The following is a 122,560-nucleotide window of genomic DNA, read 5'->3' as shown; positions in this document are numbered from 1 at the left end:
ACACTGAACATATTGAAGTGTCAACAAGTGTCAACAAGTCAGTGTCAACAAGTGTTGTAGTGCAATCTTTAACGTGGTGGGCCAGCATAGGGAATGACATGCCATAAACTTGATTTTCTCCACACTTATTTGAATTAAGTGAATATTGCCTAGCATGTCCTGAGGTAGAACTTGCAGAATTATTCCTTTAGTTTACCTCTGAATGACTAGAAAGAGCATATTGGCTCAGGGACCTTTTAAATGAGTGTAGGCCACCTGCTAATGATGATCTTGTAGATACCTTTTATAGTTTTTCATCATCAGATGAATCTTGCTGTGCTCAGCAGTGACCAAATGCATGTGATGAATGTTAAGACTATCTTCCAGTTCAGATAGATCATGGTTGGGAAGAACAACAAAGTGCTTACCGAATAGATACATACTAAACAGTTGTATCCCAAAAACTAGAGCAAGTGTCTCTCTTTTCATGTTAGAGTAGTTAACCTGAACGGTCACAAGAATCTTAGAGCCAAACACAACAAGTTTATTTTACTGTAGTAGACATATTCTGAGGTCTTTCCAGATGCATCAATTTCCACTGTGATAATCTTAGAGAAATCATAATGCTGAAGTACACACTCACTGGATGATGAAGCATTTATGACAGAATGAAAAATATGCTGGTGATTCTCTGACCAAATGTATGCTGTGTATAACCACCCCGTGGCTCAACACTTCAACTCCCCCTCCCACTGCACCAAGGACATGCAGGTCCTTGGACTCCTCCATCGCCAGACCATAGCAACACGATAGTTGGAGGAAGAACGCCTCATCTTCTGCCTAGGAACCCTCCAACCACAAGGGATGAACTCAGATTTCTCCAGTTTCCTCATTTCCCCTCTTCCCACCTTGTCTCAGTCAAATCCCTCGAACTCAGCACCGCCTTCCTAACCTGCAATCTTCTTCCTGACCTCTCCACCCCCACCCCCATTCCAGCCTATCACCCTCACCTTGACCTCCTTCCACCTATCGCATTTCCAATGCCCCTCCCCCAAGTCTCTCCTCCCTACCTTTTATCTTAGCCTGCTGGACACACTTTCCTCATTCTTGAAGAAGGGCTCATGCCCGAAACATCGATTCTCCTGCTCTTGTATGCTGCCTGACCTGCTGTGCGTTTCCAGCAACACATTTTTAGCTCTGATCTCCAGCATCTGCAGTCCTCACTTTCTCCTGTGTATTTGTGGTAAAGATCTCAAAGCGGAGGTGCCTTGGTCACAAAATTTGCAATCTATGGGAATGAAAAGTTAAAGAACCTGAGTCATTTTATAACTTATATTTGCCTTGCACTGAAAGGACCCTCTGCATGAGAGGATCAGATAATTGACAAATAGATTAAAACAAAAAGAAATTGGTTAGCTCAGGCTGATTTAATGCATAGTTCCGTTGAAAATAAACCATGTTTCTTTCCAACTGTCAAATGTCAATGTAGGTTTGTGCCATGCTCATATTGAGTTATCCTGAGAGCTGCAATTCCTTCTGTGGTACAGCGTCAACCTAGTAGCTCCTTGATGATACATCCATGCATTGTTGGAATATATCCTGGCTGAATGATAATCCATAAATTAATCTGAGGATACAATATGTATTAAGAAGCATTCTTAAACTTGCCTGATACTGTGACTTTGGGAAATGATGCATGGATCAATACTAATTGCTGACACCAAGCTTGGAAAAATCTTGGCATTTGGGAATTTGGGATTTAGTTCTTCTCAGGTAGGAGTCGTGTGTGGGCATTTCTTAGATGTAAGAATACAACAGTGCAATCTTTCTTCAAAACACTCATCAGAGCGATATTTGACTTTCGGGGTAATGCAGTGTCAATTTGAGCTTTGTTTGAATGTGAATGGTGCATTTATGAGGAGGCTGGGTCAGGCATCATCTCTCAGATGGAACACTAAATCACCTAATTATAGACTCCATTTATCGCATTGATATGTGTTACACTTGTTGAAAAACTCATTAATTGGTGGAAGAGAAACAATCAAATTTTCAAAATTTCTAACAAGAGTGAACATCTGAGGCATTTGAATGCACTGATGTCAGGAGTATAACGGATAGCGGTTATCCATTCTTCATCCTGGTTGTTGATGAAAATCTGTTTCGAGAAAGGATAGCCAATCTGAGGAGTTCAGTGCGAGCAGAAGTTTGTTATCGCTTGAGTACACAGATTAGGTATCTTACAAGTGATCATTTGGGGACTTGTTCAGACTATAATGCTTTCTCTATTCTCTGCTGTCTGCTCCAGTCTTTATCTGCCTTTGCAATCCAACCTGGAGAGGAGATTCTAGTTTCAGAAGCTGCCCAGTGTCATTGACCAATTGCTGAATGTAGGGCCAATGCATTGGAAAGTCATGTCCCAACACCGAAGTTGGTGTGCACAATATTGGGACATTGAAATGAAATGGGTGTCAGGTTTTTCACTCCAGAATGAAAGCCCAGTACCTGATTTCTCCAACTTGCTGAGAGGAATCCACCAGCAGATTCACACAGGGTCCAAGACGTGATTGCACTGTGAGGGGAACGATCATTCACACAGTTCTGGTTTTCTCCAAACAGGGCAATTAATATCCGTTTGGCATGCTCAACAGTGGCAGCCAGCTTGGAAGCAGCAGCAGTAGCAGGAGGGTCCTATGGACAATTGAGGGAAAATGTACTGGATACAAAGCACCTTTCCTTCAGCTGGTTTAGCAGTCAGCTTCTACATATTGTATACCTGAAAACTAACAGACAGTGAGGATCTTTAAGCTAGCCTGAAGCTCTGACCCCTCAGGGTCTCTAGGTAGCTATGCTGTTTCCTAGCATTTATGGGAGCCTGGAACATTACTGGGAAATCAACCTCAACATGTCTTTGTACTTTTCAGCTGGCTTCCTGCCACTTCAGAAGAATATCCCAACACATCTGTCCTCTGATCCACCCTCATGCCACATCTTTCCATGACCCAACCTCATCCCACATCTGCCCCCTGACCCCCTCATCCCACATCTTTCCCCAACCCACTCTCATCCCACATCTGCCTCCTGACTCCCTCATCCACATCTGTCCCCTGACCCCACCCTCATCCCACATCTGTCTTCTAACCCACAGTCATTCTACGTCTGTCCCCTGACCTATCCTCATCCGACATCAGGGAAAATGCTCCATGGATAGGATGGAGCTGGGGAACCCACAGCCAGCCAACAGCGTGAAATTCTGGGTCCATCCAACTCAATGTCCAAGCCTATTGAAGTCTAAGTATTTCGCCTGTTCACATAAATGCAGTCTACAGTGAAAATACATTGGCTTGTAGTTAATTATTGCCATCATTACTTCAGAATGTGCTTTCAGTACTTTCATGGCAAAGGTAACATTTTGTTTTAGGCTTCTTTAGGAAATGAATTCTGGTGTCCTCACCTGGTCACCAGGCTGACAGCAATGTATTTGTCACTTAAATATGTATATATTAACCCAAACTTTGCTGGTTTAGCTGAAATGAAGTTAAATGAATTGAAGTTGGAATAAAATGAGAAGGAGAAAGCTCATGATAAGGAAGAGGTTGTGGGTTTTAAAAGTGCTTGCGTTAACTGAAGAAATGTGTGTGTTTACACCAAGATTGTAAGGCAAACAGTAATGGACTGATTTGGAGATGCTGGTGTTGGACTGGGGTGTACAAAGTTAAAAATCACACAACACCAGGTTATAGTCCAACAGGTTTAATTGGAAGCACACTAGCTTTCAAAGTATCGCTCCTTCATCAGGTGGTAGTGGAGGGCTCAATCCTAACACACAGAATTTATAGCCAAAATTTAATAGTGTAATGTAACTGAAATTATACATTGAAAAATTGATTGTCTGTTAAGCCTTTCGTCTGTTAGAATATACATGAAAGAAGTGAAATTATCATGGTGTGTAATGGGTTAACTATGAGGGAAGAAGACTTGAGGGAAGATGATTTTGTGGAAGGTAATATTTCTGAAATAACTAATGTTGATTGAAATAACTCCATATAATTTGATGCCTTTTGGTGGAGACAAATTTTATAATAGATTTTGTAGGGAGCAGGTGTGCATATCAGTTAGGAACAGGGTCTTGAGGCCCTTGAGCCATTCAATAAGATCCTGCTGATCTGATACTCCATATACCAACCCACCCACAATAACATTTCAGCACCTTGCTTATCAACAATCAATTTACAACCACATGAAAGACATTTGAAGACACTGTTTCTACCATCTTTTGAGGAGAAAAAAGCTCATGACCCTCTATGTGAGCAAAAAATCTTCTCAACTCTGTATTAGATGGTTGACCTCTTGTTTTTTAAATAGTTAGTTCTAGATTCACCCACAGAAATTTCCATGTCGAGTTAGTCAAGACTCCTCAAGATCTTACATGTTGATCTTACATCTTGAAAGAGAGAAGGCAAAATTGGATGTAATGGTGTTACAGTTAAATAAAGGTAATTATAAGGGCATGAGAGATGAACTGATGAAAATAGATTGGAAGCTGAGCCTAGCAGGGAAGACAGTAGAGCAAAAATGGCAGGAGTTTGTGGGTAAAATTGAGGACACTGTACAGAGGTTCATCCCCAAGAAGAGAAAGATTATCCGGGGAGGGATTAGACAGCCATGGCTGACAAAGGAAGTCAGGAAATCTATCAAAGAAAAAGAGAGATTCTATAAAGTGCCAAGAGCACTGGGAAATCAGAAGATTGGGAAAGCTACAAAAACAAACAGAGGATAACAAAGAAAGAAATAAGGAAGGAGAGGATCAAATATGAAGGTAGGCTAGCCAGTAATATTAGAAATGATAGTAAAAGTTTCTTTCAATACATAAGAAACAAATGACAGGCAAGAGTAGACATTGGGCCACTTCAAACTGATGCTGGAAGCCTAGTGATGGGAGATAAGGAAATAGCAGGAGAACTTAATAAGTACTTTGCATCAGTCTTCACAGTGGAAGACATGAGTAATATCCCAACAATTAAAGGGAATCAGGGGGCTGAGTTGTGTATGGTTGCCATTACAAAAGAGAATGTGCTAGAAAAGCTAAAAGGTCTTAAAATTGATAAATCTCCTGGCTCAGATGGGCTACATCCTAGAGTTCTGAGGGAGGTGGCTGAGGAAATAGCAGAGGCGTTGGTTGAGATCTTTCAAAATTCACTGGAGTCAAGGAAAGTCCCGGATGATTGGAAGATCGCTGTTGTAACCCTCTTGTTCAAGAAAGGGTCAAGGCAAAAGGTGAAAATTATAGGCCAATTAGCCTAACCTCGGTTGTTGGCAAAATTCTAGAATCCATCATTAAGGATGAGGTTTCTAAATTCTTGGAAGAGCAGGGTCGGATTAGAACAAGTCAACATGGATTTAGTAAGGAAAGGTCGTGCCTGACAAACCTGTTGGAGTTCTTTGAAGAGGTGACAAGTAGGTTAGACCAGGGAAACCCAGTGGATGTTATCTACCTAGACTTCCAAAAGGCCTTTGATAAGGTACCACACGGAAGGCTGCTGAGTAAGGTGAGGGCCCATGGTGTTCGAGGTGAGCTACTGGGATGGATTGAGGATTGGCTGTCTGACAGAAGGCAGAGAGTTGGGATAAAAGGTTCTTTTTCGGAATGGCAGCCGGTGACAAGCGGTGTCCCGCAGTGTTCAGTGTTGGGGCCGCAGCTGTTCACGTTATATATTAATGATCTGGATGAAGGGACTAGGGGCATTCTAGCGAAGTTTGCCGATGATACAAAGTTAGATGGACAGGCAGGTAGTACTGAGGAAGTGGGGAGGCTGCAGAAGGATCTAGACAGTTTGGAAGAGTGGTCCAGGAAATGGCTGATGGAATTCAATGTGAGCAAGTGCAAGGTCTTGCACTTTGGAAAAAAGAATACAAGCATGGACTACTTTCTAAACGGTGCGAAAATTCGTAAAGCCAAAGTACAGAGGGATCTGAGAGTGCTAGTCGAGGATTCTCTAAAAGTAAACATGCAGGTTGAGTCTGTGATTAAGAAAGCGAATGCAATGTTGTCAATTATCTCAAGAGGGTTGGAATATAAAAGCACTGTTCTGCTACTGAGACTTTATAAAGCTCTGGTTAGGCCCCATTTGGAGTACTGTGTCCAGTTTTGGTCCCCACACCTCAGGAAGGACATACTGGCACTGGAGCATGTCCAGCGGAGATTCACACGGATGATCCCTGAAATAATAGGTCTAACATATGAGGAACGGCTGAGGATCCTGGGATTGTATTCATTGGAGTTTAGAAGATTAAGGGGAGATCTAATAGAAACTTACAAGATAATACATGGCTTGGAGAGGGTGGACGCTAGGCAATTGTTTCTGTTAGGCGAGGAGACTAGGACCAGTGGACACAGCCTTAGAATTAGAGGGGGTAAATTCAGAACAGAAATGCGGAGACATTTCTTCAGCCAGAGAGTGGTGGGCCTGTGGAATTCATTGCCACAGAGTGCAGTGGAGGCTGGGACGCTAAATGTCTTCAAGGCAGAAATTGATAAATTCTTGATGTCACAAGGAATTAAGGGCTACGGGGAGAATGCGGGTAAGTGGAGTTGAAATGCCCATTAGCCATGATTGAATGGTGGAGTGGACTCGATGGGCCGAATGGCCTTACTTCCACTCCTATGTCTTATGGGCTTATGGTCTTATGGTTCAATCAAGTTTCCTCTTACTCTTTTAAACTCCAGCAGATTCAAGCCTAGTCTGTTTAATCCTTTCTTAAAAGACAACCCATTTATTCCAAATGTTCCTGAACTGTTTCCAAGGCACTTATATGCTTCCATAAATAAGGAGTCCAATACTACAAATCATATTCCAGATGTGTTCTCACCAACATTCTATAAGATTGAAACATAACCTCCCTAAACTTGTATTCAGTTCCTCTCATGATAAATGAAATATTCTATTAGCTTTTGTAATTACTTGCTGTACCAGCATACTGACATTTGTAATTCGTGCACTAGGACACCCACCTTCTGCATCTTGGAACACTGAAATCTCTCATCATTTACAGGATATGATTCCTTTTTTATTATTCCTGCTGAAATGGACAGTTAACCTACTTGTAATCTCCTTATGTAATCTTCACAATTTACTCAAGTATCTAGCCGAGTGTCATTAGTAAATATAGCTGCCATATTGTTGGCCCCCTTCATCCAAGTTATTTACATAAATTGTAAGTTTTAAGGTGCCCAAATCAATCCATATGTTGCACCACTCGTTACATCTTATTAACAAGAAAATGATTCATTTTTGCCTACACTCTGTTTCCTTAGTTAGCCATACTTCTGCCAATGCTAATACATTACTCATTCCCTTGAGCTTTTGTTTTTAGCAATAATCTAACAACCTATAAACAACCACTGGAAATCCAAGTGCAGTGTATCCACTAGTTCCCGTGGTCCTTAGCAGATTTGTTTTCAAAGAACTCCAATAAATTATTTCAGTATGATTTTCCTTTCACAAGAAATGTTGTCTCTGCCTGATTAACTTGAATGTCAGCTTACCTGCTGTACCATCTTTGATAATGCTTCTAACATCTTCACAATAAAAGATGCTGATCAAATTGGCCTGTGGCTTCCAATTTTATTTCTAACTATTCTTCCATCCTAGTGTATTCTGTACAGCCCTCATGAGTCCTTAATAATTATTCATGGCTAGTAGTGTAACTTGTGATTATTGCTAGCAAGTAATAAACTATCTTGTTATCTAAGACTCATACTTCTTAGCAAAAGCCTATCCTTTACCACTGTTTCAAGTGATCCTATACACAATATAGAGAAAGGAAGATTTCTGGTAGTGAACAATATCAACAACTGATACCCCCTGCCACATACTGGCAGTGGAGGCAGATGCCATAAGGAGCCAACAGTTAGCAATCAGGGCAAAGGTCATAGAAAAAGAAGGTAGAGCTCTTACATGATTCATCTCATCTGAGGGTGTGGAATGTGAGGAGCAAAGGTAGGAAGTGCCAATAATGACAATTAATGAGCAACGTTCATTTTTAATCAGTTGCACACTGGAATTATTGGAACATTGCTTTCTGATCAACTTTCATTTAGTATGCTGTAAGCTGTATTCTCAATATAGGTATGTTTGCTGCATGTGTGTCATTGTCAGCTTATCAATAGTTTCAATGTTGACTTGAGAATCAAGTGTGAAACCTGCACTTTTTAAATGATATTCTGGTGTTTGCATTTTCCATTAAGTTTTCTAGGAAGGGTTTGGTTACAGTATTTGTTTGCAACCTAACTCTATCTGAAATTTAAGAAATAAACCTCAGCACTTACAGTAATTTTCAAAATTTGCTCTTTCCTTACTCGTGTTAATGGTGTACCTAGCAAAATGGTGCCCAGCACCAATTTCTCTCAGTTTCAAATGGGCGAATACTGTATTAGCTAAAATCTGGAACATGCCATCTGAGAGTATGGTGGAGACTGGTTTGATTGAGGCATTCCAAATGAAGTTGAATTATTCTCTGAAAAGGAAAATTGTGCAGGGTAAAAGTCAAGCTGTAGCATTCTGTAAATTGCTCATTTGAAGAACACCACAGACAAAGCAAGCCAAATGGCTTCCCTGTGTGCTGGAGTAAATCAGTACTTCTATGATTTGTGATTTCAATTAGGATGGGAAATAACTGCTAATCTTGGCAGCAAAACCAACAACCCATGATTTTTTTTTTAAGAATCAGGAGACCTTATCTGTCAATTAATGATGTCAGTGTTCTATATTGTTGTCGAAGTCTATTCAACAAAATGATTACAAAATTTCACCAAAAGTAGCCGGTAATGTCCAGCAATAGTGGTAAGCAAGGTACTTCAGGAGTAGTGAGATCAGAAATAACAAATATCCTCACTTTCAATTCAGCAAGTAGCCTTGGGATTGAAAAATTGGAAGATATGGAACAGCATGAACATTTATTTTGTATTGGAAATTGTTTACAAAATCGATTTATCAAGAAATAAAGTCAACAGCTTAATGTATGTTGTCAGCCACCTTCCAAAATAAAACTTTGGAGATAGCAGGCAAAGCTTTCAAGGAATTGAGAAATTGGGTTCATGAACTATGATAATTAGAAGACCTAATTTTGAAAAGACTAGGGCACATCTACATTAATTGTTGCCTGGTTCTCTTGACTTAGGCTTCTGTTTTGTAGACCCAAGTCAGTTACAAAGAAAACATCTGAGAGATCTGAGATTTTCACCTGAATTTCCTTTTATTAAGATATCTCTGGGAACTTGATATGATTTTGAAAGCATTGCATCTACTTGGGCATTGTCAAAAAGAAAACTTACTTTTACAAAAAATCCACTATAGAAAAATATGAAACATTAAAGGCATCTACAAATGAAACATGAACTATGTATAAAAACGGCAAAGCTTACAATCAAAGGTTCTTTTTGGAATTCTTTGATGATATTGAAGGCATTTTGCAAGCAGGAATTTTGAGGAAAAAACTTCTGATGTTTTCAGCTTCACAACTAGCCCTGTTTCTAAATTGCTGCCGGTCCTCAGGACTTAGCCTTCATTTGTGCTTGAGTGGACAAATGACATGATTTTTTTGGACTGCGTGATAAATCCGAGCTTTTGCAGATTGAATCCATGTCAATATTGACATTATAAAAGGATTGGACCCCCCTCTCAGGAAATTTAGCACTTCCTTTGGTAGTGCACCTGTTATTAATAGTTTGATTTAGGTTTATACATACAGATACAGATAATAGGTTTAGATTGGAGGCAGACATTTAAAGTAATCTGAAAAAGAAGTAAGGGTGAAATGAGGAAACTCTTTTTATTCAACAAGAGGTTAGGATTAGAATGCATTACCTGGAACTAACTCAATTAGAGTCATAGAGTCATAGAGATGTACAGCATGGAAATAGACCCTTCGGTCCAACTTGTCCACGCCGACCAGATATCCCAACCCAATCTAGTCCCACCTGCCAGTACCTGACCCATATCCCTCCAAACCCTTCCTATTCATATACCCATCCAAATGCCTCTTAAATGTTGAAATTGTACTAACCTCCACCATTTCCTCTGACAACCCATTCCATACATGTATCACCCTCTGTGAAAAAGTTGCCCCTTAGGTCTCTTTTATATCTTTCCCCTCTCACCCTAAACCTATGCCCTCTAGTTCTGGACTCCCCCAGCCCAGGGAAAAGATTTTGTCTATTTATCCTATCCTAGCACCTCATAATTTTGTAAACCTCTATAAGGTCACCCCTCAGCCTCTGATGCTCCAGGGAAAACAGCCCCAGCCTGTTCAGCCTCTCCCTATAGCTCAAATCCTCCAACCCTGGCAACATCTTTATAAATCTTTTCTGAACTCTTTCAAGATTCACAACATCTTTCCAATAGGAAGGAGACCAGAATTCCACACAACATTGTTCCTGGACAAAGGGGGACAGGATGGTGTCAAGGTAGGTAGAGATGAGTTCAGTGGCACAGGAGTAGGCTGAGGCAATGGGTTGACTGGGGTAGTCAGGCTTGTGAATCTTTGGTAGGAGGGATAATCGGGCAGTGCAGAGTTCTGACTTCACCTGCTGACCCACTGTCTCAGCCTGTTCCTCTCCCACCAAACTCATCTCCACATACCTTGACACCGTCCTGTCCCCCTTTGTCCAGGAACTATCCACCTACATTCAGGACACCACCCACACCTCTCACTTCCTCCAAGACTTTCATTTCCCTGTCCACTATGCCTTATCTTTTCCATGGACATCCAGTCCCTGTACACATCGATCCACCATGACGAAGGCCTCCAAGCCCTCCGTTTCTTCCTCTCATGCCTTCCAAACCAGTACCCTTCTACTGTCGCCCTCATCCACTTGGCTGAACTGGTCCTCACCCTTAATGTCTCCTTCCAATCGTCCCACTTCCTCCAAATCAAAAGGGTAGCCATAGATCCCATCTATGTCTGCCTCTTGTTCAGGTATGTGAAACAGTCCAACTTTCGCAGCTACACCGGCACCATCCCCCACCTTTTCCTCTGCTACATTGATGACTGTATCGGCTCTACCTCATGTTCCCACAAAGAGGTTCAGCAGTTCATCAACTTCACTAACACCTTTCACCCTGACCTCAAATTTATCTGGACCATTTTCAATTCTTGGACACCTCCTTCCCCTTCCTGGACCTCCCCATCTCCATCTCCGGCAACCGACTAACTTGAACATCTACTACAAACCCACTGAATCCCACAACTACCTGGACTACACCTCCTCCCATCCTACCTCCTGTAAAAATGCCATCCCTAATTCCCAATTCCTTTGCCTCCGACACATCTGTTCCCAGGATGACCAGTTCCACCATAGACCATCCCAGATGGCCTCCTTCTGCAAAGATGTAAATTTCCCCTCCCATGTGGTCAGCAATGCCCTCCAGCACATCTCCTCCATATCCCACACTTCCGCCCTTGAACCCACCCCTCCCAATGCAACAAAGACAGAATCCCCCAGTCCTTTCCTTCCATCTCACCATCTTCTGGAATACATCACATCATCCTCTGCCACTTCTGCCTCCTACAAACAGACTCCACCACTAGGGATATATTTCCCTCCCCACCCCATCAGTGCTTCTGAGAGACTACTCTGCCTGCGACTTTCTTGTCAGATCGACCACCAGCCCACACCCCATTCCCGGCACCTTCCCCCGCCACCGCAAAAAGTGTAAAACCTGTGTCCACACATCTCCTCTCACCACTGTCCAAGGCCCCAAAGGATCCTTCCACATTCAACAGAAATTTACCTGTACCTCCACCAATGTCATCTAATGCATCCATTGCACCCGATGTGGGTCTCCTCTATATCGGGGACACAGGATACCAATTTGCGGATCATTTCAGAGCACTTTTCTAGGACACCCACATCAACCAACCCCACTGCCCCGTGGCTGAACACTTCAACTCCCCCTCCCATTCTGCCAAGCACATGCAGGTCCCAGGTCTCCTCCTTCGCCAAACCCTAACCACCCAACGCCTGGAGGAAGAACACCTCATCGTCCACCTTGGGACCCTGCAGCCCATACGGAATTAATGTAGATTTCATCAGTTTCCTCATTTCCCCTTCCTCAATCTTATCACAGTCCCAAGCCTCCAACTTGGCACATCTCTCTTTATCTTCCCATCTATCCACTCCACCCTCCTCTTCGACTTATTACTGCCCCCTCCACCTTCATCTACCTATTGCATTCCCAGCTACCTTCTCCACAGCCCCACCCCCTTCTCATTTATCTCTCATCCCCCTGGCCCACAAGCCCCATTCCTGATAAGGGCTTATGCCTGAATCGTCAATTCTTTGGATTTTCCTGCTCCTCAGATGCTGCCTGACCTGCTGTGCTTTTCCAGCACCACACTCACGGCTCTGATCTCCAGCATCTGCAGACCTCACGTTCTCCTGCACTTCCAGTGAGCTGGTTTAGTTATTAGTGGAATCAATTTTCCTTACAATCTTTGGTTTTCTCTCTGTGAATCACTGTCTATATCCAAACTCTCAGCGTTCCATTTCCTCTGTGTCCCTATTTTCTCATTCACTTGTTCCCAACTCTCTCAATCTGCTGTTTGTTGCTATCTGACTCCCCATCCCTCACACACCATTTCCCATCTCACCCATCCTCCATCCTCCCTCATCCCTATGCCAAATTCTCCTCATATCCAACCTACATTCCCTGAGCCCCCTTCTCCATTTGCTCTGTCCCAACCCTCCAATTCCCTTCCTTCCCAACGTCTGATCCCTCTCTCATCATTCTCTGTTTTTGTGTTGTTTCCTAGTTCTCAGCACAGGTAGTACAACAGCTGCTGACATGAAACTGGGAAGTGAAGTGATAAGCTACATTTATAGAATAAATATATAAATAGTTTTAGAAATCATGTAATCACATGATTGGGTTTTCCATCATCAGATCAAATGGTGGAAATTGGCAATTCAAGAAATGAGATGGAAAATTTCTGTTGTAATCCTGGTTAATGTTTTCAGAAGTCATTTTGAGCAATTACAAGTGATAAATTGTAAAATCAATAACAGATTAGTTAGAAACCCAAAAGCAAAGGGGAACTTTGAATATGGTAACTTCCCACAATGAATCATGTAACAGTGACAAAACAGTGACATTCAGTGGCTAGACTTTGTAGTTCAAGCAGTTTTCAGTGTTTGCTGGAGATTAGCCAGCACTTTACTACACTGCTGGGATTCTTATGTACCACTCACATGGGAATAGTCACTGAAAAGTGTAATTGCGGGATCCTTTTAACATGACCATGTTTTTATGAAAATAATAATATATAATATTCTCAATATAAGATGTGTTAGAATCATTGAATCCCGACAGTGTGGAAGCAGACGATTTAGTCCATCAAGTCCACATTGGTCCTCTAACGAGCATCCCACCCAGACCCACCCCACTACCCTATCCCTGTAAGTCTGCATTTCCCATGGCCAATCCACCTAACCTGCATATCTTTGGACTGTGGGAGGAAACCCACGCAGACACAGGGGGGAATGTGTAAACTCCGTACACACAGTTGTGCAAGGCTGGAATAAAACTTGGGTCCTGGTGCTATAAGATAACACTGCTAACCACTGAGCCATTGTTAGCATACCAATTTTAACACATTCAAGAAATGTGGGCACAGAAATGACTGAAGAACTGCAAACAATGGGCGGTTTTAAATGGGAGTGTGGACAATAGGGAGTGAGAAAGGGTTGGTATGAGGATGAGCATGAAAATGGTGGTGGAGTGAGGGTAGAGTGAGGACAGTGAGGGATTGGAAAGTAAGGATGGGGAAGGGTGAGGACAAGTGGGTCAGTGGATGTGAAGGAGCTCATTTGTCTGAGTTTGAACAATGCTATAATTAGGTCTGCCGAAATGTGGGCGTAAAATCAAAGAAAATTTATGGAATAGAAGGAGATCATTCTGCCCATTGTGACTGTGCCTCTCTGGTGAAATCAAAACTGAGCAGTGATAAGTAAATTATTGATGAGTGAAGGCTGTTTGGTAGTACTGCCAATATCACCTGTGAAGTTTTCCTGAAAATGTGGTCGCGATGTATAGCCCAGTCCTTTTCAGTACATGATCCTTTAAAAGTTTTTAATGTACCTGTACACGCTAGTTATCTATTGCAGGACAAGATCTGTGTGGGATCTTACAGTTCTGCTGTGCAGCCGTGCAGCATGCAGATGGGAATGAACATTATTTTGTACTTTACCAGAACTATTCACCAGCATTATACACCTTCCAGTCTAGCATTTCTGTTGGCTTATGCTGTTTTCTTCAGCAGAATGCACCTGAAGCTGACTCAACAGAATCGATTGTGGAATTTTAAGCACAATTGGGTTTAGGCTCAAAATGGGTCTCTTCAATCATTTGAACTATACTTTTTAAAACAAAATGTACTAAGTTATCATTCTGGCCAAAAGAAAAGGCTAAACTTCCAGTTTGAATTATTCAACATCGCAAGATTCACCTGATTGCACCCGCTTATGGGTTGTAAGATTAAAAGGATTTGTTTAGATACAATGATGCTAATAAGGAGGTTTTAAAAATCTTTGATATTTATTTTATTAAGAAACTGAAAACTGTAAACCAATATCAAGACCAAATGCTTTGGTATAGTTTTTTTGAAGTCATTTGAAAGTGGGCTGATTTCAAGTGATGGATTGATACTATGATTTAAGTGTTTTGTTTTGATAAACTCATTGCTTTAATCAAACTGTGCTAACTCACCAATCTTTAATCACTTTTATAGCAACATGCTTCCTGGCAAATTTTACATTAATTGACATACAAGTGGGTTTGAGCTGAAGCTGGCAGGAAATGGGGGTGGCACCATGGCTTAGTGGTTAGCACTACTGCCTCACAGCGCCACAGACCTGGGTTTGATTCCAGCCTCAGACAACTGTCTGTATGGAGCTTTGCATTCTCCCTGTGACAGAGTGGGTTTTCTCCCACAATCCAAAGATGTACAGGTTATATGGATCGGCCATTCTAAATTGCCCATAGTGTTCAGGGGTGTGTAGGTTAGGTGCATTAGTCAAGGGTAAATCTGGAGTAATAGGGTAGGGAAATGGTTTTGGGTGGGGTACTCTTCAGAGGGTTGGTGTGGACTTGTTGGGCCGAAGGGCATGTTTCCATCCTGTCAGGGTTCTTCTAAAAAAAAGCAAACTACTTTTCAAAGCTTGTATAATTTTGGTACAGTTTGGAGTGGACCTCAGATTTTTTTCCCACATTAGAATCTCTACACTTCTGTACGTAGAATCATATTGCAGTTGGCTTGAAATTCTGGCCTCAATCCAAAGAATTTTAGAAACAAAATATAAACCATAAATATAAATGTTCAAAACACTCAGTAAATCTGGGAGCATCTCATTAAAGTCAAAGAGTTAAGATTTCAGATCAATCCTGACAAATAATAAATGCCTCGTTATAGTTGCTGCTGGATCTGCTGAGCAATTCCACAAAATCCATTTTTAATTGCAGATTTACAGCACCTGCCAGATTTTGCTTTTGGTGTTTACTTTATAAGTAATGTAACAATGACAGACATTAAAAACAATCAATGTTAATTGTTTCACAATGTACTTTCAATGGTTTTCATGCTGAACAAAACAGTTTGTTCTGGAATTTTTTTTAAAATTGAGATTTTCAGTTTACAAGCAATATCATTTCATGAGTTACTTATCACTAGAGAGCACTGACAATCAGTATGGATTTAAACAAGTTTATTGATTTATATTTCCCTTTACTTAGAGATCTTTATCAGAGCTCAATGTTCATCAGAACATAAACTTTTGGCTTTTTCTCATGCATCCAAAATTAATTGACTGACAGTTTTAGGTGAAGAAATAATGTAATTTTTCTTGGATTATGCACTGAGCCTTTCAGTTGTAATACTTTCTAGGAGAATTTCACCAACCCCACCTGGCATTTCTGCGCCAATCAGAACATGTCAGTGATTTATTGGCTAGCTGTGATTTTGACCTCAGTATGAACCGAACCAATTGTATCTGGTTCTCGCAGTTCCAAAAAATTGCTGTGTTTGCCACATATATAATTACCACAAATGAAATGCTCTTACTGAAGAACCAGAATCATAGTGGACAGTTCTTGCTTTGCTTCAGGAAAGTAACATTACTTTGGCATTAAAATTTAAAACTTTCTCTCTTTCTAGGCACAAGAAAGGAAATTTACAGACATGAGACTGAGGACAGTTTTGCTGCTCACTGCACTGATCTACATTGATGCTGCAGGTAGTTTCAATCATAATCATATTTCATGCCATTTATTGCTGTGAAGTGAAGACCTGGTATAAGTTGAAAAATATCAATGAAATAAAAAGTTTAACTTTTTTTGTATTTAAATCCATACAAGCTCAAAGTATTCTTTATTGATTTGACCAAAATTATCCTGATTTTATAAACTTTAGCTTGCAGTTCTATTTCATAACAAGTCAGCTTCCTTTAAAACTGTCAGACACCATGTAGTAGTTTACTTGGACTATAGAATATTCTCATATGTCTTTTTAAAAAAATTGCTTTTATATAATGCCATTCACAAACACAGAATGTTCTAAATGCATGCAAAAAGCAATGAATTCTAGTCTTAAACTCTAGTCACTGCTGTAAAATAAGAAAATGAAACTATCTGTGTAGTGACAGGTCTCATAAACAACATTATGATAATTACCAAATAAACCTGTTTTAATAATGCTAAGTGAGAAATATTGGCCAGGATACCAGAGACAATTCCAGTACTCTTCTTCTTAGTGTTAACAGATATTTTAACTTCATCTGAGGTGACAGTCAGGATTTCAGCTTAATTCTCATTTGAAAGACAGCACTTCAGCACTTCCCTCAGTACCGCATTGAAGTGTCCACTTAAAATCTATGGTCAAGTCTCTGAAGTGTGTTCAAGTCCACAACCTTCAGGTTCAGAGATCTTGGGATCTGAGATTGTTTAGGGAGATTATTCCAAGGAAATTTTGAAGGATATTATAATGTAATAAAGAATAACGACCAAACTGAATAATGCATAGAACCCTACCTAAAAAGTGCTGCTCTCTGAGGCTGATCTGTGGGGCTAGTTATTTTCAGATGCACCAAAGTTCAGTGGAAATCTGTGAGGAGATGGCTGTCAATGGAGCTTGGCCGGCTGCAGGGCATCAGCTGTGCTGAAGATCATGCATCAATATAAATAGGACTCACTGACTACAGAACTACAAGTTCACACAACTTGTTTGCAAATAATAGTGTTACAGTCTATTGCAAGTTCAGGCTGACAATGTAGACAAATGGTAAAAATAGAATGAGGTACAAAGTTGCTAGTAGCTTAACTGCCTATTTGAATGAAAGGAGTAAAATAAGTTTAAAAGCAGATATTAAAATATCAACATCTTATTTGTGTGCACTTCCATTTTCAACTCCTCATTCTGAATGTGTCATTACCAAAGTCAGTAACTGTTCCACCAAGATGTTCTATTGCCTGCTGTACTATCTTTTATTACAAAAAATCACTTTCTTCTTTGATATCGGTTATACCTTTACCAGAAAACACATTTTTTTCTCTCGTCATCTCAGATCATATAATTTTTTGACACCTATTTTCCACCTCACTTTTTAATTAAAACAATCATGAAAGAAAACATTGACTACTTTTCCATTACACCCTAAAAGTTATCAATTCTGAATAAGTGAAGTACTGGAGAATGCCAGAAATCATAAGGAAAGGCAAGCGTTGTGTATTGTTTCCAGGCTAATTAATTACTCTGGATTTGCTCAAATTAAATGTGAAGAGATATATAAAACTGCGTTAGACTACAGTAGAGTATTGCATTCAGTTGAGCACTACGCCTCAAGAATAGCATTTTGCAGGTGGAGAGAGTGCAGAGCAAATTCACCAGAATATTGTAGGCGTTAAAAGTGTTAATTTATGAAGATAGCCAATATAAAATAAACTTGTCTTTCCTTAAGTATAGGTGACTAGTAGATGATCTAATTGAGTTGCTTAAAATGATTAAAGGAATTGATATAGCTGACAGAGTCAAACAGCTCTCTTTGAGATTAGATTAGATTAGATTACTTACAGTGTGGAAACAGGCCCTTCGGCCCAACAAGTCCACACCGCCCCGCCGAAGCGCAACCCACCCATACCCCTACATCTACCCCTAACCTAACACTACGGGCATTTTAGCATGGCCAATTCACCTGACCTGCACATCTTTTGTCCAGAACAAGAGAAAAGCACTAAAGTTTGAGGACAATTATTCAAGGCTGATATCAGGAAATACTTCTTCACACAGAAGTTGTGAACATTTAGAACGCTCGCCCAAATGCATTGAGACCAGAGACTGTAATTTCTTTACCAAGGTATGGGAGGCATTAGGTAGATTCATTTCCAGGTCACAATCTTGCGTTTGTCACCAGCCTGTTGAAAAAAGGAATTTCTGGAGATAGGTGTGCTCCTCAGATTGTGGCTGGGGAGAGCAGGAGTAGGAATAGAGGTCAGATTCCAGGGAAATGGACTTGTTTTCAGCTGATTTAGAAGCCATTGCTGTGGCAGCCATTTACAAATCAATGTTTTTTGACAAAAGTTGTGCACTGTGCAGATGGTAGCAGTTGAACTGGGACAGGTTAGCTAGTGATCTACTGACAAAATGGGTTAACACCCCACTGCCATGTTCAGCTTCTTTGGTGTCACCACAAAATGTTTCCTCTCACCTTAGCTTACAGCTGATTCTGCCCTCGCCAACATTGAGTTGGCCTAATGCCCAGAAGCTGGCAGATCTTGTTGCCTTAGTGATGATCAGCAGCTTCCCAGGACTAGGCTGGTTATGAGTTAGCAAGGATTGAAGTTACCTCATCAATAGGAGAAGGTGGATTTCAAGGCCTGCTCCCTTCCCCACTTGGATAACAATGGCAATAAAGAAGACAGGATCTCAAACAAGCCACTCGATGTTCATTTTATTTGCTGCCTGAAATTAGAGTCATAGAGATGTACAGCATGGAAACAGACCCTTCGGTCCAACCCGTCCACGCCAACCAGATATCCCAACCCAATCTAGTCCCACCTGCCAGCACCCGGCCCATATCCCTCCAAACCCTTCCTATTCATTTACCCATCCAAATGCTGCAATTGTACCAGCCTCCACCACATCCTCTGGCAGCTCATTCCATACACGTACCACCCTCTGCGTGAAAAAGTTGCCCCTTAGGTCTTTTTTTATACCTTTCCCCTCTCACCCTAAACCTATGCAATTGATAAACTTTATTATGAAAGATTACTAAGGAATAGGGACCTGGAGCTGAAGTGTGTAAATTAAACTAAGGTGCGGAAATAAAAGTATATCATTTAAGAATATGGGTATACAATTGACTAAAGGATATTTGTATTAAGATTATTTCCTTGGATTCTCAGATACAGGGAGTGCAATTTTTAAATTTGTGAAGAATGCAAAACTTGGCAACGTAGCAAGTAGTGAAGAAATTGTTTGTAGACTTCACAAAATATGGCTTGATAAAATGCACAGACATATGACAAATAATATTTTAACATGGATTACTGCAAGATTTGGGAGGAGCAAAATAGAAAGGATATGTACACTACAATCGTGCTATTTTTAGGAGAGTTGGTTATTCTAAATAATGGCATAGTTCTTCAGTCACTTTCCACAAGAGATCACATGGTTTTGTGTGGAGTGAAGGGAGTATATATCATGATTTACAAAGTATCACAATCCTTGGGTCAGGCTAGGTGAACCAGGGGGGATTTACCTGTCAATAATTATATTATATTCATTTTGTAAGCGAAGCATGTTTACAAATTTTTTAAGAAGGGAAGGTAAGTTGATACAATGGTAAATCAAATGTATGGGAAACTTGGCTTGATGGAAGGGGCATCTAATAGAAAAATTAAGAATTCATGCTAAATCTTTCCAAATCTTTGTTAGGCCAAAGCTGGAGCATCTTGAGAAATACTAGCTTCCACAATTCAGGTAGTTACACTAGGCTCTGAGAAGGGATAGAAGGAGTTTAGAAGGAATGAATGACATCTGGAGAGGGTGGAAAAACTGGGATTATTCCCTATAGCAGAGAGAAGGGACAGTGAGTGAGATATATTATATACCATGGCTAAAATGCTGTTTAGACAGAGCCCAGTAATATACTTTGCTAGTCAGAGTTTCATTAATTTTCCATTCTTATCAATATTTTCTAATCAACCTACTGTGAGATAATAAGTGGGGCTTGAACCCAGGTCTTTTGGGTGAGATATAGGGACACTACCACTGTGTCACTAGACCCCTCCAGTTATAAAGATATATTTAAATCAATATGTTCAGACACATGTCTGGGGCAGGTACAACTTGAACCCTAGCCTATTGCTTCAGAGGCAGGGACTCTACCACTGTATTGAGCCCCTTACCAATATTAATGTGCTGAGTTCTAACCTATGTATCCATTAAGTAATATAATCGTTGTCTGTTCTCTGGTTCCATTAGGCTTTAGATCTTTGCCCGATCCTACTGTTGAACTTCCCAATGATTTTCACATTACAATTTCCTGAAGCATTTCTTATTTGCTAGACAAGGTCTCTATTAATCAATTCACCTTGTGTTGTTGTCCATTTGTAGCTTCCTATTGTTACTTTCTCCACATATTTTGCAGCTTCCAATTTTGCTGTTGCATATTTTTTAAGGTTATGTATTTGTTTCACAATCAGCAGGAAGCAAATAGCATTGGGGATGCCATCAAGTGGCTTTAGTTGCTTAACCTGTATGAAGGGCCATTTTGATTGTTTTGACATTACAGTGACTGGAGAAACTTGCTCTATAAAGAAATGAAAATCAGGTTGTCAGGGCTGTCAGAGCTCTACAACTATACCTAGTAAGAATACTAGAAATTGAGAACATGTTGACAAGAGGTCTATAATAATTATTAACTATTAATTATTAACTAATAAATCTGTGAACCAACAATGAGATTTGTTGAAGAAGATATTTATTAATTTAAAGGAAACTGCATATTAGTGATATAACCATTGTCTAAGAATGTTTAGTATCAGTATTAAATAAAAAGAGAAATCTTATATAAGGATAAAGAATATTCACAAGAATATTAATAGGGATGCTTATAGAAAGCAATAGAATGCAATGAGGCCAAAACAAAGAATGAATAAAAGTTCAGGTAATATTAAAAATAATAGCAATGAGATTCTATATTTTAGATGTTTATCAATAGAAAGAATGGAGAAAGAGAGAACATTATAAACATATCTGATGCAACAGCTTCAATGTGGTTTTATAGTCAAAATGCCCTTTCCCTTGAAAAAGTGCTGATTACCATTAAGTAATGTCAGAGAACCTTCATATCTGGCACAAAAGTAGAAGATGCTGGAAAAGCTCAGCGGGTGTGACAGTCTTGTGAGGAAAAATCAGTTAACGTTTTGGGTCCAGTGACCCTTAGAACACGTTGATACCTTGACTTCATAAGCATGCTGCATGTAGCCAATGAACAGAAAAGGTTATACTTTCCCCATGATGCCAGCATTGTTTAATGATAATGGTTAAGGTACAGAAATTTTAAATATTGACTGGGTGGCACTAACTGGTACACTTTTTGTGTGTCTATTTTTGGGCATGGTTGAATTTCTAGGAGTATGTTATGTGTCACTTCACCAGTGACAATATGATATATTCAGACATCAACATTTTTATCTCATTGAAATGGCTTGGACTTTCATCATTCCCTTTGATTGACCCTTTATCTCTAGCCTGTTAAACTTCTCAGTGATTTTCACATTGCAATTTCCTGAAGCATTTCTTATTTGCTAGACAAGGTCTCTATTGAACAGTTCACCTTGTGTTGTCCATTTGTAGCTTCCTATTGTACTTTCGCCACATATTTTGCAGCTTCTGATTTTGCTGTTCTATATTTTTTAAAGTTGTGTATCTGTTTTACTACAGATTGCACTACATGGTAAGATGTAAATTACCTTGTTAAAGGGTCTGTTACCAGCTGGTCAGCAACGGTTTATAATAATTCTGTAATAACTTAAATATTGAGTTTATCTCTTAAATTACGCAAGTTACATCATTTCTGAGGCAGTTTGTCTCAAAATATTTTCTTAAAAAAGACATATTTATACAGCACCGTTCACGAACATGGGGAACTTCACAGGCAATTAAGCATTTTAAAAATAATCACTGATGTAATGAAGGAAATGTGACAATGATCAAATAAGCTGCTCTTGAAAAATAAATACTGACAAAAACAGGCAGCTGGTAACTCCCTTGCATTTTTCCAAAATAGTGCCTTAGGATATTTGCATCCAAACAAAAAGATGGATAGGCCTCAGTTTTATATCTCATCTGAAAGACAAATGGAGCAGTTACAGTAGCATTGTAATCAGCTGGGATTTAACTGAACTTTAAAGGATCATTGACTTTAATTAGAAATACATGAAAGCCTTTTGATGCTCCTAGTAATTTTTGCCGACTTGTTTATTTTATTAATTTTACAGAAACTGCCAGTATTCGGAATTCAGCAACTCGACTGAATGAGAAAAAAGGGCAAACACTTCGTCACCATTTCTCTGACAACAATTATCAAATGAAATTTTATCCACGTCCTATTTCTTTTCCTGAGAAAAATGCAGAGCTACGTTATGATCATCCTTTGCCTGAGAACAACCCAGAGATACCTTTATCTCATCCCATTGCTTTGCCTGACTATAACAATGCAAAGGTACCTTATCCCTATTCTAGTCCGTTGCCTGAGGGCAACACCGTAGTAAATTATCCTTACCCTATCCCGTTCATCAAGAGTAATTTAGAATCATCTTACTACCGTACTCATCCTTTTCGTTCTCCGAACAAACCAACTTTAGCTCAAGATTTTCCTCGTACTTACCTTGTAGCCTCTGCACATAAATTTCCTGTGAAAGACAATGTAATAATGCCTGACAACCGTCCTTATCTCCATCCTTATCCTCATTCTTATCCTTTTGTGAACAAGAACAAATTAGCACCTTTTACCTATCCTGAAGTACAAACTTATCCATCTTCAGAACATGAGTCAGGGGTAGAACCTTCTCATTCTCCAGACAATGCGACAGAAATGGAAACTCAACCTTCTTTAGAAGATGAGCTAGAACAGGATGCTGATTCTTCTGCAGAGGATGACATAGAAAAGGACATTACAATTTCTTCAGAGATTGAGGTGCAAAAGCAACCATCACCTGCTACAATAAGTTCACATATCAATCAAGCACCTTGTTTACCTGGGTGGATTTTTAACAGTGAATTATCTACCTGTTACAGCATCTTTCAAGGTAAAATGACCTGGATACAAGCTGAGGTAAGACTCTAGATGTGCTTGTTTTCTCAGTTGTTAGAACAGCTCGTCAGTTCTATTAAAGGATAAAACACCAATAACTCCTAACTGGTTTACATTTGGATGATTCAGGTTAACAAAACTTATTCAGTCATAGAGATGATGTTTTATATATGCATTATATTGGACTTATGCAGACTTAGACTGGTGTTTGAAACCTTACAAAAAAATAGTTGACGCTAGTGATATAGGATTGCAGATTTTACTGTTGGAGCTTGATGATCTGACAAAATGGCATAAACAATATGTAGGCAAATGTACTATTAAGTATGGAATGAAGTAACGTAAAATTCCAGGTTCAAGTTCTTTTTTGGGTTAATGATTGTCGGACTTTACCTTTTGTTGGAGAGGAGACTTAATAATCTATTACTGAAGAATGATCAATTCAATAAAAAAATTGGAAGTACAGCTGATACAATAAGAATCATACTTCTGCACAAGTTAAAACTTTCAGAACAGGAGGAAGGAAGACAAAGCAAGTGCTGACAAGGCACAATTGACAAAATCAGAGGTTGGATAAAATGTTTCCATTTTTATAAGTTCACTCATTTGGTTGGAACCTGTTTGAATGTGTGAAACGTACAAATTGACTGGATTCTCATAGGGATTGCTTGTGCAGTGGTTCTTGAAGGGAAATATGAGGTTAGTGGATAATCATTGGAGCAATTCTACAATCCTTGGTGCTTGATAGCAATTCTGCTGGGAAATCTCTTTTTATATAAGATTTTAATGAGAATAACTGACCGGAGAGCTGTAATCACATTAAAGCATGATGGAACTGTACATAACTGGATGGAAAAGAAAATTTACAAACTATTTTATTTTGATTTCAAGATGTCTTGCCAAATGTACGCACGAGGTGCTCATCTTGCCTCCATACATGGGGAAGAACAAAATCAGTTCATTCAAGGGTTGATTAAGCAGAAAAATCCAGTAAAATCCAACACGTGGATTGGACTGAGTGATTGTCACAAGGTAAAGTAAAGCTGTTGAGAGATTGTAACCTGGACATTTACTGCTAGAACAATTCATGTATTTACCAAACATGTCAATGTTTTTTTTTTCCTGAGGATGTAACTGTTTTCTACAGCTGTGATAAAATCTCAATTTCAACGAATATCTGTTGACTATAATGACACAGCAGAATTACTAGTCTGGGTTTTTATTATTATTTAGACTATCCCTCACTTCAAGTCCTCCTCACTTAATCCACCCTGTATTAATGAATTTGTTGAAGCTTCCACCTATTGATTCCATTCTTGTATATCTGAATAATGTTATAGAATACTCAGCACCCGAACGAATTACTTCTGGAGTCCTCCAGAGATCATTCTTGCCTCACCCTTCCTTCCTCATTTACATTCTAGTTATTTAAATAAAAGTTGAGAAAAATTCAGTTTTATTTCTCTATTATCTCTCTGACTGCTCCACTAACTTGGTACTAGACTCTTGCTTGAGACCCAGTCCTGGGTGATTCATTTATTCTATGAGCAAAATATTGAAAAGCCTAAAGCTATTCCCAGCACAAATTCTGTAACATTGCAGTTGATTCTATCTCTCTCCCTAGCCTCTTCTTAATTTCAGCAAGGTCAAACTGAATTTCTGGATCAATTTTATTTCTTTATCACAAAGATTCCAATTCTATTACTGTTTGCATCCCTATCAATACCTTCACTTTTAAGCTTTATTATCCTCTGATCTGGCACCTAGTGTCGCCCTCCACTTTCTTTGCTCCACTATCAACAACAGTACCTTCAGAAGCCAAAAGTCTGCATTCTGGGATTCCTTTTTCAAACTTCTCTTCTTTTCATCTTTTAGGATTAATTCCATGTCTTCTGTAAGAAGTTTAGTCATAAACCTTCAGACTCACTATTTCTTTGGCTTACTGTCCTTTCTTGATCAAACACTTCGAGGAACATTTCTCTATGCTAAAGACACAACATAGCTGCATGTTTTTGCTCTATTTATAGTAGTAATTATAATGGACAGATTGCTGTATAAACTTTCAAAAGTGCAGGCTTGACAACTGTAATTTCCAACTTTATATTATGTGACTGGTATTTTGTCATTAATGACATTATTTCTCATGAAGGAGGGCATTTATCTCTGGACTGATGGGTCTTTGCTGGATTTCACAAAGTGGAATACTGACCAGCCTGATGATGAGTCAGACTCTGAAAACTGTGTGAGCGTTCATTCTGAAGGTACATTGAGATTGTAAACTATGTTATTATGCTTATTAATTTCAGAACCATGAAAAAATTGATGTAATGAACAATGGGGCAAGTTCTTACCCAAAAATAGCCATCACAGAGATTTGCATTCCAACTAACTCTGAACATTTAATCACTCTTACAATAAGATGTGACTTGAACTGAACTCTGCATTGACAGTGTTGACTTTTAGATTCTGCTGTATTGTATCTGAGAGGTTTTTCTAAGACTGTCCTGATAGCCAACAGTTAAAAATGCTTTTTTGATGGAATCTCCACAAGTTTAAATAATTGCATCTTTGGCATAGTGTCAGGAATCAGTCTCATTTGATACCATTGGTAAGATCTATGACCTAAAACTTCTTCATTTTTTTTGAATACCTCTATTGCTTGAAATGATGTAAACATTCGTTGTTAAGTCAACAATTGCTAATGAACCAAATAGTTATGCCTTGCTTTCAAGAGATGGTATTGACTTTTATTCAGTATTAAAGATGCAAAAGAATTAAAATTAACAATCTATTTTTATTGAAATGCTTCGTTTTTCAATTGAAGTATTTTTCAAACACTGCCTGGTTCTGGCAATGACTCCCACCCAGCAATCACAATTAATTTGCCTTTACATCCAGCTCCAGCGCTGATCACTTTTGAGGACTTGATGCTGTCCCAGCTCTGGCCACCGCTCATGATGGCGCTTCTGGGAACCGAGACCTGCTCGTTATTTGATTGGCCATCTGCTCTCAGATGCTGAATTTTCTCCTTAACTGTGATGGAAGGTCTGGCTCAAGCCAAATTAATGGCTTGATGTCTCTTAAATGGCTACTGGATAAGACTGGAAAACAGGGTCAAGACCATTTACAGCAGGGTGCAGCTCACTATTTGGTCACTTATTGTGTTTTTTTTCCCTAGATAGATCAATTATAAGAGCTCAGAGCATTGTGGAAGACCCCACATACCCCTCACTCAAACTCTTCTCCCTCCTGCCATCTGGCAGAAGATACCTGAGCATTCGGTCTCTCATGGCCAGACTATGCAACAGTTTCATCCCCCAAGCCACCAGGCTCCTTAACACAGTATGATTGGACTCTTTCCCATCTGAAATTCTTTGCATGACTTTGAATTAATGCTAAAAAAATGTCTATTATTTATCACTTCTTATGCACTTAATGCCGTGTACGATTGTGTGGTTTGGGCTGTCAATGTAGCACCTTTGGTCCTGGAGGAACGCTGTCTTGTTTTTACTGTACCAGTTGTAAATGGTAGAACTGACAAATAAAAAGCTACTCTCTCTCTACTCTATCTCAATAAGACAGGCAATTATTGAGTGTCTGTCATAACCAGCAAATAGATGTCTCGTTGCTTTACAGCCAAATGAAATATTTTTGAAGTGTAAGCCTTATGTGATGTAGGAGAAAGTGAGGACTGCAGATGCTGGAGATCAGAGCTGAAAAATGTATTGCTGGAAAAGCGCAGCAGGTCAGGCAGCATCCAAGGAGCAGGAGAATCGACGTTTCGGGGATAAGCCCTTCTTCAAGAAGGGCTTATGCCCGAAACATCAATTCTTCTGCTCCTTGGATGTTGTCTGACCTGCTGCGCTTTTCCAGCAATACATTTTTCAGCTTATGTGATGTAGGAAATAGCCAAAAGTTGACTTAGCTGTCAATTAAGGCTCTTGAATCTGGAAGGTGTGTCAGAAACCTCATTTCATGAAAGGTCCAAGGCTGTGATGGTGAGTAGAGGGCACTTCAAAATGGAAGCACTCTCTCTCTCTCTAGCTTCATGAAATTTGAGTTAGAGAATGACATTTTAGCTATGCCACTGCTGTATAATAGGCAAATGAGGGGAGTGCATAATAGAGTGGTATACAGATATTGCTGCAGCCAGATAGGCAAGGACAGCCTGTGGCCTTCCTGGAGCATTGACACTATCACCACCACCCTTACCCCAGACTGCCATTAGGACCCCATCTCTGGGTATCTAAATGGTGCCCAGTCTCCTTTGGAAACCATTACTTAGCCTTTATAAGCTGACTGGCCACCTGTGCTTGCCTGTCTCTGGCAAGTATGCCCCAAGGCAAGATCGAGATAGGGATTTTACACACTGGTCATTTTCTTTAAGATCCTCCTTAAAACCTACTTGTTTCGACCAGGCTTTTTCACATTCCTCCAATGCTTTCCTTGGTGTTTTGGTATTACATTATTTTATATGAAATTATTTGGGATGTTATATTATATTTATGTATATATGCAAGCTGTTGAGAAGTAACTGGCAAGAACGCATAAAGATCACAATAAAGTGCAACTCATTAGCTTTGCAGACCATGACTGGTTAATTCAGAAGAACTTTATCTCATTTGCATCCATACTTACTTCTTTTGTAAAACAATTCCTAAAATGATGAGAATCTAGTTATGAAAATGAACTAGAGAAATTGGTCCTCATCTCAAGAATCTCAAGAAAAAAATACTATATTCTGAAATTCCAATAATTTACAAAGAAATGGCAATGTTTCTTCAAAATCAGCACCAAATATTCTCTAGTTTGTCCATTCATTTTCCACAATCAATTGGAATATGGAGGGACTGCTATGATGTGTGGGAAATTTTGAATGATGAAGAATTAATTGTGTTATTGAAACATGATAGGTGAAAGTAGCTCTTAATACTGTTCATAAATGCTTTTTCACCTCCAAAAGAAAAATCAGAAAGGAATACATCCAATTTTTTTTAATCTTGAACTGTCTAATCCAGCATTCATGCATTAAATCCAAATAGAAGAAATATATCTCCATAAAGCAATCATTTATTAAGGACAATATCTGTGACAGAAAGTGTTCGTCATAACAATTACTTTTTTTTTCAGGTATTGAAGGCAAATGGCATGAGAGAGTCTGTTCAGATGAACTTCCATTTATTTGTTCCTATAAGCTCTTCTGAATTTAAAATACTCACCAAAGCTTTGAGAATCCTTTTGCTTTGCTTCATAGTCTAATATGTAGTTTAAAGTCATTCTAATGGCTTATATCAGCAGCAAATAATAAACATATCTGCAAAATAAACTATTTTGTTTTAGTTTATTTGCTGAGCCATGCCTGTAATCACTCATTCTTTAAATATTGAATTAATAACAACATGCTTGACATTTGGAATAAAAAAACCTCATAAAATTCATTTGGATAAAGTTTATTCTCGTGTATAGTTCATAATGTGAATTTAAATAAACGTGCAATATATGATTGAAATACTAATAAACTAACTTTAACATTACTTTCCCATAAACTGTAACTAACAGTTTAGTAGCCTATTCCAGAAAACAATATCCATCTTGTACCTATTGTGTTGGAAAATCTCTCTTTTTCCTTGATGGGAATATGAGATGAAAAATGAAATCAGAAACATAGATAGTCAACCGGGACATTTCAAACAAAATGCTATGAAGCTTAGGAATGAGATGTATACATCAAAAAAGTGAAAAAAAATCTTGCACAGCTTTAGAAAAGAGAAGTGAGAATTGCTGGTAGCTCTTTCAAACAGTTGGCAAAATTGACTGAATTGCACCCTTCGGTATTTTATCATTCTATGATTGAGCAGTCATGCTCAGTAAAGACTGTGCAAAGGTTAAAATACAGTGGAGTGTTTAGATTTTTTTAAGTCAGAAAAGAGGTGTGTTCAATCTTTTGTATTACAATGCTAAGAATATTTATATCAATTGAAATAAATGGATCTGATCACAACTGTTTCCCTGTATGTTCATTCAAAAAACAATAAAACAACTTAAAAATAATTGCTGACTTTATTTTAACAAATTTGCTGGTTCTGCCTTTTGAGAGATTGAAGGAGCACATGTACAGATGACAATTATATAAATATTAAGCTTATGTTATTACAAGGTCACACATTGAGCAGTAACTTAAAGGAAACCGAGACCAGGCTTTAATTGCTTAAAATGATGCAAAAATCATGCTATAGTATCAAATGGTGCCGTTCTGGTCTCCTTCCTGTCAGAAAGATATTGTGAAACTTGAAAGGGTTCAGAAAATATTTACAAGGATGTTGCCAGGGTTGGAGGATTTGAGCTATAGGGAGAGGCAAAACAGGCTGGGGCTGTTTTCCCTGAAGCATCGGAGGCTGAGGGGTGACCTTATAGAGGTTTATAAAATCATGAAGGGCATGGATAGGATAAATAGACAAGGCCTTTTCCCTGGGGTGGGGCAGTCCAGAACTAGAGAGCATAGGTTTAGGGTGAGAGGAGAAAGATATAAAAGAAACCTAAGGGGCAACCTTTTCATGCAGAGGGTGGCATGTGTATGGAATGAGCTGACAGAGGAAGTGGTGGAGGCTAGTATAATTGCAACATTTAAAAGGCATTTGGATGGGTATATGAATAGGAAGGGTTTGGAGGGATATGGACCAGGCGCTGGCAGGTGGGACTAGTTTGGGTTGGGATATTGGTCGGTATAGACAAGTTGAACTGAAGAGTCTGTTTCCGTGCTGCACATCTCTATGACTATGACTCTAAATACTCAAAAGTTTGCTTTCAGTTTATCTCTCTTTTATTTTGCTTTTATTTACTAAATTCAATTCTATTCTTGTTTGTCTCTTGTGAAATGGTGAACTTGCAAAATGATGCTGCTGATGTTCAGTCAAGTCTGCTAAGTAAACATTTTCTAATTTTGTAATCCAAAAGATTTATTTTAACAGACATAAAGTACCAAACCAGACTCCTTAAAGCACAGGAGCCGAGATGAATGTGCATTAAGATTCACACAGTTACATTGTACAGACTTCAATATGGTTAATGTCATAGGAGCAAAATAATATAGAAATGCACACTGCAGCTATACAGTATACCCCTTTTTTATAATTCCATCTCATATACCGGATGAGGGATATTTTCAATTGCCAGTTAAAAAAATGAGATGGTCAACAATTCCCACTTTTAGGACAAAAGATCATTCCAACATTTATGAATGAGTAGAAGGAGCAGGTCTCTCAAATAGGATTAGCAAAATATCCTCAACTTGCTTAATAACAGTAGAACTTTCTAACAGGAAGTAGAACATTTTTCATACTTAAATCAGAATTACAATAAAAGCCGATGAGAAGGAAACATGCATATTTAAGGACATGAGTAGTAAAAATGGTAACTCTCATTTCCCAAATTAAAAACCTGATAGGCAGTCACCAATATGTGTTCCAAATTAAAGCCTCATCTTTTACATTTGGAGTGCATTCTATCCAATTAATAAGTTAATATATCTGTAAATTAGCTAATCATACTTGATTTAAAGAAAGAATAATAATCTACATAAACCTGTTATCAAGGATAAACATGCACCATAAAATGATGCAGACAATACGACTGGATAAATTCCCTCAAATGGGCAATATGTTTATAAGATTCAATACAATCATTTACTTACTGAATCTATTAGCTTTCTGGGGACATTGGGGGAGGAAAGACAAAGTGCTACAAAGCCTTGGTCATGTTAATTTGAGCAGAGGCAAGATGTAAACAGATCTATTAAACAAAGACTATCTCTTGGCTATTTAAAAATCTGCTGTTTTCTCATTAAATCCTGTGTGAGAAAGAATTAAAGGCAGAACTGATGATAAAGAAGTTATAAGGATGATATTGGGAACTAAAAAGATCTTTAGAATACTTCTTTAAAATCTTGCCCAGAAGAGTGAATAGTATATTAGAAACACTTTCGTAAATTAACCTGTAATACACATTGGTCTGATTCAATTAAATATGGATCCAAAACTAGGTGGATTGTGGGCTTTTACAAGCTATCAAGTTGAGACTCATTACTTGTAAGCAAGCACAAACTCTCACTAAACTATTGCTCTCATTCAGACAGGTCATAAGAACCAGAGTGCAGAAGCCTGTGCTCTGTGTTTCAATGTTGGAGTGAGATGATTTCTGGAGAGACAGAACACTTTCTGGACACTGATCCTTAAAGCAATTTATAGTGATGCTAAGGTCTAACTTGAAACCAAACTGCCACCAGCACATATTAAAAAATAACATGCAACAAAATACAATTTTCTGATGTGAAATGGCTGCATGCAATACCTGTCTGGTCATGCACAGACTTACAAAATCAATTCATAATTAGTAGAAATCAGAAGCATTAAATTCCCAAGTGGTACACACTCTTTAAGGCAAAAATAATATTGTCATATCTCCCCATGAGATATCATTATTAGCCAAAGATTGTCACAAACAAATGATTTTCTACATTTTATTACTAAATTGGATCACATATTCTGGATAAATATGATATTTCTCAAATATGACAAACAAAGATGGATTATCAACACAGTCAACACAGCTGTCATAGGGTTTGAATCTTGTGACATCTTGTGATGGTGGTCGATCATAACTTGGGTGTCCTTTAGTAAACTTTCCTATCAAAACCCGTGCCAAAAACATGATTTTGAAATATGCTGTAGAATCTGAGTACAAGTCAAAGTTGGCGTTGGATGCTTTCACGGCAAAGTATGTCCCTAAAGAAAAGAAAAGCACACGTTGTTGTCAAATTCCACAGATGGGAGAAGAAGCAACTTCTTCTCATAGACTATCCATGTAAAAAAAGGGTGATAAGAAGAAAATGGGATAATCAAGCTATTTTCTATGTCAAAGAGAGTCCCAGAGTTATACAGCATGAAACATACCCTTCGGTGCAACTTGTCAATGCCGATCAGATATCTTAAACTGATCTCGTCCCATTTGCCAGCATTTGGCCTATATCTCTCTGAACTGTTCCTATTCATATACCAATCCAGATGCCTTTTAAATCTTGTAATTGTACACACTTCCACCACCTCCTCTGGTGGCTTATTCCATTTGCATCACCCTCTACATTAAAAGGTTACCCCTCAGGTCCCTTTTAAATCTTCCCCTCTCACCTTAAGGCTATGCCCTCTTTGCCCTATCCTGAGTAAAAGACCTTAGCTATTTACCCTATCCATGCCCCTCATGATTTTATAAACCTCTATAAGTTCACCTCTCTGCCTCCGATGCTCCAGGGAAAATAGCTCTGTCTATTCAGCCTCTCCCTATATCTCAAACCCTCCAATCCCAACAACATCCTTGTAAATCTTTTCTGAACCCTTTCAAGTTTAACAACATCTTTCCTACAGCAGGGAGACCAGAATTTTTAAAGTACATTATAAATTTATGGAAAGTTTTAATTTATAATATATGGAATATTGAACTTTTGAGTTCCATAAGCCAATTTAATGCCTGGGACATCCACAGATTGAAATGACTTTTTAAAAGGGTCCAAAAACATTGTCTTAAAATAGCAACCAGAATCACATGTCCCATTAGGTTGACCAAGTTGTATGAAACCAACATGGATGAGTTGCTGACTTATGATTTGCTGTGTTCTCTCGCTGCTTCTGATATGCACTTTCAAAGCAAGTTGCACCACATATTCAGCTGCACTATTTGCAACATATCTAGTTGAGCTTCTCCCAGGATTCAGCCTCGATATCAGAACTCTTAGTGAAGCCTTTAGAGTAGTCTTGTAGTGGTTTCTATGAGTGCCATGACAGCATACCTTAGATATAAGTTCAGCACACAAAATTTGCTTTGATAAATGTGAATCATACATTCTGGCCAATTGACCAGCAAACTCAATTGTGATCATCTGAATGTGGTGTAAATGCTTGGCATACCAACTCAGTTGAGTAACTCAGGGTTTGATATTTTTCATCTCATCTTCCACAGCTTTTGTAAATACCTCAATTAATGTGGTTGAGCTTCTTGGTATGACGCTGGTAAACAGTCCAATTCTGATATGCTTGGAGCAGAGTGGACAAGATTATATTATATGTACCTTCAGTTTGGTGGGGGGATCTGCTTGTTTTCAGTTCCAGGCTAATGTTCAAAGTTTGCAGAAGGCTAAATTTGATTTGACAAATGTTGCATGTATCTTTTTGTCAGTATATTCAGCTTGAAAGAGATAGGTGCTGAGTTACTCATGAACTTATTCTCTGCTGACAGGTTCTGGTAATAGAATTTGTTCCCATTTACACGGGGTGGCATGGTAGCTCAGTGGTTAGCACTGCTGCCTCACAGCATCAGGGATCTGGTGTCGATTCCTGCCTTGGGTGACTGTCTGTGTGGAGTTTGCACGTTCTCCCTGTGTCTGTGTGGGTTTCCTCCCACAATCCAAAGATGTGCAGGTCAGGTGAATTGGCCATACTAAATTGCCATAGTGTTATGGTGCATTAGTCAGCGGTAAATATAGAGTAGAGGAATGGGTCTAGGTGGGTTACTCTTCAGAGGGTTGGTGTGAACTTATTGGGCTGAAGGGCCAGTTTCCATACTGTAGGGAATCTAATCTAAAAATCTAGACTGAAACCTTGAGGTCAAGATGGAACTTTCCTGAACATTACCTCACTTTTCTTTGGAATGAAAATTAAGCTGAAGTTTTTGCCTGTATGGGAGAACAAATTAATTCAACATTGCCCAACTCTGAATTGGCACCTAGAGTGTAGATATTGGCAAGCATAGAAATGCAAAGTATCTCCCTCAGACTGAGCAGCTTCCAGTCCTTGTGATCATTGATAGTGATGCTACTATCATCATCATGGGAGACATTGCTGAAGAGGTTTGGTGTTCTATTGGTAGCTAGGAATGAGTCAGAAAACTCACTATCAGCAAAGACGCGTGTGAATGCTGTTGTTAAACTGTCAAATCATTGTGATAAATTCCTCAGGTCAGGTGCTTCTCCAGTATCTTTAAAAGATCCTCATGGTTGATTATGTTGAAGGCCTTGGTCAGGTAAACAAATGAGGTCTTTGTTCTTTGGAATTTCATTTGGAGCCATCTAACCATAGGCAATACATGCATAGTTCCTCAACCTTTTCTGAAAACTCACTGGCTCTCTGCTGAGAGATTCTGGTAAATACATTATCCTAAGTGGTTCAGAAAAATTCTGGATGCAAGTTTTACCAGTGATGAAAGGAAATACCTCACTGAGTGTCAGGTGAGTGGAAAGTTCAAGTTCTTTTTACTTGTATAGATTATCACAATCCCCAGGGAACCATAACCCAAATTAATCAAATTTGCTGAATAATCCCCAATTTAAGAATTTGCTAACAGGATTTGGCATTCTGTACTTATACTTTAACACAAGTCAAAACCAACCCAAACTAAACTCAATTAACAAGCAGATGATACTTCAAAGAAAAAGTTAAATTTAACTTCAAGTGATACAGGGATGAATCTAATATAACCACAAGCATTAGCAATACTTCTTAACCACCATATGACAATTCATATCTGCACAATCTTCATAACATGCTGTTCTTTATTCATGCAAGGTAGGCTAGAAGTCCTATCCAACAGTATGTTTTACTTTTGAGTTTCATGGTTATAATTATCTTTCATAAGGTACACTTTTATGAACCTTGCTTCTGTCAAGTCACAACAGTCTGGATGATGTAGCTTTCAAAGTTCCAATTCAACTGACTAACCACTAACATACGTTTTGGCCACTTCCAGGCCAACAGTAAATAATATCTCTAGACTATTTACAAAGCTTTCCAGGATTTAGACCTTCTCACCTTCCTCTTGCAGTAATCCAAGAACTATTCTACTAGAGAAAACTGAGCTGCTGCTGAACTGATTTGTTTCTTCTCACAGGTTTGCTCTGCTCTTGTTTCTATGTCTGTCTAAATTCTCTTTGTGTCTGCAGCTGGTTGTTGATTACCTTTATCCTTGAAGCCCCTCTACTTTTCACTCTCTTTTTTACTTTGTGTCCATCGGCAACACAGTTTCTTTTTTTTTATTCCTGCTGATATTATTTCCAGGTTAACTGTTGTTTGAGCATGTGAGCCAATATTTCTTATAACGCAAGATTTTTTGGATTATTCTTTCAGGGGATATGAGCTTCTCCGGCTGTGCCAAAGTTTATTGTCCATAATTGTCCTTGGGAAAGTGGTGTTAAGCTCCGTTCTTGAACTGCTGTAGTCCATTTGGTATAGGCACACCAACAATGCCATTAGGGAGGTAATTCCAGGATTTTGACAGTGAAGGAATGCCGATTATATTTCAAGGTCATGGTGCTGAGTGGCTTGGAGATGAACTTGCAGATTGTGATGTTTCCACATATATGCCTTGTCCTTCCAGATGACAATGGTCATGGATTTGGAAAGTGCTGTTTAAAAAGCCTTGGTGAATTTCTGCAGTGCATCTTGTAGATTGTACACACTACTGCCACTGTGCATCAGTTAATGGAGTGAATGCACATTTATGGACATTGCACCTATAAAATGAGTTACTTTGCCTTGGATGGTGCTGAGCCTTTTGAGCATTTGTGGGGCTGCAACCATTCAGGTAAGTGTGGAGTACTCTGTTGCACTCCAGACTTGTGCCTGATAGATAATTGATTGGCTTTGGGGAGTCAGGAGGTGATCTTTTTCATTGTAGCATTTCTAACCTCTGCCCTGCTTTTATAGTCACAGTACTTATGTAGCAAGCACATTTTAGTTTCTGGACAATGGTAAACCCCAGCCTGGTGTGGGATTCAGCGTTGGTTATGACACTGAACATAAAAGGATTATGGGTAAATTATTGCTTGGTGGAGATGGCCATTACAACTGATCACTTTATAGCTGATGCAAACTCTTAGTGGTCTTTTTCAAGCATTCTTAAAAAATGGCATTCCATAGATATCTTAAAGGACTTGCTATTTTTTTCCTTACAATATAGCTACCAGGTCAGTGATGTCACAAAATATAAAATGGAGGATCATTGTATTTTTGCAGGATGCTTCCTTGCTCCCACATAGACTTTCAGTGTGCTTCTTGATGAGGTATTGTTTATTACCTTATATATATATCCACTGGGACAGTATTGACTCCTAGAGGTTTGCATTAAACAGGAGTTTGTTATACTTTGTTGATGGTAACAGCATGGGAGGTCCATCAAGAGAGTAACAGATCACAAGCTGTGGTTGCCTGTTGTTTGCTTCTTCACTCATACATGAAGATCATTACAGGATGTATTTAAAATGATCTGGCCATCTTTCTAGAACTTTTTTTTTCTGTGAGCGATGTTGGCTCTTTGTCACCTATGGCTCTATGTAGTAGTTAGTTTTTGACAGTGGCCACATCCTGGTAAACTGCTTTGATGGGCTTGTCAAACCAGGAAAGGGTAGCCATCAGGATTCTTCTCTGTATGACTTAAGAGATTTGTCTTCCCTGTCATGTGCAGACTGATTCAGGAGGATGAGACCAACCTATGGTCCAACTTTCTACAAAATGTGTCAGCATTGTGTTGTGGAATGTGTAAAGCTCAACAAAGCATAAGAGACATCCTTTCCCTCCACTGCATCTGGATTATAACTAGCTATCTAGACTTATCCTCTATTGGACTAAGATTTGTCAGGATGAGACAATGAGGCTTCCAATGCAATAACGATGCTGACAACAGATGCTTAGATGAACTTTAAACTAGACCAATTTTAAGTAATTTGGTTTTCTGGTGTTCTGCAGCTAGTTCCCAAGTCAGGTTCAAAGACTGCCTGAACTGAGGTATCTCCTTTGCTTCAGATATCATTGTACAATTTCTTCTTAATTTTCAACCTCATTTGGAAGCCAAGGTGTCTCAGACAGCACCCAACATGATATACATAAAATTACAGTTTGGTTGGAACCAGGACTCTGACTTTTCTCTATTTAGTACATTGCTTTAGGTTGCAAGTTAATAATTTAACATTAATTTTCATGAAAATTAATAAAGCAAATTTACCTACCTTTCCCATATAAAGTTCCATTCTGTGTGAAGCTTCCCCAGTCAAAGTTCTGGTAGCAAATGGCATCAACAATTGATTGATCTGTAACTTCATGAAAAAGAAGTTGTTCATCCACATCCTCATGATTTTTTTTCTTTATTTGTTCTTTCTGCCTGAGTATCAGTACGCAAAAGATGAATAAAAACTTTGGAAGAACAACTGAGAAGAATTACTTAACTTAATGATTTACTATAGATGTGCAATTTCAGCAGATGTGACTCTCTTTAACAACAGGATGAGTATTTATTTTGCTTTGTGTTATAAGATCTTTGAATGAAATCGTATCAGGTTCTGAGCAACCTGGGCTAAGATATTTGGTGAGCCTTAACTCTGTATGCTTTTTCCAAGCAGTGTGGTGAGGTTTCTCACTAGTCAGTGCTGAGTTTCGAATTGACATACATCATTACTTATTAAATGTATTGTTAACAGCTCAACCTGCCACTGGTTGTAATTCCGCAAAACTCACTATACAAACTAGCCATCAGGGAAAACGCAACATGGAAACCAGAGGAATATTCTTGCCATATCAACATGCTGTTTGCTCAAAAAGATTTTGATGTTGAATATCAGGCTATAATATCATTGGCTGTAGGTAGTTCCATAATGCTGGTAGGGAGGGAGTTCCAGAATATTGACCCAGCAACACGAGAAGGAACAGCAGTATATTTCAATGCCAGGATGATGAACGACTTGGAGGGGAACTTACAAGTGGTGGAGTTCTTATGTATCTTGTTGCCTTTGTCTTTCTAGATAGTAGTGCTCACAGGGTTGGAAGGAGCCTTGGTGAATTTCTGCACTGCATCCTGTAGAAGGCATATACTGCTGCTACTGATGTAAAGGGAGTGAACATGTGGTGCCAATTAAATGGCCTACATTGTCCTGGATGGTGGTAAGCTTCTTAAATGTTGTTGGAGCTGCACTCACATCCAGGCAAGTGTTCCATCTCACTCCTAACAAGTGGTTATGTCCCCATTTGTCTGTTCCCCTGTCTGTCTAGGTTGCAGAAGTCAAGAGTTTGGTAGGTGCTATCAAAGAAACCTTGGTCAGTTGCTGCAGTGTATCTTGTAGATGATACACACTGCTGCCATGTGCATTGGTGGTGGAGGAAGTGATATTGAAAGTTGGGAATATAATGTCAAACTAGTGTGTTGATTGATGTTTGACAGTGTCAAGCTTTTTGAGTGTTGTTGGAACTGCACCCATCTAAACCATCCTGACTTGCGCCTTGTAGATGGTGGAGAGTCAGGACATGAATTATTTGCTACAGTATTCCTAGCCTCCAACCTGCTCCTGTAGCCTCAATGTTTATACAGCTAGTCCAGTTCAGTTTCAGGTCAATGATAACCCCAGGATGTTGATGGGGAGCAAGCATGGATTCAGTAATAGTAACGCCATTGAATGTCAAGGGACACTGGTTAGATTCTCCCTTGTTGAAGATGGACATTGTCTGGTATGAATATTACTAGCCACTTGTCAACCAAAACCTGGATATTGTCCAGGTTTTGCTGCATTGTTTGATGTACCATTTCAGGATCTGAGGGGTGACGATTGGTGCTGACCATTGTGAAATCAATGCTAAACATCCCCACTTCAGTCCTTATGTTGGAGGGAAGGTCATTGATGAAGCAGCTGAAGAGTGTTAGGCCTAGGACATTACCCTGAGGAACTCTTGTATTAGTTTTCTAACCTCCAGTCTTATCTGCTGATATGCTTTTAAATTTGTGCTCTATTTCCCTTCCTGGCACAGTCTGTTTATCATTTCCTATATTCGTACCTTTCTCTCTTATCTACACTTTTTGATTTTAGCACATCTTCACAAATTTGATCCCTTGTATCCACTATTTAGTTTTAAAACCTCTATACTCCCCTAGTTATGTGACTCTCTACATCATTGGCCCAGGAAAATTTCAGGTGTAGAATGCCCCAATGAAAAAGCTGCCACTTTCTGCAGTACTGGTGCCAAAGCATCATTAATTAGAACCCACTGCCACCACGTCAATCTTTGAACATCCATCTCTCTAGTTTTTATTGATCAATGCCAATTTAGTGTAGATCAGGTCTTAATCAGAAGAGTATTACCTTTGAGTTGTGCTTCATAATTTGGTATCTAAATTCTAATACTGACTACAGAAATTCTTTTGAATCCTAAATAATGTCACTGGTACCTGCATAGATGATGGTGACTAGATTCCCACTCTAAGTTCCTCTTAGGCTGTGATCAGATGTTCCAAATGTAGGTACGAAGCAGGTAATAAAGCCTTCAGGACTCTTGCACTTTGCTGCAGAGAATAGTGTCAATCCCATTTACTATAATGTCCCTTATTGCCATTGTTACTCTTTTGCTAGCCACACTTGAACAACACTGTCATAGTCAGTTCACTCATCGAATATGCAGCCCCAGGTCTCTCCCTGCTAAATACCCTCAAATGGCATGCCATCTGCGCATCCTGCTCCCTCGGTTTGGGTACCTTTGCATCTGTACCACAGCAAAGCTGTGTCATACCTTTCCAAGAAACATCACATAATAGGACAGAAAGACTTATGACAGTGGTGCGCTGCCTTTCATTTGGTTTCTCACCTTTTATGAGGAGAGTATCCTACTCTTAGCATTCCAAATGGAAGTGGTATTGAAGGCTGCCCTTATACTGAGCCAGGAATCCTTGAGGGAAGGCTATTCCCCCTTGATTTGACTGAGGCCTGCTGACAACTACAAGAAGATTCCTGGCTCTGTTTCTGCACTAAATGGCAAGATAAGACAACAGTAATATGAATCTGGTATCTCTGGCTAAGGGGGCAAGGAAAATAAAGGCAAAGTAAGGCAATGCAGGGCAGGGGTGCTGTGATCATCCAGGTAGGCTCAGAGTGAGTGAGCACTATGAGAGTATGTAAACAGCCTGGACATTCAGTTTGGTCCAAGCTTGAGCTGGGTGTGTGTCCCTGAGTGCACAATGTCCTTACAATGTTAGTTACCAGTGCGCCTGATGGGTAGCACTTAACCTTCATAAGTGTCCTATATGTGAATCAGAGATATGCGTTGAGGGATCTTGGAGGCTGGAAAAATGGGACATTAATGTCTGTGGATGTGGAGTGTGTGCAGCTAGTGCACATAGACCGTGTGTTGAAATATTATTACCTGTTTCCAACATGGTGGCTGTTTGGAGGTGAATCCTCCAAGATTTCTACACAATGTTTTCCCAAAGTCTAATTTGGTAGTGAATTTGATCATTTCAGAATCTGAACATTAACGAGGCTCATTCAGTTGTTAATAAGAAACTTAACATGCATTAATTCTTGCCAACTGGCAACTCATTGCTGACTGGTAAGAATCTTCCTACCTTGCTTGTGGAAAGTGGAAAAGATGGACCAAGACAATCTCACAGTTGAGATCTGCCCTACTGCACTTCTCATCTCATTCTGCCACATATGTCACCGAAGCTATACCCCTCAGCTCTTTATAAGACTCTGCTTCAGGTTGTGAAAAAGACTTAAGACAGTTATATATATCTGTCTGAAAACATCTCATATCTCATATCTACATATATAGGTTGAATTAATGAGCAGCTATCTGTGAGATGCAGTATAATATTTGAAGTTGTTCACTTTGTTCAGAAGAATAAAAAAACAGTGTATCAGTCAAATGGATAACAACTGCAGAATTCCAAGGTGCAGAGTGGTCATATGCAGGTACGGCATGTAATGCAAAAAGCCTATTAGGAGAGCAGTTAAACAGAGATAGATGTTATGTTTCAGGACATTAGAGACTTCATCTTGAATACTGTGTACCATTTTAGTTTCCTTATTTAAAGAACGATATCAATGTGTTAGAGATGGTCACAGGCAGTTTACTAGATTAATACGTGGACGAGGTTGTTTTATGCAGAAAGGTTGGTCATGCTGGGCTTATCTCCACTGGAGTTTAGAAGAGTGAGAAATGAAATGATTGAAATGTCAAAAATCCTGAACAGTCTTGACAAGGTAAATATGGAGAGGATGTTTCTACTCATGGGTTAGTCCAGAAGTAGAGGTCACTATTTTAAGATTGGGGGTCGCCCTCTGAGGACTGAAAAGAGGAGATTCTTTTCTACCAGAGGTTGTGAGACTTTTGAACACTTTTTCAGAAGGTAGTAGAAGTGGGGCTACTGAATAAGGGAGAGCTGTAAGGATATTTTTAAAATAAAGGCATAAAGATTCTTCTTAGACAACACAGTCAAAGTTATTGGGAGTAGATGTGAATATAGAATTCAAACACAAACTGGTTCGCTATAACCCTAGTAAATGGTGAAGCAAGATTGAGGGGTCAAATGACTTACTTCTGCTTATATTATACATACATTTTCCATCTTCCCCAGTGCTCCACTGCTGTTTAAGTAGCCTCTGCTGCTTCTTATACTGTTTTACCTTCTCAATCTCTGTACCTTGCTCTTGACTGCCTTGTTACATTTGTCTAGTCTCAGAATGTTGTAAGTAGGTAGATAGAATTGTACTAATTGGTAATGTTTTACAAACCACTGAAATATTTCCCAAAGTCCAAGGTTTTGGATTCTGTCAATTTTCTGGATTTTGCCGGGCTCCATGCTATTCTCGAAGAGGGACCGGATTTTCTTATATTCATTGGAGAGTGGAGAGAGCTGAATACGCTGCAAAAAGAATCCAGACCATGAGTATGTAAGTGAGAATGTTCAAATAAAGATTCATTCTGTCTGGTTTATTTAATGATCCAATGTTCTCATCAGTGAAATCACTCTTGGGGTGTGGTGAGGGGTGATAGCAAGCTTATAGCCATTGGCTGTTTTCTCACCAATTTGTAGGCTGTACTGCCTATCTGGATGATACTACGATGTAATCTCATGTACTGTCCATATGTGGATCCAACAGGAGACAGCTGGATTGCTAACGTGACCAGCATTTTGATTTCCTTCAACAAGGAACAGCATCTAATGTGTTTCTAAAATGCAACAGGGTGGCTCACTGATATTTACACAGCCTGGCTGTCAGTAGAGGACAATGTGTGAATCACACTTAAGAACCATGAGACACTTTTACAAGTTTATAAGTTTGAATGACAACTTGGTGTGGACAAACAGTAATTTGGTAACAGACTAATAGAGTTATCTTCTGAATAGCCGCTATATGGTACCTGACAAATTGCATCACCTTACCCTACCAGTTCCTTAAAGTATTTTATCACCTATCCTTCCATTTTGAAGATGGCGGTGTTGGCATGCATGTCTGCTCCAGGCTGGTTGCATCCTTCTATCTCTCTTTCTTCTTTATCAGCTTTCTCTTTACCTTTTTCCTTTCCTTCATCTTCTGACGCCATGGAGAAGCCAGAGTGGTGTGGCGAGGCCTCAGCTGCAATGGTGGCAGTGCCTGGAGCAAGGACTCTTGGCCCCGGGAGGCTCACAGTGTGGATTTGGGGACTCAGTGAGTCTCCGGCTGCAGCAGAGGCATTGCCTGGAGTGGGGGACTCCTGGCTGCAGTATGCCAGAAGCGTGTTTGTCATTGCTGTACCCTGAGCAGAGGCCTGGGACACATAGCAGAGATCTTGCAAAGCCCTGGAGCTGTGTTTGAAGACCCCTTGTCTAGAAGGTGAACTCTATTTATGTAATTGCTTTATTTTCTTTTAGTAACTCAAAATGGTGCTGGATCATGGTGACAAAACACTTTTCACAGTACCCTTTTAGATATATGTGACAATAAATAACTCAAAAACTATATTTATGCCCAACACTGCATTGAGCCTCACCACTTCCTGTTAAGTATGGTTCAGCAGTTCAAGGACAGCAATCCGATGTAACAGCCTATCCATTTTGTCATTCATCAAGGCAGAATATCTTGGCAGCTTTAGTCTACCAATTGTCACGCAATTGTGTTTGATGTCATTTTGATATTTGTTCTTCGTTGTTTTTCTTTCCTTGACCCTCTAAAAGTGTTGAAAACTTAAAATAAAAAATTTTAAACACAGTTTTCCCCCAAAAAAGTCCCTGAAAAATCCAGCACCTCAATGATGAGCTGTAGACCCAACTCTCGAACCCCCTTAATCACATTTCCTTAAGTGAGATCTAAACCACAGGGAGTGGATGATGGACCAGCACCTTATAGCAGGAATTATAAACGTGTAATCAAATACATTAAATGTAAACTGGCTGTTGCAGAATCTCAGTAACACTACGATGTAATAGAGGAAAGGAGTTTACCGTGTATCCTACACTTGTTAAAGCTGACTTGTCCCAATAATCTGGAATGCTTTTAGATTCACAGGAACTGGCTTCCCCTTGTCCTGATTGAACACTATTGTAAAATTAAAGAATATTAAATATTACACAATATTATACAATACAAAGTCATATAAGACACTTGCAACATTTATGAATTTTGCTTTCGGTGAAATAGATGTCAGAGGTGAAGAAGTGAACATTGTTTACATTTTGGTATCAGTTTCACCAACCATTCCTAAGCTCAGTACAACACAGGAGAGATGTTAAAATTACACATTCCCAAGTTCAGTACAACAGAGGAGAGAGGTTAAAATAACATGAAGAACTGCGGGTGCTGGAAATCTAAAACAAAAACAGAAATTGCTGGAATATCTCAGAATTAATATTTAGAGTCCAGTGACCATTTTACAGAACTCTGAAGAAAATTGACCTGTTGAAACTTTCCAGCATTTTTTGCTTTGGTACAGGAGGGAGGTTTCTTGCTCTGCCTTATTTCAATTACTAAACTGGTAAATACAGCATAAAATTTCTTTTGCACAATCTCAACCTCGAACACTCTTTTTTATACCAATTTTCCACAAGTCATTCTTCTGACCTTTCAGAATGTGATCTAATTATATTCGATCTTTCTCTCATATATACATTATCCATTTGGTAGCCACGTTGGAATAATGCAGTTGCTCAACTCATGATTTTATAACCATTAACTTTAAGTAATAGTTCTCAAGGCAGCTGAGTGGCATGGACCTGAAACTATAAACAAATCCTGAAGCAAGACATCAGAGAATCTGAAAAGGATCTTTCTATTTCCTCTTAAATATGCAAAACTCCAGGGGATTGGAAGATAGTCAGTAGAATTCCAAGATAACTTCATCATATTTTCCAGTAACTCTAAGTGATTGTGATAGAATTAATAGAGGAAACCTATTCCCTATGGGGGACAAATCATTAATAATGAGGTTTCAATTTAAAACTACGACTGAGGATGGAGAATTGGAGTAAATTCATCAGAGAGTGTTGGGGAGTTTCATCTCAAATTGCACACTTTTACACTTGGCACACTTTTACACTTTTACACTTTTACACAGACCGTTGTGTCTTTTAAAAAAAAGTGGATAAACAATTTAAAGAAGAAATAAAAACACATCATAGTGAAAATGATGCATTGGGATTAATTTGGATTGGTCTACCAAGAGGTTCCTCTGTGCTGTAAAGTTATTTAATGCTGAATACCAGGGTATTTTGAGAGATAGTTTGCCAATAAGACAATCAGAAAACCATCTTTTGGAATAAAATTAAGTTCAAAGAATGTACAGTTATTCAGTTCTTTAGTAAAATTGGTTAAACATGCATTAAGCAGATTTTACCTTCAGGATCTGCAGAATGCAGCATTGCCTGTGATTGACTTCAATTTTAACTCAAGTCTTAAAGTTTGGAGCAATGAGACATTTCTTTTTAAACTCAGAGCACAACAATTTAAATACCAACAATTTCCTACTTGAATGTTCTGTTGGTATGTTTTGAAGGTGGCCCATATTCGAAGAGGGGTCCTAAGCCATTTTGTCATAAAGAGACGTACAGCAAAGAAACAGACCCTTTGGTCCAACTTGTCGATGCCAACCAGATATCCTAACCAAATCTAGCCCCATTTGCTTGCACCTGGTCTATACCCCTCTAAACCCTTCCTACTCATATACCCATCCAGATGTCTTTTGAACATTGCAATTGTATCACCACTTCCTCTGGCAGCTCATTCCATACACACACCACCCTCTGCGTGAAAATGTTGTCCCTTAGGTCCTTTTAAAACTTTACCCCTCTCACCCTAAACCTATGCCCTCTAGTTCTGGACTCCCCCCACCCCAGGGAAAAAACCTTGTCTATTGACCCTATCCATGCCCCTCATAACTTTATAAACTCTCATAAGATCACCCCTCAGCTTCCGATGCTCCAGGAAAAACAATCCCAGCCTATTCAGCCTCTCCCTATAGCTCAAATCCTCCAACCCTGGCAACATGCTTGTAAATCTTTTCTGAACCCTTTCAAGTTTCACAACATCCTTCCAATAAGAGGGGAGACCAGAATTGCAAACAATATTCCAAAAGTGGCCTAACCAATGCCCTGTATAGCCGCAACATGACGCCCCCCACCCCCCCAACTCCTGTACTCAATTCTCTGTCCAATAAAGGAAAGCATACCAAATGCCATCTTCACTGTTATATCTAACTGTGCCTCCACTTTCAAAGAACTATGAACCTGCATTCCAAGGTCTCTTTGTTCAGCAACACTCCTCACGACCTTACCATTAAGTGTATGTCCTGTCCTGATTTGTCTTTCCAAAATGATTTGTCTTTCCACCTTGCAATTATCTGAATTAAACTCCATCTGCCACTCCTCAGCCCTTTAGCCCAAACTCCTGTTGTACTGTCCACTTCACCTCCAATTTTGGTGTCTTCTGCAAAATTACTAACGATACTTCCTATGTTCACATCCAAATCATCGGCACTCCACTGGTCACAGGGCTCCAGTTTGAACAGCAACCCGCCACCACAACCCTCTGTCTTCTACCTTTGAGCCAGTTCTGTATCCAAATGGCTAGTTCTTCCTGTATTCCATGAGATCTAACCTTGCTAACCAGTCTACCATGAGAAACCTTGTCAAACACCTTACTGAAGTCAATATAAATTACATCCACTGCTCGGCCCTAATCTTTGTTACATCTTCAAAAAACTCAAACAACTTTGTGAGACATGATTTCCCATGCACAATGCCATGTTGACCACCTCAGTCCTTGCCTTTTCAAATGCATGTACACCCTGTCCATCAGGATTCCCTCCAACAACTTGCCCACCACCAATGTCAGGCTCACCGGTCTATAATTCCCTGGCTTTTCCTTACCACCTTTCTTAAATAGTGGCACCACATTAGCCAACCTTCAGCCTTCCAGCACCTCACCTGTGACTATTGATGATACAAGTATCTCAGCAAGGGGCCTGGCAATCACTTCCCTTGCTTCTCATAGAATTCTATGACACACCTGATCAGGTCCTGGGGATTGAGTGGATAAATTGAGTGATATGGGCGGCACGGTGGCACAGTGGTTAGCACTGCTGCCTCACAGCTCCAGAGATCCGGGTTCAATTCCCGCCTCAGGCGACTAACTGTGTGGAGTTTGCACGTTCTCCCCGTGTCTGCGTGGGTTTCCTCCGGGTGCTCCGGTTTCCTCCCACAGTCCAAAGATGTGCAGGAAAAAAAAAATTTTTTTTAAAAACTGGGCTGCACGGTGGCACAGTGGTTAGCACTGCTGCCTCACAGCGCCAGAGATCCGGGTTCAATTCCCGCCTCAGGCGACTCTCTGTGTGGAGTTTGCACGTTCTCCCTGTGTCTGCGTGGGTTTCCTCCGGGTGCTCCGGTTTCCTCCCACACTCCAAAGATGTGCAGGTCAGGTGAATTGGCCATGCTAAATTGCCCGTAGTGTTAGGTAAGGTGTAGATGTAGGGGTATGGGTGGGTTGCACTTCGGCGGGTGTGGTGTGGACTTGTTGGGCCGAAGGGCCTGTTTCCACACTGTAAGTAATCTAATCTAAAAAAAAATGTGCTTTTATGAGTTGAGTGGATTTTATGCATTTTACAATATCCAGCACGTCCTCCTCTCTAATATAGACATTTTTCAAGATGTAACCAGTTATTTCCTCACATTTCAATATCTTCCATGTCCTTCTCCACAGTAAACATTGATGCAAAATACTCATTTAGTATCTCCCCCATCTGCTGTGGTTCTACACAAAGGCTGCCTAGTTTTACCATCCTGATTTCCCTCTTAAGTAAACTCCTACTGCCTTTGTACTCTTCTAAGGATTCACTTGAATCTGCTATCTATACCTGACATATGCTTCCACCTTTTTCTTAACACAAAACCTCAATTTCTCTCATCATCAAGCATTCCCTACACCTATTAGCCTTGCCTTTCACCCTAACAGGAATATACTGGCTCTGGATTCTTGTTATCTCATTTTTGAAGGCTTCCCATTTTCCAGCTGGGAGCATATCAAAAGGTAAGGGAGTAGGAGAGAGGATAGTAAGAGACAAAAAAAATATAAATCAAGGAGCATACATAATTGCAGTTTTTAAAAATGCTGCCACTATGACTGGTAGTAATAGCCCTAATAGAGATTGGCTTCACATATCCGTGCAATTCATGTCAAAGTTGTATAACTATGCAAAGCTGAACAACAGCCTAAAGAGCTTGTGATTCTTGGTAATGGTATGATAGGCATGCAAAGACCTGAAGTTAGAGGGAAGAATCACAGTGTAACCTGAATTTACAAATTAAAATTCCCATGGATAAAATCCCTCTCCCAATGCGATATTCATGTAAAATTGCCCTTAGTGAGACTGTGACTAACAATGAACCTCCTATAGATGTTCCAAATAAAACACCTATTTGTGTAAAAATGCCAATAGAGTAAAACAAACAAAAAATTGGGAATTATAGAAAAATCTCTTCAAAAATTAAGAATGACACAAAAAAAACAATTGAGAACTAACATTTGAAAACTGCATCTACTTCTTGAAAACTCTTTTACATCTGGTATTCTCTTTATATACAACTGTAAAGGTAAGGCTGGAATTTGAGCACAGGCCCATCACAACTTATGGGGAAGTTCTGTCTGTTTCAATTTTCATGCACTAAGGCTTTATTTAAATACTCTTGAAGCTGTGAAACAAAATATGCAAAAATAAAGCAGTGTAGTTTCATACTAACACCACTGGAAAATTATATGCATGAGAATTTCATGTGGAAAGTTGCTAGGAATGCACACCTCCAAAATAAACCACTGGACATTCCACCAGCTGATAATACACTCACAGAACCATTTAGTTCTTATATATCATAAATTCTAATGATTATTCTGAGCTTTTATCGATGCTATGAAGCCCTGAAAGGGAAATGTTCCCATCTGGACACACTATTGGTAGAGCTTTCCAAGGTCCTGTGGTACCGGCACAACTTTCCAAACCACAAGTGGTTTGTCAGAACATTGTGATTTCATGGTCTGTGATTTTATATCCATTAATGTTAGCAGGAGCAATGTAGCTGACAATAAAGGAGCAAATTACTGCAGGTGCTGGAATCTATACTGAAAACAAGAAGTGCTGGGAATCACAGCAGGCCAGGCACCATCCATGGACAGAGAGCAAGCCAACGTTTTGAGTCTAGATGACTCTTCGTCAGAGCTGACGTGAAATGTGGAGGGGGCAGCATTTTTGCAAAAATTGGATGATAGCTGAATGGGACTGCAGCTAACAAAGTTTGTGAAGCGTTGAAATATATGGAGGATTAAAGATGGAAGGCTGGTTGGGGAGCACTGAAATAGTTAGGTAAAATTTTCATCCTGAGATAGAGCCAGGTTTAGAGTTTAGTGGCCCGGCAATTTCTCCCGACCAATTGGTATGTCTGTCAACCTCTGACCATTTTGCCAACAAGGATGGCTTCTGATGATTGTTGACTATCCAGTGATGGTATTAATTAAGCTAATTAAAGTCCAAATGACAGCACTCTTCACATGCCATCAGAACATTCTAGAAGGCCCCACAGCCCTGATGAAGCTTGCATATGGAAAAGTGGCAGCATCCTGCCATCAAGCTGGAGAGGCCAGAGAAGCATCCCTAATGAAATCCCAGGCTATCAGCACCTCACTACAGCCAAAGGCCATTCTGTAGAAGCTGACTCTATGTCTTTAAATAATGCCATCTAGAGGCAATGCCCACATGAGAAAGAGGAGGAGACAAGGACAGATCCATAGGACATTCCACAAGTAGTAGTCCAGGGACAGTAAAATACATGTCATATCTAAAGATACTGTGGCATGATCCAAAAATCCAAGCGTGGAAGGAGGTGAAGGAAGTCATATTTTGTGAAACAATGGAGAGAAGAGACACTGAAGGATTATGGTACAGTCAAGAAATCCAGAGGTGATAATGTGGCAGTTGCACGTTGTGGCACCAATCATGGCAGCACTGGTTGTGGTAGGGTACTGCTACCCATCCTCCTTTTGAGCTGAGACTAATAGCCCACTTAATTAGCACTGGTTGAGCAGAAACCAGCATTGAATCTTACTGAGAAGAGGCACATGTCTTACACAACAGGATTAGTTTGCTACAAGTTCCTTTGACTAATTGGACAAAATTTCAAAGACGATTGCCATCTTTGTTGGCAAAATCGATGACATGTCTGTCTCCATCAGGGGCTCATATACTCTGCTTCTTCACACAAAGACTGAGTGCCTCATCAAATTGTGTGGACTTAATGAAACTTCAAGATTAACCCTTTTAGAACCATTACCTTACAAAACAGGGATCGAGGAGAAATACTGTTTTACAGACATCATTACACAGTCTTTAACTTATGGCTTTTGATTAATGCCATTGTGTGCTATGGCAAGGCAGTTGCCTGACTGGAGAACTCAAACATGAAGTTACAGGAAAAATGTTTCGGCACAATGTGAAGGAGCAACTAGTAAGATTTTGGCTGTGAAGGTGCCTTCACGGAAAAATCTGAATGTTTATCAGAAAAAGCTGGAAAGTTTGGAATAAACACATCTTTTGTGAACAAGCAAAGAATCCTCAAGTTGCCTTTGCTGCTACCTACAATTCCCACCCTGAGTTGCTTGATGCTGATGGTATTGCCTGAGCTACAAAACATTCCATTCTCCATTATTACCATTGTTTGCCTCACTGAAGACTTCAAACTCTGCAAGATAATAGAGGCTGAATAAACAAACATACAATAATGAAAAGTGCTTGCCAACCTCATTAATTGCATTTTTAATTACCTGTTTACTTTTGTCTCCACATCTTCTTTAGAGATAAATCTTGGCCTTCTCCGAACTTCATGTGCACTTTCAGAAAATTTATCTTTTTGGATCATTTCTAAGAGAAGGAAGACATACGATTTCAAATACAGGCAATGAGAAATCAATATGCATCCAGAAATGGAATCTCAAATGATTTTGTAAAATAAAATTCTTTGGGCAGTGATCTAAGTAATTCAATCAATTTGTGACATACTCAGGACCATTCACAGATTACATATTTTTTAGCAGCTCTGGATAGGGATCCTGAATTGTAGTTGTTCTTAAAGAGCTATAAGATTAAACTAAAGGAACAAGTAGTTTTGATGAAAGCTAACTTATTGAAGATGGTGACTGGAGGAGGTGTAAGAACTGCTGCTTTTCTATTGAGAACTGGAGATCATGTTTGAGAAGGTGACACTACAGCAGGTGGCCTTTTTTCAGGTTAAGGGGTATCTCTGAATGTGAATATTTGGTGCAACACTTAATGAAGCATATGCTGACTTTTCTTATCCATAACTGACAGCCTAAAACAATTTACTCGGTAGTGCCACTCGTCACATCCTCCCCAAAACTTTAGGACAAATGACAATCGGAGCAAAGGGTTCTGTTTCCCACTAGAATGGGATAAATATCAAATAGCCTGAGGTTTCCTTATTAAACACTGGAGTAAGTTAAAGATTTATTTGTCATTATATGCCTTCCAATAGTTATGACCAAACAGAAAAACATTCTTAATTCTTTATTTTTCTTTTAATAAACCAACAGTATACAAAAAGATACATATTTATACTAAACGATCAATATATTTTTCTTTTTGAAAAAAAAATTGATGTTTTTGTATAAGATGTTTGGATATGAGTGAAAATTCAGGTAGTGGAAACCAAACAATAGATCAACAAGATAGAAAGGAGTGGAGAAGGGGTTCTGTTTGGAGATGAGCAGAAATTACAAGCTAAATTTTAAAACAACAGTTCTCAAGTACTATCTATGGAGTTAGGTTTCAGTTCTGTAACGATCTCATTGAAGATTGGACAGATTCAGTGGTTAAACAGCCTACTTCTGCTTCTTTGTAGCCACCCCAATTTTGTGGAGTGAGGTTTGGGGGAGGAGGGAAATGGGTCATAATTTCCTCCACTGAATACCAGACTATTCTGGTCTCCAACAAATTCTCCAAATTTACTCCTCTATAGATACCACGAAACTAAAATGCATCAACAATGTCACATTACATTTGTAAATTACACAGATTACAGTGTTACATGAAGTGACCGTACCTTTAAAACTTAATGTTTCATTGAATTCTCCAATAGATACTTCAGCGTTGCTATTGGCCAAATAGACATTCTCAAGGTCTGCCGATGTCACATGCACATCATCCTGTGTCAAAAATGCCCATTGATGATCAGATTTCTGGCTTGTGAAGGCTTAATACTTCAAAGCAAAGCTTACTAACACATCACTTAGTACTGTTGTTTGTTTTAGTGGATGGAGAAGTAGGTAAACATGGACAAATGTAGAATCTAAAGTGTCAATTCTGAGAGAGGCTGGAGAAAGCTCTGGATGATAATGATGTTTTCAAGTATTAGATAGGATTGCCAAGGATTATCACGATTTAAAAATAATGAAGAGATGAGAAGATTTGTTTTCTCTCTGAGTGGTAAGAGCTTTTGGAACCCTCTTTCTTGAAAGGCTGTGGAAGCAGAGTCTTTGAATATTTTTAAGGCATGACAGGAAGGAGTAGGCAAGAGGTTTTGCTGACACAGGAACGGAAACTAAAAGCTAAGTTACAGAAGAGGTTATCAAGTACTATCCACAGACTTATATTTCTGATAAACTAAGTGATGAAAGGCTATTGTAGTTAGGCATAAATGTGGAGTGATCAGATCAACTTTGATCTTAGTGAATGGCACATCAGGCTAAAGGCTCCATGTGGCCACCTCCTGCTCCTAATTCATATGTTCAAATCCAGAGACCAGAGTGATAAGGGATTTAATTATTTATGGATACATAAAGTCATGGGGTCATAGTGATATACAGCACAAAAACAGACGTTTCAGTCTAACTCATCCATGCTGACCAGATATCCTAACTGACTCTAGTTCCATTTGCCAGCATTTGATCCATATCCATCTAAACCCTTCCTATTCGTATACCCATCCAGTTGCCTTTTAAATGCTGTAATTGTACCAGCCTATATCACTTCCTCTAGCAGTTCATTCTACACACGCACCACCTTCTGAGTGAAAATGCTGTCTCTTAGGTCCCTTTTATATCTCTTCCCTCTCACCCTGAAGCTATGCCCTTTAGTTCTGGACCCACTCACACCAATCTTGTTTATCTATGATTTTATAAACCTCTATAAGTCATTCCTAGCATTCGAGCCTCTCCCTATAGCTCAAATCCTCCAATCCTGGCAACACTCTTGCAAATCTTTTCTGAACCCCTTCAAGTTTCTCAACCTCCTTCTGATAGGAAGGAGACCAGAATTGCACGCAATATTCCAAAAGTGACCTAACTGATGTCCTGTACAGTCACAAATTGTCCTTCCAACTCCTATACTCCATGCTCTGACCAATAAACAAAAGCATACCAAATACCTTCTTCACTATCCTATCTACTTGTGAATCTACTTTCAAGGAACTATGAACCTGCACTCTAAGGTCTCTTTGTTCAGCAATACTCCCCATGACCTTACCATTTAGTGTATAAGTCCTGCTCTGATTTACTTTGGTCAAAGTATAGGTTGTTAATAAGAATGGAAGACAGACAAAACCATATAAAACTATGTTTACATGTAGGCAGTTGGCAATGATGTAAATTAACAGGAGCTGTCATTAGAGCAGACAGTGTAAATACATAAATGAGCAAACAGATACATCTTCAACAAGTAAAAATTGAAGGATATAGTGAGAAGCTTGGAATTGAGGTCTATGAAGAAATCGAGTGCTTGGGCTTAATGACCTTTCCTTGATTCAGAACATCCAAATGTTCTCAGCATTTAGAAAAGCTAAGTTTTGATAACACAGGCTTCTCTCTATATCCTGCTACCCTATAAATGCTGATCAGTGCTGCCTTTGTGTCCAATTTATAGGGTTTAATTTAACTTTAATTATAAAACATAAGACAATTACAATTACAGATATTTTTGAACAGCCTGTTCAAGCATGCTATCACACATGTCGGGCTCAGATGGGATTGAACCAAGATGCAGGGGCGCTACCACAGCACAACAGGAATCCTCAATTATAATTATAGACTGAGCATGAGGTAGCTGATGTGAAAAGTCCTTCAATGCTGATTAGCTACAAGATCACACATTTCACATAACTTATTAAGTGTACCACGAAAAGTATAAAATAATTATTCTTAATGTGAGTAGTGATTTAGCCAACTCACTTCAGAACAACTGCTCATGGTTGATTCTGTACATGTCTGCTGCTGTTCTGGTTTGAATTTCTTCTTCTCTCTTCTCTTCATACTACTGTGGTCCTGGACTGCTAAGTGTTATTATAGTATTAGCTCTTGCTCAGTACTACTCTTGTATATTGTCACTGGCAACTGTGGACTCAAATTAACTCGCCAATATGTAAACAGTGTACAATCAGTCTTGAATTGGCGAGATACGCAGAAAGTAAAAAAGCACAGAATGTACATTGATCTAACTTATCTTCTAGACTTCAAAACCAGGCTCCAGTATGTCCATTTACAATATTACTGTTTTTTTCACTGCTTTATCTCTCTAGGCAGTATGTGCCTAATTCTTGATTGGTTTCTTAAGATCATCATCATCTTGCTGATACCATTTCCTTCCGTCCCTTGACTGGTGACTAATGCCTGACTGTAATGACTGCTGCTGCCAACTAAATAAATCACTTTATTTATTCCCTAGAAAGATAGAGTTTGCATGTCCAAGATCAAATCAGGTTACTGCACGAGCCTACAATGTTATACATACTTGTTACATACTTTGAAAGCAATTCTAGGTAACGGAATTGGGATATAAGGCAAATATGTGTGTATCTCAAGGAGCTCTGTTCCCCTACAACATGGCCACAGTGTCAATGCTTGCTAAATCACTTATCAATAGCCACCAAGCCTATAGATGAGAAACTGGCATTCAGACCACAAGACACCAACCTCACGTTAACATGGTCTTATCATACCAAGCCAATGTTTTGTCCCACACAGGAAATACACAAACTGAACCATCTCCTCCAGTACCAGGAAGTCAGACCCAGGAAGCAATTGCAAGAGCTGGACTTTCAGCTCAGAACTTTAAGAACCATGAGCTAAACATTCTGGTGCAGGCGTTCAATGAGATGAAGGACAATCTCTTGTTAACCGCTCCAAGATTTTCCCAATCATGGTGAAGACAGCTTGCATTCAGTTTGTGCAGAGCTCCGAAAAATTGAAGTGCAGTGCCACTAGCACTTTTGCAGCCTGCTGTAATCTAGCAAAGTCATTGAGACTTCTGCATATTTGGTGTCTCCCCTCGGATTCAAGCATATGTCATGCAAAGCATCTCAGGGGACACAGAGTGCATACACCTCCTCAACCTTGGAGGAATGTGTACCCAAGTCACCTACACAGCACACAGTGCTAATAAGTAAGGCTACCAGATGGGAGATGCTGTTTCAAATCAGCTGGAGGAAATCCCCTTTTCCAAAGAACATTGCACTGTCTCATCTCCCTCTCCCTATTGTCCTTACAGGACAAATAGGCAGAGGTCAAGAAAGGGAGATGAATGGTGTTGAAGACCAATGCTGAGATCGAATGTGGCATGTAGTGTGAACCAGGATCCTATCTAAAGAACATATGAGTGTCAGCAAATCCCCCATTTCACCTGAACACGACCACGGAAGAGGCATTCCCGGAATTATATGCTGGTAGTTCACAAGGCTGTTTACTTTGGGAGGCTATTGAGTTTGAATGGTTTTGGGTTGCAGGGAATGTGGATGCAAAGTCAAAGGGTAGTACTGAATTTATGAGGAAAATCCAGTCTGACAGCATGCTAAGCACTAGATGTAGTATACAGACCCATCACTGAAGAATGATAATGGTTTTCATGTCTTCAGCTCACAGGTTGTAGTCCCACCCCAGACACCAAAACATATTGGGAAACAAAAGAAGATAAATTTGTCTGAGCAAGCATTGTCACACCAGCACAGATACCGGCACACTAGTGAATCGATGTATTGTTTTAATGTCAAGGGCATTAGGTGAGGAGTGCAGCATTACTGCGCTGGAGAAGGTGTCAAAGGCAGAGATATCAGTGTACAGTCCCCTTTGAGAGGGGAGGACTGTCATATTGATTCTCCATGGGACAAAGAGGTAAATCCTCAAGAGTCATAGGTTGTAGCTGAGCACTTGGACATCAGCAGATGTGTGACAATCTGGCAGAGTTCTCCGAAGTATTGAGCGTTCGTGTCCACAAATGTAGTAGAATAGAATATGCAAATGAGATCAGAATAGAGATGTCAGAAAAAGCCTCTAAAGACTGAGATCTTAATACTACACTAGAGAGCAAACTGTAGTGTAAAAATTAAGATGAAGATGTTATAATATTGAAAGGAATGAGAGAGACTCACTCTGTGTTATGGATAAAATAGAGATGCTAGTGACCAAGAAAAATGCCAGCATAGTAAAAGGGAGCATTCTCAAAGATCATTTAAGGTGAAGGGTGGAAGGTATAGGGGAGATGTCAGGGGTGGGTTCTTTACCCAGAGAGTGGTGGGGGCATGGAATGCGCTGCCCATGGGAGTGGTAGAGTCAGAATCATTGGCGACCTTTAAGCGGCATTTGGATGGGTACATGGATGGGTGCTTAATCTAGGTTAGAAGTTCAGCACAACATCGTGGGCCGAAGGGCCTGTTCTGTGCTGTATTGTTCTATGTTCTATGTTCTATGTTCTATGTTCTATACATGCAGCTATCCACAGCCCAGAGATGCTATGTAGAACTATGTACCCTTTGTTAAATTTAAAAAATATAAAACATAGTTACTAAGCGAGTCTGGAGCAGTGTTTTTAAGACTGTAAGACTGTGCTTTTTTTTAGGTCTGTAGATGGTTAAGGAGCAAAGATGGCCTTTAGTAGAGTGATGTGCTCTTCCTGAATATAGACTGGGACTGCCATTATGTTAAGGGTTTAGATGGAGAGGAAGTTGTTAAATGCGTACTCAAAAATCTTCTGATTCAGTATGTGGGTGTACCTACTAGAAAAGGTCACAAAACATGGCCAACTCTTGGGAAATAAGACAGGGAAAGTGACTGAAGTTTTGGGGGGAGCATGTTGGAGTATACTTAAGAGGGAAATCAGGAGGGCAAAAAGGGGACACGAGATAGCGTTGGCAAATAGGGTTAAGGAGAATCCAAAGGGATTCTATAAATATATTAAGAACAAAAGGGTAACTAGGGAGATAATAGGGACCCTCAAAGATCAGCAAGGCAGCCTATGTGTGGAACCACAGGAGATGGGGGAGATACTAAACGAGTATTTCGCATCAGTGTTTACTGTGGAGAAGGACATGAAAGTTATAGACTATGGGTAAATAGATGATGACATCTTGAAAAATGTCCATATTACAGAGGAGGAAGTGCTGGATGTCTTGGAACACGTAAAAGTGGTTAAATCCACAAGACCTGATCAGGTGTACCCCAGAACTCTGTGGGAAGCTAGGGAAGTGATTGCTGGGCCCTTCGCTGAGATGTTTATATCATCAATAGTCGCAGCTGAGGTGCCAGAAAAGTGGAGGTTGCTAATGTGGTGGCACTATTTAAGAAAGGTGGTAAGGAAAAGTCAGGGAACTATAGACTGGTGAGCCTGACCTCAGTTGTTGGAGGGAATCCTGAGAGAAAGGATTTACATGCATTTGAAAAGGCAAGGATTGATTATGGCTGGCCAACACAGCTTTGTGCTTGGGAAATCATGTTTCGCTAGCTTGATTGAGTTGTTTTGAAGAAGTAATGAAGAGGATTGATTAGGGCAGAGTAGTGGATGTGATCTATATGGACTTCAGTAAGGCGTTCGACAAGGCTCCTCATTGTAGACTGGTTAGCAAGGTTAGATCACTTGGAATAAAGGGAGAACTAGCCACTTGGATACAGAACTGGCTCAAAGGTAGAAGATGGAGGGTTGTGGTCGTGGATGGTTGCTTTTCAGACTGGAGGCTTGTGACCAGTGGAGTGCCATAAGGAACAGTGTTAGGTCCATTGTTTTTGGTCATTTATATAAATGATTTGGATGTGAACATAGGAGGTATAGTTCGTAAGTTTGCAGAAGACATCACAATTGGAGGTGTAGTGGACAACAAAAAAGGTTACCTTAGAGTACAAATGGGATCTTGATTAGATGGGCCAATGGACTGAGGAGTGGCAGATGGAGTTTAATTCAGATAAATCCGAGGTGCTGCATTTTGGAAAGGCAAATCAGGGCAGGGCTTATATACTTAATGGTAGTCCTGGGGAGTGTTGCTGAATAAAGAGACCTTGGAGTGCAGGTTCACAGTTCCTTGAAAGTGGAGTCGCAGGTAGATAGGATAGTGAAAAAGGCATTTGGTATGCTTCCTTTTATTGGTCCGAGCAGTGAGTATAGGAGTTGGGAGGTCATATTGCGGCTGTACAGGACATTGGTTAGGCCACTTTTGGAAATCTTGTGTGTAATTCTGGTTTCCCTCTTATTGGAAGGATGTTGTGAAAATTGAAACAGTTCAGAAAAGATTTAAAAGCATGTTGCCAGATTGGAAGATTTGAGCTATATGGAGAGGCTAAATAGGCTGGGGTTGTTTTCTGTGGAACATCGGAGGCTGAGAGGTGATCTTATCGAGGTTTATAAAATCATGAGGGGCATGGATAGGGTAAGTAGACATGGACTTTTCCTGGGGTGGGAGTCCAGATCTGGAGGGTGTTGGTTTAGGGTGAGAGGGGAAAAATGTATAATGGACATAAGGGGCAACTTTTTCATGCAGAGGGCATGTATGAAATGAGCTGCGAGAGGAAGTGGTGGAGGTGGGTGCAATTCTGCAGAGCTGGGCAGAAAGGTGGCAAATGGAGTTCAATGTGGGCAAGTGTGAGGTGATTCACTTTGGTATGAGTAACAAAAAGATGGGGTACTGGGCTAATGGTCAAATACTTGGTAGTGTGGATGAGCAGAGGGATCTTGGTGTCCATGTACACAGGTCTCTGAAAGTTGCCACCCAGGTAAATAGTGTGGTGAAGAAGGCATATGGCGTACTGGCTTTTATTGGTAGAGGAATTGAGTTCCGGAGTCCTGAGGTCATGTTGCAGTTGTATAAGACTCCGGTGCGGCCGCATCTGGAGTATTGTGTGCAGTTTTGGTCGCCATACTATAGGAAGGATGTGGAGGCACTGGAACGGGTGCAGAAGAGGTTTACCAGGATGTTGCCTGGTATGGTAGGAAGATCGTACGAGGAAAGGCTGAGGCACTTGGGGCTGTTTTCATTGAAGAAGGTTTAGGGGTGACTTGATAGAGGTGTACAAGATGATTAGGGGTTTAGATAGGGTTGACCATAAGAACCTTTTTCCACGTATGGAGTCAGCTATTACGAGGGGGCATAGCTTTAAATTAAGGGGTGGTAGGTATAGGACAGATGTTAGGGGTAGATTCTTTACTCAGTGAGTCGTGAGTTCATGGAATGCCCTGCCAGTAGCAGTGGTGGACTCTCCCTCTTTATGGGCATTTAAACGGGCATTGGATAATGGAGGATAGTGGGCTAGTGTAGGTTAGGTGGGCTTGGATCGGTGCAACATCGAGGGCCAAAGGGCCTGTACTGTGCTTTTTTTTTATGTTCTATGTTCTATGTACAACATTTAAAAGGCATCTGGATGGGTATATGAATAGGAAGGGTTTAGATGGAAATGGGCCAAATGCTGGCAAATGGGACTAGCATCAGTTAGGATATCTAGTTGGCATGAACGATTTGGACTAAATGGTCTGTTTCCGTGCTGTACACCTCCATGGCTCTATGACTCTAATACCAGGTGTTTCCATAAAGCAGAGCATGAAGTACAAGGGAGCTATCTACGGACCAGATGAGCTCAATCACATTTTAGGGATTGAAGTGCATGAGCTGATGTGAGAGTAGCTAGTTTATGGAGAACATGATGTGGCAGCAGCTGGAGAGCAGGCAAGAGTAACGTGATGTCATACACAGGGTATGTGGCTCTCTTTGTATCCTAGTTTTTAGATCAGAGTGGTGCTGGAAAAGCACAGCAGGAAAATCGATGTTTCGGGCAAAAGCCCTTCATCAGGAATAGAGGCAGGAAGCCTCTAGGGTAGATCTCTTCACCCTGGAGGCTTCCTGCCTCTATTCCGGATGAAGGGCTTTTGCCCAAAATGTCGATTTTCCTGCTCCTCAGATGCTGCCTGACCTGCTATGCTTTTCCAATACCACTCTGATCTAAACTCTGGTTTCCAGCATCTGCAGTCCTCATTTTTGCCTCTCATTGTATCCTAGACCAGTCAGTTCAGGGCCTGAGTGCTGAAGTCCACAAAGTACAGCCTTGAAAATGGCACTATTATTGGTGGCCCAGCATGGTTGTCCCACAGGAGCTCAGCTTGTCCTAGAGGGGCAAGTCATCAAGTTCTTACAGTGCCAGAGAAGACTATCTATGAGTCCTGTTGGAAGGATGGTTGTTTGGTTACTGTCAATAAGGAGGCTTCCATTCAACCAGTGTCAGTTATTCTTTTGGCCACAGACTGACTGGGCACATATGGACTGCCGATAAATTACCTGTTGATAAGTGTTTCAGGTCTTTTTGTTGGTATATTTATAGTCATGTGAGGACAAGTAATAGATCTTGGGGGAGCTGGCTGTCAACACAATATGTCCATTGATTGTACAAAAGGTGATGTTTGTAAATGAAAATGAAACAGACTGCAAAAGGCTTCAAGAGTGTACAAACAGGACAGTGGAATGGTCACAGGATGCCAGCTCAATTTAGTGAAGAGACATGTGAGGTTCGGCAGATTAAATATTGAATAGGGGCATACATGCAATTAAATTATGCCAGAGGATGTACAGGCCTCCCTACAAATTAGTGACTCATTACAGACTGACAGCAGAAGTTCTGGGAGAAAAGGCTGCTTAACTTTCTGAGCTACTTTAGCTAGAAGTGGGAGTGAGATGGTCTCTGTCAAAAAGGCAAATCCTGCAGTATTCCACTGATTCTGGGAGATTTGTTTGGCATGGGTAGGGCAAAAACAATCATTGAAGCTGCCTTCTTCTGCTGGTGCTGTATTAATAAAACACTTCAGAAACTGAGGTCAGTGTCTGTAGTCAGTCACCCAAAGTTACTACATTGTGAAATGGGAAGATGGGAACCCATTGGAATCTGGGAGTGCAATCATAGAGTCATAGTTTTACAACATGGAAACATTTGCTAAAATTCCATAACTAATGTGAAGTGTGGTAAGTATACAAGGTAAATGTCACTTTCCGTATCGAAAGTATGATTTTCCTACGAAAATAAAATAGCATTTAATCAATAATTATTAGTTTAGTCACTTGTTACAATGGAGATTTTGTAACATGTAATCTTGTGGGATCACTCATTCAGCTATTGATTGGAAGTCTGAGAACCTTTTAAAAATTATCAGTCTCCATCGGGATTGTAACAAAGGACAAAATGCTATCTATCATTTCACATTCCATTTTTGAAAGTACAATTGAAAAGGTTTGTAATCACATCGGACATGTTAAAGATGAAAAATTTGGACTAATGTAGTCATTTTCATGACTGCTGGATGTCTCAACATGCTTTACAACCAATGAAGCATTTTTGAAATGTAGTCAATACATTGTAGTATAGGAAGTTCACTACCTAATTTACACACAGCAGACTCCAGCAAAGAACAATGTGATAATGACCAGATAATCTGTTTTTGTGATATGGATTGAGAAGTAAATATTAACCCAGACAGTGGAAAGAACTCCTGCGCTCTTGAAAATATTTTAAGAAATATTTGTTTTCCCTCTGTTGTTCTCTCTGTCTGTCTCTCTCCACACTGCTCCCCACTACCTCTGCCCCCCTCCCCCCCACCCCCACCACCACCCCCCCCACCCCCCCATCTCCCCAAACCAGTTTGTTTATCTCCTACTCATCTGAAGATGTTTACTCTTAAGGAAAGGCAATATTCTGACTGGGTAGTATATTGAAAATCTGCCTCAAAATGATGATTTTCACCAATTAAAGCTGTTGACCTGTTACACAGCATTGCTGCCTACTGCCCAAGATTAAGAACAAAAAAGAAACATAGAACTTACTTGGCAATCATATTTAGTCCATTTTCCAAACATATCATTCATGTACCACAGCCATTCAGTTGTAAGGATGTAGTGTGGGGGTTTAGTCACTGAAGATGCAGTACAGAGACGTCTCACCTGGTGAGATCCACACATCATTGATTCAAAGTTGATGTGAGTAGGTCCTGAGCTGTTAAAATAATTTAGGGAAGAGTACTTGAAGGGAGACATAATTCAGGGCATTAATATATTTACAAATATACAAGCACCAAGTTAACACAGGAATGATGTGCACAGGTTTAAGACCAATTCTCCAAAGAGACTAGTGATTAGAATGTATGTAATGGACCCATGGAACAGGCTGTAGCTAGATATTTAGTTTTGTCGCAAGACTACAGGGAAAAATATAGATATCTCATATTCCATGTTTATAATTGCCGTGTTCCTGATGTAAGAAAAATTATCTTGGCAGAGGACAGTAGACTGGAAGTTTGAACATTGAGATGATCATGTTTTCAGATTTCTTAGATTAACTTTTAGAGTTTTGGGAGTATTTCTATAGCACTGCAAGGAGATTCAATTTATGGATGGAGTCAATGACAGGATCAATTGTAACTGAGCTTGAAAAGAATTGGGCTGGCAATCTTTTATTCTCTGCACTTTGCATTATAAACATCATTTTATGAATTGAATTAAACCAAAACCAAAATTTCAGAATATGTTGAAATATTCTGCAAAATAATTCCATGAATATTGTTCATTTGTATACTCCTAAGTCAAGCTCCAATATCTTTCCGAACTGAATACTCTCCCAATATCATGTAAGTGCAAATTAAGCAAGGATGCTAATCTCTTGATGTTGATTTAGTTCCCCTGGGTTCCATGTTTTTGGGTCGTGATTTCAGTTTATCCAGTTGAGTGTCTTCATTATGAGTTCCCTGAATTTGCCTCAATCCGTGGTCAGGTAACTACACCATCTATTTTAGATTGGTAGTTGTGTTTTTTTAAAAATCATCTTAACCCATGAAGGTCTCTAATATTAAAATTAGATGATGGAAGAGGAGTATCGAGAGTTCACATTTACCAACATTGTAATGACGCAAATGACTTTCTGTACATCAAAGTTGCACATCAGTACTTGTTCTCTTTATGATATTGGCTAAGTCTTTGTAGAATGAATCATGAATTGATACCAAAACATAGCAACTTTGTTTCATCCTACACTTATGTATGCTTTGACCAAGCTCTTAAACCAGCATATAATGATTCCTGAAAAACCAAAAAAAAAGCTCTCAAACTAACATTGTGTATAATCCCTGCAGGATCTCTTCCTTTCATGCTATCGTTACTTTACCTCACTTTTGTCTGGTTGCCTTTAACTGCTTTTGAGAGTGTTAGGTAAATTTTGTACACCTTAGTTAGGTTCCATTTAAAGAACATTGAGCATCAGGAGGTCTCCATATCATTACAAAAGGATACAGAGACACAACAGAAGACACAAAAAAATTTACTAGAATGATACAAGAACTTGAGACATCAGACTATCTGAAGATTAAACTTCCTTCTGTAGAAGTGGAAAGATTGAAGTACTGCACATAAGGCTATTTAATAAGGTAAGAGTATTGAAGGTAGTATATTAGCATGGATAGAAGACTGACTAGCTAATAGTGTTATTATAAAATGTGATGTGATAAGTCATATGATCTCACTGTTATTTAATTGTTCATTTGGAAAGGATGATTTTAATTAATTCCATTTGTTCTCTCATAATCCGGAGAAACAGTGTGAATAAATAAAATATCCAGTTAAACATCCAGATAAATTTTCAACTTGCTCAGGGATATTCCAAGCATTGCCAGTTGGCCATCTATTTCAGAAAGGATAAAATCCATTAGTTAAACCTTATAGATAAGCTTTGTGTGTTTTTTTTTCTCTTGGAGTTCCATGCAACTATTTTCCATAGATTGAGGAGTGCATGTGACCAGGAGTAAGCAATTTAGCCCCTCAAGCCTGTTCATAAAACTTTCAAGTAAATTTAGTTAAGAATTTGGAATTACCTTAGATTTTTTTGAAGGTTGGATTTGAAATTAAAGTTGTTCATGGGATACAGGAGTTAAAGGAGATCTGGAATTCAGTGATTTTGATATTCAGTGATTTTGGAATTCAGTATTTTTAAATACATCAGCACTCAGATATGATTTGTTCTAATTTTGGACTTAATACATCAGAAAGATACCTGGTGATATTCTTTGGGTCACAGAATTCCATTTCAATCGCCTCCATGTTTGGCAAATCCCGCCATGTTCCCTTGCATATTTGCCACCGATAGGGAAGATTGAAGTGAACCCGAATACACTTGTCTGTAAAAATATGAATGTGGTTATTAACCTTTAGATTGAGTCGACTCTGCAAAATTCCTATATCATTGAGGCAGTTTCTACTTTTAAGTTTTCAAAGCAAACACAATGAACTGAATAACAGCAAAATACTTTTGTATTTTTAAAGTTCCTTTCATGCAATAAAATGTCCCAATACTTTTGACATAAGCATTATTAAACAAATTATGATATTGTGGCACAGAAGAAGATATTCAGCCAGAGACCCAAAAGGTTTTCTCAAAGAGGTAGGTTTTAAGGAGAGTTTTAAAGAATGAAAGCAAGTTGAAGAAGAGGAGAAGTTCGGAGTTTAGGAACCCAGACTGCTAAAGCTGAAGGTATGGCCTTCAATATTGGAGACATGTAAGTGGCCCACATGTGAGGAGCATCCAAATTTCAAGGAGGAATGTACAACTGGAAGAGATCACTGAGATATGGAGTGTCAGTATATGGAGGGCTTTGAAAATAAAGGAGAGAACTTAAAAATTGAGCCATTGGCTAACCAGGATTTAGTGAAAATCAGCAAGAAGAGCAGTGAGGGGCAGTTGGGATTGGTGCAGGTTGGGACAGAGGCAGCTGTGTTTCAGATGCCTGGGCTGAAGAGTTTTAGTTATGGGGAGAGATTGGATAAACTAGGTCTGTTTCCCTTAGAACATGAGTAGACTGATGGGGAGACATGACAGAGATGTATAAGATTATGAATAGCATAGACAAGATAGACAGGAAGAAACCTTTCTCCTGCATAGAGGGATCAATAAACAGGAGCATAGAATTAAATTAAGGAGCAGGAGGTTTAGAAGGGATGTGAGGATTTCTTTTCATTCAGAAGGTGATGAGAATATGGAATTCAGTGCCTATAAGGGTGGTAGAGACAGAATCCCTCAACATTTAGGAAGTATGTATATATGCACATGTAATACCATGCATTCAAAGCTATAGGCCGAGTGCAGGCAGATAGAATTAAAATTGATGTTTGTTTCTGATGGGCACAGTCTTTATGTGTCAAAGGACCTTTCTCTGTGCTGTAGACTTCTATGACTCTATCAGCACATTTAAATAGTCAAGCCTGTCAATAACAAAGGCAGGGATGAATAGCATTTAGTAATCTTGTATTTACTTATCAAAGTTCAAGCTATATTTTTGGAGGTGATGACATTTGCTATTATGGGTAAGTCAGATATTACATTTGCAAAACACAAATCTAACTTTGGCTTTTATAATAGTGAGTTTGTACCTGCACCATATTTGGTTACCTCATCCCATGAAGCATCTTAACAGCCAAACTCAACTGATAATTACCTTTTGTACACAGCACATTTGCCAAGTTGAGATTGATTAACTCAGTTGGTTAGCACATAGTGCAGAGTTTTGCAAAGCATAGTTTCGGTTCCTGTACTAACTGATAGTTTATGGAGTTCTGTCTCCTTATACTGACCCATTCTTGATCCGAAGCAGTGTTCCTTAAGCTATATAACCACTTTGTCTCTCAAATAAAGAGAGGTGTTTGTGGTCCTTGGTAGATGATAACAAATCACCACACATACCAAGGTCAATATATGCATGGCATTCATTGGGGGCTGCTGTTGTTCTGCCATTCCCTCCTTAATTGAGACATCAGTCTTCAATTTGAAATTAGAAACAAAATCAAAAATTGCTGGAAAACCTCAGCAGGTCTGGCATCATCTGTGGAGAGAAATCAGAGTTAATATTTCAAGTCCAGTAATCCTTCCTCCGAACCCTTACTTCAATATGCTTTATTTTGACTGTATTGTTTTAGGCTGTGTTCAGGTTGGAGAGCTGTTTGAACTAGTTTTACATGAGAGATTGAGGCTGTCAGATCAGTAGAAACTATCTCATTCAATTACAGGGTTTTACATCGCCAGTACATTTACAAATAACTACACTTCCATATGTTTTTGAACATTTCCGTTGATTTGTTTTTTATTGATCTTTCCTCGTGAGTAGTACAGATAAATGGAATGAATTAAATGCTACACATCATCTAAGACTGAATCAGAAGAGTTACACTACCTTCGGAAGGAACAGCTACTTGACGTAGGTGTCCCGCTGGCTCCAGAATTGATGAAGGCAACTACTCTTATAATGAAATTTATGTTGTGGAAGCCTCATATACCTTTTAAAACTGGCTTGTTAGGTGAAGATGCTATCAGTGAAGGAAATGTAAGGTAAATGCAGAATGTGCGCAAAGCAAATTGGGTAAAAATAAACGTGTATTTAATACCTCAAATAATGGAACAAAGCATCAGTAAAAATGTTCCAGAAAGTCATCATCTTTGGCAAAATATTTGAAACTTTACAGATACCTTTGAAGCTGCAGTTTTTTCTGATGTAGTAGAGACAGATTTCCTCAGCGTCAGCATTTTGCTGGGACTTTGTTGGAGAAACTGTAGGCACAGCTTTCATTCCTGCAAAAACACAGCAAAAGATTATAAATCCAGCTACCCATTTGAAGAATTATTTGTTGAACTGATCTGAAACCGTGTAGATAAACATTGGGTTACATGACTGACTTTTTTATTTGTTAATGGAATGCAATTGTCATTGGCTAGTCCAGCATTTATTGTCCTTCCAAAGGTGAAAGTGAATTGCCTTCTTCATCTGCTACACTCTGTTTTACACCCGATGCTTTAGAAAAGTAGTTCCATGGTTTTCAACCCAGCAATAATGAAGGAATGCAATACAGATGGACTATCATTTGGAGGGGAATTTACCAGTGGTTGTGTTCCCATCCATCTGTTTCCCAGATGGTAGAAATTATAAATTTGCAAGGTGGGGCTGAAGGTACCTTGGTGAGCTGCAGCATTGCATCTTTTGGATGGCACATACTGCCATATTCATTGGTGGTGGAGGAGGTAAATGTTGTGGATATGGTGCCAATCAAGTGGATTTTCCTTCCTGAACAGTGTCCAGTTTTTTTAGTGTAGATGAAACTGCGCTCACCCAAGCAAGTGCAGCATGTTTCATCATAATCCTGACTTGTGCCTTATAGATGGTGGACAGGCTTTGCGGAAACAGGGGGTGATTTACTCACTGTGGAATTCCTAGCTCTGACCTGCTCCAAAGCTATTGTATGTATATATGTACAGGTGTATTTATATTGATTGTGGAGATTCAGTAATGGCAATGCCATTGAACATCATGGGTGATTTTCTCTTGTTGGGGATGGTCATTTTCTAGTCCCGATGTGGTGTAAAAGTTACCAGCCTAGAGATGAATATTGTCCAAGTTTTGCTGTACTTGGACACAAGCTGCTGTAGTATCAGAGAAGTTTGAATGGCACTGAACCTTGTGCAATCATCAATGAACTTTACCACATCTGACCTTCTCATCAAGGGAAAGTCATTGATAAAGAAGCTAAAGTTTTTTTGCCTGGTGGTATTAATTAAGAAAATGTCTTGTTTTTAAGCAATATTCAGCTGAAGATTGTTGGGCCTTGGATATTACTTTGAACTCCTGCAGTGATGCCTTGCAACTAAGATGATTGAACTCCAACAACTACGACCATCTTCCTTTGTGTCAAATATAACTCCAACCAGTGAAGAGTTTTAATCCAATTCCACTTCACTCCAGTTTTGCCAGCACTCCTTGCTACCACAATCTGTCAAATTCTGCCTAATCACTCTTACCCCCTTCTTCTGAAACTGGGCTCCTTCATGCTTGATCCAAGGCTGAGGTGAAATAAGCACCTGACTGACCCCACTGGTACACAAACTGGGTGTCAATGAGCTGATTATTGCTGAGCAAGTGCTGCTGGACAGAACTTGTGACAGTACCCTCCATCACTTTATAGAACAATAATTGACTCGGCTGGGTTTGTCCTGTTATTTGTGGACAGGACATACTTGAGCAATATTCCACATTATTGGGTAGGTGTCTGAGTCATAGGTGGACTGGAATACCAGCATGACTAATTTGGAACACAGGTTTCCAATACTATTGCCAGAATGTTATCATTGTATTTGAAATATCCAGTGTGTTCAGCTATTTCTTGATATCACATGAAGTGAATCAAAATCAGAAGATGATGCACTGATGTTGGAGGTGTTGGAAATAAGATAGCTCACACGTTCTCGAGAGTACTAGCTAGAATGCCTACTTTCTATTGAATTAACTAATCACTTAGATCACAACAACAGTAAAACTCATACCAGTAATTATTAGATAAATAAGGTGACAAAGAGCAAGGAATGGCACATAGGGAAGGGAGGGAAACCAATGGCAAGGAAAGAATTTGTTAAATAAAAATCAACAAAAGACTTGTCAAATATTTTCTCATGGAAACAGAACCAAGGTTAATGGAAAGTTTAATGTACAGTAAATAACAAATTTTCCTTCACCTCTAAAGTTTAGAATCCAGTCTGAGTCAATATGATATCTTTCAGGATCTTCTTTGATAATATTGTTTCAGTCTAAACCTGCCAGAACAGGCAGGAGCAGCTAAATGAGCTAAATGTATTACTATGTGCAACTGAACCAAGGAATAAATCTTCCAAAATTTGGTGTTATAACTGAGGTAATCTTTCTTAAACAGGCCTAGTTCACAGCTTTATTGACAATAATAACCAAGACACCCCAATGCAGTGACAAGATAATCTATTAATAATAATGTTCAAAATCTGATTGAGTCCTGGCATCAACAAAGCTGCAGCCAAGAGACAGAGATTTGAATTTAGAATCTTCCTGGTCTGTAGAGCTCATGATTGCATGTACAGTATAATAGATTAAATTCGGTGGGAGATTTCCTGCACTAATTTTAATAATGCATTTAGTGACCATGTAGTTTATAGCTGATCTCTCAGCACAAAATGTAAATCAATGGTTCGGGAATAGGAATTGCATGAAATAATTTGTTCATTATGATTCAGTAGGACACTAGCACAATGGAAAGGAATTTGCAATATACAATGGCTTGTGCGTGACTAAACTGTTTACACAAATCTGGGATCTAGATTAACTTGTTCTTAAATACAAAGGAAGTTAAAGTTTGTCATTCTTTACCTGTTACGTGAACTCCTCTTTCACCTTTCATTTCCTCAGCCTTTCTCTTCTCTGTCTTTCTGAATGATCAGTTCTCTCATATCTCTGAGTTCTGATCTTGGTGTCGTACTCTTATGGCATAGTAGTAGTGTCCCTACCCCTGGACTGGAAGGTATGACTTCAACACCCACCTGCTCCAGAAGTGTGTAATAATATCTCTTTACAGGTTGATTAGAAAGATAGGTTAATTTAAAGAAAAAGCAGCATTAGATTGGCATCAGGGGATGAATTTGCATTTGGTGTCGGGAAGATGGCTGTCACATCAATTTCTGTTCTGAAGCACACTAAGGGATTGTATCCCATGTCTGAGCAGTGCTGCTGAGAGAGGCCTAAAGATGAGAAAGGCAAGTCACAGCTATGACTGGACCTGCCATTCACTTAGCCCATGTTGTCTTATGATGTATATGTTTCTTACAGCAAATGTACCTTAAACAGCTGTGAGTCACTCTCACCAATAAGACAGGGTGTGATGTAGTAGTCCCTGGACTCTGCTCTGATTATGCAGTACCAGCCCTCTGTACATACAAGTTTTGCTTGCTAGTTGAGAACCAACGTTATTGTTGAATAATCTTGAACACATTATGACTTGTGATGTATGAAAGGGCATGCCGTAAAGGTAAAAGATTGGGGTCTAGATTAGAGTGGTGCTGGAAAAGCACAGCAGGTCAGGCAGCATCCGAATAGATGAAGGGCTTTTGCCCAAAACGTCGATTTTCCTGCTCCTCGGATGCTGCCTGACCTGTTGTGCTTTTCCAGCACCACTCTAATCTAGACTCTGGTTTCCAGCATCTGCAGTCCTTGTTTTTACCAAGGTAAAAGATTGGACCAGTGCCATCTGGGGCAGACGGCCACAGGTAGCCCATGATTTTTGGATGCCTCTCAAAAAGTGCTTAAGAAAGGTCTGGGCAAGAAGCAGAAAATTGTGTTTCCATCCTCCGGGCAGGTGCAACAACCTCCCTTTAACCTGCCTTCCTGCAAATCTGTACCAAAAGACTGGAAGTAGTGGGGTTAGGGTGATGGTCAAGGGAGAGGGGCCACTGTCAGCAATCGCAGTGCCACCAGAAGGATATTAGTTTGGTACCACAAGAAATTTGATGACCTGATATTTGGGAAAGTGACAAGTGGAACACCAGTGTCAGCTGTCTGGCTGTGTACACAGCAACTCTGTAGCGCAAGAACTGAGCAGATTGAATGGCCCGACTGTGCCCTAATATAATCCTTATCTTCCAGTAATGAGCAACAGAGTCTGATGTTGCTTGAAGACACGCAGCACGTGGAACTCTTACAGACTGAAACAATCATAACACCAAGCACAGGAACAGGTGTACAGGATGTGCTTCTCATGCTCACAGGCCACCAGTGAGTGTAAGCTTTTTTACTTCACGATTCAAGATGGCTGGTCTGTTGATGTTATCAATGACACCATGGACCTGAAAAAGTCCACCAAAGATGGCAAAGACCAATATCTGTTATGCCTGCACTGTCCATTGCTTTCAGCTAAATGTGTTAGAATAGGACATCTCTGATCTGTCTGAGAAGGGTGCTGAGCTGTCAACTGAGTGATACCACTCAGGTTGGTAGCTGATTTTTGAAACGACCTAGAAGCATAAAACTTGATGACAACAGTAACCTTAATGCTGCAGGTTAGAGTCTGCAGTAGGGTTTGTAAGATCTTGAGTCATTGTGGACCAAGAAGCAAATGTTAAAGACCAAATGCGTGAATAGGCACAGTCTCCTGTGTTACTAGCAACCTGCCATTTGCAAGCCACTGACTCATGGACAGTACTTCGACTGACTTGGATAGCAGCACTTCCGGGCTCTGTCGGTGCCAGTCAGTTCACCTTCTACTATCTTGGTGATTGCACTATAAAATGAGATAGGAGTTTTTAACCATTTGCAGCAATCAATTTTGATTGATTAGTCTGAAACAGATCCAGACCTGAGGGCTAGAAAACTTTAGCAATAGAAGAATTAGGATCCATAGATCCTACCTTAAAACTTATGCAGATTACTCTTTGAATTTTCTAATACAATATTTTGTACCTATCATGACCAAAGATCTTCTAATTCTAGATCATCTATGTACATAACAAACTTTTAATTCAAACATGAAATTTTAAAAGAACTGCAGAACTCAAAAGTGAGTGTGCATATAAATTCACTGAGTGTCTGGCAGAGTCCTGTATGGACTCATGAAATATCACACCTGTACAGAGTCAGGGAAACTCTCAAACAGAAAGACTAAACAGGAAGCGATGAGAGGTGGACTTGCCAAACCATTCTCAGCTGAACTCCATCTCCTCCATGTTTGTGTCTTACCCTCTCAAGGATAAACAAAAAGTGGGGTTAAAAGTCAGTTTCAACCCTGATCTGTGTCTTAGTAACTGGACATCCAGGTGCATGGATTCGTGTGCTATGAGAATCATAGCTTTGAAAATAGCCATTAAGCATCCCTGCGCCACCGCTAAAGTAAAATAAAATATATTCACTCACTCTGATTGCTACCAGCCAGCCACTGTGAAAAGGAACCAGGATAACGGAATTTCATTCAAGTCCAAGAATCTTGAAATGGATCATTTAACTAACAACATCAATGTTCCTGGTAGCATTCTCTGTATCAACCACAATATTTTATGCTCTGCTCTTTACAAATGACTCAGAGTCCGATCTGTATTTTTATTTTTTAGCTGTTACCTTTTTTTAACTCACTTGTTATTACTAATCTGTGTGTACTTGTGTTGCATTGTTATTACTTCCCATGAGTAATACCTAATACACTCAGCCTTTGTTACAGGTCATAATACTATAATGCAGGATTACCTAAAGTCTACCTATCCTACATTTACCAGGCAGTTCAACTGTAGGGAAGACTATACTCTACTTCAATCGTGCTGTCAAACACTTCCCACATTTTCACAATCAGCAGCAGAGAATTCAGAGCCAGTTAGAACATGTCGAATGCCACCCTGTCTGAAATTAGTTAAATCAGCTTGAATTTGGCATCATCTGTGTTTGGAGCACTGTTATGAATGTATATAGAGCCAATATAAATTTCAAAAGATTAGAAAAAAATTAGGATTATAGTCTCACCAGATGGAGTGAGTGCTTCTTTAATGTGGCTCCTGTTCTGATATATCAGTAGCAGGTTTCTCATAACATTTTCATCCAGACTAAATTTCTTGAGAAGGGCACTGTTGTCACGGACACTGTGGGAACGGCGACACTCAGCCCCATACTTACAATTTCTGGAAATGAAGTATGAGCAAATATGGAGCTTATTACAGGTGCGTTTATGTGAACAGCCTCCAAATGGAGATTCCCCATTTCCTCTGTTGTAATGCAGGCAGACCTAGAAAAGGAGTGATTTCAAATTCAATGTTCAAAATAAACTGAAACAAAGGAAAATAATATGTCTTCTAAGGACTTCTTTTGTACCACTCAACTGAGGAAAATTATTGCAGTGAAGTGAAAATCTTTAAATTATAGGCTACTTACACCATGCAATATCAATTGTATAGCATAAGTGTGATTAAGGATAAAGCTCTTGGAAACTCTATCCCACTGTGAAGTATTTTGTTTGTTACTAAGCCATACAAACAACAGAGGGTCCTTGTTTTATTCCTTGTGCAAATGATTGTTGCACAGGGCTGATATTTTTAACATTCAGCAATTGATTTTTGTTTTAGGTCTATAATGTTGCCCATACTACATACACACACTCATTGGGCAAGTTGCACTGGATGCCATTACACGTTGATCAAAGCAAAACACAAAATTAGCCAATGTCTAATGCTGCTTTGAGTTTTGTGATGCCATCTTTAGCTTTAATATTTCAACTAATAACCTCTTTTAACTTCACACTGTGGTTCGCCAGCAGGAGGAAACATACTTCCCCAACACAACCATTTAAATACCACTTTTAGATTTCTACTGACTGCTGAGGTGGCAGTGTATGGTCGTATTCACTGCTAGTTAAAATTTCTGCATTCTCCAGAGAGTACGTAACATTTGTTAAGGCCAGAGTTTTCACTTCAAAGATTCTGTTTTGACCTCTTGCTCCCAGTTATGTCTGCAGTATTAGGCATGTCTCTTGCACATGAGGTGGAGAATAAGCAGAATAGAGGAAGACATATAATTCAAAGAAGAGAGGAAGAACAGCCTACAGTAGGACATATTCACTGAGGGTCTTAATTCACCAAATTCAAACTTAGTAAAGATCTATTATATCTGTTTCACTGAAGTCTGCCACCTTATATCTGAGTGACAGCTGTCAAACCTCAGAGCCAAGGGAAGTCAGCATTGCCTGGTCCTGATGTTTTTATATCAGGCCCTCTCCATGTTGGAGCAGGCAATATATGCAATATCTGACACTGTCATTCCCTGCTGTATTAGGGAGATCACTCATCCATCTCTGGAATTGGCAACACAGTCAATGTCATCTGTTCAATGGAAGATTGGCTGGGCAGGCCACTGGGCAAATGAAGTCATGATTCAAGCTCCTCAACTGATTGTGTGGCAGCTCTGATACCCTTCCGCAAGGATTCCAGTTGTTTTCCTGATCTGTGCAATCTCCAACAAGGAGTGGACCCTTTTTATTCATACATAAGATGTGGATGCCAATATTTACCACTCATCCTAATTGCCCTTGCAAAATTGATGGTGATCTGGCTTCCTGAACCACTGCAGCCTATTTGGGATAGATACATGCAAATCATGTAAGGAAGGGAGTTTCAGGATTTGTTCCAGGGAGAGGAAAGGAAGGGCTTTATTCTTCCCATGTGGAATGGTGTGAAGCCTGGAGGGGAACCTGAAGGTGGTGGTGCTCTATGCATCAAATCATGATTAAGTCCTGTCTGTTCTTGCCATTCTAGGGGAAATCATCCAATATTCGATTATTTTGCGGGAATCAAGGTCTTAATGTTACTGCTCTGATTCTGATCCATATTCCCTTGCAGAGAGTCATGATTCTGGCTGATGAGTGATTTCTTAGAATTCAAATCATGTTTGATCAGAAGTCTCATGAACCTACAAACATATGTAATAAGACCACAAGAAAACCATTTGGCCACTTAAAGTCTTCTCTGTCATTCAATAAGAACATGCTGATCTGTTTGTGTTTCTAATCCTACATTCTAATCTCCCCTCAATAACCATCAATTCCCTTGCCGAACTGAATCCATCTACTTCTACCTTAAAAATACTTAACGACTTTGCTTCCACCACTATCTGATGCAAAATGCTTCAAAGTTGCTCAACACTCTGCAAGAAACAAAATTTCAATTCTGGCTGAAAGGGTGCATTTTGAAGCAGTGAACTCTAGTTTTGGACTCATCCACAACAGGAAATATCCTTTCCACTTCCAACTTTTCAAGACCACTTCAATCAAGGTACACCTTACTCTATGAAATTCAAATACAAACAAGTCCAGCCTGTACAACCAATCCTCATAGGACTACCTAATTATTCAAAGTATAAATCTAGTAAATGTTTTCTGAACTGAATCAATGCATTTACATTCTTCCTTAAATAAAGAGACCAAAACTGCACACAGCCTTCAGCATATGGTCTCATCAACTCTGTGTATAACTGAATTATGACATCCTTACTTTGATGTTCAATGAGACACATAATAAAGAATTGCAATAAAAAATAACTAATTATATCTCACTAGTTTTTTTTATTACATGTTGCACCTGCAAATTAATTTTTCATGAATCATGCATCAAAATACCTATATTGCTTTGCATATCGGAATTCTGCAATTATTCTCCATTTATGTTTTTTCTGCTTCTTGCCACATAACACTTCATCTATCTGACTTCTGCCATTCACTCCCCTATCTTGGTGCTATCTGTGAATTTAATTGCCATGTTTTGTTCCTATCGTTAAGTTATTGACACAAATTATAAAAGGTGGAGTCCCATCACAGGCACCAATGGGATGCCATTCTTCAAATCCCACTGATCAAAGACCCTCTACATGCACTCTGCTTTCTGTTTGCCAGTAATATATGTATTCATGTTAGTATCTTATCCCCTACACCTTGAACTTTTAACTATTTTGTTGTCAGTGGTGAGACCAACGAACAATACTCACAGCAATTCAGGAACAGGAAAATTCAACAATACTTCATCTCATAGCCCTTCCAAAATTGTAAATCACAAATTATGTTGATTACTTTCATGTAGCTGATTGCATTATTTAATTTGAATGCCAGTTTTACATATTCTCCCCACCTCCAGCACCGTTTTCTCTCATAATAGGCAGGAAGAAATTAATTAAAATTTCTATCAAAGTTTGCATTCAAACTTTTTTTTGTATGAGCATATACAGCAAATGTTGGGATCTTGCTTTACCATCTACTGAATTGCTCCATTGACAAAGGACAGGAAGTGTTGCAACAAGTTTAGAATACACACCTCAGGCAGCAAAGATGGGTCATTTTGAAGCAAGAGGAAACGCAGTTCTTTCATGTCCAGATCCTGAAGCTGGTTAAAGCGAATGATTTTCCAGTTGTGTAAACTATGGATGTCATGGGAGTATTTGCAAGCATCACTGAAAGGAATAAATGATAACTATTTCAGAGAAAAAGCTGATAATGTATTTTCACAACATTCCCTTAGCAAGAGACTAAACATAACGTTTCCTACCAGTATGAATTCTTCTGAAACTAAAACAATGTGTGTTTGCCCTCTTCTTATTTAGTTTATGTAGATTATCCCTTGTGGATTTCCTGCAGGTTTTTTTCACAGTTGTACCAAGCAGCCTGTCTCAAAATGTGGAGAATATAAAATATGATGACCAATCTCACAAATCTACGCCATTACTAAAACTGCCTATTCCCATTTCCTAACATCACCAATTACAGTCACATGAGCTGGCTGGATGTAGTGACATTGCAACTCCCCTATACCTGTTGATTCCTGCCACAGGCCTCTATTGCTGGTCACTTGCTCAGCATGTTCTACCAAACTGAATAAAGCAGCAATACAATGATGTGATGCCCCACATTAGAGTACTGTCCAATTTTCCAAAATGGCAAAAAAAAGACAGAACTATATCATGGATTCTGAAGGACTGGGTCTCAATCACATGAGATACAGCCTTTGTGGGATTGAAAATGTCTTACAGTCACTCGTGAAACTAGGAAGATCAATGGAGATGTCACTGGAAGAGTGCTCCAGTGTCAACTTCAGTTTTGTGATGCAGCTACTAATATTGTCTGTGCCTCACGAGCTGCCATTCTTGGCAAAACGTTTTTGCACAGTTGCAAATGATTCAATGAATGATTCATGCTCAGAGAGTTGACTGCTTTGGTAATTTAAAACCATATTATTCAGCACAGCTTTATATCGTACTTAAAGACAGTCTGGCATTACGTTGAAGTTAAGTCCCTTCTGATCTTGTTCTGTCATTCCAACCCATTCTCGATTATGCGCTCCACCCAATATTTTCTGCTCTAATTCCAGTTCGATGTCTGATTGCTCTGGACTGGATATTCTGATGCTTTCTGCAGCTGGACTGAACTGAACAATGTGATGTGAGGTGACTGTGAATCACCGTCTCAAACCCTGTAGTAAAAATGCATGCAAAACAGCCGAGACAGCATGCTACAGCCAGAAATAAGAGACTGCGCAAAGAATCAGATCAGAAGTAAAACACTGCGCATGTTAGAAATGCAGAAAAAGCTTAGAAAACTGGACATTATCTGGAGATAAGGAAACAGAGTTAACATCTCAGATTGGTCATCAGAACTGATGTGATCAAAATTGCATGGTCCTCCCAAATGGTTTATACCAAATGGTGGTATAAACTAAACAATGAAATGATCCATGAACTTTGATTCTCTCAATTTTGGCAAAATGTAGTACATGACAACAAAACTAAAATGAAGTATCTGAGTCACCTTCAGCCAAAAGTGCCAAATGGATGTTTTATCTCAACCTCCTCCTGAGGTTAACGGCACCTGGAATTACAGGTTTTTGGCCGTTTCAATTCATTCAAATGGATTTCAAAGAATGACTGACTGTGCTGAATGCAACAAAGACTTTCAACAACCACCCAGTAATAGTTCTTAAAATGTGCATCCCAGAACTGGCCATAACGTTAGCCAAACTATTCCAAAAATGCTACAACACTGGCATCTATCTGGTAAAATGGAAAATTGCCCCTGGTATGCCCTGTCACCAAAAGCTGGACAAATCCAAACTGGACACTACTGCGCAACTAGTCTACCTTCAGTCATAGCCAAAGCAAAGGAATGACTGCATTAAGTAGGACTTACTCAGCAATAACCGATCAAGTCTAATGAAACTTCATGGCATAATACATTTTGAAACCTCGGTACTAAATTGGCAAAATGATGTATAGTTTTATGATTGAATTGTATTTCTATATTGTGTGTAATAAGAAGGGAAGACATAATCCTAGTCTCTTTTTTAAATTCTATGAGTGATGTCAACTTGATTGGATGTTTGTTGACACGTGCATTTTCAAAGAGGGTTTAAAATCTTGGAACAGAGCTTGAGGTGAATAGTTCAGTGCATTAGAAACAAGGCATAGAAAAATACTTTTGGTTGCATAGCAACAGGGGTGCTGTATCACTGAAATGCAGAACTACCTAGTAGGTCCAAGTGTTCACAAGTTCAGTCAGACCAAAAGGTTAAATGCTGTTAGTACAGCAGTCTCCAAAACCATCAGGGCTGGCAAAAAGTCTTGAAAAGGTTAGAAAAAATACTAGAAACACAAATCTGCTGGAAGCTGAGGGTGCTGTGTGTTTGGTCTGAAAATGTTCACAAGTGAGTCAGAAGAAAACTCCATAAAGTAATTACAGCTGTTCTAACTGAGAGAAAAGGATTAATAAAATAAAATTAATTGACCGCTTGCTGAGCTTTGAGTCAATAAAACGTGATTTAGGGAAAAAGTATTGAACTTTTATTTCCAATATCTTAATAAGAAAGTTTCAAATAGTTCATGTATAGTGTAACATTGGGCCAAATGTTCCAAGGAATGGTAATCATAGGCAGATGATAACCCCAGACCCTCTTTTTAACATGGCAAAAGAGCCCCACATGCTGATCAGCTTCCTTCAGAAATATGAAGCTGTACTTCCATTCTGACATGTTCCCTGTATCGCAGAACTGTGGAGGGGAAGGCAAATGACATTCCCTTTATCACAACACTCAGTTACCATATTCTGTGTCAAAACGTGTGACGCTAGAAAAGCACAGCTGGTCAGGCAGCATCCAAGAAGTAGGACAATCAATATTTTGGGCATACGCCCTTCATCAGGAATGTGAGGGGTCGGGGTCTGAGAGATAAATAGAATGGTGGGATCGGGCTGGGGAACGTAGCTGGGAAGGCGATAGGTGCTTGCAGGTGGAGGGTGATGGTGATAGGTCGGAGGGGACAGTGAAATGGATAGGTGGGAAGGAAATCAGACAGTTGAGACAGGCCAAGAGGGTGGTGCCAAGTTGGAGGGTTGAATCTGGGATGAGGTGAGGGGAGGGGAGATTTGGAAACTAGTGAAGTTGACGGTGATGCCATGTGGTTGAAGAGTCCCAAAGTGGAAGATGAGGCATTCTTCGGCCAGACATCAGCTAGCTTGTATTTGGCGGTGAAGGAGACCCAGGACTTGCATGTCCTTTGCTCAGTGGGAAGGAGAGTTAAAGTGGTTGGCCACAGGGTGGTGAAGCTGTTGGGTGCGTGTGTCCCAGAGGTGTTCCCTGCAACACTCCACTTTCAATGCAGGCAGCTAGAAACTGATTTATACTTGTTTTAAATGTTATTTTGACCTAGGAAACAGTCATGAAAAAACACTGCAGAGTGCAGCCTCAAAAAATTATTCATCTGGAGGCTTTGGTGATGATAGTGTGAGGAGTGATCTCTTCTATTCAAAAGGAGTTGTAGTAACAGTTGTGGGCTATCTCTTATCATTTTTGGAGTTCAGATTTCAAGTTAGTGCATATAAGTCTTGATTATTTTTGTGAACGGTTTAAAAAGAAACAAATTATTGAGTTATTTCCAAAACAATGATCTAATTCAGTATATGTCAGTGAGCAGGTGACGGCAAAATCCCTGCAGCATTAAGGGAAGATTGTTGATACTCTGAGGATTGCAGCAGGGAATATAAACATTGGAAGGAATTAGTTTTGGATTTAGCATAAGCAAAGTTTGGTTATAGTTTAGAAAAACCTAGAGATTAAAAGTTTTTAGGAATTTTGGAGGAGAACAGACTGGGGTCAGAAACAAATATAGATTCTCTCAGAAAGGCGTGTAACTCCAGTGAAGGCTCAGTTACTTTGAGGCAAAAGTTTAGTTTGGGGAACTTCTAAACCAGATGTATTTCAATAGAAATGTGCCGATGATTAAAAAACTGTGTCATGACCATAGGTCAGAACCCTGAAGTGTTATGCACATTTTAAATTTTATCTCCAAAGTGTGTGTTAAAAGGGACTATTACAGCCAAAAATGGCTACAGAAATAAATTACATAGCAATTGTAGAGTGAGAGAGAAAGAGAGAGAGAGAGAGAGACCCACAGAATTTCACTCATAAAGTTGAAAATGGAACATCAAATGACAACTCTTCAAAGCCGGAAGAGACAAATCAAAGCAGACCAGGCCATGATCTCTTGTGACTACAAAGTGCACAACAGCCTGGGGACTACATCCCAAACTGCAGACAGATTTTGTGTTATTCCTCTGAAGAATACACAAATGCAATGGTAAAAAAGCCAGTTTCAACTATAATGGTGTGTCCACATGGGTCTTGCAGACTAAGATACTTCAGTGTATTAGCCTGGGTTTCAGCATTAGCATACTGTGGTGATTACTGTCAAAAGCTGTACCTCAGTTACTCAACGCTGCAGGTAAAGGTATTCTCCCACTCAGAGTGCCAGAGGTCAGCTAGCTACTGAGTGAGACAACATGAACCAGGACAACTAAAGGACTGTCTTTCAAGTTCATTTGGATCTGAGAGAAAGGTATCAGTGAGAAAGGAAATATTTTTAAATCAACCAAGAGGTGGGTGAATACAGAAGGGGAGCCAGTTCATCCTTCATCACCCAGATGTTTAACCATTTGTGGTATTTCAAATGCAACTATAATAAATTGGTATACCTGACCTGATGTTTGGGCATTAAATGGATAAAGTTAAAACTTTTGGTGTTGTGAGTATTCATTTGAGAAGACTTCACAGTTGATATGTTAGTACCGGAGAAAAACACTTAAGTCAAATCTTAAGATTTGATATAGAAAACCGACTTCTGTGGAGCTGAAAATCTGTGAAGTGATGGTTTGCAGGAATTGACGAGACTTTTTTTTTGCTGTGTGCTTTAAGAGCCTTCGAAATGTGTTCATATATTAAGATAGCTTGGTTTGTTTTATTTTCTTACACACAATAAACTTCTGTTTCATAGTTAAAGAAAATTTACAGCCTCATGTGGCTACATTTCAGAGAATAATCACCCAATTCAATTTTAAAAATCTATAAGTTTCACTCTGAGTTCTGACTTGTCCAAGATGAACACCAACCGAGATCATAACAATGTCTTGATGCCTCCAGTCACATGAGCTAGGTCAGCTGTTTCCTTCAAACATTAGAGTGTTAAATGTTCTGATAATTGCTTTTATTATCTCTCAAGTATATGTCTAATTATTATTACCATTGGCTATCATTGTGCATAAGCAGTCATTAGTTACCATGGTGACCATTGTAAACTTAATTCATATGAAAGCCAAAGCTTTAGAAACTAATTTTCTTTTGGAATACCATGTAAACTATTCCCTAATATGTAGGCATTCAGCTGCCACAACATTTGCAACTTCCTTAAAAAAAGCTCAATTAGTCAAGCATGACCCACCCTTTATAAATCCATTCTAACTCTCATAGATCAACTACACTGCAACTACATTTTTTGATGATAAATTCTAGTGCATTCCACACAACTGACATTAAACTGAGGAGTCTGCAGTTTCTTGGTTTCTCCCTTTCTTTAATAATGGATTAACATTACAAATGGGCATGAAATTCTTGCGTTGCTGCCATTGTCCATTTATCATGAATTAAATGTTTGAAAATGCTCTTTTCCAATTCAAATGGCACAACTGTTACATCTGGAGAGCTTCTGAAAATTAAGACTAGTATTTCTGCAAATGCCTTGCCTAATTCGTTAACGATCGACAGCGAAAAACATCCCATGGCTTATCTATTTTGTTGTCCACAATGCCACTCAGACTTATCTTCAATCTCTTTAAGTACTAGTGGCAGAAATGTTCATAACTACCAGGTACATTTAGACTCTCACTAAAATATTGTACTACTGTTAGATAGTATAATCTGAATACCACCAATTCTACCACATTAGATTTTGGTGCATCGTCAGTCAGTTACTATTACTTGCAGTGGAATCAAAATACCACCTTTGCTTTCCCTTTTTGCCTGCTCACCGGTGCTTTCCCCTGTTTTAGTACTTCTTGAAAGCAGCTATTGGACCAAACGCACAAAGATAATAAACTCATGAGAACATTAACGGAAATTGTATGATCTGAAAGATGCATGCGAAAACATGATAGGATGCCTCCAATCCGTGTTGCAACCCTATTCCCTAGACATCTTCACTGAATTGGCCCCCATGCTTCTCGTGGGGAGACCAAAGCAGCACCAGAACTACTTTATGTGGAGGTTTCTGCAAGTACGGAAGAGGCTACACTCTTTCTCGGGCTGAAGATGCTTTTCCCCACCATCCCAATGCATTTTTACTACTGAGTACAATCTTAGACTTTACTTCAGAAACACCAACAGAAAGTGAAGAACAAACTTTTTTTTTACAATGGTAACAGTATGACAAAGTAAGATATTCTTCCATAAATATTGTTTAAAGTTTGCCTTTGCCACTAGCTTTCCATTATCTCAGTTACCAACAGTGTCTCACATTGACTTAGTTAGCTGTTTAGTTTTTGACGATCTGGCCTATACATTACCTTTCTCCTGAGTATTTGCAGTGGCCCAGAATAAAAAATCTGCACAGGTGAAGTTGGCCACAGTCTTGACATTTCTTGTTCGGGTAGTCCTTACAGAGCCGGACAACGGTGGTGGCTATAATTCGACTGTCCGACGTTAGCTCAGACTCTGATATTTCTCCCCCAGTTTCTGGGACAATGGTAAAACGCTGGCAGCCCTTCAATGTCATGGTTAGATGCACGTCAGATACTGCATCACTTTTGGAGAGAATTCTGCGGAGCTGCTCATAAAGCAGTGACCCATTATTGGAACACAGGATCTTGACGATTTTCTGTTGGAGTGTTGACAGTGACATTTCTGCCCGTCGTTTTCTTGCCGAATGACTGTGACAAAATCCTTCTCAATATGTGAGTTGGAAACCTGGGAAATGAAAGTGAAACTTCAGCGACGTAAATCCTTCTCCAGAACGAAACGGCATGATTAATTAATTGGAACTAGTGTTGCAATCACCACAAAAGATAGAGTTAGAGTTTTGAAATTTCTTGCATCCTTTAAAAAGATAAACTGAAGCCGTGAGGTGTCTCTGTGGTACCATAAACCTTTTCATTTCTTGCCCAAATTAACATGCTCCATGGTCGGAGTACAACCGAAACATTTCCGGCTAAAACACAGATAATAAAAAACTCTAAAACACATGACCACGATCGGGTGTTAATGGCGTTGTATCCAGAGCAGATGAATACTCAGAGAACATGAATAAAGCAGATTATTGCAGCTGGGAAGAGGCATGTTGGCTGTGTTAGAGAGGTGGCTACATCACAAAAATACTTCATTGGCGAAAGTTGTGAAGGGCGCTACATAAAAGCAAGTGTTTTTTTAAACTCAAAATAGGATTTCTCCGGACTGTGAATACCAGTCTCAGGTATGCGACTTTAGAAGTGTTTTATACACATATCACAAAGAATAAGGAAAAGATCGAGATAGCAGGAAACCTTTCAGATGGAGAAATACAGATTTGATCGTTCTTCTTGAAGTATCCCCCCCCCCCCCCCCATTTCAAAGCTCTGTTGCTTGTTGTCAAAAAGTGTAGTGCTGGAAAAGCACAGCCGGTCAGGTAGCATCCGAGGAGCATGTTTCGAGCGTAAGGTCTTCATCAGCAAGGTCAGTATGTGTAGTTCTCACTTTCTCCTCTGTTGCTTGTTGTGTCAGGTATTATTGTGGAGAAAATATAGAGAACCACCGGGAGACGCAGAGAGTTCTTCAAAAAATAGGTCTTTTATTTGCAAACAAAAAGTGACACTGAAAAAGCAGATTAACCTCAGGGTCCGTGGATTTTTATATTTTTTTTATCATGTTTCTGTTAGCTTCTCAGCATGCCCAACTATATTAATCAAAGTACCTCACTCTAGCTACACAATAACTCAGTGATGTTAGTTCCCATTATCTCTTTAGTTGTACATTCTACTTAATGTTATTCTAATGTCACCGTTAGATATTTATTGCTAACTGTGCTACAGTGATCTTTCCATTCCAGACTAACCTGTCATGATAGATATTTAGCTATCCCATCTGTTACAATAGTCTCCTGTCTCAAGCTGACTCTACTAACTATTAATTAGATACTTTAATGTCATGTCCCAAATATTTATTGCCCCAATCCTGTCATAATAACACTTCACAGAGAAACTTGCTTTCGTAGTTGTGTTATCTCATCTCGCCATAGTGACTTTTCAGCCTTAACCTTACTCTGCTAATTGGTGTAAGAATGTTCCACTATGGTTATCCCATCCTGCCTTCCACAGAATACAGGCTGCCAGTGGTCTCATGCTTTAACCCTTCCCATGCTTTCATGTTCTTTATTTTCCATAGTAATCGCTTGCTAAGGTTCATGCTAGTTGAATGTAAGGTTCTCCAGAGTGCTTCTTCCTTTGTGGGATAAGAATAAACAAGTTTTTTTTAGCAATGGTGAACAAAGAAATCTGATCAGGTTACTGATCTAGTTTGTGGATGTTGGCTAAAACTTTCCTCCCTGTTGGTTTCTTTTTCCCTCTCTACCTTGCAGTACCCAAGCACAGGATTTGAATATCACCTTGACCAAGGAGAAGATGCTGGAGAAGCTGAAAGGTCTGAACATGAATGTCACCTGGACCAGATGGACTATACCCAGACTTCTGAAGGAGATAACTGAGAATGTAGAGGCATTGATGGTGATCTTTCATGAATCACTGAAGTCAGGGAGTGTCCCAGAGTACTGGAAAATGGCTACTGGAACACCCCTGTTTAATAGGGTTGGGAGGCAGAAGACAGTAAGCTATAGGCTGTTTAACCTGACCTTGGTAATAATCAGTCTGACCCAACATTGGGACACAAACAGACTTTAACCTCATGCCTTTAATGCATTATCTGAGCAGAGGTTTTGTTAAAACTATCTTGAGAATGTAACTTTAAAAAGTTCTGGGATTTACAAATGAAGGAACCAAAACTAACATGATCATTCTAAAAGATGAAAGGCTTAAGCTTAATTCGTTTAATATTACGTTCCATGACACTGCAATCCTGTTGCTATAAAGTCTGTGTCATATGATTCTGCTCCACTACCACCTGATAAAGGAGCAGCACTATGAAAGTCAGTGCCTCCAAATAAACCTGTTGGACTATAACCTCATGTGGTGTGATTTTTAACTTTGTGCACCCCAGTCCAACATCAGCATCTCCAAATCGTAAACATTTAGAGTCCATTATTAAGGATGAGATTGCGGAATACTTGGAAGTGTATATGAGATAGGGCTGAGTCAGCATGGTTTCATCAACCAGAGGTCACGCCTGACAAATCTGTTCGAATTCTTTGAAGAGGCAATGAGGAAGTTGAATAAAGAAGAGCCAGTGAAATTTGGAACTTCAAAAGGCCTTTGAAAGATGCTGTATAGAAGACTACTAAATAAGATAAAAACCCTTAATGTTAGGGGTAAGGTGCTGTATGGAGAGGGGATTGGCTGACTGGCAAAATAGCAGAGAGTGGGGATAAAAGTTATTTTTCAGGAGATCAGCCGTTGACTAGAGGAGTTGCACAGAGACCAGTGTTGAGATCACAACTGTTCACATTATACATTAATGATCTGGAAAAAAGGAACTGAGGGCATCGTTGCTAAGTTTGCAGTTGGCACAAAGTGAGGTGAAAGGACAGATTGCTTTCAGGAAGCAGGGAGGCTGCATAGGTTAGGAGAGTGGGCAGATGGAATGTGGGAAAATGTGAGGTTACGTGCTTTGGTCAAAAGAATAGAGGCTTAGGCTAGTTTGAAAATCTGAAGCACAAATGGACTTAGGAGTCATAGTTCAGGATTCTTTTAATGTTAACATGCAGATTCAGTTGTTGGTTAGGAAGGCAAATGCAATGTTCGCATTCATTTTGAGAGGGGTACAACACAAGAATATAAATGTACTGCTGAGGCTGTGGAAGGCTCTGGTCAGACACATTTGGAATATTGTGAGCAGTTATGGGCCCAGGAATGATGGAAGGATGTGCCTTGGAAGGGTCCAGAGGAGGTTTAAAAGAATGACCCCAGGGATGAAAGGTTTGTCATATGAGATGCAGTTGAGGACTCTGAATCTGTACTTGATGGAGTTTAGAAGGATGAGGGGGATCTGATTGAAGCTTATCGAATATTGAGAGGCCTAGATAGAGAGATATGGAGAAGATGTTTCCTTTAGTAGGAGAATGAAATGTGGAGGATTCCTTTTAGCCAGAGAGTGGTTAATCTGCCACTGCCACAGAAGGCCTTGGGGGCCAAGTTATTGAGTGCACTTAAGACAAAGATAGATTGGTTTAGTAAGGGATCAAGGGTTACTGGGAGAAGGTAGGAGAATGGGATTGAGAAACATGTCAGCCATGATCAAATGATGAAGCAGATTTCTTGGGCCAAGTGGCCCAATTCTGCTCATATAACTAATGCTCTTATGGAGGGTGTAGGGGCGCGTATGGCGTTGGTGGTGGTAAGTGCCTCCATTCTCTAGAAGGATCCAATGTGTATGAAAGTAATCTGGGCCCATTTCAACATCATTTGAAGTGAATGTCAGTCCAATACACTGCAAAGAACTGAAGGAATTTTAAGATTATAAGTCTTTATCACATAGTGTCATAGAGGTGTACAGTATGGAAACAGACCCTTCGGTCCAACTCGCCTATTCTGACCAGATATCCTAAACTAATCTACTCCCATTTGACAGCACTTGGCTCATATCCCTCTAAACCCTTCCTATTTAGAAATATGTATATGGTCGTTCCTCAGCCTTCGATGCCACTCCCTATAACTCAAACCCTCCAACCCTGACAACATCCTTGTAAATCTTTTCTGAACACTTTCAAATTTCACAACATCATTCAGAGAGGAGGGAGACCAGAATTGCACACAATATTCCAAAAGTGTCTTAACCAATGTCCTGTACAGCCACAACATGACTTCCCAACTCCTGTACTCAATACTCTGACCAAGAAAGGAATGCAAACTAAACACCTTCTTACTATCCTACCTACCTGCACATCCACTTTCAATGATCTACAAACTAGTTTGCAAGTGGGGCTGATCAGGAAAATAGTTCAGTTTCCTTGTTGAGTCAGTGCAAATGTCACTGTGGTGGTCTGGGAACACAGTTCATCCTGGCAGAGTTGGCACACAGTTCATCCTAATGGATTGGACATAGAGTTCACCCTGGTGGAGAGGACAATGTGGTTACATTGATGAAGTGGACACAGGGATTACCCTGGCACAATCGGCAAAGAATGAACCCTGGTGATGGGGGAGCAGAGTTCACCTTGGAGGAGGGGATGCAGAGATAGCACTGATGGAATGGAAACAGTGGTCACCCTGGTTGAGGGGGTGCAGTGGTCACCCTGGTGGAGGGGGTATAGTGGTCATTGTGGTGGAAGGGGTGTAGTGGTCACTCTGGTGGAGGGGGTGCAATGGCCACTCTGGTGAAAGGGGTGCAGTGGTCATCCTGGTGGAAAGGGTGTAGTGGTCACTCTGGTGGAGGGGGTGCAGTGGTCATTCTGGTGAAAGGGGTGTGTGGTCAATCTGGTGGAAGGGATGTAGCGGTCACCTTGGTGGAGGGGGTGTAGTGGTCACTCTGGTGGAGGGGGTGCAATGGCCACTCTGGTGGAAGGGGTGCAGTGGTCATCCTGGTGGATGGTGCATAGTGGTCACTCTTGTGGAGGTGGAGCAGTGGTCACTCTGGTTGAAGCAGTGCAGTGGTCACTCTGGTGGAAGCGGTGTAGTGGTCACCTTGGTGGAGAGGGTGTAGTGGTCACTCTGGTGGAGGGGGAACAGTGGTCACTCTGGTGGAAGTGGTGTTGTGGTCACCCTAGTGGAAGGGATGTAGTGGTCACTCTGGTGGAAGGGGTGTAGTGGTCATTCTTGTTGAGATGGTGCAGTGGTCACTCTGGTGGAAGGGGTGCAGTGGTCACCCTGGTGTAGAGGTTGCAGTGGTAACTCTGGTGGAGGTGGTATAGGGGTCACTTTGGTCGAAGGGGTGTAGTGGTTACTCTGGCGGAGGGGGTGCAGTGGTCAACCTGATGGAGGGGTGTAGTGGTCATCCTGTTGGAAGGAGTGCAGTAGTCACTCTGGTGGAGGGGGTGTAGTGGTCATTCTGGTGGAGGGGGTGCAGTGGTAATGCTGGTGGAAGGGGTGCAGTGGTCACTCTGGTGAAAGGGGTGTAGTGGTCACTCTGGTGGAGGGGGTGCAGTGGTCACTCTGGTGAAAGGGGTGTAGTGGTCACTCTGGTGGATGGGGTGCAGTGGTCACTCTGGTGGAAGGGGTGCAGTGGTCACTCTGGTGGAAGGGGTGTAGTGGTCACTCTGGTGGAGGTGGTGCAGTGGTCATTCTGGTGGAAGGGGTGCAGTGGTCATTGTGGTGGGGTGTTGTGGTCAATCTGGTAGAAGGGGTGCAGTGGTCACCCTGGTGGAGGGGGTGTAGGGGTCACTCTGGTTAAAGGGGTGCAGTGGTCACTCTGATGGAAGGGGTGCAGTGTTCACACTGGTGGAGGGTGTGTAGTGGTCATTCTGATGGAAGAGGTGCAGTGGTCACTCTGGTGGAAGGGGTGGAGTGGTCACCCTGGTGGAGTGGGTGTAGTGGTCACTCTGATGGAAGCGGTGGAGTGGTCACCCTGGTGGAGGGATGCAGTGGCCATGCTGGTGGAAGGGGTGCAGTGATCATCCTGGTGGAAAGGGTATACTGGTCACTCCAGTGAAGGGGGTGTAGTGGTCACTCTGGTAGAGGGTGTGTAGTGGTCAATCTGGTGGAAGGGGTGTAGTGGTCACTCTGGTGGAGGGGGTGCATTGGTCACTCTGGTGGAGGAGGGTGCAGTGGTCACCCTGGTGGAGGGGTTATAGTGGTCATTCTGGTGGAAGGGGTGTAGTAGTCACTCTGGAGGAAGGGATGTAGTGTTCATTTTGGTTGAGGGGTTGCAGTGGTTTCTCTGGTAGAGCAGGTGCACTGGTCACTCTGGTGGAGGGGGTGCAGTGGTCACTCTGGTGGAGCGGGTGTACTGGTCATTCTGGTGGAAGGAGTGCAGTGGTCACTCTGATGGAACAGGTGCAGTGGTCATTCTGGTGGAGGGGGTGCAGTGTTCATTCTGGTGGAAGAGGTGTAGTGATCACTCTGGCAGAACGGATGTAGTGGTCACTCTGGTGGAATGGGTACTATGGTCACTCTGGTGGAAGGGGAGCAGTGGTCATTCTGGTGGAGGAGTGCAGTGGTCACTCTGGTGGAGGGGGTGCAGTGGCCACCCTGGTGGAGTGGGTGTAGTGGTCACTCTGATGGAAGCGGTGGAGTGGTCACCGTGGTGGAGAGATGCAGTGGCCATGCTGGTGGAAGGGGTGCAGTGGTCATCCTGGTGGAAAGGGTGTACTGGTCACTCGGGTGAAGGGGGTGCAGTGGTCACTCTGATGGAAGGGGTGCAGTGGTTAGTCTGGTGGAGGGTGTGTAGTGGTCATTCTGGTGGAAGAGGTGCAGTGGTCACTCTGGTGGAAGGGGTGCAGTGGCCACCCTGGTGGAGTGGGTGTAGTGGTCAATCTGATGGAAGGGATGGAGTGGTAACCCTGGTGGAGGGGTGCAGTGGTCACTCTGGTGGAAGGGGTGTAGTGGTCACTCTGGTGGAGGGGGTGCATTGGTCACTCTGGTGGAGGAGGGTGCAGTGGTCACCCTGGTGGAGGGGTTATAGTGGTCATTCTGGTGGAAGGGGTGTAGTAGTCACTCTGGAGGAAGGGGTGTAGTGTTCATTTTGGTTGAGGGGTTGCAGTGGTTTCTCTGGTGGAGCAGGTGCAGTGGTCACTCTGGTGGAGGGGGTGCAGTGGTCACTCTGGTGGAGCGGGTGTAGTGGTCATTCTGGTGGAAGGAGTGCAGTGGTCACTCTGATGGAACAGGTGCAGTGGTCATTCTGGTGGAGGGGGTGCAGTGTTCATTCTGGTGGAAGGGGAGTAGTGGTCACTCTGGTGGAAGAGGTGTAGTGGTCACTCTGGTGGAATGGATGCTATGGTCACTCTGGTGGAAGGGGATCAGTGGTCATTCTGGTGGAGAAGTGCAGTGGTCACTCTGGTGGAGGGGTTGCAGTGGCCACCCTGGTGGAGTGGGTGTAGTGGTCACTCTGATGGAAGGGGTGGAGTGGTCACCCTGGTGGAGGGGTGCAGTGGTCACTCTGGTGGAAGGGGTGTAGTGGTCACTCTGGTGGAAGCGGTGTAGTGGTCACTCTGGTGGCAGGGGTGTATTGGTCACTCTGGTGGAGGAGGGTGCAGTGGTCACCCTGGTGGAGGGGTTATAGTGGTCACTCTGGTGGCAGGGGTGCATTGGTCACTCTAGTGGAGGAGGGTGCAGTGGTCACTCTGGTGGAGTGGGTGCAGAGATCACTCTGGTGGAAGGGGTGCAGAGGTCACTCTGGTGGATGGGGTGCAGTCGTCACTCTGGTGGAGAGGGTGTAGTGGTCATTCTGGTGGAAGGGGTGCAGTGGTCACACTGGTGGAGGGGGTGCAATGGTCATTCTGGTGGAAGGGGAGTAGTGGTCACTGTGGTGGAGGGGGTGCTTTGGTCACTCTGGTGGAGCGGGTGTAGTGGTCATTCTGATGGAAGGGATGGAGTGGTCACCCTGGTGGAGGGGTGCAGTGGTCACTCTGGTGGAAGGGGTGTAGTGGTCACTCTGGTGGAGGTGGTGCATTGGTCACTCTGGTGGAGGAGGGTGCAGTGGTCACCCTGGTGGAGGGGTTATAGTGGTCATTCTGGTGGAAGGGGTGTAGTAGTCACTCTGGAGGAAGGGGTGTAGTGTTCATTTTGGTTGAGGGGTTGCAGTGGTTTCTCTGGTGGAGCAGGTGCAGTGGTCACTCTGGTGGAGGGGGTGCAGTGGTCACTCTGGTGGAGCGGGTGTAGTGGTCATTCTGGTGGAAGGAGTGCAGTGGTCACTCTGATGGAACAGGTGCAGTGGTCATTCTGGTGGAGGGGGTGCAGTGTTCATTCTGGTGGAAGGGGAGTAGTGGTCACTCTGGTGGAAGAGGTGTAGTGGTCACTCTGGTGGAATGGATGCTATGGTCACTCTGGTGGAAGGGGATCAGTGGTCATTCTGGTGGAGAAGTGCAGTGGTCACTCTGGTGGAGGGGGTGCAGTGGTCACTCTGGTGGAGCGGGTGTAGTGGTCATTCTGGTGGAAGGAGTGCAGTGGTCACTCTGATGGAACAGGTGCAGTGGTCATTCTGGTGGAGGGGATGCAGTGTTCATTCTGGTGGAAGGGGAGTAGTGGTCACTCTGGTGGCAGGGGTGTATTGGTCACTCTGGTGGAGGAGGGTGCAGTGGTCACCCTGGTGGAGGGGTTATAGTGGTCACTCTGGTGGCAGGGGTGCATTGGTCACTCTAGTGGAGGAGGGTGCAGTGGTCACTCTGGTGGAGTGGGTGCAGAGATCACTCTGGTGGAAGGGGTGCAGAGGTCACTCTGGTGGATGGGGTGCAGTCGTCACTCTGGTGGAGAGGGTGTAGTGGTCATTCTGGTGGAAGGGGTGCAGTGGTCACACTGGTGGAGGGGGTGCAATGGTCATTCTGGTGGAAGGGGAGTAGTGGTCACTGTGGTGGAGGGGGTGCTTTGGTCACTCTGGTGGAGCGGGTGTAGTGGTCATTCTGATGGAAGGGATGGAGTGGTCACCCTGGTGGAGGGGTGCAGTGGTCACTCTGGTGGAAGGGGTGTAGTGGTCACTCTGGTGGAGGTGGTGCATTGGTCACTCTGGTGGAGGAGGGTGCAGTGGTCACCCTGGTGGAGGGGTTATAGTGGTCATTCTGGTGGAAGGGGTGTAGTAGTCACTCTGGAGGAAGGGGTGTAGTGTTCATTTTGGTTGAGGGGTTGCAGTGGTTTCTCTGGTGGAGCAGGTGCAGTGGTCACTCTGGTGGAGGGGGTGCAGTGGTCACTCTGGTGGAGCGGGTGTAGTGGTCATTCTGGTGGAAGGAGTGCAGTGGTCACTCTGATGGAACAGGTGCAGTGGTCATTCTGGTGGAGGGGATGCAGTGTTCATTCTGGTGGAAGGGGAGTAGTAGTCACTCTGGTGGAAGGGGTGTAGTGGTCACTCTGGTGGAATGGATGCTATGGTCACTCTGGTGGAAGGGGATCAGTGGTCATTCTGGTGGAGAAGTGCAGTGGTCACTCTGGTGGAGGGGTTGCAGTGGCCACCCTGGTGGAGTGGGTGTAGTGGTCACTCTGATGGAAGGGGTGGAGTGGTCACCCTGGTGGAGGGGTGCAGTGGTCACTCTGGTGGAAGGGGTGTAGTGGTCACTCTGGTGGAAGCGGTGTAGTGGTCACTCTGGTGGCAGGGGTGTATTGGTCACTCTGGTGGAGGAGGGTGCAGTGGTCATTCTGGTGGAAGGGGTGCAGTGGTCACTCTGGTGGAGGGGGTGCAATGGTCATTCTGGTGGAAGGGGAGTAGTGGTCACTGTGGTGGAGGGGGTGCTTTGGTCACTCTGGTGGAGTGGGTGTAGTGGTCATTCTGGTGGAAGGAGTGCAGTGGTCACTCTGATGGAACAGGTGCAGTGGTCATTCTGGTGGAGGGGGTGCAGTGTTCATTCTGGCGGGCGGGTGTGCAGTGTTCACTCTAGTGGAAGGGGTGCAGTGGTCACTCTGGCAGAACGGATGTAGTAGTCACTCTGGTGGAACGGGTGCCATGGTCACTGGTGGAAGGGGAGCAGTGGTCATTCAGGTGGAGGAGTGCAGTGGTCACCCTGGTGGAGGGGTGCAGTGGTCACTCTGGTGGAAGGGGTGTAGTGGTCACTCTGGTGGCAGGGGTGTATTGGTCACTCTAGTGGAGTAGGGTGCAGTGGTCACTCTGGTGGAGGGGTTATAGTGGTCATTCTGGTGGAAGGGGTGTAGTAGTCACTCTAGAGGAAGGGGTGTAGTGGTCACTTTGGTTGAGGGGGTGCAGTGGTTTCTATGGTGGAGCAGGTGCAGTGGTCACTCTGGTGGAGGGGGTGTAGTGTTCATTCTGGCGGAAGGGGTGTAGTGATCACTCTGGCAGAACGGATGTCGTGGTCACTCTGGTGGAACGGGTACTATGGTCACTCTGGTGGAAGGGGAGCAGTGGTCATTCTGGTGGAGGAGTGCAATGGTCACTTTGGTGGAGGGGGTGTCATGGTCATCCTGGCGGAGGGGGTGTAGTGGTCATCCTGGTGGAAGGGATGCAGTGGTGACCCTGCTGTGGGGGTGCAGTGGTCACTCTGGTGTAGGGGGTGCAGTGGTCACTCTGGTGGAGCGGTGCAGTGGTCACTCTGGTGGAGGTGGTATAGTAGTCACTCTGTGGAAGGGGTTGTCGTGGTCACTCTGGTCGAAGGGGTGTAGTGGTCACTCTGGCGAAGGGGGTGCAGTGGTCATCCTTGCGGTGGGGGTTTAGTGGTCATCCTGGTGGAGGGGGTGCAGTGGTCATCCTGGCGGTGGGGGTTTAGTGGTCATCCTGGTGGAGGGGGTGCAGTGGTCACCCTGGTGCAGGGGGTGCAGTGGTCACCCTGTTGGAGGGAGTGCAGTGGTCACTCTAGTGGAGGGGGTGTAGTTGTCATTTTGGTGGAAGGGATGCAGTGGTCATTCTGGGAAAGGGTTGTAGTATTCAATCTGGTGGAGGGGGTGTAGTGGTCACTCTGGTGCAGGGAGTGCAGTGGTCACTCTGGTGGAGGGGGTGTCATGGTCATTCTGCTGGACGGCTTGCAGTGGTCATTCTGGTTGAGGGGGTGCAGTGGTCAATCTGGTTGAGCGGGTGCAGTGGTCAAACTTGTTGGAGGGGGTGCAGTGGTCAATGTGGTGGAGGGTTGTAGTGGTCACCCTGGTGGAATGCGTTTAGTGGTCACTCTGGTGGAGGGTTGCAGTGGTCACTCTGGTGGAGTGGGTGCAGAGATCACTCTGGTGGAAGGGGAGTAGTGGTCACTCTGGTAGAAGGGGTTTAGTGGTCACTCTGGTGAAGGGGGTGCAGTGGTCATCCTGGCGGTGGGGGTTTAGTGGTCATCCTGGTGGAGGGGGTGCAGTGGTCACCCTGGTGCAGGGGGTGCAGTGGTCACTCTGGTGGAGGGGGTGTAGTGGTCACTCTGGTGCAGGGAGTGCAGTGGTCACTCTGGTGGAGGGGGTGTCATGGTCATTCTGCTGGAAGGGATGCAGTGGTCATTCTGGTTGAGGGGGTGCAGTGGTCAATCTGGTTGAGCGGGTGCAGTGGTCAAACTTGTTGGAGGGGGTACAGTGGTCACTGTGGTGGAGGGTTGCAGTGGTCACCCTGGTGGAATGCGTTTAGTGGTCACTCTGGTGGAGGGTTGCAGTGGTCACTCTGGTGGAGTGGGTGCAGAGATCACTCTGGTGGAAGGGGTGCAGAGGTCACTCTGGTGGATGGGGTGCAGTCGTCACTCTGGTGGAGAGGGTGTAGTGGTCATTCTGGTGGAAGGGGTGCAGTGGTCACTCTGGTGGAGGGGGTGCAATGTTCATTCTGGTGGAGCGGGTGTAGTGATCATTCTGGTGGAAGGAGTGCAGTGGTCACTCTGATGGAAGGGGTGCTTTGGTCACTCTGATGGAACAGGTGCAGTGGTCATTCTGGCGGGCGGGGGTGCAGTGTTCACTCTGGTGGAAGGGGTGCAGAGGTCACTCTGGTGAAAGGGGTGTAGTGAGCAGTCTGGTGGAAGGTGTGCAGTGGTCACTCTGGCAGAACGGATGTGGTAGTCACTCTGGTGGAACGGGTGTTATGGTCACTCTGGTGGAAGGGGAGCAATGGTCATTCAGGTGGAGGAGTGCAGTGGTCACTCTGGTGGAGGGGGAGTAGTGGTCACTCTGGTGGAGGGGGTGTAGTGGTAATCCTGGCGGAAGGGGTGTAGTGGTCATCCTGGTGGAAGGGATGCAGTGGTGACCCTGGTGGAGAGGTTGCAGTGGTCACTCTGGTGGAGGGGTGCAGTGGTCACTCTGGTGGTGGTGGTGTAGTAGTCACTCTGTGGAAGGGTTTGATGTGGTCACTCTGGTCGATGGGGTTTAGTGGTTACTCTGTCGGAGGGGGTGCAGTGGTCATCCTGGCGTTGGGGGTGTAGTGGTCATCCTAGTAGAGAGGGTGCAGTGGGCACCCTGGTGGAGGTGGTGCAGTGGTCACTCTGGTGGAGGGGGTGTAGTTGTCATTCTAATGGACGGGGTGCAGTGGTCATTCTGGTGGAAGAGGTGTAGTGGTCATTCTGGTGGAAGGGGTGTAATGGTCACTTTGGTGGAGGGGCTGCAGTGGTCACCCTGATGGAAGGGGTGCAGTGGTCATTCTGCTGGAGGAGTGCAGTGGTCACTCTGGAGGAAGGCATTTAGTGGTCACTAAGGTGGAAGGGGTGAAGAGGTCACTGTGAGGGAATGGATGCAGTGATCACTCTGGTGGAAGGAGTGCAGTGGTCACCCTGGTGGAAGGGGTATAGTGGTCGTTCTGATGGACGGGGTGTATTGGTATTCTGGTGGAAGGGGAGTAGTGGTCACTCTGGTGGAGGGGGTGCAGTGGTCACTCTCGTGAAAGGGGTGTTGTGGTCAATCTGGTGGAAGGTGTGTAGTGGTCACCTTGGTAGAGGGGGTGTAGTGATCACTCTGGTGGAAGGTGTGCAGTGGTCACTCTGGCAGAACGGATGTAGTGGTCACTCTGGTGGAATGGGTACTATGGTCACTTTGGTGGAAGGGGAGCAGTGGTCATTCTGGTGGAGGAGTGCAGTGGTCACTCTTGTGGAGGAGGAGTAGTGGTCACTCTGGTGGAGGGGGAGTAGTGGTCATCCTGGCGGAGGGGTGTAGTGGTCATCCTGGTGGAAGGAGTGCAGTGGTCACTCTGATGGAACAGGTGCAGTGGTCATTCTGGTTGAGGGGGTGCAGTGTTCATTCTGGTGGAAGGGGTGTAGTGATCACTCTGGCAGAATGGATGTAGTGGTCACTCTGGTGGAACGGGTACTATGGTCACTCTGGTGGAAGGGGAGCAGTGGTCATTCTGGTGGAGGAGTGCAATGGTCACTCTGGTGGAGGGGGTGTAGTGGTCATCCTGGTGGAAGGGATGCAGTGGTGACCCTGGTGGTGGGGGTGCAGTGGTCACTCTGGTGGAAGAGGTGTAGTGGTCATTCTGGTGGAAGGGGTATAATGGTCACTTTGGTGGAGGGGCTGCAGTGGTCACCCTGATGGAAGGGGTGCAGTGGTCATTCTGGTGGAGGAGTGCAGTGGTCGCTCTGGAGGAAGGCGTTTAGTGGTCACTACGGTGGAAGTGGTGTAGTGGTCACTGTGAGGGAATGGATGCAGTGATCACTCTGGTGGAAGGAGTGCAGTGGTCACCCTGGTGGAAGGGGTATAGTGGTCGTTCTGATGGACGGGGTGTATTGGTATTCTGGTGGAAGGGGAGTAGTGGTCACTCTGGTGGAGGGGGTGCAGTGGTCACTCTCGTGAAAGGGGTTTTGTGGTCAATCTGGTGAAAGGTGTGTAGTGGTCACCTTGGTGGAGGGGGTGTAGTGATCACTCTGGTGGAAGGTGTGCAGTGGTCACTCTGGCAGAACGGATGTAGTGGTCACTCTGGTGGAACGGGTACTATGGTCACTTTGGTGGAAGGGGAGCAGTGGTCATTCTGGTGGAGGAGTGCAGTGGTCACTCTTGTGGAGGAGGAGTAGTGGTCACTCTGGTGGAGGGGGAGTAGTGGTCATCCTGGCGGAGAAGGTGTAGTGGTCATCCTGGTGGAAGGAGTGCAGTGGTCACTCTGATGGAACAGGTGCAGTGGTCATTCTGGTGGAGGGGGTGCAGTGTTCATTCTGGTGGAAGGGGTGTAGTGATCACTCTGGCAGAACGGATGTAGTGGTCCCTCTGGTGGAACGGGTACTATGGTCACTCTGGTGGAAGGGGAGCAGTGGTCATTCTGGTGGAGGAGTGCAATGGTCACTCTGGTGGAGGGGGTGTAGTGGTCATCCTGGCGGAGGGGGTGTAGTGGTCATCCTGGTGGAAGGGATGCAGTGGTGACCCTGGTGGTGGGGGTGCAGTGGTCACTCTGGTGGAGGGGGTGCAGTGGTCACTCTGCTGGAGGTGGTATAGTAGTCACTCTGTGGAAGGGGTTGTCGTGGTCACTCTGGTCGAAGGGGTTTAGTGGTCACTCTGGCGAAGGGGGTGCAGTGGTCATCCTGGCGGTGGGGGTTTAGTGGTCATCCTGGCGGTGGGGGTTTAGTGGTCATCCTGGTGGAGGGGGTGTAGTTGTCACTCTGGTGGAGGGGGTGCAGTGGTCATTCTGGGAAAGGGGTGTAGTATTCAATCTGGTGGAAGGGATGCCATGGTCACCCTGGTGGAGGGCGTGCAGTGGTCACTCTGGTGGAGGGGGTGTAGTGGTCACTCTGGTGCAGGGAGTGCAGTGGTCACTCTGGTGGAGGGGGTGTCATGGTCATTCTGCTGGAAGGGATGCAGTGGTCATTCTGGTTGAGGGGGTGCAGTGGTCAATCTGGTTGAGCGGGTGCAGTGGTCAAACTTGTTGGAGGGGGTGCAGTGGTCACTGTGGTGGAGGGTTGCAGTGGTCACCCTGGTGGAATGCGTTTAGTGGTCACTCTGGTGGAGGGTTGCAGTGGTCACTCTGGTGGAGTGGGTGCAGAGATCACTCTGGTGGAAGGGGTGCAGAGGTCACTCTGGTGGATGGGGTGCTGTCGTCACTCTGGTGGAGAGGGTGTAGTGGTCATTCTGGTGGAAGGGGTGCAGTGGTCACTCTGGTGGAGGGGGTGCAATGTTCATTCTGGTGGAGCGGGTGTAGTGGTCATTCTGGTGGACGGAGTGCAGTGGTCACTCTGATGGAAGGGGTGCAGTGGTCACTCTGATGGAACAGGTGCAGTGGTCATTCTGGCGGGCGGGGGTGCAGTGTTCACTCTGGTGGAAGGGGTGCAGAGGTCACTCTGGTGAAAGGGGTGTAGTGAGCAGTCTGGTGGAACGGGTGCTATGGTCACTCTGGTGGAAGGGGAGCAGTGGTCATTCAGGTGGAGGAGTGCAGTGGTCACTCTGGTGGAGGGGGAGTAGTAGTCACTCTGGTGGAGGGGGTGTAGAGGTCATCCTGGCGGAAGGGGTGTAGTGGTCATCCTGGTGGAAGGGATGCAGTGGTGACCCTGGTGGAGAGGTTGCAGTGGTCACTCTGGTGGAGTGGTGCAGTGGTCACTCTGGTGGTGGTGGTGTAGTAGTCACTCTGTGGAAGGGTTTGATGTGGTCACTCTGGTCGATGGGGTTTAGTGGTTACTCTGTCGGAGGGGGTGCAGTGGTCATCCTGGCGTTGGGGGTGTAGTGGTCATCCTAGTAGAGAGGGAGCAGTGGGCACCCTGGTGGAGGTGGTGCAGTGGTCACTCTGGTGGAGGGGGTGTAGTTGTCATTCTAATGGACGGGGTGCAGTGGTCATTCTGGTGGAAGAGGTGTAGTGGTCATTCTGGTGGAAGGGGTATAATGGTCACTTTGGTGGAGGGGCTGCAGTGGTCACCCTGATGGAAGGGGTGCAGTGGTCATTCTGCTGGAGGAGTGCAGTGGTCACTCTGGAGGAAGGCATTTAGTGGTCACTAAGGTGGAAGGGGTGTAGTGGTCACTGTGAGGGAATGGATGCAGTGATCACTCTGGTGGAAGGAGTGCAGTGGTCACCCTGGTGGAAGGGGTATAGTGGTCGTTCTGCTGGACGGGGTGTATTGGTATTCTGGTGGAAGGGGAGTAGTGGTCACTCTGGTGGAGGGGGTGCAGTGGTCACTCTCGTGAAAGGGGTGTTGTGGTCAATCTGGTGAAAGGTGTGTAGTGGTCACCTTGGTGGAGGGGGTGTAGTGATCACTCTGGTGGAATGTGTGCAGTGGTCACTCTGGCAGAACAGATGTAGTGGTCACTCTGGTGGAACGGGTACTATGGTCACTTTGGTAGAAGGGGAGCAGTGGTCATTCTGGTGGAGGAGTGCAGTGGTCACTCTTGTGGAGGAGGAGTAGTGGTCACTCTGGTGGAGGGGGAGTAGTGGTCATCCTGGCGGAGGGGGTGTAGTGGTCATCCTGGTGGAAGGAGTGCAGTGGTCACTCTGATGGAACAGGTGCAGTGGTCATTCTGGTGGAGGGGGTGCAGTGTTCATTCTGGTGGAAGAGGTGTAGTGATCACTCTGGCAGAACGGATGTAGTGGTCACTCTGGTGGAATGGGTACTATGGTCACTCTGGTGGAAGGGGAGCAGTGGTCATTCTGGTGGAGGAGTGCAATGGTCACTCTGGTGGAGGGGGTGTAGTGGTCATCCTGGCGGAGGGGGTGTAGTGGTCGTCCTGGTGGAAGGGATGCAGTGGTGACCCTGGTGGTGGGGGTGCAGTGGTCACTCTGGTGGAGGGGGTGCAGTGGTCACTCTGGTGGAGGTGGTATAGTAGTCACTCTGTGGAAGGGGTTGTCGTGGTCACTCTGGCGAAGGGGGTGCAGTGGTCACCCTGGTGCAGGGGGTGCAGTGGTCTCTCTGGTGCAGGGGGTGTAGTCGTCATTCTGGTGGAGGGGGTGTAGTCGTCATTCTGGGAAAGGGGTGTAGTATTCAATCTGGTGGAGGGCGTGCAGTGGTCACTCTGGTGGAGGGGGTGTAGTGGTCACTCTGGTGCAGGGAGTGCAGTGGTCACTCTGGTGGAGGGGGTGTCATGGTCATTCTGCTGGAAGGGATGCAGTGGTCATTCTGGTTGAGGGGGTGCAGTGGTCAATCTGGTTGAGCGGGTGCAGTGGTCAAACTTGTTGGAGGGGGTGCAGTGGTCACTGTGGTGGAGGGTTGTAGTGGTCACCCTGGTGGAATGCGTTTAGTGGTCACTCTGGTGGAGGGTTGCAGTGGTCACTCTGGTGGAGGGGGTGCAATGTTCATTCTGGTGGAGCGGGTGTAGTGATCATTCTGGTGGAAGGAGTGCAGTGGTCACTCTGATGGAAGGGGTGCAGTGGTCACTCTGATGGAACAGGTGCAGTGGTCATTCTGGCGGGCGGGGGTGCAGTGTTCACTCTGGTGGAAGGGGTGCAGAGGTCACTCTGGTGAAAGGGGTGTAGTGAGCAGTCTGGTGGAAGGTGTGCAGTGGTCACTCTGGCAGAACGGATGTAGTAGTCACTCTGGTGGAACGGGTGCTATGGTCACTCTGGTGGAAGGGGAGCAGTGGTCATTCAGGTGGAGTAGTGCAGTGGTCACCCTGGTGGAGAGGTTGCAGTGGTCACTCTGGTGGAGGGGTGCAGTGGTCACTCTGGTGGTGGTGGTGTAGTAGTCACTCTGTGGAAGGGTTTGATGTGGTCACTCTGGTCGATGGGGTTTAGTGGTTACTCTGTCGGAGGGGGTGCAGTGGTCATCCTGGCGTTGGGGGTGTAGTGGTCATCCTAGTAGAGAGGGTGCAGTGGGCACCCTGGTGGAGGTGGTGCAGTGGTCACTCTGGTGGAGGGGGTGTAGTTGTCACTCTGGTGGAGGGGGTGCAGTGGTCATTCTGGGAAAGGGGTGTAGTATTCAATCTGGTGGAAGGGATGCCGTGGTCACCCTGGTGGAGGGCGTGCAGTGGTAACTCTTTTGGAGGGGGTGTAGTGGACATTCTGGTGCAGGGAGTGCAGTGGTCACTCTGGTGGAGGGGGTGTCGTGGTCATTCTGCTGGAAGGGATGCAGTGGTCATTCTGGTTGAGGGGGTGCAGTGGTCAATCGGGTTGTGCGGGTGCAGTGGTCAAACTTGTTGGAGGGGGTGCAGTGGTCACTGTGGTGAAAGTGGTGCAGTGGTCACCCTGGTGGGAGGGGTGCAGTGGTCATTCTGATGGAAGGGGTGTAGTGATCACTCTTGCAGAACGGATGTAGTGGTCACTCTGGTGGAATGGATGCTATGGTCATTCTTGTGGAAGGGGAGCAGTAGTCATTCTGGTGGAGGAGTGCAGTGGTCACTCTGGTGGAGGGGGTGTAGTGGTCATCCTGGCGGAGGGGGTGTAGTGGTCATCCTGGCGGAAGGGGTGTAGTGGTCATCCTGGTGGAAGGGATGCGGTGGTCACCCTGGTGGAGGGGTGCAGTGGTCACTCTGGTGGTGGTGGTCTAGTCATCACTCTGTGGAAGGGTTTGATGTGGTCACTCTGGTCGAAGGGGTTTCATGGTTACTCTGGCAGAGGGGGTGCATTGGTCATCCTGGCGGTGGGTGTGTAGTGGTCATCCTAATAGAGGCGGTGCAGTGGGCACCCTGGTGGAGGGGGTGCAGTGGTCACTCTGGTGGAGTGGGTGTAGTGTCATTCTGGTGGAAGGGGTGTAGTGGTCACCTTCATGGAGGGGTGTAATGGTCACTCTGGTGGAGGGGGTGCAGTGGTCACCCTGGAAGAAGGGGTGCAGTGGTCAATCAGGTGGAGTGAGTGTCATGGTCATTCTGGTGAAGTGAGTGTCATGGTCATTCTGGTGGAAGCCATGTAGTGGTCATTCTGGTGGAGGGGGTGCAGTGGTCACTCTGGTGAAAGTGGTGCAGTGGTCACCCTGGTGGGAGGGGTGCAGTGGTCATTCTGATGGAAGGGGTGTAGTGATCACTCTTGCAGAACGGATGTAGTGGTCACTCTGGTGGAATGGATGCTATGGTCATTCTTGTGGAAGGGGAGCAGTAGTCATTCTGGTGGAGGAGTGCAGTGGTCACTCTGGTGTAAGGGGTGCAGTGGCTACCCTAGTGGAGTGGGTGTAGTGGTCACTCTGATGGAAGGGGTGGATTGGTCACCCTGGTGGAGGGGTGCAGTGGTCACTCTGGAGGAAGGGGTGTAGTGGTCATTTTGGTTGAGGGGGTGCAGTGGTATCTCTGATGGAGCAGGTGCAGTGGTCACTCTGGTGGAGGGGGTGCAGTGGTCACTCTGGTGGAGTGGGTGCTATGGTCATTCTGGCGGAACGGGTGCAATGGTCATTCTGGCGGAATGACTGCAATATCCATTCTGGTGGAAGGGCAGTAGTGGTGACTCTGGTGGAGAGGGTGTAGTGGTCATTCTGGTGGAAGGGATGCAGTGGTCATTCTGGTTGAGGGGGTGCAGTGGTCAATCGGGTTGTGCGGGTGCAGTGGTCAAACTTGTTGGAGGGGGTGCAGTGGTCACTGTGGTGGAGGGTTGCAGTGGTCACCCTGGTGGAATGCGTTTAGTGGTCACTCTGGTGGAGGGTTGCAGTGGTCACTCTGGTGGAGTGGGTGCAGAGATCACTCTGGTGGAAGGGGTGCAGAGATCATTCTGGTGGAGGAGTGCAGTGGTCACTCTGGAGGAAGGCGTTTAGTGGTCACTACGGTGGAAGGGGTATAGTGGTCACTGTGAGGGAGTGGATGCAGTGGTCACCCTGGTGGAAGGGGTATAGTGGTCGTTCTGGTGGACGGGGTGTATTGGTATTCTGGTGGAAGGGGAGTAGTGGTCACTCTGGTGGAGGGGGTGCAGTGGTCACTCTCGTGAAAGGGGTGTTGTGGTCAATCTGGTGAAAGGTGTGTAGTGGTCACCTTGGTGGAGGGGGTGTAGTGATTACTCTGGTGGAATGTGTGCAGTGGTCACTCTGGCAGAACAGATGTAGTGGTCACTCTGGTGGAACGGGTACTATGGTCACTTTGGTGGAAGGGGAGCAGTGGTCATTCTGGTGGAGGAGTGCAGTGGTCACTCTTGTGGAGGAGGAGTAGTGGTCACTCTGGTGGAGGGGGAGTAGTGGTCATCCTGGCGGAGGGGTGTAGTGGTCATCCTGGTGGAAGGGATGCGGTGGTCACTCTGGTGGAGGGGTTGCAGTGGTCACTCTGGTGGAAGGGGAGCAGTGGTCATGCTGGTGGAGAGTGCAGTGGTCACTCTGGTGGAGGGGGAGTAGTGGTCATCCTGGTGGAAGGGACGTGGTGGTCACCCTGGTGGAGGGGTGCAGTGTTCACTCTGGTGGTGGTGGTCTAGTAGTCACTCTGTGGAAGGGTTTGATGTGGTCACTCTGGTCGAAGGGGTTTAGTGGTTACTCTGTCGGAAGGGGTACAGTGGTCATCCTGGCGGTGGGGGTATAGTGGTCATCCTAGTAGTGGGGGTGCAGTGGGCACCCTGGTGGAGGTGGTGCAGTGGTCACCTTCGTGGAGGGGTGTAATGGTCACGCTGGTGGAGGGGGTGCAGTGGTCAACCTGTGGAAGGGGTGCAGTGGTCACTCTGGTGGAGTGAGTGTCATGGTCATTCTGGTGGAGTGAGTGTCATGGTCATTCTGGTGGAAGCCATGTAGTGGTCAGTCTGGTGGAGGGGGTGCAGTGGTCACTCTGGTGAAAGTGGTGCAGTGGTCACCCTGGTGGGAGGGGTGCAGTGGTCATTCTGGTGGAGGAGTGCAGTGGTCACTCTGGAGGAAGGCGTTTAGTGGTCACTATGGTGGAAGGGGTATAGTGGTCACTGTGAGGGAGTGGATGCAGTGATCACCCTGGTGGAAGGGGTATAGTGGTCGTTCTGGTGGACGGGGTGTATTGGTATTCTGGTGGAAGGCGAGTAGTGGTCACTCTGGTGGAGGGGGTGCAGTGGTCACTCTCGTGAAAGGGGTGTTGTGGTCAATTTGGTGGAAGGTGTGTAGTGGTCACCTTGGTGGAGGGGGTGTAGTGATCACTCTGGTGGAGGGGGTGTAGAGGTCACTCTGGTGGAAGAGGGTGCAGTGGTCACTCTGGTGGAGGGGGTGCAGTGGTCACTCTGGTGGAGGTGGTATAGTAGTCACTCTGTGGAAGGGGTTGTCATGGTCACTCTGGTCGAAGGGGTTTAGTGGTCACTCTGGCGAAGGGGGTGCAGTGGTCACCCTGGCGGTGGGGGTGTAGTGGTCATCCTGGTGGAGGGGATGCTGTGGTCACTCTGGTGGAGGTGGTGTAGTAGTCAATCTGATGGTAGGGGTGCAGTGGTCATTCTGGTGGAATAGGTATAGTGGTCATTCTGGTGAAGGTGTGTAGTGGTCAATCTGGTTGAGGGGGTGCAGTGGTCACTGTGGTGGAGCGTTGTAGTGGTCACCCTGGTGGAATGCGTTTAGTTGTCACTCTGGTGGAGGGTTGCAGTGGTCACTCTGGTGGAGTGGGTGCAGAGATCACTCTGGTGGAAGTGGAGTAGTGGTCACTCTGGTAGAAGGGGTGCAGATGTCACTCTGGTGGATGGGGTGCAGTCGTCACTCTGGTGGAGAGGGTGTAGTGGTCATTCTGGTGGAAGGGGTGCAGTGGTCACTCTGGTGGAGGGGGTGCAATGGTCATTCTGGTGGAAGGACTGCAATGTTCATTCTGGTGGAAGGGGAGTAGTGGTCACTCTGATGGAAGGGGTGCAGTGGTCACTCTGATGGAACAGGTGCAGTGGTCATTCTGGTGGAGGGGGTGCAGTGTTCATTCTGGTGGAAGGGGTGTAGTGATCACTCTGGCAGAACGGATGTAGTGGTCACTCTGGTGGAACGGGTACTATGGTCACTCTGGTGGAAGGGGAGCAGTGGTCATTCTGGTGGAGGAGTGCAAAGGTCATTCTGGTGGAAGGGGTGCAGTGGCCACCCTGGTGGAGTGGGTGTAGTGGTCACTCTGATGGAAGGGGTGGAGTGGTCACCCTGGTGGCGGGGGTGCATTGGTCACTCTGGTGGAAGGGGAGCAGTGGTCATTCAGGTGAGGAGTCCAGTGGTCACTCTGGTGGAGGAGGTGTAGTGGTCATCCTGGTGGAAGGGACGCAGTGGGGACCCTGGTGGTGGGGGTGCAGTGGTCACTCTGATGGAGGGGGTGCAGTGGTCACTCTGGTGGAGGTGGTATAGTAGTCACTCTGTGGAAGGGGTTGTCGTGGTCACTCTGGTCGAAGTGGTTTAGTGGTCACTCTGGCGAAGTAGGTGCAGTGGTCATCCTGGTGGTGGGGGTCTAGTGGTCATCCTGGTGGAGGGGGTGCAGTGGTCTCTCTGGTGGAGGGGATATAGTTGTCATTCTGGTGGAAGGGGTGCAGTGGTCATTCTGGGAAAGGGGTGTAGTATTCAATCTGGTGAAAGGGATGCCATGGTCACCCTGGTGGAGGGCGTGCAGTGGTCACTCTGGTGGAGGTGGTGTCGTGGTCATTCTGCTGGAAGGGATGCAGTGGTCATTCTGGTTGAGGGGGTGCAGTGGTCAATCTGGTGGAGCGGGTGCAGTGGTCAAACTTGTTGGAGGGGGTGCAGTGGTCACTGTGGTGGAGGGTTGCAGTGGTCACCCTGGTGGAATGCGTTTAGTTGTCACTCTGGTGGAGGGATGCAGTGGTCACTCTGGTGGAGTGGGTGCAGAGATCACTCTGGTGGAAGGGGAGTAGTGGTCACTCTGGTAGAAGGGGTGCAGAGGTCATTCTGGTGGATGGGGTGCAGTCGTCACTCTGGTGGAGAGGGTGTAGTGGTCATTCTGGTGGAAGGCGTGCAGTGGTCACTCTGGTGGAGGGGGTGCAACGGTCATTCTGGCGGAAGGACTGCAATGTTCATTCTAGTGGAAGGGGAGTAGTGGTCACAGTGGTGGAGGGGGTGCTTTGGTCACTCTGGTGGAGCGTGTGTAGTGGTCATTCTGGGAGAAGGAGTGCAGTGGTCACTCTGGTGGAAGGGGTGCAAATGTCACTCTGGTGGAAGGGGTGCAGTGGTCACTCTGGCAGAACGGATGTAGTAGTCACTCTGGTGGAACGGGTGCTATGGTCACTCTGGTGGATGGGGAGCAGTGGTCATTCAGGTGGAGGAGTGCAGTGGTCACTCTGGTGGAGGGGTTGCAGTGGTCACTCTTGTGGAGGGTTGCAGTGGTCACTCTGGTGGTGGTGGTGTAGTAGTCACTCTGTGGAAGGGTTTGATGTGGTCACTCTGGTCGATGGGGTTTAGTGGTTACTCTGTCAGAGGGGGTGCAGTGGTCATCCTGGCGGTGGGGGTGTAGTGGTCATCCTAGTAGAGGGCGTGCAGTGGGCACCCTGGTGGAGGGGGTGCAGTGGTCACTCTGGTGGAGGGGGTGTAGTTGTCATTCTGATGGAAGTGGTGCAGTGGTCATTCTGGTGGAAGGGGTGTAATGGTCACTTTGGTGGAGGGGCTGCAGTGGTCACTCTGGTCGAAGGGGTTTCGTGGTTACTCTGTCAGAGGGGGTGCAGTGGTCATCCTGGTGGTGGGTGTGTAGTGGTCATCCTAGTAGAGGGCGTGCAGTGGGCACCCTGGTGGAGGGGGTGCAGTGGTCACTCTGGTGGAGGGGGTGTAGTTGTCATTCTGGTGGAAGGGGTGTAGTGGTCACCTTTGTGGAGCGGTGTAATGGTCTCTCTGGTGGAGGGTGTGCAGTGGTCACCCTGGTGGAAGGGGTGCAGTGGGCACTCTGGTGGAGTGAGTGTCATGGTCATTCTGGTGGAAGCCATGTAGTGGTCAGTCTGGTGGAGGGGATACAGTGGTCACTCTGGTGAAAGTGGTGCAGTGGTCACCCTGGTGGAAGGGGTGCAGTGGTCATTCTGGTGGAGGAGTGCAGTAGTCACTCCAGAGGAAGGCGTTTAGTGGTCACTACAGTGGAAGGGGTGTAGTGGTCACTCTGGCAGAATGGATGTAGTGGTCACTCTGGTGGAACAGTTACTATGGTCACTCTGGTGGAAGGGGACCAGTGGTCATTCTGGTGGAGAGTGCAGTGGTCACTCTGGTGGAGGGGGAGTAGTGGTCACTCTGGTGGAGGGAGTGTAGTGGTCATCCTGGTGGAAGGGATGCGGTGGTCACCCTGGTGGAGGGGTGCAGTGGTCACTCTGGTGGTGGTGGTCTAGTCATCACTCTGTGGAAGGGTTTGATGTGGTCACTCTGGTCGAAGGGGTTTCATGGTTACTCTGGCAGAGGGGGTGCATTGGTCATCCTGGCGGTGGGTGTGTAGTGGTCATCCTAATAGAGGCGGTGCAGTGGGCACCCTGGTGGAGGGGGTGCAGTGGTCACTCTGGTGGAGTGGGTGTAGTGTCATTCTGGTGGAAGGGGTGTAGTGGTCACCTTCATGGAGGGGTGTAATGGTCACTCTGGTGGAGGGGGTGCAGTGGTCACCCTGGAAGAAGGGGTGCAGTGGTCAATCAGGTGGAGTGAGTGTCATGGTCATTCTGGTGAAGTGAGTGTCATGGTCATTCTGGTGGAAGCCATGTAGTGGTCATTCTGGTGGAGGGGGTGCAGTGGTCACTCTGGTGAAAGTGGTGCAGTGGTCACCCTGGTGGGAGGGGTGCAGTGGTCATTCTGATGGAAGGGGTGTAGTGATCACTCTTGCAGAACGGATGTAGTGGTCACTCTGGTGGAATGGATGCTATGGTCATTCTTGTGGAAGGGGAGCAGTAGTCATTCTGGTGGAGGAGTGCAGTGGTCACTCTGGTGTAAGGGGTGCAGTGGCTACCCTAGTGGAGTGGGTGTAGTGGTCACTCTGATGGAAGGGGTGGATTGGTCACCCTGGTGGAGGGGTGCAGTGGTCACTCTGGAGGAAGGGGTGTAGTGGTCATTTTGGTTGAGGGGGTGCAGTGGTATCTCTGATGGAGCAGGTGCAGTGGTCACTCTGGTGGAGGGGGTGCAGTGGTCACTCTGGTGGAGTGGGTGCTATGGTCATTCTGGCGGACGGGTGCAATGGTCATTCTGGCGGAATGACTGCAATATCCATTCTGGTGGAAGGGCAGTAGTGGTCACTCTGGTGGAGCGGGTGTAGTGGTCATTCTGGTGGAAGGAGTGCAGTGGTCACTCTGATGGAACAGGTGCAGTGGTCATTCTGGTGGAGGGGGTGTAGTGATCACTCTGGCAGAACGGATGTAGAAGTCACTCTGGTGGAATGGGTACTATGGTCACTCTGGTGTAAGGGGAGCAGTGGTCATTCTGGTGCAGGAGTGCAATGGTCACTCTGGTAGAGGGGGTGTAGTGGTCATCCTGGCGGAGGGGGTGCAGTAGTCATCCTGGTGGAAGGGATGCAGTGGTGACCCTGGTGGTGGGGGTGCAGTGGTCACTCTCGTGGAGCGGGTGCAGTGGTCAAACTTGTTGGAGGGGTTGCAGTGGTCACTGTGGTGGAGGGTTGTAGTGGTCACCCTGGTGGATTGGGTGCAGAGATCACTCTGGTGGAAGGTGTGCAGAGGTCACTCTGGTGGATGGGGTGCAGAGGTCACTCTGGTGGATGTGGTGCAGTCGTTACTCTGGTGGAGAGGGTGTAGTGGTCATTCTGGTGGAAGGGGTGCAGTGGTCACTCTGGTGGAGGGGGTGCAATGGTCATTCTGGCGGAAGGACTGCAATGTTCATTCTGGTGGAAGGGGAGTAGTCGTCACTCTGATGGAAGGGGTGCAGTGGTCACTCTGATGGAACAGGTGCAGTGGTCATTCTGGCGGGCGGGGGTGCAGTGTTCACTCTGGTGGAAGGGGTGCAGAGGTCACTCTGGTGAAAGGGGTGTAGTGAGCAGTGTAGTGGAAGGTGTGCAGTGGTCACTCTGGCAGAACGGATGTAGTAGTCACTCTGGTGGAACGGGTGCTATGGTCATTCTGGTGGAAGGGGAGCAGTGGTCATCCTGGCGGAGGGGGTGTAGTGGTCACTCTGGTGGAGGGGGAGTAGTGGTCACTCTGGTGGAGGGGGTGTAGTGGTCATCCTGGCGGAAGGGGTGTAGTGGTCATCCTGGTGGAAGGGATGCAGTGGTCACCCTGGTGGAGAGGTTGCAGTGGTCACTCTGGTGGAGGGGTGCAGTGGTCCCTCTGGCAGAACGGATGTAGTAGTCACTCTGGTGGAACGGGTGCTATGGTCATTCTGGTGGAAGGGGAGCAGTGGTCATCCTGGCGGAGGGGGTGTAGTGGTCACTCTGGTGGAGGGGGAGTAGTGGTCACTCTGGTGGAGGGGGTGTAGTGGTCATCCTGGCGGAAGGGGTGTAGTGGTCATCCTGGTGGAAGGGATGCAGTGGTCACCCTGGTGGAGAGGTTGCAGTGGTCACTCTGGTGGAGGGGTGCAGTGGTCACTCTGGTGTTGGTGGTGTAGTAGTCACTCTGTAGAAGGGTTTGATGTGGTCACTCTGGTCGATGGGGTTTAGTGGTTACTCTGTCGGAGGGGGTGCAGTGGTCATCCTGGCATTGGGGGTGTAGTGGTCATCCTAGTAGAGAGGGTGCAGTGGGCACCCTGGTGGAGGTGGTGCAGTGGTCACTCTGGTGGAGGGGGTGTAGTTGTCATTCTGGTGGAAGGGGTGTAGTGGTCATTCTGGTGCAAGAGGTGTAGTGGTCATTCTGGTGGAAGGGGTGCAGTGGTCATTCTGGTGGAAGAGGTGTAGTGGTCATTCTGGTGGAATGGGTTGTCGAGGGGCTGCATGGTCACCCTGATGGAAGGGGTGCAGTGGTCATTCTGGTGGAGGTGTGCAGTGGTCACTCTGGAGGAAGGCGTTTAGTGGTCACTACGGTGGAAGGGGTGTAGTGGTCACTGTGAGGGAATGGATGCAGTGATCACTCTGGTGGAAGGAGTGCAGTGGTCACCCTGGTGGAAGGGGTATAGTGGTCGTTCTGCTGGACGGGGTGTATTGGTATTCTGGTGGAAGGGGAGTAGTGGTCACTCTGGTGGAGGGGGTGCAGTGGTCACTCTCGTGAAAGGGGTGTTGTGGTCAATCTGGTGAAAGGTGTGTAGTGGTCACCTTGGTGGAGGGGGTGTAGTGATCACTCTGGTGGAATGTGTGCAGTGGTCACTCTGGCAGAACGGATGTAGTGGTCACTCTGGTGGAACAGGTACTATGGTCACTTTGGTGGAAGGGGAGCAATGGTTATTCTGGTGGAGGAGTGCAGCGGTCACTCTTGTGGAGGAGGAGTAGTGGTCACTCTGGTGGAGGGGGAGTAGTGGTCATCCTGGCAGAGGGGGTGTAGTGGTCACTCTTGTGGAAGGGGTGCAGTGGTCACTCTGGTGGAAGGGGTGTAGTGGTCACTCTGGTGGAGGTGGTGCAGTGGTCATTCTGGTGGAAGGGGTGCAGTGGTCATTGTGGTGGGGTATTGTGGTCAATCTGGTAGAAGGGATGCAGTGGTCACCCTGGTGGAGAGGGTGTAGTGGACACTCTGGTTAAAGGGGTGCAGTGGTCACTCTGGTGGAGGGTGTGTAGTGGTCATTCTGATCGAAGAGGTGCAGTGGTCACTCTGGTGGAAGGGGTGGAGTGGTCACCCTGGTGGAGTGGGTGTAGTGGTCATTCTGATGGAAGCGGTGGAGTGGTCACCCTGGTGGAGGGATGCAGTGGCCATGCTGATGGAAGGGGTGCACTGGTCATCCTGGTGGAAAGGGTGTACTGGTCACTCTGGTGAAGGGGGTGCAGTGGTCATTCTGATGGAAGGGGTGCAGTGGTCACTCTGGTGGAGGGTGTGTAGTGGTCATTCTGGTGGAAGAGGTGCAGTGGTCACTCTGGTAGAAGGGGTGCAGTGGCCACCCTGGTGGAGTGGGTGTAGTGGTCACTCTGATGGAAGGGGTGGAGTGGTCACCCTGGTGGATGGGTGCAGTGGTCCCTCTGGTGGAGGAGGGTGCAGTGGTCACCCTGGTGGAGAGGGTGTAGTGGTCATTCTGGTGGAAGGGGTGCAGTGGTCACTCTGGTGGAGGGGGTGCAATGGTCATTCTGGTGGAAGGACTGCAATGTTCATTCTGGTGGAAGGGGAGTAGTCGTCACTGTGGTGGAGGGGGTGCTTTGGTCACTCTGGTGGAGCGGGTGTAGTGGTCATTCTGGTGGAAGGAGTGCAGTGGTCACTCTGATGGAAGGGGTGCAGTGGTCACTCTGATGAAACAGGTGCAGTGGTCATTCTGGCGGGCGGGGGTGCAGTGTTCACTCTGGTGGAAGGGGTGCAGAGGTCACTCTAGTGAAAGGGGTGTAGTGAGCAGTGTAGTGGAAGGTGTGCAGTGGTCACTCTGGCAGAACGGATGTAGTAGTCACTCTGGTGGAACGGGTGCTATGGTCATTCTGGTGGAAGGGGAGCAGTGGTCATCCTGGCGGAGGGGGTGTAGTGGTCACTCTGGTGGAGGGGGAGTAGTGGTCACTCTGGTGGAGGGGGTGTAGTGGTCATCCTGGCGGAAGGGGTGTAGTGGTCATCCTGGTGGAAGGGATGCAGTGGTCACCCTGGTGGAGAGGTTGCAGTGGTCACTCTGGTGGAGGGGTGCAGTGGTCACTCTGGTGTTGGTGGTGTAGTAGTCACTCTGTAGAAGGGTTTGATGTGGTCACTCTGGTCGATGGGGTTTAGTGGTTACTCTGTCGGAGGGGGTGCAGTGGTCATCCTGGCATTGGGGGTGTAGTGGTCATCCTAGTAGAGAGGGTGCAGTGGGCACCCTGGTGGAGGTGGTGCAGTGGTCACCCTGGTGGAGGGGTTATAGTGGTCATTCTGGTGGAAGGGGTGTAGTGGTCATTTGGGTGAGGGGGTGCAGTAGTTTCTCTGGTGGAGCAGGTGCAGTGGTCACTCTGGTGGAGGGGGTGCAGTGGTCACTCTGGTACAGCGGGTGCAATGGTCATTCAGGCGGAATGTCTGCAATATCCATTCTGGTGGAAGGGGAGTAGTGGTGACTCTGGTGGAGAGGGTGTAGTGGTCATTCTGGTGGAAGGGGAGTAGTGGTCACTGTGGTGGAAGGGGTGCAGTGGTTACTCTGGTGGAGTGGGTGTAGTGCTCATTCTGGTGGAAGGAGTGCAGTGGTCACTCTGATGGAACAGGTGCAGTGGTCATTCTGGTGGAGGGGGTGCAGTGTTCATTCTGGTGGAAGGGGTGTAGTGATCACTCTGGCAGAACGGATGTCGTGGTCACTCTGGTGGAACGGGTACTATGGTCACTCTGGTGGAAGGGGAGCAGTGGTCATTTTGGTGGAGGAGTGCAATGGTCACTCTGGTGGAGGGGGTGTCGTGGTCATCCTGGCGGAGGGGGTGTAGTGGTCATCCTGGTGGAAGGGATGCAGTGGTGACCCTGGTGGAGGGGGTGTAGTGGTCACTCGGGTGCAGGGGGTGCAGTGGTCACTCTTGTGGAGGGGGTGCAGTGGTCACTCTAGTGGAGGTGGTATAGTAGTCACTCTGTGGAAGGGGTTGTCGTGGTCACTCTGGTCGAAGGGGTTTAGTGGTCACTCTGGTGAAGGGGGTGCAGTGGTCATCCTGGCAGTGGGGGTTAGTGGTCATCCTGGTGGAGGGGGTGTAGTGGTCACCCTGGTGGAGGGGGTGTAGTAGTCATCTGTGGAAGGGGTTGTCGTGGTCACTCCGGTCGAAGGGATTTAGTGGTCACTCTGGTGGAGGGGGTGCAGTGGTCATCCTGGCGGTGGGGGTTTAGTGGTCATCCTGGTGGAGGTGGTTTAGTGGTCATCCTGGCGGTGGGGGTTTAGTGGTCATCCTGGTGGAGGGGGTGCAGTGGTCACCCTGGTGCAGGGGGTGCAGTGGTCACCCTGGTGGAGGGAGTGCAGTGGTCACTCTAGTGGAGGGGGTGTAGTTGTCATTTTGGTGGAAGGGATGCAGTGGTCATTCTGGGAAAGGGTTGTAGTATTCAATCTGGTGGAGGGGTTGTAGTGGTCACTCTGGTGCAGGGAGTGCAGTGGTCACTCTGGTGGAGGGGGTGTCATGGTCATTCTGCTGGAAGGGATGCAGTGATCATTCTGGTTGAGGGGGTGCAGTGGTCAATCTGGTTGAGCGGGTGCAGTGGTCAAACTTGTTGGAGGGGGTACAGTGGTCACTGTGGTGGAGGGTTGTAGTGGTCACCCTGGTGGAATGCGTTTAGTGGTCACTCTAGTGGAGGGTTGCAGTGGTCACTCTGGTGGAGTGGGTGCAGAGATCACTCTGGTGGAAGGGGAGTAGTGGTCACTCTGGTAGAAGGGGTTTAGTGGTCACTCTGGTGAAGGGGGTGCAGTGGTCATCCTGGTGGAGGGGGTGCAGTGGTCACCCTGGTGTAGGGAGTGCAGTGGTCACTCTAGTGGAGGGGGTGTTGTTGTCATTTTGGTGGAAGGGATGCAGTGGTCATTCTGGGAAAAGGTTGTAGTATTCAATCTGGTGGAGGGCGTGTAGTGGTCACTCTGGTGCAGGGAGTGCAGTGGTCACTCTGGTGGAGAGGGTGTCATGGTCATTCTGCTGGATGGCTTGCAGTGGTCATTCTGGTTGAGGGGGTGCAGTGGTCAATCTGGTTGAGCGGGTGCAGTGGTCAAACTTGTTGGAGGGTGTGCAGTGGTCACTGTGGTGGAGGGTTGTAGTGGTCATCCTGGTGGAATGCATTTAGTGGTCACTCTGGTGGAGGGTTGCAGTGGTCACTCTGGTGGAGTGGGTGCAGAGATCACTCTGGTGGAAGGGGGTAGTGGTCACTCTGGTAGAAGGGGTGCAGAGGTCACTCTGGTGGATGGGGTGCAGTCGTCACTCCGGTGGAGAGGGTGTAGTGGTCATTCTGGTGGAAGGGGTGCAGTGGTCACTCTGGTGGAGGGGTTGCAATGGTCATTCTGGTGGAAGGACTGCAATGTTCATTCTGGTGGAAGGGGAGCAGTGGTCACTGTGGTGGAGGGGGTGCTTTGGTCACTCTGGTGGAGCGGGTGTAGTGGTCATTCTGGTGGAAGGAGTGCAGTGGTCACTCTGATGGAAGGGGTGCAGTGGTCACTCTGATGGAACAGGTGCAGTGGTCATTCTGGCGGGCGGGGGTGCAGTGTTCACTCTGGTGGAAGGGGTGCAGTGGTCACTCTGGTGGTGGTGGTCTAGTCGTCACTCTGTGGAAGGGTTTGATGTGGTCACTCTGGTCGAAGGGGTTTCGTGGTTACTCTGTCAGAGGGGGTGCATTGGTCATCCTGGCGGTGGGTGTGTAGTGGTCATCCTAGTAGAGGGGGTGCAGTGGGCACCCTGATGGAGGGGGTGCAGTGGTCACTCTGGTGGAGGGGGTGTAGTGTCATTCTGGTGGAAGGGGTGTAGTGGTCACCTTCGTGGAGGGGTGTAATGGTCACTCTGGTGGAGGGGGTGAAGTGGTCACCCTGGAAGAAGGGGTGCAGTGGTCAATCTGGTGGAGGGAGTGTCATGGTCATTCTGGTGGGGTGAGTGTCATGGTCATTCTGGTGGAAGCCATGTAGTGGTCAGTCTGGTGGAGGGTGTGCAGTGGTCACTCTGGTGAAAGTGGTGCAGTGGTCACCCTGGTGGGAGGGGTGCAGTGGTCATTCTGGTGGAGGAGTGCAGTGGTCACTCTGGAGGAAGGCATTTAGTGGTCACTATGGTGGAAGGGGTGTAGTGGTCACTGTGTGCGAGTGGATGCAGTGATCAATCTGGTGGAAGGAGTGCAGTGGTCACCCTGGTGGAAGGGGTATAGTGGTCGTTCTGGTGGACGGGGTTTATTGGTATTCTGGTGGAAGGCGAGTAGTGGTCACTCTGGTGGAGGGGGTGCAGTGGTCACTCTTGTGAAAGGGGTGTTGTGGTCAATTTGGTGGAAGGTGTGTAGTGGTCACCTTGGTGGAGCGGGTGTAGTGATCATTCTGGTGGAGGGGCTGCAGTGGTCACTCTGGTGAAGGGTGTGCAGTTCTCATTCTTGTGGAAGGAGTGTAGTGGTCACCCTGGTGGAGGGGGTGCAGTGGTCATTTTGGTGGAAGGGGTATATTAGTCACTCTTGTGAAAGGGGTGTAATGGTCACTCTGGTGGAATGGGTGTAATGGTCATGCTGGTGGAAGGGGTGCAGTGGGCATTCTGGTGGAAGGGGTGCAGTGGTCACCTTGGTGGAGGGGTGTAGTGATCACTCTGGTGGAGGGGTGCAGTTGCCACTCTGGTGGAGGGTGTGTAGTGGTCATTCTGGTGGAAGGGATAAAGTGGTCACTTTGGTGGAAGGGGTGCAGTGGTCAATCTGGTGAAAGGGGTGTAGTGGTCACTCAGGTGGAGGGGGTGCAGTGGTGGCACTGATGGAAAGGATTCAGTGGTCACCCCGTTTGAGGAGGTGCGGTGGTCACTCTGGTGGAAGGGGTGCAGTGGTCACTCTGGTGGAAGTGGTGTAGTGTTCACTCTGGTGGAGGTGGTGCAGTGGTCATTCTGGTGGAAGGGGTGCAATGGTCATTCTGGTGGGGGTGTTGTGGTCAATCTGGTAGAAGGGGTGCAGTGGTCACCCTGGTGGAGGGGGTGTAGTGGTCACTCTGGTGAAGGGGGTGCAGTGGTCACTCTGATGGAAGGGGTGCAGTGTTCACTCTGGTGGAGGGTGTGTAGTGGTCCTTCTGGTGGAAGAGGTGCAGTGGTCACTCTGGTGGAAGGGGTGGAGTGGTCACCCTGGTGGAGGGGTGCAGTGGCCATTCTGGTGGCAGGGGTGCAGTGGTCATCCTGGTGGAAAGAGTGAAGTGGTCGCTCTGGTGAAGGGGGTGCAGTGGTCACTCTGATGGAAGGGGTGCAGTGGTTAGTCTGGTGGAGGGTGTGTAGTGGTCACTCTGATGGAAGGGGTGGAGTGGTCACCCTGGTGATGGGGTGCAGTGGTCACTCTGGTGGAAGGGGTGTAGTGGTCACTCTGGTGAAGGGGGTGCATTGGTCACTCTGGTGGAGGAGGGTGCAGTGGTCACCCTGGTGGAGGGGTTATAGTGGTCATTCTGGTGGAAGGGGTGTAGTAGTCACTCTGGAGGACAGGGTGTGGTGGTCATTTTGGTTGAGGGGGTGCAGTGGTCACTCTGGTGGAGCGGGTGCAGTGGTCTCTGTGGTGGAGCAGCTGCAGTGGTCACCTTGGTGGAGGGGGTAAAGTGGTCAAGCTTGTTGGAGGGGGTGCAGTGGTCACTGTGGTGGAGGGTTGCAGTGATCACCCTGGTGGATTGGGTTCAGTGGTCAATCTGGTGGAGGGTTGCAGTGGTTATTCTGGTGGAGTGGGTGCAGAGATCACTCTGGTGGAAGGGGAGTAGTGGTCACTCTGGTAGAAGGGGTGCAGAGGTCACTCTGGTGGATGGGGTGCAGTCGTCACTGGTGGGGAGGATGTAGTGGTCATTCTGGTGGAAGGGGTGCAGTAGTCACTCTGGTGCAGGGGGTGCAATGGTCATTCTGGTGGAGGAGGGTGCAGTGGTCACTCTGGTGAAGGGTGTGTAGTGGTCATTCTGGTGGTAGGGGTGTAGTGGTCACTCTGTTGGAGGGGTGCAGTGGTCACTCTGGTGAAATAGGTACAGTGGTCACTCTCGTGGAAGGGGTGTAGTGGTCATTCTGGTGGAAGGGGTGCAGTGGTCATTCGGGTGGAGGGAGTGCAGTGGTCACTCTGGTGGAGGGGGTGCAGAGGTCACCCAGGTGGAGGGGGTGTGATGGTCACTCTGGTGGAGGGGGTGCAGTGGTCACTCTGGTGAAGGGTGTGTAGTGGTCATTCTGGTGGTAGGGGTTTTCGTGGTCACTCTAGTGGAAGGGGACTAGTGGTCACTATGGTGGAAAGGGTCATCGTGGTCACTCTGGTGGAAAGGGTGTAGTGGGCACTCTGGTGCAGGGGTGCAGTGGTCATCCTTGTGTAGGGGTTACAGTGGTAACTTTGGTGGAGGTGGTGTAGTGGTCACTCTGGTCGAAGGGGTGTACTGGTCACTCTGGTGGAGGGGGTGCAGTGGTCATCCTGATGGAGGGGTTGTAGTGGTCTCTCTGGGGGAGGGGGTGCTGTGGTCACTCGGGAGGTGATGGTGTAGTGGTCACTCTGTGGAAGAGGTTTAGTGGTCATTCTGGTGGATGGGGTAAAGTGGTCACTTTGGTGGAAGGGGTGTAGTGGTCATTCTGGTCGAGGGGTGCAGTGGTCACTCTGGTGAAAGGGGTGTAGTGGTCACTCAGGTGGAGGGGGTGCAGTGGTGGCACTGATGGAAAGGATGCAGTGGTCACACCGTTGGAGGGGGTGCAGTGGTCACCCTGGTGGAAGGGGTGTAGTGGTCACTCTGATGGAAGGGGTGCAGTGTTCACTCTGGTGGAGGGTGTGTAGTGGTCATTCTGATGCAAGAGGTGCATTGGTCACTCTGGTGGAAGCGGTGGAGTGGTCACCCTGGTGGAGGGGTGCAGTGGCCATGCTGGTGGAAGGGGTGCAGTGGTCATCCTAGTGGAGGGTGTGTAGTGGTCATTCTGGTAGAAGAGGTGCAGTGGTCACTCTGGTGGAAGGGGTGCAGTGGCCACCCTGGTGGAGTGGGTGTAGTGGTCACTCTGATGGAAGGGGTGGAGTGGTCACCCTGGTGGAGGGATGTAGTGGTCACTCTGGTGGAAGGGGTGTAGTGGTCACTCTGGTGGCGGGGGTGCATTGGTCACTCTGGTGGAGGGGTTATAGTGGTCATTCTGGTGGAAGGGGTGTAATAGTCAGTCTGGAGGAAGGGGTGTAGTGGTCATTTTGGTTGAGGGGTTGCAGTGGTTTCTCTGGTGGAGCAGGTGCAGTGGTCTCTCTGGTGGAGGAGGTGCAGTGGTCACTTTGGTGGAGCGGGTGTAGTGGTCAATCTAGTAGAGGGGGTGCAGTGTTCATTCTGGTGGAAGGGGAGTAGTGGTCACGCTGGTGGAGGGGGTGCATTGGTCACTCTGGTGGATGAGGGTGCAGTGGTCACTCTGGTGGAGTGGGTGTAGTGGTCATTCTGGTGGAAGGAGTGCAGTGGTCACACTGATGGAACAGGTGCAGTGGTCACTCTGGTGGAGGGGGTGCAGTGTTCATTCTGGTGGAAGGGGTGTAGTGATCACTCTGGCAGAACGGATGTAGAGGTCACTCTGGTGGAACGGGTACTATGGTCACTCTGGTGGAAGGGGAGCAGTGGTCATTCTGGTGGAGGAGTGCAAAGGTCATTCTGGTGGAAGGGGTGCAGTGGCCACCCTGGTGGAGTGGGTGTAGTGGTCACTCTGATGGAAGGGGTGGAGTGGTCACCCTGGTGGCGGGGGTGCATTGGTCACTCTGGTGGAGGAGGGTGCAGTGGTCACCCTGGTGGAGGGGTTATAGTGGTCATTCTGGTGGAAGGGGTGTAGTAGTCACTCTGGAGGAAGGGGTGTAGTGGTCATTTTGGTTGAGGGGGTGCAGTGGTCACTCTGGTGGAGCGGGTGCAGTGGTATCTTTGGTGGAGCAGGTGCAGTGGTCCCTGTGGTGGAGGGTTGCAGTGGTTATTCTGGTGGAGTGGGTGCAGAGATCACTCCGGTGGAAGGGGAGTAGTGGTCACTCTGGTAGAAGGGGTGCAGAGGTCACTCTGGTGGAAGGGGTGCAGTAGTCACTCTGGTGGAGGGGGTGCAGTGGTCACTCTGGTGGAGGGGGTGCAGTGGTCACTCTGGTAGAAGGGGTGTAGTAGTCACTCTGGTGGAAGGGGTGTAGTGGTCACTCTGTTGGAGGGGTGCAGTGGTCACTCTGGTGAAGTAGGTACAGTGGTCACTCTCGTGGAAGGCGTGTAGTGGTCACTCTGTTGGAGGGGCTGCAGTGCTGGCCCTGATGGAAAGGGTGCAATGGTCATTCTGGTGGAAGGGGTGTAGTGGTCATCCTGGTGGAAGGGGTGCAGTGGTCATTCGGTCGAGGGAGTGCAGTGGTCACTCTGGTGGAAGGGGTGCAATGGTCATTCTGTTGGAAGGGGTGCAGTGGTCATTCTGGTGGAGGGGGTGCAGTGGTCACTCTGGTGAAGGGTGTGTAGTGGTCATTCTGGTGGTAGGGGTTTTTGTAGTCACTCTAGTGGAAAGGGGTATAGTGGTCACTATGGTGGAAAGGGTCATCGTGGACACTCTGGTGGAAAGGGTGTAGTGCGCACTCTGGTGCAAGGGGTGCAGTGGTCATCCTGGTGTAGGGGTTACAGTGGTAACTTTGGTGGAGGTGGTGTAGTGGTCACTCTGGTCGAAGGGGTGTAATGGTCACTCTGGCGGAGTGGGTGCAGTGGTCATCCTGATGGAGGGGTTGTAGTGGTCACTCTGGGGAAGGAGGTGCTGTGGTCACTCGGGAGGTGATGGTGTAGTGGTCACTCAGTGGAAGGGGTGCAGTGGTCACTCTGGTGGAAGGGGTAAAGTGGTCACTTTGGTGGAAGGGGTGCAGTGGTCACTCTGGTGGAAGGGGTGTAGTGGTCACTCTGGTGGAGGGGGTGTAGTGGTCACTCTGGTGGAGGGAATGCAGTGGTGGAACTGATGGAAAGGATTCAGTGGTCAACCCGTTGGAGGGGGTGCCGTGGTCACTCTGGTGGAAGGGGTGCAGTGGTCACTCTGGTGGAAGGGGTGTAGTGGTCACTCTGGTGGAGGTGGTGCAGTGGTCATTCTGGTGGAGGGGGAGTAGTGTTCACTCTGGTGGAGGGGGTGTAGTGGTCATCCTGGCGGAAGGGGTGTAGTGGTCATCCTGGTGGAAGGGATGCAGTGGTCACCCTGATTGAGGGGTTGCAGTGGTCACTCTTCTGGAGGGGTGCAGTGGTCACTCTGGTGGTGGTGTTGTAGTAGTCACTCTGTGGAAGGGTTTGATGTGGTCACTCTGGTCGATGGGGTTTAGTGGTTACTCTGTCGGAGGGGGTGCAGTGGTCATCCTGGCGTTGGGGGTGTAGTGGTCATCCTAGTAGTGGGGGTGCAGTGGGCACCCTGGTGGAGGTGGTGCAGTGGTCACTCTGGTGGAGGGGGTGTAGTGGTCATTCTGGTGGAAGGGGTGTAATGGTCACTTTGGTGGAGGGGCTGCAGTGGTCACTCTGGTCGATGGGGTTTCGTGGTTACTCTGTCAGAGGGGGTGCAGTGGTCATCCTGGCGGTGGGTGTGTAGTGGTCATCCTAGTAGAGGGCGTGCAGTGGGCACCCTGGTGGAGGGGGTGCAGTGGTCACTCTGGTGGAGGGGGTGTAGTTGTCATTCTGGTGGAAGGGGTGTAGTGGTCACCTTTGTGGAGCGGTGTAATGGTCTCTCTGGTGGAGGGTGTGCAGTGGTCACCCTGGTGGAAGGGGTGCAGTGGGCACTCTGGTGGAGTGAGTGTCATGGTCATTCTGGTGGAGTGAGTGACATGGTCATTCTGGTGGAAGCCATGTAGTGGTCAGTCTGGTGGAGGGGGTACAGTGGTCACTCTGGTGAAAGTGGTGCAGTGGTCACCCTGGTGGAAGGGGTGCAGTGGTCATTCTGGTGGAGGAGTGCAGTGGTCACTCCGGAGGAAGGCGTTTAGTGGTCACTACAGTGGAAGGGGTGTAGTGGTCACTCTGGCAGAATGGATGTAGTGGTCACTCTGGTGGAACGGTTACTATGGTCACTCTGGTGGAAGGGGACCAGTGGTCATTCTGGTGGAGAGTGCAGTGGTCACTCTGGTGGAGGGGGAGTAGTGGTCACTCTGGTGGAGGGGGTGTAGTGGTCATCCTGGTGGAAGGGTTTGATGTGGTCATTCTGGTCTAAGGGGTTTCGTGGTTACTCTGTCAGAGGGGGTGCAGTGGTCATCCTGGCGGTGGGTGTGTAGTGGTCATCCTAGTAGAGGCGGTGCAGTGGGCACCCTGGTGGAGGGGGTGCAATGGTCACTCTGATGGAGGGGGTGTAGTGTCATTCTGGTGGAAGGGGTGTAGTGGTCACCTTCGTGGAGGGGTGTAATGGTCACTCTGGTGGAGGGGGTGCAGTGGTCACCCTGGAAGAAGGAGTGCAGTGGTCAATCTGGTGGAGGGAGTGTCATGGTCATTCTGGTGGGGTGAGTGTCATGGTCATTCTGGTGGAGTGAGTGTCATGGTCATTCTGGTGGAAGCCATGTAGTGGTCAGTCTGGTGGAGGGGGTACAGTGGTCACTCTGGTGAAAGTGGTGCAGTGGTCACCCTGGTGGGAGGGGTGCAGTGGTCATTCTGGTGGAGGAGTGCAGTGGTCACTCTGGAGGAAGGCATTTAGTGGTCACTATGGTGGAAGGAGTGCAGTGGTCACCCTGGTGGAAGGGGTATAGTGGTCGTTCTGGTGGACGGGGTGTATTGGTATTCTGGTGGAAGGGGAGTAGTGGTCACTCTGGTGGAGGGGGTGCAGTGGTCACTCTTGTGAAAGGGGTGTTGTGGTCAATTTGGTGGAAGGTGTGTAGTGGTCACCTTGGTGGAGCGGGTGTAGTGATCATTCTGGTGGAGGGGCTGCAGTGGTCACTCTGGTGAAGGGTGTGCAGTTCTCATTCTTGTGGAAGGAGTGTAGTGGTCACCCTGGTGGAGGGGGTGCAGTGGTCATTTTGGTGGAAGGGGTATATTAGTCACTCTTGTGAAAGGGGTGTAATGGTCACTCTGGTGGAATGGGTGTAATGGTCATGCTGGTGGAAGGGGTGCAGTGGTCACCTTGGTGGAGGGGTGTAGTGATCACTCTGGTGGAGGGGTGCAGTTGCCACTCTGGTGGAGGGTGTGTAGTGGTCATTCTGGTGGAAGGGATAAAGTGGTCACTTTGGTGGAAGGGGTGCAGTGGTCAATCTGGTGAAAGGGGTGTAGTGGTCACTCAGGTGGAGGGGGTGCAGTGGTGGCACTGATGGAAAGGATTCAGTGGTCACCCCGTTTGAGGAGGTGCGGTGGTCACTCTGGTGGAAGGGGTGCAGTGGTCACTCTGGTGGAAGTGGTGTAGTGGTCACTCTGGTGGAGGTGGTGCAGTGGTCATTCTGGTGGAAGGGGTGCAATGGTCATTCTGGTGGGGGTGTTGTGGTCAATCTGGTAGAAGGGGTGCAGTGGTCACCCTGGTGGAGGGGGTGTAGTGGTCCTTCTGGTGGAAGAGGTGCAGTGGTCACTCTGGTGGAAGGGGTGGAGTGGTCACCCTGGTGGAGTGGGTGTAGGGGTCATTCTGGTGGAAGCGGTGCAGTGGTCACCCTGGTGGAGGGGTGCAGTGGCCATGCTGGTGGCAGGGGTGCAGTGGTCATCCTGGTGGAAAGGGTGTAGTGGTCGCTCTGGTGAAGGGGGTGCAGTGGTCACTCTGATGGAAGGGGTGCAGTGGTCACTCTGGTGGAGGGTGTGTAGTGGTCATTCTGGTGTAAGAGGTGCAGTGGTCACTCTGGTGGAAGGGGTGTAGTGGCCACCCTGGTGGAGTGGGTGCAGTGGTCACTGGTGGAAGGGGTGTAGTGGTCACTCTGGTGGAGGGGGTGCATTGGTCATTCTGGTGGAAGGGGTGTAGTGGTCACTCTGGTGAAGGGGGTGCATTGGTCACTCTGGTGGAGGAGGGTGCAGTGGTCACCCTGGTGGAGGGGTTATAGTGGTCATTCTGGTGGAAGGGGTGTAGTAGTCACTCTGGAGGACGGGGTGTAGTGGTCATTTTGGTTGAGGGGGTGCAGTGGTCTCTCTGGTGGAGCGGGTGCAGTGGTCTCTTTGGTGGAGCAGGTGCAGTGGTCACTTTGGTGGACGGGGTGCAGTGGTCAAGCTTGTTGGAGGGGGTGCAGTGGTCACTGTGGTGGAGGGTTGCAGTGATCACCCTGGTGGATTGGGTTCAGTGGTCAATCTGGTGGAGGGTTGCAGTGGTTATTCTGGTGGAGTGGGTGCAGAGGTCACTCTGGTGGATGGGGTGCAGTTGTCACTGGTGGAGAGGATGTAGTGGTCATTCTGGTGGAAGAGGTGCAGTAGTCACTCTGGTGGAGGGGGTGCAATGGTCACTCTGGTGGAGGGGGTGCAGTGGTCACTCTGGTGGAGGAGGGTGCAGTGGTCACTCTGGTGAAATAGGTACAGTGGTCACTCTCGTGGAAGGGGTGTAGTGGTCACTCTGTTGGAGGGGGTGCAGTGGTGGCTCTGATAGAAAGGGTGCAATGGTCATTCTGGTGGAAGGGGTGTAGTGGTCATTCTGGTGGAATGGGTGCAGTGGTCATTCAGGTGGAGGGAGTGCAGTGGTCACTCTGGTGGAGAGGGTACAGAGGTCACCCAGGTGGAGGGGGTGTGATGGTCACTCTGGTGGAGGGGGTGCAGTGGTCACTCTGGTGAAGGGTGTGTAGTGGTCATTCTGGTGGTAGGGGTTTTCATGGTCACTCTAGTGGAAGGGGACTAGTGGTCACTATGGTGGAAAGGGTCATTGTGGTCACTCTGGTCGAAAGGGTGTAGTGGGCACTCTGGTGCAGGGGGTGCAGTGGTCATCCTGATGGAGGGGTGCAGTGCTCATTCTGGTGGAAGGGGTGCAATGGTCATTCTGGTGGGGGTGTTGTGGTCAATCTGGTAGAAGGGGTGCAGTGGTCACCCTGGTGGAGGGGGTGTAGTGATCACTCTGGTGAAGGGGTGCAGTGGTCACTCTGATGGAAGG

The 122,560-nt window shown here is 44.7% G+C and overlaps 2 protein-coding genes across 2 annotated transcripts; one reads left to right on the top strand and one right to left on the bottom strand.

The window, feature by feature from the left end:
- The first annotated feature begins 16,078 nt into the window (after positions 1-16,078).
- LOC140457798 (uncharacterized) lies at positions 16,079-29,275 on the top strand. The gene is made up of 5 exons (XM_072551420.1): positions 16,079-16,264; positions 22,530-23,365; positions 24,236-24,376; positions 25,494-25,605; positions 28,475-29,275. The coding sequence occupies exons 1-5, from the start codon at positions 16,210-16,212 to the stop codon at positions 28,546-28,548; spliced, it is 1,218 nt and encodes a 405-aa protein (XP_072407521.1). The 5' UTR covers positions 16,079-16,209; the 3' UTR covers positions 28,549-29,275.
- A 1,080-nt stretch (positions 29,276-30,355) lies between these two features.
- LOC140457797 (protein mono-ADP-ribosyltransferase PARP12-like) lies at positions 30,356-82,705 on the bottom strand. Its single transcript, XM_072551419.1, has 12 exons — positions 82,178-82,705; positions 75,615-75,750; positions 72,286-72,544; positions 66,462-66,563; positions 63,999-64,122; positions 61,784-61,952; positions 51,776-51,878; positions 50,481-50,577; positions 43,625-43,718; positions 41,934-42,064; positions 37,389-37,540; positions 30,356-32,124 (listed from the first exon to the last, which is right to left on the bottom strand). Exons 1-12 carry the CDS (start codon positions 82,510-82,512, stop codon positions 31,853-31,855), a joined length of 1,974 nt encoding a protein of 657 aa, XP_072407520.1. The 5' UTR covers positions 82,513-82,705; the 3' UTR covers positions 30,356-31,852.
- Between the last annotated feature and the right edge of the window lie 39,855 nt (positions 82,706-122,560).

Source organism: Chiloscyllium punctatum, chromosome 32 (genome assembly GCF_047496795.1).
Source record: "Chiloscyllium punctatum isolate Juve2018m chromosome 32, sChiPun1.3, whole genome shotgun sequence".
NCBI classification, from domain to species: domain Eukaryota; kingdom Metazoa; phylum Chordata; class Chondrichthyes; order Orectolobiformes; family Hemiscylliidae; genus Chiloscyllium; species Chiloscyllium punctatum.
Note: the sequence above shows the minus strand (reverse complement) of the source record. Positions and strands in the feature narration are given on the sequence as shown.

Excerpts from the sequence above, each read along its gene's own strand:
- LOC140457798 (XM_072551420.1), top strand. The coding sequence starts at position 16,210 with ATGAGACTGAGGACAGTTTTGCTGCTCACTGCACTGATCTACATTGAT. Across the intron at positions 24,377-25,493 it reads GACTGAGTGATTGTCACAAG|GAGGGCATTTATCTCTGGAC; the intron begins GTAAAGTAAAGC and ends TTTCTCATGAAG. Across the intron at positions 25,606-28,474 it reads TGTGAGCGTTCATTCTGAAG|GTATTGAAGGCAAATGGCAT; the intron begins GTACATTGAGAT and ends TTTTTTTTTCAG.
- LOC140457797 (XM_072551419.1), bottom strand. The coding sequence starts at position 82,512 with ATGTCACTGTCAACACTCCAACAGAAAATCGTCAAGATCCTGTGTTCC. Across the intron at positions 64,123-66,461 it reads AAAAAACTGCAGCTTCAAAG|ACAAGTGTATTCGGGTTCAC; the intron begins GTATCTGTAAAG and ends ATATTTTTACAG. Across the intron at positions 51,879-61,783 it reads GGACTAAATATGATTGCCAA|GATGATGTGCATGTGACATC; the intron begins GTAAGTTCTATG and ends TTTTTGACACAG.